General features: G+C 44.8%; 1 pseudogene; it reads left to right on the top strand.

Annotated features, from left to right (window-relative positions):
* The first annotated feature begins 31,325 nt into the window (after positions 1-31,325).
* Positions 31,326-126,732, top strand: LOC123408953 (annotated as a pseudogene).
* The last annotated feature ends 17,447 nt before the right edge of the window (positions 126,733-144,179 follow it).

Raw genomic sequence — 144,179 nt, 5'->3', positions numbered from 1 at the left:
TTCTGCTACGGCTACGCCTTTAGGGACTTCCTTGGCAAATATGCAAAGGATTTCCCCCGTGGCCTTGGAGCCTTGCGTTGGTGTTCCCATGTCCACAAGATTTCTGAAAAAGGAATCGAGGTGGACAAGGCAAAGGTTGAAGCAATCGAGAGAATGCCTTATCCAAGGGATATCAGAGGTATTCGTAGTTTCCTCGGTCATGCTAGTTTCTATAGGAGATTTATTAAAGACTTTTCTTAAACTTCGAAACCCCTCACTAATCTTCTCCAGAAGGATATTCCTTTTGTGTTTGATGAATATTGTAAGGAAGCCTTCGAAGTTCTTAAGAAAGCCTTTATAACCGCCCCTATAATCCAACCACCTGATTGGAATTTTCCTTTTTAAATCATGTGTGATGCTAATGATTTTGCTGTTGGAGCTATGTTAGGACAAATGGTTGATAAGAAATTGAATGTTATCCATTATGCTAGCAAAATCCTTGACACTGTTCAAAAGAATTACGCTACTACTTAGAAAGAATTTTTAGCGGTAGTGTTTGCTTGTGATAAGTTTAGGCCTTAGATTGTTGATTATAATGTCATCATTCATACTGATCATGCTGCTATTAAGTATCTTATGGAGAAGAAGGATACCAAACCAAGGCTTGTCCGATGGTTACTTCTTCTTCAAGAATTTGATTTGCAAATTGTTGACAGGAAAGGAGCAGACAACCCTGTAGTAGACAACCTTTCCAGGATGGACGACATACCACACGATCCCATTCCAGCCAATGATAGTTTCCCTGATGAACACTTAGCTATTTTACAGGTGAAATCTAATTCAGATCCATGGTATGCAGATTATGCTAACTTTATTATTGCAAAGTTTTTGCCTCCAGGTTTAACATTCCAACAACGGAAGAAGTTCTTCCACGACTTGAGGTATTACTTTTGGGATGACCCACAGCTATTTAGAGAAGGTGTGGATGGAATTGTGAGGAGATGCATACTGAAGCATGAGCAGAAGGATATTTTGAGACAATGGCATAGTAGTCCTTATGGAGGATATCATGTCGGTGAGAGGACCGCACACAAGGTTCTCCAATCAGGTTTTTATTGGCCTACTCTCTTTAAAGATGCTAGAAATTATGTTTTATCCTGTGATAAGTGCCAGAGAGTTGGTAATATTACTAGGAGGAATGAGATTCCTATCAATTATTCTCTAGTCATTGAGCCTTTTGATTGTTGTGGTTTTGATTTTATGGGTCCTTTCCCGCCTTCACACCAGTACACTCACATCTTAGTAGCGGTACATTATGTGACCAAGTGGGTTGAAGCAATCCCCACTAGAAGTGTTGATCACAAGACATCTTTGAAAATGCTCAAGCATGTAATCTTCCCCAGGTTTGGTGTACGTAGGTACCTCGTCAATGACGGAGGATCACATTTTATACACGGTGTTTTTAGGAAAGCTCTAGCCAAATATGATGTTAATAATAGAATTTCTTCACCTTACCAGCTTCAAACAAGTGGACTAGTTGAGATCACAAATAGAGATCAAGTTAATCTTGCAAAGACAGTGACAATTCTAGAAAGGACTGGTCCAATAAGCTAGGAGATGACTTGTGGGCGTATAGAACTGCTTACAAAAATCCCATGGGGATGTCTCCGTATAAGATGGTTTATGGCAAGGCATGCCATCTACCTCTAGAGTTAGAGCACAGAGCTTTCTGCGATGTTAGAGAGCTTAATGTTGATCCAAAGTTTGTTGGTGAAAAGCTTCTCATGAACTTGACTTCTTTAGATTAGTGGAGAAGTGAAGCTTACGAGAGTGCAAAAATGTTCAAAGAAAAGGTAAAGAAGTGGCATGACAAGAGAATTTTGAAACGTGAATTTATGTTGGTGACAAAGTTTTGTTGTATAGATCTCGTTTCACATTTTCTCCAAGTAAGTTTTCCAAGTGGGAAGGACCGTACCATATTGAAGAAGTCTACTGCTCCGGTGCAAACAAGATTAATAATTTTGAAGGCACAAAACCACATGTTGTGAATGGGCAAAGACTCGAGCATTACATGGCTGGAGACCCCATTAATCTAGAGGTGGATGTGATACACGTAGCCATGCACGAAGAAAATATTGCAACACTGTATCAGACACCGGCGCAAGCATAATAAGAAAAGGTATGAAATACGGTAAGGAAACTACGCGAACATCAATAAAAGTTCCGTCTTATGTGTTTTTTGCAAAATTAGGAAAATTCCGAGCCGAAGCGGAGCTGGAGAGGAGCTCCAGGTCACCCAGGCAACCTGCTGGCGCGGGCTAGCCACTGGCCACGCCAGGAGCCCGCCTGGACCACGTGGAGTTCGTCTCCGACCCTACTTTGGCTTGTTACCATCCTTTTGGTGCAGAAAGTTTTCCTATATATTTTCCCGGATCGTCCCGGCTTTGTATCTTGCGATTCTGTGCGTTTTCTTTTCAATCTGTTTGTGCGAGGAGAACTTTCAGCAAACTTAGGTGACATGGCTTCCCCAAAATCTCCCAAGGACAAGTTCCTCGTCAACGTCATCAACCCTTACCTCGCAGAGGTAAAGAGACACCCTCAAACACTTTGGGTGGAGGATGGTGTCCTCCACAAAGAAGATTTGAAGGGACGTGTCAAGGAGGGGCGCACCAGGGCCAGGCTGGAAGAAGTGGAGCAAGAAGTCTTCACGTACAAGTTGATGATCGAGCGTGGTGTCAAAGCCAACTACGATATCATCGCCGAGCTGAAGAGGGAACATGAGGAGGAGATGAAGGAAGTGCGATCAATCATATCCGCACTAGAAACCAAAGTGTTCGAGCTTCAAGACCACATCTATGACCTTCAAAACCAGAACTGTGAGTATGAACTTAAGTTTTTGGGCATAGGCTTATCTGCCGAAAGCAGGATCTTGGAGGCTGAAGAATCCTGTGTGGAGGGAGGACCTCTGCCATGGAAGCGTTTCCGAAGGATTACCTGAGGAACAAGAACAAGGATGAAGAGTGAGATGTTCATGGGTAATGGCATTCCCTTAGCTTGTTCCAAGCTTGGGGGAGTGCCCAATATCTTTATTTTTATCCTTTACCTTTTATGGTCAAGTTTAGTGTCGTATCATGTCTAGGGAAGTTATCTTATGAAATAGGTGTTTGCTTTGAGGTCTATCAATCCTTTGTGGAGAGTTTGTATCCATGAGCGTGCAGTATCTATGATGGAATATTAATGAGAAGTATATTGGTTTCTTTCCTGCACTTGGTATCCTCTTCATGCAATCGATCTTATATGCTTATTCTTATGGGAGTATTGATCTTACACATCAGGTATGGCTTTGAAAACTTTATTTAATCTTGGCAAACATAGCATTGGTCATAACAACAAGCAAGAGTTTTTCTAGTAGCGACATATCCAAAACCTTTGTGTTCTTATGATTGAAGTGTTATGCTGACAACGAAGACAACATGATGTTTTATGCCAATTCTTTATGTTAAACTTTATATTGTTTTGCATCCAAGTCAGCATTATTTGTCTACTCTTAAAATCCTTTGCTAGCCAACCCTTGCACTAAGTTTGAATACTGCTTGTGCATATACCCTGAAACCTCAACCTTCCCAAGAGTCCACCATATCTTCCCTTTACGTTGTATTTCACCGCCACTCCTAAAGTATATTACTCATGTGCTATCTTTAAACCTTCAAATATTACTCCCTGTTTTGTGCCTCTATTTTAGCTCATGAGGAAGTAGTAGATAATTCATGATCTTCTCATACTGGACAAGTTTTATCTTGGGTTTGCATGTGATTTGCGAACCCCTAATAGAAGGAGGGACTAGCATGAGTGTGCCCAGCTCATAAACGATAATAACAACAAACAAAACCTCCTTCACGCTTTGTTGATGAGAAATCAGAAAACTTTGGTAGTGATAAACAAAGGAGACTAAGGGGATGTGATCGTCCCCACTTTGGGAGTTGTCGGCGTTGCTAGGTCGACACCTATGGGAATCAACGTGATACGCTTGTGACCGTAGGGCGGGGAAAGATGACGTTCAGAGCAGAGCTAACTATCAACACCCGCCAAGCCTTTTTACCCAGGTTCGGGCCGCTTACGCGTAAGACCCTACGTCCTGCTCGTCCGATCGTATTAAGCATTTTGTTATTCGTTATAGTGACTAATGATAACCGTGTTCTGGCCAATGTCCAAAGAGTCTAACCCCTTGTGAATGAGCTAAGGGCCTCCTTTATAGGCAAAGAGGTCACTTACAGTGCTTGGTGGTAGGTTCACGAGAAGTTACAGTGAACCTAGAGCGGTGCTTATCCATCTACCATTGTCAGGTGCATTAAATGCACGTCTTGTCCTTGTCAGCGACGTGCTAGCGAAGACATGTGTCCAGGCGTTTCGACACCTGGACGCTGCGCTGGCGCATGTGGAATGCGCTGGAACTTGGGGGCTGGTGGCACTGTGGCAAGGGGGGTTGCCCTCAAGTGTCTAGCCCGTCATCCCGGCAAGGGAGCTTGCCGGGGCCTTGGGTCTTCGTCCCGGCAAGGAAGCTTGCCGGGGGCTTCGGTTGTCGTCCCGGCAAAGGAGGCTTGCCGAGGCCTCGTGCATGGCGAGTTCATCACGCCCACTAAATGGGCGTGGCCTTGGTTATCCTCCTGGAAAGGGAGGCTTACTGCGGCCTTGGTTTTCTTGGGGCGCATCTTGTCTGGACTCTGCCACGCCCTGCCGTCACGGGCACTTTGCACTCGTGCACAAGAATGGGGCACTAGGGACCCCACTCTTTAATGCACCGACAGGAGCCCCCGGGCCTGGGCCACACAGGCGTGTAGAGCGTTGTTGGGCCAGGCCCAAATTGGTGCACGGGCCTTCGTGGCTGGATCCGCTGGCGTTTCCCTTTCCCCATGTCGCACATCAGATGTGCAAAGTGGGAGGTCGTGCGCTGAGTGGCCTCTCCGCCTCCTGAAACGCCTCAACCACGCGCGTGGCATGCGCAGTCATGCATGGACAGGTGGCATACGAGGCCCTGAAAGGCGCAATAGTGGTTGGGCCCGCCCGTGATGCATTGGCGCATCACGGCGATTCTTTATTCGCACGTGAGCTCGAGCGATTGGCCATGAGGGGTGGTGGCTTCTGGAGCAAGGGAGTCTAGCCCCCGCGCCCCGTCCTATAAATTGGGAGGGTTTGCGAGGGGTTTTGCTCACCCAACTCCCTATGAATCCACCAATTCCTTGATCTCGGCCTTCAGAATCTTCTCCAGTCTGTAGGTGGCACTCGCCCGTAACCATGGTTAGGGGACGAGGTCGGCCACCGTTGGCCGCCATGGCGGCGAGGGGATCCCGTTCGGATCATGCCACAACTTATGGGGGTGCCGCGGCGGAAGATGGCCCGAACGCCCGTGGTGGAGGAAGGGCGAGCGGCCGAGGTCGGCGCGGAGGTCGAGGCCGGGGGAGGCGGAGCGCTACTCCAACGCCTCTGCCTTCCCCAGGGCTTGCTCCTATGGCGGCCCACGTGGGAAGGAACCTGATGGAGTTCCTTGCCAAGCTACGAGGACCCATCCGGTCCCGCCTCCGACTCCCTGGTGTCTTCGCCGAAGCAATGGAAGGAGAGGGGGCCGACCCAGTGGCTCCACATGCACGGCTGCGGAAATGGTGCCGTGCCGGTGGTTGCGTAGGCACAAGCCTCGGACCTTGTTCCTTGGCTGCGGGTGGAAAAGGTTTGCCCATGCTCACAACCTTTGTGATAGGGATGTTCTCCGCTTCAAGAAGGTGGCAGAGAACACGCTCTCCGTCAAGCTATATGGGAGCTTGGGTACGCATGTCGGCTGCTGCGAAGAGAGCTCTAGCGGGACTGAAAGCCCTTCCTCATGTGGGAGTAGCGAGGAAGGGACGTACGATGAAGACAGTGGAAGCGGGTCACGCCCCCTGCACACACTATCTCTATAAGGGGGGCTGTTCCCGGGCTGACCGCCGGCCATACCATCGCCGTCAGTCTGCCGCTCGCTCTCTCCCGTGCCGGACCGACCGGAGCTGCCTCATCTTTCCGTCAGTGCCCGAGCTTCTGCTCCTCCATCTCTTCGGGCTCCGTTCTCCTCCGCACAATGTTGGTCCAGGAGGAACTAACCAGGATCGCGCGGAGGGCCGCTCCATGTCTTTCTGAACTCCGGTCCGGCGAGCATAGTTCCTCGCCAAGGACAAAAGTTCTGGGTTAGAGTAGATCATATCATCCTTGTGGCATGTTTGAGAATACCCCAAACAAATGAATGAAAAGACCGTTTTCCCTTTTTCCGATTCCGTTCTTTGTATGATTCGTTTTTGCATAATCTGGGAGCTTGCAGGCAACTACCGGCAAGGCTCCTTGCCGTGTTTGGTGCAACGATGGAAATCGCCAAGCGCAGTTTGAGACGAAATCGGGTGCTACGTAGCCGCTTGCTCTGTTGATCAGGTTTGCAACTGTTTGAAGGCGCTCTGTGGCCTTTCAGGTCGTTTGAACGAGTTTGAAATAGAGACATGGTGCACCGAACTTTGGGAATGTCCTAGCATGCGCAAACTCCACACACAAAGGCTAGAAACTTTTGAAGGGAAAAAGCAAAGGATCTATCTACTTCAGGTCTGAATCTTAAACTTAAAAACTTATATGCTCACGCCGTGGTTGCATGGTGTTTGAGTCTTTTGCTAGGGCGTTGGAACCCTCGGCAAGCACAGAATCACCGTTTTCGACGGCTTTTTCCTCCAGCAAAATATTCTTTTCGACGATCCTCGACCGCCGTTTGGATGAAAAGCCGGCCAGGGTGTAACCCCTTCGCTTTTCTCTTTCTAGGTTGTGCTTGCGGAGCCCCCGTGCACGTCTTTGGGTGACGATGCGACGCTCTCAATGGCTCAACACTCGCGCTGGAGCGCACGCCGGGGCTTCGGGACCATGTGGCGCATCCTCAATGACTATGCATCGCTCCACGGAGGTGCGTCCGCCAGAGTATGCGCCGGGGCCTCTGTGAAGCGCCTAGGCACGCCCTCGATAGTTGCGCGTTGGCCCCCCGAGCGACGCATCGGCCTGACGACGCTGCTCTTGGAGCCTCCAAATCCCTGCCCCGCGCGCGCGTGTAGCGACGCGCTCGTGTAGGCCTTGGGAAGCCGTAGCAGAACAGGGCGCCTGCTGCGGTACCCCGTTTCCGGGGGAACGAGGCATAGCGCCCAAACTTCGATGGAGTCGGTGCTGAGTTTGCCCCGATTCACGCGTCTCTCCGCCGCCCCTACCTGACGCTGAAGATGTCGGCGTTGCTAGGTCGATAGCTATGGGAATCAACTTGATACCCTTGTGATCGTAGGGCCGCTTACGCGTAAAACCCTACATCCTGCTCGTCTGATCATATTAAGCGTTTCGTTGTTCGTTATAGTGACTGATGATAACCGTCTTGTGGCCAATGTCCAAAGAGTCTAACCCCATGTGAATGAGCTCAGGGCTTCCTTTTATAGGCAAAGGGGTCACCTACAGTGCTCGGTGGTAGGTTCACGAGAAGTTATAGTGAACCTAGAGCGGTGCTTATGCATCTTCCGCTGTCACGTGCATTAAATGCACATCTTGTCCTTGTCAGCGACATGCTGGCGAAGACTTGTGTCCAGGCATTTCGACACCTGGACGCCGCGCTCGTGCATGAGGAATGCGCTGGAACATGGGGTGCGGTGGCACAATGGCAAGGGCGGTTGCCCTCCAGTGTCTAGCCCGTCATCCTGGCAAGGGAGCTTGCCGGGACCTTGGGTGTTCGTCCTGCCAAGGACGTTTGTTGGGGGCTTCGGTTGTCGTCCCGGCAAAGGAGGTTTGCCGAGGCCTCGTGCCTGGTGAGTTCATCATACCCACTAAATGGGCGTGGCCTTGGTTATCCTCCCGCCAAGGCATGCTTGCCGGGGCCTTGGTTATCTTGGGGGCGCATCTTGTCTGGACTCTACCACGCCCTGCCGTCAGGGGCCCTTTGTGCCCGTGCACAAGTCTGGGGCACTAGGGACCCCAGTCTTTAGTGCATGGACATGAGCCGTTCCTCAAAACTTGTCCAACACAAGTATTGGGCTACCTACTAGCATTCATTGACAAATTATGCACCTCTCAAAAGCTTGTGTTTACAATCTTGTTGATTTGAAAATCTCTAAACAGCTCGAGCACATGACTTTTCCATACTTCCCTCTACGAAGGGCCAATCTTTTACTTTTATGTTGAGTCAGTGAACCTACTTCTTTTTATCCTGAAAACAGCAGACACTTTATGTTGACAAGGATGCATGTATTTATATTGTTTCACTGAGAGTTGTCATATTACAGCTTTGTTGATGTTATCATTAAGATAAGTAAGTTGTTTGTTAAAGCTTCGCTAAAGCAAACATCTTCCTTTGTGTTACCATCTTCGCTTCTTCACTAATAACATGTTCTTTCAAAATGCTTCAATTGATCCCATCAAAATATAAGAGGAAGAGAAAAAGTTAAAAGTTACTAGTTGTTCTTTTACCAAGGACATGTTTGCCATGGTTTGATGAGTTTTCTTAGCTCTACTTTTGATTGTAATTGATATTACTCTTTCATAAGGGCCTTATGAGTTGAGATTGTTGTTGAGGATGGTTGACTTTAGTAAAGAAATTATGATGCTTCTTGTCAGTATTCTTATTTATCGACACTTCACTCTCTAAAACTTGTGGACAGGTTTACCGAACTCAGCATTCGCTTGGGGCCAAGTGAGGCCTAAGCTTGGGGGAGTTGATACGTCCAAAATGCATCACTATTTTGTATCATAATTTGTTTCTGTTCATTGATATATTTCACATTATGATGATGTACTTATAGTGTTTTTGCCTATTTTACACAGTTTACAACTTTCCGGTGCTGAAACAGCAGACGTAGGATTCAGTGGAGAAAATAGCACGAAGTGTTACCATATCAAAACATCTCCAACTGCGTTGAAAATTTGAGGGAAGAACTTCCCGAACAGATCTCGAAGGCAGGCAAAGAAGCGCCGGAGGGGGGCCGTAGGTCACCCAGGTGACCTGCTGGCGCAACCCCCCTAGGCTAGGCCAGGAGGCCGCCTGGGTGGTGGTTCCCACCTATGGTGCTCTCCTTTGGCCTATATGTTCCTCCTGACCTAAAAGCTACGGGGAGAGAAGAGTTTTGCAGTTCTGCCGCCGCTCAATGGCGGAAACCTACAGAGAAGAAAAGACCTTTCCGGCGGGCAGATTTCGTCGGGGAGAATTCCTCCTGGAAGGGGAGATCGTCCACATCTTCATCACCATCATTACGGGCATTATCTTGATAATCATCACCAACACCAACACCATCTCCATCTTCATCCCATCTACTTCACCATTGTAATCGGAGTTGTACCTTGCACTATTCATCCCCTCTACTCTATCGGTGTTGATTACTCTTTTGTGGTGAATGCTATTGATTTTGGTTGGAGGATTATTGTTATAACCAGATTGTTAATCATATTTTCATCACCTCTGATCATGATCTCTTTTATGTCTTGTGAGTAGTTCCGATAGTTCTTGAGGACATGGGAAAAGTCTAGATGCTAGTAGTCATATGATGTTGAAGTAATATGTGTTGATTGATATTTAAGTTATGGTGTTATTCTTCTAGTGGTGTTGTGTGAACGTCGACTACATAACACTTCACGTTTTTAAGGACCTAGCGGAATGCATCGTGTATAAAGAATGCTTATGGTGGGTTGCCGGAGTGACAGAAACCTAAACGAGTTTGCATACTTTTGCATGAGGGAGTATTGGATCCTAAAGCTTATTGCTATGGTTAGGCTTTGCCTTAATTGCTCTCTTGTATTTGCGGATGCTTGCAAGAGGTATTAATCAGAAGAGTGTACTTGTCTTAACCTAGACGGTGCACTAGTTAAGATCCACCCGCATAACACTTATCAATACAAAACGTACTACTAGACAGAGTATGGCGAAAGCACTTGACTATCTCTCCCGTGTGTCCTCAGGAATGCCTTAGTCTTTATAAGTTTAGTCCCTCGGCTTATCCTTTGTGTTCGAAAGGATTGGGCCACTTGCTGCACCTCTGCACCGTTTACTTTACTTGCATTTATTTCTTTGTTGCTTATACTAGAAAACCCATAAAAAGTTACCTTTCAGTACTTGCAGTTATTCCTTGCTCCAGATCACTTGTCAATACCTTCTGCTCCTCGTTGGGTTCGACACTCTTCCTTATCGAAAAGGCTACAATAGATCCCCTACACTTGTGGGTCATCAACATCTCTGTCTTCAACATCATCTGCGAGGCTTTCCTACTGTTTCATCCACATTTCGGCCTCTAAGCTCAAGGTATTCAATGTCAAGATGAAGTCGGTCAGCATCCAGCATGCAGACAATGGTGGGGCTGTGATAAGCAAGATCTACAGCGTGCCACGACCAGAGGGCACACTGATCGATACCATCAAGAACTGGCAGAAGGAATGGTTCTATATCACAGAACCACGCGAGGAAAACTGGGAAGCGCCTTTGTGGTCTGGTCCCCCGGTGATGCTGACCTCATGGGTATGGAAAGGCCTCGACTGGGGCTCGTCTTTGGATGTGCAGCAGTTGCAAAATTGCATCACGCAAATGGTGGAGTTAAATATCCGATTGGTCGATGAAGTTCAGGTTATGCTCCGTCGCCATATCCTTCCCTGCCACCATCGGGACAAGCCGATGTGGTCTCACAAGGCTGATGAGCCCTCGACAGTGCTCAAGTTCTACCGCACCAGTCATATAGATCTGTGGCCGGTACTGCTTAAACCGTAGAAGAAGTTGCGTGCCGAGGACGAAGATACCGGCTTAGACGACAATACTCCCCCGATGGAGGTATGTCCGAGCTCTTTTACCCACTTGGAGTTTTGTTTCTGTCAAAGGTCTCACTATCCTTTGTATTTCGCAGGAGTGGGTGGAACTGGCCAAGAACATAGAAGGCCCAACTTCCTTCCAGGAGGAACCCCGGACTCCTCCGCTTGAATAGATGCTAGTGGAGTTGCCGTATGTGGTGCCGAATAATAAGATAAAGGAGACCTGCGGGTGTCTCCGTTCAAGGGGTCCCCCGGATACAAGATTCGAGGACACCCATGCCTCCTCTACCCACGAGGAGGAGGAGGCAGATGAGGAGGAAGAGAAATATTCTCTTCAGGCAAGAGAGAGGGGGCCACCAGAGTGGGCCGAGGAGGGACTACCTCCTCGGGCTTCAAAGAACCTTGCAAGCGTAAGGTCCCCCTTCTCGGTGCAAGCTCGGACTCATATGAAGAGATCGGGGCCCACAGGACAGCTCCTCACCGAACACTTAGGGTCAAGCCCCCGCCCGATGGTACAGAGCCTATTGCCCAATTTAATAGAATTATACCAATTTTTATTAACAACGTGAACCGAGCTTTTTCCTATCACAGCCCTGTCCGAGATCGTCTGACAGATCGAGTATTGGAGGGGGATTCGCTGCTCGCCGAACACGCCGAGAGTGGGAACGATTCCTACAACACCTCTCCCCGGACCTCAGATGAGCTAGCCGAGGTGACGTCCCATCAAGCCCCTCCTACCACTACCGAGGAGCTGATAGTTGAGGCGGATACATCGGGCGCCAAGGATCGGGAGATCCTGTACGAAGAAGAGATACCAACCTCCGAGGACCTAGAGGTTCCGGCTGGTGTTAATACACCAAACGCCGAGGACCAGGATATTTTGATCGAGGTACATACATTGGTCATTGAGACTCAGGGGGCAAGTTCCTTCTCCGTAGGTGGGGAACATAACCCAATTCCCTCTAAGCATTACCGGAAGACGACCTCCGGGGGACCTGATGCTCCGACATCTTTTGTGCCGCCCCCAGCACCTTACACAACAGAACAAGTAATGGTTGGGTGGCCGACCATAATGAAGGAAGCCTTGACCGGCTCCTTTCTAGCCAAAGAACATCTCACCCTTATGGGTGTGGTCTTAAAAAGTATTCAGTCTGTCAATAGCGGTTTGAACGAAGCCTTCAACGGCTTGCTGACGTGCTTTAAGGCAAGCTGTGTAACACTGTAGGTTTTAGTTTGCAAAGTTATATATATGATTTTATTGGTATAACAGCCCTTGAGCCATGGGTGAGTTGGAAAGAAAAACTCACCCGTGGCTCAAAAACTGATTTGCGGGGAAAACAAAAAATAGCCCAAAGACTTGTTTGAACTGTTCGTTTGAGAATTTTGACTGGGCGATGTTCGCCTCGACAATTTGGAACTGAACTAATATGTTCTATTTACCTTGCAGGCCTTGTCCTCGACTGCCAACGCCAATCCGTTGGAAATAGCCGAGCTCAACCGAAAAAACAAAGTTTTTCATGAAGAGTTGGACCGCATAAATAGTCGGCTCAACAAGAAGAAGGGTAAGCTGGGTCATGAGATTCTTACCATCCTTGAGTGATAGTAAGTAGCATACTGGTCTTGTCAGCTGACTCTTTGTATTAATTTTGGTAGCAGCTCAAGACCAAGAGCTTGAGAAGCTCAGGGCCGAGGTGGAGAAGGTCAAACGAAAGGCCGCTGCAGACAAGGTGGCGGTCGAACAAACGACTGTCGAGCTAGAGGCCCTTAAGGTCGACAGCAACAAACATGAGGCCAGGCTGACAGAGAGCCAGCAGGAGCTGCGAGAGGCGAGCTCAAAATGTGAGGCCTTGGAGGAGAAAGCTCAAGAGTACGTGGTCGATCATACCAAATTGTCTCCCAAGATTCAATCAGAGAGGGTGGAGTGGAGGTTCTATGAAGAAGAAGTGCGCCCAGCCAAGCTTATGGCATCCACTAAACAATACTTACTGCAATGTGCCTTTGGTGGAAACAGGTATGCTTTTCTTATGCGGATATTGCGTTCTGGAGGCACCTTTACGAACCTCTCGCAGAGTGTAGCGGATGCGGCCAAGCATTTTGTGGCCCACGACAGGGATGCCGAGCAACGGCTATTTTGGGCTCAATTTGTAACTCCCGAGCTCAAACCCAGTCTGAGCTATCAAATGAAGCAGCTGATGGAAGTGCATAGGATGGCGGAGCCGTCCATGCAGGATCTCTGTGTTCGGCTATGGCCTGCCGAGCCCTTACCCAGTAGTTACTTCACATTAGTGTAGAAGCTGGTCGACGTCGCGCCCCGGATTGAAGTCCTACAATGCTCTACTTGAATGGTGGGAGCTCGAATGGCCTTTGCACGGACGATGGTGCACTTGCCGGGGGTAAAGCCCCTTAAGATGGCCACTGATCCACCGCCTGTCGAAAAGGAGAAAAGGCGCCCCGAGCTGTATTTGTGTGTCGCTATGGAAGGTGCTCGGGTGATCGAGGCCCAGCGCTCGAAAGATGTAATATTTGAATCAATATTTGTTAGTGTATTTCAGAGCAATTTATCTTATAAGATGGATGCCCAAAGTAGAGTACACTTTGTGTTATTTTGATTCCTATTTTGGGCATTTCAATCCGAAAGTTGACATCCGTCGGCTTCAACTCCCATGTAGAGACTACTTGGGGTGTTTCAATGTCCGCAATGTAACCTTAGCCGATGTATCGGTGCCCGAAGGCGGTAGTGCATGAGGGAAAGAAGGCAATCGGACTATGTGGATTTATCGCTTTCGTTTAGCCTTAGCAACTTTTTATGCGGGGGCTAATGACAAGCCCCGAGACTTCTGCAGTAACCGAAAAAACCGAAAATTGAACTAATTACCGCGAGGTTTGAATAAGTGCAAACCCATCTGCGTAATGTGGGGTATCCTCTATCGATCTTGTAAATGAGATCAGATTGCAGACGAGCTCTCTCTTATTATGATGGTCAGTTTTCGACTTTCTCCACTGAGGTATTTCGAACCAGGCTAGCTGGGAATACAATCAGAGTGGTTCTCCCTTTACCCCTTTAGCCGAACTAGCGGAACGTAAGGGGGTAAGCATAGGAGCCGGGCAATACAACTATAGACCCAAGACTTATTTCGGAACCGGTGCATATTAAGCAAAATCCTAGAAACTGAACACGGAGGAGAAACAGTGATGGTTCAGTGACCAGGGAGGTGTTACCATCCAAGCCCCTGGTCAGTGATCGGTAGCACTTTTAGCATGTACAAAAAGTAATTTTGATCTGATTGTGCTGATAAGCATAAAGTGAATGTATACGAAGGTACTTGGAATAATGTGTGCGATGAATTTTTATAACTCGCCGCACAAAGGCAGCTGTTACAGGTAACTATCGATACAAGTATTTTGAAGCAACTTTTCAAGCAACCTTGCATGGGTGACTTGACGTTCTCCTTGCGTTCGTCCACACTATGTCTATTGCCCTACTAGGGGTGGCGGTACGATCCTTTACAGAAAGTTTCGATCAACAAGCAGAAAGTTGCGATCAACAAGCTGAAGACACGGAGAAGCTTGACGCTTGGGCTCTTGAGGATGTCCTATCTTTGATTTGTTGGACCATATATCAGTTGGGTGGACCCCATGATCCGTGGTGGGTTTCTCCCATGACTGCCCATGGAATTTTAAGAATGAAATTGTCTTTTCGAAGGACATACCTTGGTGGTGTTCGAGCCATGCCGTGGGAGCCATATCCCTATGCGCTCTAGTCCGATGAATTATCCAGCTAGTTTGTTTGAGGTCGGGCCCATTTGCCTCCCCTTCGCGCCTTTGTTGCCGGCTTGTGGCTTGAAGTGTTGCTATTGTGCTGACATTTAGCTGCTAGTTTGTCCATGTGCTCCTCAGTCTGGAGAGAACACTCTACGTTTCCATTGACCGTGGTGGCTGGCTTGGGTCCGGGCATTTTCAGCTTCATGTAGGCGTAGTGGGGTACGACGTTAAAGTAGGAGAAGGTTGTGCGGCCAACCAGTGTGTGGTATCCAATGCGAAAGGGGGCGATGTCAAAGATCAAGTCCTCGCTATGGAAGTTTTCAGGAGAACCGAACACGACTTCCAGTGTTATGATGCCCGAGCAGCAGGCTTCCACGCCTGGTATCACTCCTTTAAAGTAGTGCGGCTTGGCTTGATACGTGATGGATCTATGCCCATAATTTTCATCTTATCCGAATAGATCAGATTGAGGCTACTTCTTCCGTCCATGAGGACACGAGTGAGGTGGAAATCATCGATGATAGGGTCGAGGACTAGGGCAGCCGACCCTCCATGATGGATGTTGGTCATATGATCCGTGTGGTCGAAAGTGGTCGGGCAAGTCAATCACGGGTTGTATTTGGGTGCTACGGGCTTCACGGCGTATATGTCCTGCAGTGCCTGTTTCCTCTCCTTCTTGGGTATATGGGTGACATAGATCATGTTCAAGGTCTTGACCTCGGGAGGGAAATGTTGTTGTCCTCCATTATTTGGGCCGCAGGGCTCCTCATCGTCTTCACTTTGTGGGCCCCTGTTTTTGTCATCGGTGGCAACCTTGCCTGCCTGTTTGAACACCCCACAATTATGGTTGGTGTGGGTGCTGGGCTTCTCTTGGGTGCCCTCAATCTGGCAGGGTCATTCCATGATTTTATCCCATGGTGTTGGTCTGTCCTTGTTCCCTTTAAAGGGTCTCTTTCGCTTTCCAAGTTTTGTACTGCCGAATCCAGCATTAACTGATGTATCATCGGCATCACCATTACGGTGGCGGCATTTTTTTGGCTTGTCGTTTCCATCCCGAACCTCAGATGTTCCGGGGTCGACTGCATTATAGTTGCGCCGAGCAAGCCAATTATCCTCACCCTCAAAAAAGCAAGTCATGAGGGAGGTAAGGGCGGACATTGTTCTCGGCCTGTCCTGAAGGGTGTTTGGGAAGCCATTCATCCCGGATGTTTTGTCAAAAAGAAGCTATTGCTTGGTCGTCCGAACAATCTACGATTTGGTTCTTTTTCGTGAGGAACCGATTCCAGAATTCTCTGGCTGATTCCCTCGTCTTCTTGACAATGTTGCTTAGATCGGATGAATCCTGTGGCTGAACATATGTTCCTTGAAAGTTAGATAGGAAAGCCTCCTCGAGGTCTTCCGAGCATCCAATGGAATCTTCCGGTAGGCTGGTTAGCCAATGTCGTGCCGGTCTTTGAGTTTTAGTGGTAGTAATTTTGTGGCGTGGAGATCATCTCCTCTGGCCATATGAATGTGGAGAAGGAAGTCCTCTATCCACATGGCGGGATCTGTTGTCCCATCATACTGTTCGATGTTTATGGATTTAAACCCTTTCAGAAACTAGTGCTGCATGACCTCATCCGTGAAACACAGTGGGTGAGCGGCGCCTCTGATCTAGGCTATGTTGTGCCGTATATCGGCTCCGGGTTGAGCCTAGTACATTTCCCGGCCTGTGCTGTTGTAAGCGACCCGACGTGGTTCGTCATCCCATCGAGTGGGAGAGTACCTCTTAGATCGATAGATGGACCTGCAGCGACCTGATTTGTCATGTCGTGGGTCGGGTCTGTCCCCATGGTGCATATGCTCTTTACCTTTTCAGCATGGAGGTTTGGGTCTATACCCGTTCTCTCTGGTCGCTCTATAGCACCCTCTGGGTGGGCGATCAGGTTAGTCGTAGTCGGTGCATCGGGGGGACACGTGCTCTAGGGCCTCGTCGTCAAACTGTGGGAGCACTCATTGGTGTGGGTAAGTTTTCTTCTGGTCTGGCCATTTTGAGTCGTATCCTTCTTCAGCCATTAGGATTTTGGTCCACTTGTTATTGATGGTATCATCTTCGTCCTGGAGCTATTGTTGCTTTGCTTTTAAGATTGGGGCGGTGGCTATAAGCCACCGCCGAAATTCCTCCTGGCCTTTAGGTTCTTCTGGAATTACGAACTCTTCGGCTTCAAGGCCATTGAGGTCGTCCATGGGAGGGAGGTAATCGTCATCGTCGTCCGATTTGTTGTGGCCGTCGGGATCGTCATTGGCCGGTTACTCTGGTTCGTGTTTGGGATCGTCGGGGTTGCTGTGGACCTCAGGGGTCGCGTTTTCCCATGTGGCTTGTGCGGAGCCCCTTCCCTTGTTTCCCTTGGAGCGCTTACATGACTTTCAGCATTTTGAGGGATCTTCTGTGGGCTTCTCGTCGTTCTGCTTGGATGTGACATTATCTGTATCATGAGGCATGTCTACCATGTAAACATCACAAGTAGATGTTACGGTCCACTTCACGGTGTTTATGGGGGTGGGCTAGTAGTCCTCCTCGTCCATATCCTCAAGCTCTTCGGAGGCGTAGTCTAGTGTGTCAGTTAGATCTTCGATGGTGGCAATCCAGTGGTGGTGGGTGAGTCATAGAAGTCCCCATAATTCACCTCGTAGCCGATCTATGAACAAGTCGGACTTCGGGTAAGCAAGATTTGAAGCGACTGGATCTGGTCGAGCGTCGTGTTTAACATCGAGAGGCTGACCTAAAAAATCCTTTGTGAGTTTTTGGAGTTAACCTTTGTGTCTTACAGAGAGGAAGCCAATTCCGCAATGGCCGTTTCCCGCCGTCCGGGTTCGGGCCCTCTTGAGGAGGGGAAGACAATGTTTACCCATGTTCGGGACCTCTTGAGGAGGTAAAACCCTACGTCCTTCTTGATTATATTGATGGGGAACGATGGCTACAGAGTTGATCTACCTATATTGTACGAGCTAAACCCTAGATGACATAACCTACCTCTACGCATAAGGGTCCCTAGGGTTACATCTTACCGACATAGATCGAGGGTAGATGGGACGAACTAATCTTCCTGCCTTGGATTGCACGCCTAGTCTTTACATCTCTCCATCTTGATCTACAATGGACATAGTTGTGAGGTAATCCGATCTACAATGACGCAACCCATATGATCTTCCCATAAGGGATAACCCAACCGCCCGAGGACCCCTTAATCCGGAACTCATTGAATGGACTCAAAGCGCTTTCTCACAAATGAAAAATGTAGAGACTTCTTGCTTGAATCTTGGGCCAATCCTATTGATTTCGTCATCAAGGGGCATCTCCTCACAATCCTATAGCCAAAGCTCTCTATGAACTATACCTTAAATATACTAGGTAAAAGTGTTAGTCCAAGAGACAATGTATGTTGTCATGAATTATCAAAACCACCAAGGGAGCATATGTGCTTTCAATCTCCCCCCTTTTTGTAATCGATGGCAACATACAATCAGAGCTTCAAATAAAGATATGCATTATACTATGACAGCTTTGAAAGATACATGACTAGTACAAGCTCCCCCTAAATGTGTGGAATCCCTTTTTAAAGGATAGTTGCTTTGGACTGCAAGGGAACACACATGGTAGGAAGATAAACAAGTCTTATAAATCTTGGCTATATGCATCAAACATATGTGAATGTAGAACTTCCATGTTCATGACTCACTCTTGCAAAGAATATGTGCAAGAGACAAGAGATCATCATGAACAAGGATATGATGCATATACTTACCTTGAGGTTCTTGCGCGTCTTAGCAGTAGAAGTACACCTGGGAAAACAAATGAGAGATAACACAATAGTACTCTATTGTAAAGACGGAAAGAGCTTCAAAAGTACCATGATATTGAAGGCATATTGAAAATAGAATTAGATGATGAATATGTCTCCAAGGGAATTTAGAACTTTCTCCCCTAAGAATGAATATGTAAAATTTCCTCTCCACCTGGTTCATAGCATGTAAATACTGGGAGTAAGTAGGGTGAGACAAGTTCAATCTCTCATAAATTTTATCTTTGGATTGTAAAATTATGTATAGTGAAAAGCAAATATATCTGAAATAATTTTATCTCTCTCCCCCTTAATATGTAAGGTTTGATATATCTCCCCTTAGGTAGACCTTCCTTTAGGAACAAATATCTCCCCCTTGATATTTCTCCCCATCTTATTGGTGATATTTCTCCACATTTATATAGGTTTACTTGAAGCTTTGATATTTCTTCCCCTTTGGCATTAATTTCCAAAAAGGTGAGATGGTAAGGGCTCATTCAGAGAAAGGGATCCTTGATACTTCTCTCTTTGATAAGGGTTCCTTGAATTTGACTTTTCTCCCCCTTAAGAACTGATAAGAGTTCCTTGAACTATCTCCCCCTTGGTTTAGGATGCTAGATGATTCTCCCTCTTATATTGTATGGGATCACTGAGGTTTTCTCCCCCTAGAGAAGTTTTCTCCTCCTCGAAGTTAATGCTAAAACTAATTTTGTTTCCCAAATTGTTCAATAAGATCTTCGAAGGTAATGGAACTTGGGATCATTGATAATCTTTGTCACCCTAAGGCAAAAGCCCAGCAGATATCTAAAAATCAAAGGAAGTGATAATATCAGAGTCACCGAGGAAAGTGATTCGGTAGAACCGAAAATGACAATAGGCCTCTGAGAGAAATCGGTTGGACCGAGTTTATCAGATCGGTGAAACCAAGTTGCAATGAAAATCAACTCTTTAACTAAAAGTAGGTAGATAATAATCTAAAGATTGTTATAAGATACCAATTGTGAAAGAAAACATAAAATAACAACAAATAATAAGTTTTTTGTGTTTTTGTTGAAAATATATACATACAAATAGATGAGAATTGAATGGTTCTAAGAAAACACGCAATTACAAATGTGAACCATACAAGAATCTCCATATAAATGTGCGACGGTGACTAGGTCACCTATATTAGAGTATTTGACTTGAGGAGTCAAGCAAGAATGCTTGATCATAAGTCATACTCATCATTAATCGCAAAATGGGGTTACCATTTTTTGATTAAGCTTTTTAGTGTCTTCATATCACTTGAGTTGGTTTACCTCATGAATTGGTGTAAAGCTTTATCAAGGATATGAGTACATACCTTCGAATGATGTTGATGACATGGCATGTAGGTGAACTTGTTGTGGATGCTCAATGTTGATGAAGATCATCATGAGTTGGGAGCTAACCATGCCATTTTAGTTCACTTTTCACCTACATTGGTTACTCATGCAAGGAAGAACAAAATATATCCAAATGACATGATTCAATTTCATCACATGTAATTGTCGTCTTCCTCCATCTCCGAAGAAAGGATTGTTTATACTTGGCTATGTCAAGATTTCTTTTGATGTGAGTTGATGGCAATCTTGTGAAGTGTATTTCTTCCAACTACCTACAACAGGTTAGATGCAATACAAGGGAGTAATGTTTTCCAAGATATAAGATACTGTCATATCAATAGCATCAAGGAATTGACAATCAAGCTCATGCCCTTGCATGCATTCTAAGTGTGTCTAGCTCAAGTTTGAAGAATCAATGATGTTCAACTCACTCCTCAAATGAAAAAATACTTTCTCATCAAGTGGTATGGTAAATATATCAGCTAATTGTCTGTCGGTAGGAACATGCTTAAGATCTATATCTCCTTTACCAACATGATCATGAATGAAATGTTGTCGCACTTGAATATGTTTTGTTCGACATTGTTGCACGCTTAGGAAATTTTAATAGAACTTTCATTGTCACATAATAATGTGACATTTTTAACATGAATGCAATAATCCTTAAGAGTTTGTGTCATCCATAGTAATTGCGCACAACATGATCCGACAGCTATATATTCAGCTACGGCACTAGATAAAGATACTGAGTTATGTTTCTTGGTTGACCAAGACACAAGAGATCTCTCAATAAATTGACATGTCCGTGAGGTGGATTTTCTATCAACCTTGTCTCTGGCATAGTCCGAGTCAGACTAGTCAACAAGATTAAAACAAGATCCATTGGGATACCATATGCCAAAGTTTGGTGTATGTATCACGTATCTCACGATTCTTTTTAGAGCCAATAGATGACACTCTTTGGGTGCCGCTTGGTATCGGGCACACATGAAAACACTCAACATGATATCAGGACAGGAGGCACATAGATATAGCAATGAACCAATCATTGATCAATAAACTCTTTGATCAATCGGTTTGTCCTTCTTAGTGAGGTCAATATGTCTAGTGGTGGGCATGGCGGTTCTCATACCTGTGCACTCTTGCATATTCAACTTCCTCACTAAGTCTTTGGTGTACTTGGTTTGAGAGATAAATGTACCTTCTCTCGATTGTTTGATTCGCAATCCAAGGAAGAATTTTAGCTCGCACATGATTGACATCTCATATTTCTCTTACATCAATTTTCCAAATTTCTCACTAAAATGTGGGTTAGTAGAACCAGAGATAATATCATCCCCATATATTTGGCACACAAATAGTTCACCATTAACTCTTTTAGTGAATAAGGTTGCATCAATTTTATGAATTTCAAAACCCTTTTCAATGAGAAACTTCGTTAGGCATTTGTACCAAACTCTAGGGGCTTGTTTAAGACCATATAAAGCTTTACGAAGTTTATAAACATGATTAGGTTTCTTGGGGTTCACAAAGCTAGGAGGTTGTTTGACATAATCCTCCTTCTCAATTTCACCATTTAGAAAATCACGTTTGATATCCATTTGGTAAAGAGTAATATCATGGAGATTGGCATAAGCGAGAAGAATGCAAATGGCTTCGAGTCTAGCAACGGGGGCATAAGTCTCACCATAGTCCATACCTTCGACTTTCGTGTATCCTTGGGCTATGAGACGTGCTTTGTTGCGTACAACTTGTCCATCTTCATCTTGCTTGTTCCTAAACACCCATCTTGTACCGATGATGTTGTGCTCGTCTTCGGTCTTTTCAACAAGTGTCTACACTTGATTCCTCTCGAGGTTGTGTAGCTCTTCGTGCATGGCATTCACCCAATCCGGGTCTTGAAGGGCTTCTTCTACCATCAAAGGCTCAATGCCAGAGATGAAATAATAATGCTCACAAAAGTTAGCTCAACGAGATTTAGAGTGAGTGATTCTCCCAGTTTATATGTCATCGAAGATTTGATTCAGCAGATGATCTTTGTCCACTCTTGCTTGAACTCATGACAAGTTCTTCTTGTTGGATGGTGGAGCTTGTTCATCATCATCATCTTGCACGTTGTTGTTGATGGTGTCAACTCCTTGAGGTGGTGGTGAGGAAGGTTGAGGTGGATCATCATGATGTACTTCTTCATATACTTCATCATGTCGTGTACCGCTTGTGGATGCCTCCATATTGTTTTGTGGTTCGCATTGACGCAAAGTAGGAGCTTCCACTTAAAGTGATGAAGTGCTTTCCTTCACATCCATGGGACGAATCTTGTCGATAGGTAGATCTTGGATGGCTTCTAAAGGTTCTTTATGTCCTGTATAATTTGGCAATTGTTCGACTTGTGAACCATTAGATTCATCAAACTTCACATCTACCGTCTCTTTAACTTTTCGAGTGAAGCTGTTGTAGACACGGTAAGTGTGAGAGTTCGATTCGTAACCAAGTAGGAAACCTTCATGAGGTTTAGGAGCAAATTTAGTGTGACGATGCATATCAAGAATGTAGCACTTAGAGACGAATACTCGAAAGTATCCAACTTGGGGTTTCTTATAGGTGAGTAGCTCGTATGTCGTTTTATCGAGAAGTTTGTGTAAGTAGAGTCAGTTTATGACATGGAAAGCTGTTTCCATGGTTTCTGCCAAAAGTGTCTTGGCGTTTTGTATTCGTCAAGCATCGTTTTGGCCATTTCTATGAGAGTCTGTATCTTCCTCTCAACAACTCCATTTTGTTGAGCTATGTACGTCGCCGAGAACTCATGTGAGATACCTTCTTCGTCAAGAAAAGTATCCACATTTGTGTTCTTGCACTCCGTTTCGTTATCGTGCCGAATTTTCTTGATCTTTACTTCAAATTGATCTTGAGCTTTCCAAGCAAAGTTCTTGAAGATCTTTTGTAACTACGACTTATCATCAAGAAAGAATACCCACGTAAATCTGGAAAAATCATCAACAATGTCTAAACCATAAGAATTTCCACCGAGGCTCTTGTAAGCATTGGGACCAAAGATATCCATGTGAAGCAGCTCGAGTGGCCTTCTTGTAGTCATGATGTTCTTCATGGGATGAGTTCCACCAACTTGCTTTCCTTCTTAACAAGAACTACAAAGTATATCTTTGTCGAAGATAACATCTCTAACACCAAGAATATGATCACCTTTGATAAGCTGGTCAAGGTTACGCATACCTACATGTCCTAACCTTCTATGCCATAACCAACCTTTAGAAGATTTAGCAATAAGACATGTACGGGGTTTGGATTTTTTAGTGAAATCAACAATGTATAGATCACCTCTACTGATACCAGTAAATACCATGTTATGGTTGTCGCTACAAAACACTTCGGAGTCAACTTTTGTAAATAGCACATTGAAACCAAAGTCTGCTAGTCTAGATACGGAAACAAGATTGCAGACAAGGGATTCAATAAGCATGACATTTTGAATGGAACTATCATCAGATATGGCTACCTTACCAATACCAAGTACCTTACCCTTGGAGTTGTCTCCAAAAGTCACATACCTTTGAGTTCCACGGTTTGGTGTGATCTCATGGAACATGGCTTTATCTCCGGTCATGTGATCAGTTCATCCACTGTCGAGAACCCACTCCTTACCACCAACCATGTAGTCTCTAAGGTTCGCCATAAGACTAGGGTTCATCATGGTCTTCTCATACTCAATGTCAAACTCTTCATCTTCGTAGTAGTAGCCATGCTCCACATTGTCGTCGTCGGAATAAATATCCTCGTCATAATAAACAAGAATTTCATCAGATTTTTGACTACGACAATGTTCATATTTTTGCATGCAAATTGCTTCAACAATGACATTTTTAATGGTAATGACATCTGCTTCAGCACACATGAGGTCACGAACCTCAAATTGGCATTTATCAAAATTAGGATCGGTTGGCTTTATTTTGTGAAAGGCAATGCATTTATGGAAAATGATCTCAAGATTTTTGAGTGAATAGTCGGGATATATTTTCTCTAAGTCTTTCCACAAAGTATGAGCACACTCAAAATTCTACAATTGATTAAGCACATTTCTTGGGATTCCTCTAATGATTAGATTTATAGTTTTAAGATTACCAAGCATATCAAGTTTTTAATCATGAGAACAATGCAAAGGATCAATGGTAGGCTCATAGGGATATTTAACATACCTGCGCAAATGGAATTTATCAAATATATCAATCATTTCATATTTATATTGCCTAAAATATTCCCCATCAAGAATAGGCAATCTACAACTAATATTCCCCAAACTAGACACATCCATGTTCCTCCAGTGGTGTTTAAACCAAGGTTTTGGAGACCTTGCTCTGATACCAATTGAGAGATCGATAAAAGAGGTGTCTAGAGGGGGTGTGAATAGACTACTTGCATAGTTAAAATCCTAGCCTTTCCCAAATTTAATGGTTGGTAGATTTTAGCCATTCTATCAAGTTTAGTGCACCCTACACATGCTAGTCAACAAATATGGCAGCGGAAAGTAAAGACTTTGCACATGCAGTAAGGAGTACAGTGTAGGAAGATCAAACGCGAAGAAGTTAACACGGAAATTTTTGGTATGGTTCCGATAGGTGGCGCTATCGTACGTCCATGTTAGTGGAGACTTCAACCCACATAGGGTAATGGGTGCGAGAGCCCACGGAGGTCTCCACCCACAAGGGCTCCACGAAGAAGCGGCCTTGTCTATTCCACCACGGCTTCCGTCCACACAGGACTACCCCCACCCACGGTAGATATTCACGAAGTAGGCTATCTCCTTGCCCTTACAAACATCTTGGTTCAACTCCATAACATGAAGTAGGAGGCTCCCAAGTGACACCTAAGCAAACTAGGAGGCACCATCCTCCAAAAGGTAATAGATGTGGTAGAATGATGAACTCCTTGCTCTTGTGCTTCTAAATATAGTCTCCTCAACACTCAATCAATCTCTCTCAGATTTGGCATGGATAGGAGATATTGGTCTTGTGGAAAGCAACTTGGGGATGCTAGAAATCAAGGTTCAAATGAGTAGGTGGCTCTCCCTCAGAAAAATGGATCTGGCAAGTGTAAGTGCATTCTCAGTGCTTCCTCTACGAATGAGATGTGGGTGGAGAGGTATATATAGGCAACCCCAAAATCCAACTGTTACAAAATTATTGCCCAACTGGGTGACACCCAAATGAATCTCGGTGGTACCGTGTTGCACTACATGTGGCAACTTTTGAATTCTCGATGAGACCGATATACGAATCTTGGTAGTACCGATACGATGGCCTAGACTCGTTTCCAAATTCAACGAGACCGATATCGAACTCGGAAATTCCGAAACTTGAACTCATCTCAATAGAATGTTGGTCACCCAATCTCGGTAGCACCGATAGGAATGTTGGTGGTACCGAGATATGGTGGGTTTGGCATAGGATCTGTCTAAATGTAAAGTCAGTATGACCGAATGGAAATTGTTGGTGGCACCGATTTTGCTTATATGGCTTTGGACACGGATATTTTGTGCGAGAATGGTTAAGTATTTTTGGTAGCTATATCTAAGCACTTGATCAACCAATTCATCATAATATCTCATCCCCTTTTAATAGTATTGGCTTTCCTATGGACTCAAAGTGATTTCTGACAAATGTAAAATGTAGAGTATTCTTGCTTGAAGCTTGAGCCAATCCTATTCCTTCCTTCATCAAGGGGCATCTCCTCCCAATCCTATAGCCAAAGTTCTCTGTGAACTATACCTGAAATATACTAGGTAAAAGTGTTAGTCCAAGAGACAATGTATGTTGTCATGAATTATCAAAACAACCAAGGAGCATATGTGCTTTCAACATGATAAGTATCAATCATGTTATACTCAATTGCCCATGGACAATATTTCTCTTGCATTACACAAAAAGCTTTCCACTAAACAACCCATAACTTTTATTTACTTACTCTTTATTTTCTTGCAAAGTCCTTCTAGGTTTATTCTTGTTTTAGGTAAGCAAACGTTAAGTGTGCGTAGAGTTGTATCGGTGGTCGATACAACTTGAGGGAATATTCGTTCTACCTTTAGCTCCTCGTAGGGTTGAACACTCTAACTTATCGAAAATGGCTACAAACGTTCCCCTACACTTGTGGGTTATCAATGTTCTTCTAGCCCTGCTCAATCAATATTCAACGACGCACCAACTCATGGGACTGCAAGGTCTATATATCCCTCTTGACCGACAACAATATGTGATGGATTGACCAAATTAAGGTATAAATTCTATTGGTTGTCTTACGACAAGTCAGATATGGCTAAATGTGTGACAAAGTTTGAGCAAGGTCATGTGTTCATAGGATCCCCTCCTCCGGTACATAGTGTAGGGGCCAACACCCTACGTTTATGTCATGAACCCTTTTCTGTCACACTTGACACTTTTAGGCAAGCACATATGCATCATGTGCAACATCAAAGTTGTGCACTCGGAATTTGAACATGACAACACACTGTTCGCACATATATATACTTCATCCATTACTAAATACAAGTCTTTTTTAGAGATTTCTCTACGAACTACATACATATATATGCATATATAGACATACTTTCGAGTGTAGATTCACATATTTTGCCCCATACGTAGTCCATAGTGGAATCTCTAATATGGCTTATATTTAGGAATGGAAGGAGTATACATTTGGGACACTAATAGGCATGGTTGTGTTTTAACCCTCTCTCACATTTTTTGTTGTTTTCCCCAAAAGATGCTATTCTCTAAAATAGCATGCGAATCTGACGAAACAACAATATGTGATTTTAGCCCCAACAGACACGAGTATGCTACTCTAACCGTGTGTGATGCACGTACAATGTAAAATCAGCTCCACGTAGTGGTGGCAGCCGCAAGCGTCATCTAGTGAAAGGGGTAATGTGCACAGTAAAAACCTGAACCCAAAAGTGACCTATAAAATATACTGCCACCGATGGCTAATAGCTAATTTTTTCTGTCGATACCTCGCCACCACCACGACACACACAATATGGAACCTGCTCAAATAGTGGGATGCGTGAGGCACCGTCCTAGCAGTGTTGGACGACGACATGATAGACGATTTCGATGCGTCAGCCGCCATGATGGCAACGAAAAACAACTGGCTCTCGCGGATGACAAAGACGGCATAGAAAATTCTGACGTGCTGGCCTCCATGTCGGTTAATGGTCGACCGCTATCTACTTCGTCCGCCGCCGACAATGACCCCGGGCTTAATCGTAGGATGTAGATGGACATCGTTCTATCCGTCCAAAAATCAGGCTTCGATGTATTCCTATGCGACGAGGACGAGCGTCGTCTCAGTTTTAGTGTGAAACAACATATCGCATCTATGGATGTCATCTAGAACGCGGCTAGGGATCTAAAGTGGCAGAAATTGTGGGAGAGTGAAAAGAGGAAGCGGTTGAGGAAGAACTCAGATGCAGCAGGCAAAAAGAGGCGGGAGTAGGACCAGAAGGCGGCGGAGCAGGCTGCCGCATGTCTCTTAGCCGCGTTGGAGGCCAATGCAGGCCTTGCAGCTGCGGGGCAACCCTAGCATCAGCACCCACGATGGCTAGGGACGCAACTCTTCCCACAACAGTGCCTGTCCGTATCCCAATTGCCCAAGGAGATGCCATGACAGCTTCATCAACGATGGTGGATGCCCTGGGGATTGCTATCACGGTGAATTTAGCTTCGTCGACATTGGTAGACGTGGCAAGAGGCGTCGTGGTTGCTTCAGCCGAGGTAGCCCCACTAGTCGCCTCCATGGAACTAGTGGGGCTCATCGGTTTGACGAGATCCTATGAAAACTCCTTCTAAGCCGAGGAAGGTCATGAAGACGATGGAAGCGTGGAGTTTGTATGCATCCATGGCATAGTGAATATTCTATGGTGGTGGCTTGGCATCATTAGCTCCAAAGTCATATCTCATCGACCAATAGAAGGGCACATACTAAGACTATTATAAGGGGAAACATCTCATCTGCGACATTGGGGAGCGCATGCTGGGAACCACAAATTCCAAGTGGAAGGAGCCCATCCATGACAAGTGAGGCAACATCGTGTGAGCAAATGATACTTTTTCTAGCTAGCCTCTCATGCCCATTATTGTTGTAGCTTGGTCCATGCGATAATCATGAAGTATTTAATTGAGCATTTGTCCAATTTTCAAGCATATGTATCACTTTTATTTATCTAGTTGTTAGGTTGGTTGCACTGAGTATTTCTCTAGTTTTCAATGGCTATATTTTGTTGTCACACTGAGCATATATGCCTTGTTTCTTTCAGTTATTCGCAGTTTGATGTTCATTATGTGCAAGTATGAACCGTGCAGTTCAATTTCAGCAATACCATGTGTTATGCATGGTGTTTGTTAACCAGTGCCCTTAACTCCCGCTTTAAACATTTATGCCTTGTTTCTCTGAATTTGGTTGTCAGGTTGGTTTTAGTGAGCATTTCTCTAGTTTTCCAGTAGATGCCTTGTTTTTTATATTTGGTTGTTAGGTTTATTGCAGTGAGCATTTGTCAAGTTTTCAACTAGATGCATTACTTTTCTGTATCTAGTTGTTAGGTTGGTTGCATTGAGCATTTGTCCAGTTTCCAATGCCTATATTTGGTTGTTATAGTGAGCATATATGCCTTGTTTATTTCAAGTAGATACCTTGTATATTTGGTTGATGTTAAGCTTGTTCTGCTTAGCATGACTTTCCATGTACTTGCATAGGATAGCAATGGGAGTGGCCGATGTTTTCCACACAGGTCATTTTAATCCCTATTCTTATACTCCATCCATTCCATAATGCACTACATATTCATTTTTTTAATAGTCGAAGTTTGCAAACTATGAACAAACCTATAGAGAATAGTACTTATATATACCACACTAAAATGTATATAATATCAAAGTAAGTTTTGTGATGTATCTAATGAAATGGAATTGGAATTCTAGATGTATATGTTTTTCTCTACAAACTTGGTCAAAATTAGTAAATGTTGACTTCTCAAAATGTTTATATGCAACACATTGTGCAAGTGATGCAGTAATATATTAGACCATTCTACAACTGTATTTTAGCTTCTAAATATTGACTTGTTTCTTGTAGGTACATATGCCCTTGGTAAAGATCCGTGCATGGACCCTTTTTGTCTGTGGGGCAATGGAATAGTCATGAACCAGCATCAAGTGAGGAAACTTATAAGCATTGTTAGGGAAAAGAGACGAACGATGCCAATTAGACTACTAGTTTGCGCTCTATCCAACACAATAGTGAGCTGTAGGAAGGTAACTATGAGCTCCATAGATTTCTATTAGTACTGCCCATAATGAGTTGTAACACGACAAGGTCATTTTCTTTTAAAGTGGTTCCCGAAGCAGTTTACTCAAGATTACCTCACAAAGAACATAATTGGTGTACATGAAATTAAGGTTAAAGTATATCATCGAGACCATAATGAGTATCGATAAGTCGTAATGAAAAGACTAGAGGATGGGCGGGGGGTCCATCACTAGGTGTTGGCCTAGAGTTGTTCGTGCGTTAGGCTTCGAGGAGGGCACAATATGGGCATTCCGCTTCACCTTCTCCGGCAACCATAATGTCTTTCGGCTCTCTCTTTACCGTATTTAATACAACCATGGTTACATGATTCTTTATTTGTCTCTTCTGTAGCTTTCCTTTTTGTGAATTGATGCTTATGTAGTTCTTGAGTATATGTACATGTGAATTGAATCGTGCATTCGTTCTTCAACCAATATTTAAACATGATTCGATATGAAATACATGATTTCCTACTTTAAAATTTAAATTATGTGAATTATGAACGCATGTGTGTATTAAATTAGGGGTAAATTATGATCTGCAGGCCATTACAATGCACACAATTTGAGAAAGCAAAACATCTCCGATCAACTTCAAGATCACACACATTTCTCCACTTGCAGCGTGTGCGATGAATTTGTGCTACACACATGGACATCCAAGAAATAATGTGTGAGACTAACAACACAAGCACATAGTTACTTATCATCAAGTGTTTTTGATAGTCTCCTTATCACACATGATATGGTATCGTCAATTGTTTATGATGTCATGCTTCCGGGGAAACCGACACCTATGGGAAACTCGAGGAGTCTGTTGATCGTTCAGCAGGGAGAGAGAGGTACGGAGTCGAGAGCGGAGCTAGCGATCGACACCGGCAAGGTATTTTACCTAGGTTCGAGCAGCTTGGCACGTAAAACCCTACTCCTGCTTAGTTTGTATTGTGTGTTTACTGTAGGGTGATTTTCTATAGTAACTTAGTAGCTGATTAGGTTGTATCTGATCCCAAAAAGTCCAACCCCTCAGAATGAGCCTTGGGCCACCTTTTAAAGGCAAAGGGGTCACCAACAGTGTGATCACGGGGTGCATAGTGAACATCCTTCACCGCTCTTAATCTTTGATGGTGTCAGGGGCAGTAAATGCCTTCTCTGGTCCCTGACCTGCCGGACGGTGGTTCCGACATGTATCCAGGTGAATCGACACCTGGGTCTTGTGTCAGCGCATGAAGGATGTGCTACAGCAGTCGGATTCTGGTAGAAATGGGGGAGGACACCTGGCGAGCGGAACGGGCTTGCTGGCCTAGAGTCTCCGTCAGACGAATTGGTCAACTTCCCTACAAGCCCTGCCTCGCCAGTCTGTGCAAGCCTTCCCGGCAAGGGAAGCTTGCCGGGGTCTTGCTAATCTTCGAGAGTCTTCCCGGCGAAGTGGGCTTGCTGGTGCCTTGGGAATCTTTCCGGCAGGGGGGGGGGGGGCTTGCGGGGGCCTTGAATTTGGAGCCCTTGTACTCCACGCCCCTGGAGAGAGGGAAGGGTGTGGCCTTGGTGGGTCTTGGATTGCCTTCCTGGAGTTCTTCCCTATGCACTGTTGTCAGGGGCGTCACTGATGCCCGTGCACAAGTTTGAGGCACAAGGGACCCACTCTCCGGTGCACCGACAAGAGCCCACGGGCCTAGGCCACGCACGTGCGTGGGGCATTGCTGGGCCGGGCCTAAAGTAGTGCACGGGCTTCCTTGGCAGGGGATTATGTAGCTTCAGAGCCGTTGTAGACGGCCCTTCCGCACGTCGCGCATTGAGCGCGCGAGGTGGAGAAGTGTGCGCACAATAGCTTCCCCACCTCCCGACGCATTACTGCCATGCGTGAAGCATGCGCAGTAATGGTTAGGCAAGTGGCGTTCGTGGCGATAAAGGCTGCAGTCATGGCAGGGCCCGCCCAGCATGCATTGGTGCAGCAGGGTGGTTCCTTGTTCGCCCGCTATAATGGGTGATTGGGCGAGAGGGGCGGCGGTTTCTGGAGTGAGGGGAGCTAGCCCCCCGTTCCTCGCCCGATAAATTAGGAAGTTCGCGAGGGGGTTTTCCCATCCATCAACTCCTGAAACATTCATCACCCCATCTTGCATCTGCAGAATCTTCTCTAGTTCCGGGTGGCGCCTGCCCCTAACCATGGCTAGGGGACGGGGGAGGCCAATCGACCGGCATGGCGGCAAGGGGATCCCACTCGGATCATGCCACATCTTCAGGGGACGCAGCTGCGGAGGGTGGCATTAGCGCCCGTGGTGGCAGAGGGGCGAGGGGTCGTGGTCGCCGTGGATGTCGTGGCTGGGGGAGGCAGAGTACTACACCAGCACCTCCATCTTCTCCTAAGCTTGTTCCTGCGTGGACTTACGTTGAAAGGAATCCGTTGGAGTTTCTTGTCAGACTGCAATGTCGCATTCAGACCCGGCTTCAACTCCCCATCGCCTTCGCCAAGGTGATGAGCAAAGAGAAGCCCATGATGTTGCGTCTTCGGGTGCATGGCTGCGGCAACGGCTCAGTCTCGGTGACCATGGACCAGTCGGGGCCTCGGCTCTTGTTCCTCGACCGCGGGTGGAAGAGCTTCGCCCATGCCAATAACCTCTGGGATGGGCACGTTCTTTGCTTCAAGATGATGGCGGACAACCTACTCTCCTTCTAGATTTACGGGAGCTCGGCCGCGCGCCTCGGTTGCTGCAAAGAAAGCTCAAGCGGGACTGATAGCCCTTCCTCGCGGGAGAGCGACAAGGACGAGTCAGATGGTAGCGACGGCGAGTACGGGTCAAACCCTCGGCAGGCTAAGCATGGGTATGAGGATCTATCCTTAGACTAACCGTCGGTCGCACCATCACCGTCAGTCCGCAGTCCTCCTCCTCCCGAGCCGGAAGAACCTACGCTGCCGCATATCGCGGGAGTGCGTGGTTTCCGTTTCCGCCGTCCCTTCAGGCCCCGTTCTCTACTACACAATGTTCATCCAGGAAGGGCCAACACTGGTCGCGCCGGGGCCTTGCCGCTTTTTGTCTTCTTGAACTTCTGTCGGGCGAGCACGTCCCTCGCGAAAATACAGTAACATAGGTTAGAGTAGCAAAAATCATTCATGTAATATGTCTGTGTTTGTTTCAAACAAATGAACGAAATGTTGTTTCCCTTGCGTCTGATCCTTCCCCTTGTGTGATATGCCTTTTTGCATGTTACGGAAGCTTGCCGGTCTAACTGGTCCTACGGCTAGTGCTTTGAGGAACGGATCCTTAGCAGTTCGTTTGAGGGGTCAATACCGGCATGGCTCCTTGCCACACTGAGTGCAACCGTTAGATCGTCGAGCGCAGCTCGAGGCGAGATAAGCTGTTGTGTAGCCGCTTAGTCTGTTGAACAGGTACAAAACAGTGTGAAGGCGCTCTGTGGCCGTTCAGGTCATTGAACTAATTCTAAATGGAACTAAGGTGCAATGATCCTGACAAGGTTCCATCTACGTGCATGTTTCTCAAACAAGGTTTGGGATCTTCCAGAAAGGAAACAACCTATCTACTCTAAAATCTCATTTGAAATATTTATCACTTATCTGTTGTGTCGCGACACTTCTCCTCACGGCGCTTAGGTCCATTGTCGGGGCCTCAGGTCCCCAGCAAGCAGGAGACTATACTTTCCCGACAACTTCCCATCCGGCAAGGTACTTGCCGACAGTTCTTGACTATCGTACAGAACGGGGTTGTCGGAGCATAACTCCTTTTCCTGTTTTGCCAGACCGTGCTGATGGAGCCACCGAGCGCATCTTTGGCGACAACGAGATGCTTCCGGGGGGGAAGCGTTTTCGCTGGAGTGCATGCCTGGGTTCCGGGGCCCGTGGGCGCATTCTCGGCGGCTATGCATCACTTCTTGGACGTGCGTCGGCGGGAGTATGCGTCGGAGGCCTCGCTGAAACCCCCAGGCACACCCTTGACAGCAGCGCACTGTCCCGGAGCGGCGCGTCAGCCTGATGTCTTCAAGCTCGAGGTCTCTGTCTTCCTAGCCTGCGTTCGTGCAGCGGGGCGACCGCGCAGGCGTTAGAAGGCCGTGGCAAAGTAAAGAGACCACCGATGCTCCCTCCTTCGAGGGACCGCAGCGGTGCGCTCAACTTCCCGAGATCTGGCGCGGAACTTGCTCGAATCCGCAAAAAAGCTCTTAACCACTGCTCCCCCTACCTGGCGTGCCAAAGATGTCGGGGAAACCGACACCTATGGGAAACTCGAGGAGTCCCTTGATCGTTCGGCGGGGAGAGAGAGGTACGGCGTCGAGAGCGGAGCTAGCGATCAACACCGACAAGGTCTTTTACCCAGGTTCGGGCCTCTTGGCGCGTAAAACCGTACTCCTGCTTAGTTTGTATTGTGTGTTTACTGTAGGGTGATTCCCTACAATAACTTAGTAGGTTATTAGGGAGTCTCTGATCCCAAAATACTAACCCCTGAGAATGAGCATTGGACCTCCTTTTATAGGCAAAGGGGTCACCAACACTGTGCTCACGGGGTGCATAGTGAACAATGTTCACCGCTCTTCTTCTTCGGTGGTGTCACGGGCAGTAAATGCCTTGTGTGGCCCCTGACCTGTCGCAAGGTGGTTGCGATACGTTTACAGGTGAATTGACACCTGGGTCTTGTGCTAGCGCGTGAAGGATGTGCTGGAGCGGTCGGATTGTGGTAGAAACAGGGGAGGACACCTGGCGAGCGGAAGGGGCTTGCTGGCCTGGAGTCTCTGTCGAACGACTTGGTCACCTTCCTGGAAAGGAGGGCTTGTCGGGGGCTTGAACACTTTCCCAGCAAGGAGGGCTTGCCGGGGGCCTCGCCAGTGTGTGTGAGCCTTCCCGACAAGGGAGGCTTGTCGGCGTCTTGCTAGTCTTCGGGAGTCTTCCCGATGAAGGGGCTTGCCGGGGCATTGGGAATCTTCCCGACAAGGGGGGGGGTCTTACCGGGGCCTTGCATCTGGAGCCCTTGTACTCCACACCCTGGAAAGAGGAAATGGTGTGTCCTTGGTGGGTCTTGGATTGCCTTCCTGCAGTTCTTTGCCATGCACTGCTGTCAGGGGTGTCTCTGAATCCCGTGCACAAGTCTGGGGCACAAGGGACCCTAGTCTCTACTGCACCGACATGTGCCCATCGTAACCATTGGTCAAAGAAGAACACGTGCTATAGGCCTTCATCTAACACAGGTAGCCTCGATGACATATTTGGGAAGTATGGATGACACATTTGGGACATTTATAAATCACAAACGTTTATCAAAAGTGCCGCATGAGGGATAGTTTCAACCTTCACATATGGTTTTATAAGGATAAACATATGCACTATCGTATCACAGACGGTCATAGTGGAACAAAATGTGTGTGATTGTCCCTTTATCGCACATGCTTTAGATTTATGATATGTTTGTCATTCGGTGCACATCAGAAATAGTGTGCCACAGAATAGCATGTGGATGTTAGTGTGATCTCACACGAGTTCCAAGGGTGGTCCGTATGGGAAGTATGCCATATCTCAAAGATTGACTGGTAACTCTCGTTTGTGATAGATGTGAACATCACATATACTTATTTTTTCCAAATGTGTGCGTTCATTGGTCACCATCGTCGATGGGTTTTCTATGTCGTGTTGGATGGACCCCTCTATCGCCGATATAGGATGGCAAGAATTTTAAATTACATCACGAAAAGGGGTTAAAAACCGTTTGTATAGCACGTCACAGCACCAGTGATCCCCCTTATTCTGGTGTAACCTTCTGTCACTCTATCCACCCACTATAAGCCAATAACGAATGTATTGCAACACCCTAGAGTGGTAATACCTCACGTGTGCGCCGCACGGAAGGCGCCATAGATCATTACCAACATAAAATAAGCAACTCAAACCAATCAAGATCATGAACCAACACAAAGGACAAAAAAATCTACTCAAACATTATAGGATGGCAACACATCATTGGATAATAATATGTGTCGTAAAGCACCATGTTCAAGTAGGGGCTTACAGTGGGATGCGGGAGAGTGGACCACTGAAAAGATATGAGGGAGATTGTTAGGAAGAACCAACACCTATGGGAAACTCGAGGAGTCCCTTGATCGTTTGGGGGGGAGAGAGAGGTACGACGTCGAGAGCGGAACTAGCGATCAACACCGGGAAGGTCTTTTTACCCAGGTTCGGGCGACTTGGCACGTAAAACCCTACTCCTCCTTGGTTTCTATTGTGTGATTGTTGTAGCGTGGTTTTGCTATAGTAACTTAATAGGTGATTAGGGAGTCCCTGATCACCAAAAGGTCCAACCCCTAAGAATGAGCTTTGGGCCTCCTTTTATAGGCAAAGGGGTCACCAACAGTGTCCTCACGGGGTGCATAGTGAACAGTGTTCACCGCTCTACTTCTTCGGTGCTGTCAGGGGCAGTAAATACCTGGTCTGGCCCCGGACCTGCCACAAGATGGTTGCGACACGTACCCAGGTGAATCGACAACTGGGGCTTGCGCTGGCACACGAGGGATGTGCTGGAGCGGTCAGATAGTGGTAGAAACTGGGGGGACACCTGGCGAGCGAACATGGGCTTGCTAGCCTGGAGTCCCTATCGGATGACTTGGTCGTCTTCCCGGCAAGGAAGGCTTGCCAGGGGCTTGAATACTTTCCCAGCAAACAGGGCTTGTCGGGGGCCTCGTCAGTCTGTGCGAGCCTTCCCGGCAGGGGGGGGCTTGCCGGGGGCTTGCTATTCTTTGGGTAGTCTTCCCGGCGAAGTGGGCTTGCTGAGGACTTGGGAATCTTCCCGGCAAGAAGGGCTTGTCGGGGCCTTGCGTCTGGAGCCTTTGTACTCCACGCCCGTGGAGAGGGGGAAGGGCGTGGCCTTGGCGGGTCTTGGACTGCCTTTCTGCTGCTCTTCCCGGTACACTGTCGTCAGGGGCCTCACTAATGCCCGTGCACAAGTCTAGGGCATGAGGGACCATAGTCTCTAGTGCACCGATAGGAGCCCCCGGGCCTGGGCCACGCACGCGTGTGGGGCGTTGCTGGGACAGGCCCAAAGTAGTGCACATGATTTCTTAGCAGGGGACTCTGCAGCTTTGGAGCCGTTGTAGATGGCCCTTCCCCACGTCGCGCATCCAGTGCGCGAGGTGGAGAAGTGCGCGCACAGTAGCCTCCCCACCTCCCGACGCGTTACTCCCACACGTGTAGCATGCACATTAATAGTGAGGCAAGTGGCGTTTGTGGCCATAAAGGCCGCAGTCGTGGCAGGTCCCGCCCCCACATGCATTGGTGCAGCAGGGTGGTTCCCTGTTTGCCCGTGATCATTGATGACGAGATGATGTATATATTTCTAGATCCTCATTGGTTACCCCAAGTGGAAGGTTGAGAACTAGTCAGCAGCATGTTTTCCCTTATACAGAGACTATAAGGTTTATCGAACCAGGAGGACTCCTAGGATCAACAAGTAGGTATCTCCCACCCTGGCGCTAGCAGAAGACGTGTACCTGCACACACACAAATAACTTTGCTCCCAACGAGTACAGAGAGGTTGTCAATCTCTCCGGCCTTGTAGTTTGCAAAGGATCAAAACACAAGCGGGAATAGTAATAGTGATTGCAACGGAAAAGTAAATGAAAGCGGCAAATGATGGAGGTGTAAGCAATGGTGGTGATATGGACCGGAGTCACATGATGTTCACTAGTGATGTCTCTCTCCCAAAAGACGATAAACAACTATGCTTGGGTAAACAAATTATAGCTGGGCAATTGACAGAATTATAAACGCACCACAATGCAGATTATTCTACTTGAAAGTTAGAGGGTCAATAGTAATGGGAATTACACCAAAACAAGTAGATCGTTTATTCATCAGCATCAACTTACTAATCATCCACCATGAGATATCTATCCAAAAAATCTCGTCGGTATTAAGTCGCGAGCCCCACCCAAAGTGTAAAATCAAAGCAACGGACAACTGCATTAACGAACTATGTGTAAGGTAAACAATCCTTATAACCGTGGTCACAAGCACCATTGTTTTCTCCCTGGTGGCAACAACTCATCCCCTAGTCTCATGTTTCTGTCACTCAAGCTAGACATCGAGGGGCACGAACCCACAATCATGCATAATGTTCCCCTCTTAGAGTTAAAATCTACTACTCGGCCAAAGCAATAAATAGCAACGGAGTACATGCATGAATCACTAAGGAACATAATATAAAAGGATAATCAAATATATAACTCATAACAATCTGAACATAATCTCATAATCCATCGGATCCCAACAAACTGAGCATAGAAATAGCAAGAGAATTACATAGAGACTACTCACGGCACGTCCGGGAAGCGTCCATGGCGATTGAGAAGCTCCCGGTGGTCAATCCTCCCTCCGGCAGGGTGCTGGGAAGAGGTCTCCTGATGCTCTCGATTTCGAAAGCGCTGTGGCGACGGAACAATGGAGAAATTAACGATTCTGGATGTGATGGAAGGTTTCCTCGTGGAGGAGTAAATATAGGCCAAAGGAGGGTACCGGAGGGCGTAGCCCCACCCAGGCGGCCTCTTGGCGCGGCCTAGGGGTGGTCCGCGCCCACAGGCTGCCTAGGCGGCCCCTCGCACCCCTCTGGCCCCCTTTCGTGCTTCATGAAGCTTCTGGTGCGCTGATTTTTAAATATTTTTCTCTGTATTTTTGGGGCTCCGAAAAATTGGGTAATAGCCCCTGCAAAAAATGCAACAGCAGACATAAACTGGCACAAGGTGCACTGATGTCACATCCCTGGAATCCAAAATAGAGTTAGCAAGATTGTGCTCATGTCTTTTTCATTGCATCCAAAGAAATGAAATAAATTCAAAAGAAAGAAATGGAAACAAAAGCAAACCCTAGCAACTCTATTTTCAAAACAATTCGAACTTGGTGACAAATCAATGAACCCAAAAGGGCCATCATAAAATTCATCTTTTCTGATCATTATTAGAAACAAAATATCAGGGGTGAAATATATTTTCAAAATGCTTTTAGCATTTTATTTTAAACATAAAAGTCACTGAAATCAATTATATATTTGATTTCAAATAATTCAAATTCTCATAAAATGTTGAAAACTTTATCTAGGTTTGGAAATATTCCAAATAAAACCCAAGTATAATTCAAATTATTTTAGGAATAGTTTGGAGACAAAAATAAAATGAAACAAAGTCAGAAAAGATAAAACAGAAACTGAAAAAGAAACAAAAATGGAAAAAGATTATACCTCGCTCACCTTGGCCCAGCCCAGAAGCGCCATTGTCTTCTTCCTCCTTCGCCAGTCGGAGCAGGAGCTGGCCGCCGCTTCTCCCGACACGCCCACGCACCTACGTGCATGCCTGGTTCCCGTGATGCGCTGGAGAGGGAGGATAAGCCTCCCCGGACCCGTTACACTCCTCTCCCCCTCCTCACTCACCACATGCGTCTTTCTCTCTCGGCCGCCATTGCTGTGAGCTCGAGCTTGAGCTAGCCATCGCTCTGGCCGTACTCCCTCGCCTCTGAGCACGCCATCTACTCCGCCTCGACGAGTATGACGTCCCCGCTAAAGGAGAAGATCCCCCGAGCCCTGCTTCACCCTCGTCACCGTTGTCTTCCACCTTCGGCTGCCGGCAAGCCACCGTTGATTCGTCGGATCCAGTGCCTCCCTGAGCAGCCTGAGCCTCCCCTCGACACCGCAGTGAGCTCTGGAGTATTTTTTCCCCCATCTACCCCTATGTTTCCTATGCTCTAGCCCCTTAGTCATCGAGCCGAGCTCCGGCTGTCGCCGTGGCTCGTCGCCGGTGCCCTCCGGCCACCCTTAGCCCCTCCCGATGCCTCTATTAGATGGGGTCGAGCCTAGGCTTCGTCCCAGTGCTCTCAGATCCCGAGTCCGAGGCCTACAGCGCAATCTAGAGCAACTCCAGCGAGGATCCACCGCGGTTTTGGTCGCCGCCGGCGAGATTCCGGTGGGGGCCGACATGGATGGGTCATTCGGACCTACTTCCTCCTCAGTGCCAATGACCAGTGGGCCCTTCTGGTCAGCTTTGACCTGGCCAGCCCGAGTTGACCATGATGATGTCATAATGACGCAATAAATACTATTTCTGATTTAAGAAAATTCCAGAATAAGTGCAAAACTTTGGAAATTCATAGAAAATTGATTATAACTCTAAATTTGACAAATAATATATGCAAATTGATCATAAAAATTCAATGAACACAATGGTGCTACTTTCATGCATGAAAAACAAAGTTATGAAACAGCATCAGGTCAAATCAGTTAAATGATTATGATAAATATGATAATTCAATTAATATTTGAATTTAAATTCAAATCAGCATCATCCTATAAGTTTGATAGCCACTTTAACCCATGCTACTATTCAGTTCATGCCATGATCATGCATCATATTGTTGCATATGATTGATATTGATTGATTGTTATTATTTCGGTAGGCCCTGCCCCTCAGAATATCCAACTGACGGATATTACCCCTCTGTCGAGGAACAAGGCAAGCACCCTTTTGATCATTCTGATATCATCCCATGTTCTTGCTCCTGCTCCCACTTATTGCATTAGGACAAAATATTTCAAATGCTTTACTTTGGTAGTTGAACCTATTCCTTTGCATGACCTGTCATTGTCACAGTAAATAGCAAAACCATGCAACCTAGCATACCTGGTAGATGCTTGAGCTGTGATGTGTTTATACCTGCTATGCTTGCTATGCCTAGATTTGTGTGAGGTCTGTTTCATCTAGGTGATGAATAGGAATGGATGAATGTGATCTAGTGAAAAAGAATAAGTGTGGAACCTGATTTGGTAAAGGCTATGTAGGAGTACATGGCGGGTTGTTTCATTGGAACCGTCCTTAGGAACTGAGTTTCGTGTATATAATCTAAGACGAGATACTAAAACATGCTGGGCCCTGAAATATGACCCCGCTCGACTTGTTAATCGCCTAGTACTCGATCCAGGAGTCGCAAGTAGTTTCTGGTGTTTATAGTCATGCTGGAGGTCGTGCATAGTGTTGACCTTAGAGGTGGGCTATGATGCGGTAGGCAGTGGCACGGTGTACGAAGTGACACCTGGATGGTGTGCTTGGGAACCCTGCGCACATCGTTTGGGGTTGTCGCGGAAACCTCGACCGGACTTCCATGCGGGTTACTCTCAAATAGGCAATAAACCTGGACTAGGTATTAGCGTGGTTAACGGTCGTGGCCGACTCCCCCGCCGGGCTTCCGCTTGAAGGTTGCCGAGGTGCATGACGTGCACATGGCGATAAGTGGCAAGAGCGTGTGTGAAGAAATACACCCCTGCAGGGTTATGATCTATTCGAATAGCCGCGTCCGCGGATATGGACTACTTGGAGACATATGTTGTTCATAGATAACTTTAATGGCTACTCATAAAAGTATCAAGAAAGGTGTGAGTGTCATGGATGGCATTTCCGTAGGAAGATGGGAATGATTCCATGATGGTGTACTATTGTGGAGTTAGTGGACTCGTGTGCAAGAAATCAAAGTTGGTAGAACTATTTAAAATTGTAGTTTAGCCTAGCCAAGAGTCAAAGCTAGCTTCCTGCATGAAACACCACAACCCCCCCCCTTTATTGATACCAGAGCATGAGTAGATAGATCTGTTCTAAAGTCTTGCTGAGTACTCTTGTACTCATGTTTGCTTAATAATTGTTGCAAAGGATACCCACGAGCCAACAGGTGGGTTCTTTTTAGACATTGATGATGACGAGTAGCTGGTGTCCCAGCTATGACCTGGCCCCTTTCAGAAGGGATCTATAGATAGTCAGGCTTTATGCCTTATCCTTTCAACTGTCTGTACTCACACAACTTTTATGCTTCCGTTGGTTTGTATGACTTGTTTGTATGACTTTGAGTGTCGGGTCGTGTGACCCCTGCTTGTATGAACATATCATGCAAGACTCTTTCGAGTCTTCTGAATAAATGTCGTGATGTTGTAAGGTTATGTTGTGATGCCATTGTTGTATCTATGCATATCTAGTATGTCATGCGTACGTGTGATGCACTATGATATGTATGGGATTCGACACCCAGTCGTATGCCTTAGTAGCTCTCTATACAGAGAAATGCCCCTTTGTGATTCCGCGAGCCTTGGTAGTTCGCTACTACTCTGGACACATTGGTTGACCGGCATGTATCCTTCTTGGCTGTTGTGTCTGTCCCTACGGGGAAATGTCACGTGGTGTAATGGAGTCCTTGCAGCTTGCTACGACTCATCTAAACTCGATGTTGACCGACACCTGCTTTGTTGGGTTATGTATGTTTGTCTCTATACATACGAGCCACTTGAGTTTATGACTAGATATGTCGACCCGGGTTCTTTGACATTGGAATGCTAGCGACACTAATGCATACGTGAGTCAAAAGGCGCAAACGGTCCCGGCTAAGGTAAGGTGGCAGCCGTGGGGATAACCGTGTGTGAGACTGCAAAGGAATGCAATGTGTTACAGGCTGGATTCCTATGGCTTAGGATCGGGGTCTGCTACTGCAACAAAAGACTTCCAACGGCGCCAGAAACAAGCTTGCTGTCGGGAGACTATTCTTGTCTTGATACTCCTCAGCAACGGCACCACGAATCCTTCTGCTACGGCTACGCCTTTAGGGACTTCCTAGGAAAATATGCAAAGGATTCCCCCGTGGCCTTGGAGCCTTGCGTTGGTGTTCCCATGAAGCGGAAAGGTTGAGGTAGCACAGCGGTGCTAAGTATTTCCCTCAGTTTTGAGAACCAAGGTATCGATCCAGTGAAAGAATATCACAAGTACTTGCACGAACACAAAGAGCTTGCTCCCAACGCTATTAAGGGGTTGTCAATCCCTTATAGATTGTTTGCCAAGTGAGAACTGAAAGCAACAAAGAAACAAAGAAAATAAAAGCGAAAGTGGAAATGATAGGTGTGAATAGACCCGGGGGCCGTAGTGTTCACTACTGGCTTCTCTCATGAAAGCAAGTAGACGGTGGGTGAACGAATTACTGTCGAGCAATTGATAGAACCGCGAAAAGTAGTGACGTTATCTATGGCAATGATTATATATATAGGCATCACGTCCAAAACAAGTAGACCGATACTTTCTGCATCTACTACTATTACTCCACATGTTGACCGCTATCCATCATGCATCTAGTGTATTAAGTTCATGAGAACAGAGTAACGCCTTAAGCAAGATGACATGATGTAGATGGACAATCTCATATCTACGACAAAGCCCATCTTGTTACCCTTTATGGCAACAAGACGATGTGTGCCTTGCTGCCCTTTCTGTCACTGGGAAAGGTCACCACACGGTATGAACCCAAAACCAAGCACTTCTCCCATTGCAATAATCATAGATCTAGTTGGCCAAACAAAACCCAAGACTCGGAGAGACTTACAAGGATATCAAATAATGCATATAAGAAATCAGCAAAGACTCAAATATATATCATAGATAATCCGATCACAAATCCACAATTCATCGGATCTCGACAAACACACCGCCAAAGAGGGTTACATCGGATAGATCTCCATGATGATCATGGAGAACTTTGTATTGAAGATCCAAGAGAGAGAAGAAGCCATCTAGCTACTAACTATGGACTCGTAGGTCTGAAGTGAACTACTGACGAGTCATTGGAGGGGCGATGATCTTGATGAAGAAGCCCTCCAACTCCAAAGTCCCCTCTGGCAGGGCATCGGGAAGGATCTCCAAATGAGATCTCGCGGAAACAGAAGATTACGGCAGCGGAAAAGTGTTTTCGTGGACGCCCTGATTTTTTCTGGATTTTTAGGGAATTTATAAGCCAAAGACCTAGGGCAGGGGAGCGCCAGGGGGGCCACAAGCTTGGTTGCTGTGGCCTCCCCCCTGGCCACGGCAATAGGGCTTGTGGGCCCCCCGTGGGCCCACTTGCTTGGCCCTCAAGCCTCCCGATCTTCTTCCATTCTAGAAAAAAATCATTTCAGGGATTTTATTCCGTTTGGACTCCGTTCCAAAATCAGATTTGCAAAGAGTCAAAAACACAGAAAAAAGAGGAACTGGCACTTGGCACTGAGTTAATAAGTTAGTCCCAAAAAAGATATAAAAGTTAAACAAAACATCCAAAGTTGACAAGATAACAACATGAAACCATCAAAAATTATTGATACGTTTGAGACGTATCAAGCATCCCCAAGCTTAACTCCTACTCGTCCTCGAGTAGGGAAGTGATAAAGAATGAATTTTTGATGCTTTCATGCTACGTAACATAGATGTGCTTTGTAACTCCTCTTATGTGAAGTGAATGTTCAGATCCATTAGATTAAAAACAATAGTTTGCTATTGACGTGGAAACAATAATACTTCAAGAAAACTAGCAAAGTAATCATGAACTTTGAAAATAACAAGGCCAAAAGAAAGTTATCCCTACAAAATCATATAGTTTGGCTATGCTCTATCATCATTGCACAATGAATTTAAATCATGCACAACCCCGGTATTGGCCAAGTAATTGTTTTCACACCTTTACTTTCTAACACCTTTTCAACTCTCACGCAATACATGAGCGTGAGCCATGGTTTTAGCACTATAAGTGGAGTGAGTGTGGTGGAGGTTGCAAGAAAAACAAGGAGAAGATGGTCACATTAACTAGGCATATCAATGAGCTGTGGAGATGCTCCTCAATAGATATCAATGTGAATGAGTAGGGATTGCCTTACAAATGAAGCACCAGAGCTAAGAGTATGTGAAAGCTCTTAAAGAAAACTAGTGGGTGTGCATCCAACTTGCTTGCTCACGAAGACCCAAGGAAAATTTGAGGAAGCCTATCATTGTTATATACAAGCCAAGTGATAAAATGAAAATTTCCCAGTAGCTATATGGTGGTGACAAAATTAGAGACTCTCAATCATGAAGATTATGGTGCTTAATATGCACAAGTGTGGAAAGGTGGTAGCATTGTCCCTTCTCTCTTTCTCTCTCATTTTTTTGGATGGGCTCTTTGGCCTCTTTTTTTTGGTGGGCATCTTTGGCATCTTTTATTTCCTCACATGGGACAATGCTCCATCAATGAAGATCATCACACCTACAACTCAAAACTTAGAGTAACGATGACTCTATATGGAATGCCTTCGGTAGTGTAACGTGACAATGATCTAGCATGGCAAGGACATTAATGGAAACAACATTCTAGTTATCTTACGATCATGCAATGGCAATGTAGACATGGTGGCACATGTCATGGTGGTAGTTGCATGGCAATATATCTCAGAATGACTTTGAAAAAGCTATAGTAGGTAGGTATGGTGGCTGTTTTGAGGGAGGCTAATGGTGGGTTTTGTGCACCGGCGAAAGTTGCACGGCACTAAAGAAGATGGTGATGGTGGAAGGTGAAATTGCATCTAAACCATGGACTCAACATTAGTCATGAAGAACTCATATACTTGTTGCAAAAGTTTTATTAGTAATCGAAACAAAGCATTCAACGCATACTCCTAGGGGAAGGGTTGGTAGGTATAAACCATCGCGCGATCCCGACCGCCACACAAAGGATGACAATTAATAGACTAATCATGCTCAGACTTCATCACATAGCGGTTCACCATACATGCATGCTACAGGAATCACTAACTTCAACACAAGTATTTTTAGATCCACAACACCTTTCTAGTATGACTTCAATATTACCATAACCACAACTAGTTGAGATGAATCAAACTGCTCTAACTATTCAATGCACATGAAGGTCTAAGTTTTCGTATCCCTTTGGATAACTACCCCTTTTGAGACTACTTTAAAAGCATAGATCAACTACCAAGCCACGCAACGCCGTCCTCTAAAATATAAAAGTGAAGCAAATAGAGCAAAATCAACTAGCTCAAAAGATATAAGTGAAGCACATGTGAGCTGAATTGTCTACCAAAGGATATAAGTGAAGCTCGACAAAATCACGGTGAGTGCATGTCTCTCTCTCTAGGTGTGAAGCAAGGATGATTGTGAAACCACAAAAGTAAAATAATCCTACTATACAAGATGCTCCAATCAAAACACATAACATGTGGTGAATAAAAATATAGCCCCAAGTAACGTTACCGATGGATTGAAGACGAAAGAGGGGATGCCTTCCCGGGGCATCCCCAAGCTTAGGCTTTTACGACATCCTTGAATAATCTTGGGGTGACTTGGGCATCCCCAAGCTTGAGCTCTTGCCACTCTTTATCTTTTTGTCCATAAGAACTTCACCCAAAACATGAAAACTTCACAACACGAAACTTAAACAGAAACTCGTGATAACATTAGTATAACAAAGCAAACCACCACTTCCTTAGGTACTGTAGAAAACTTAAATTCTACTTATGTTGATGTTGGGTTACTGTATTTTCAATCTTCCATGGCTAATACCCCCCGATATTATCCATAGTTTCATCAAAATAAGAACGAACACAACAAAAAACAGAATCTGTTAACAGCAGACCAGTTTGTAGCAATCTGTATACTTCGTATACTTACGGTACTTAAAAATTTCTGAAAAATTATGACATTCTGAAGAATTTTCGTAGAAATCAGAAAAAAAAGCTCTTACAGAAAAAAATGAAAATTCTTTTCGTGAGCAGAAAGTTTCTGTCTTTTCCAGCATGACCAATCGATCATCCCAAAGACTAATCATAACGGTTTTTCTTGGCAGAAATGCAAAAAGAAACACAAGAAACACAATCATAACAGAATTATGAAAGTGTGGAAAACACAAAATATAAAGAAAAAGGAGAGATTCGTTGGGTTGCCTCCCAACAAGCGCTATTGTTTAACGCCCTTAGCTAGGAATAAGGTGATGGAATCACGTATAGTCATCCTTGGTGCTCAAACCATAAGTAGCCCTCATCATAGATTCATATGGAAATCTTATTTTCTTTCTAGGAAAATGCTCCATGGCTTTCTTTAGGGGAAATTGAAATCTAATATTCCCTTCCTTGATATCGATGATAGCACCAATAGTCCTTAGGAAAGGTCTACCCAGAATAATGGGACATGAAGGATTGCAATCTATGTCAAGTACAATGAAATCCACGGGTACATAGTTCTTATTTGCAACAATAAGAACATCATCGATCCTTCCCATGGGTTTCTTGACAGTAGAATCCGCAAGATGCAAATTAAGAGAACACTCTTCAATCTCATGAAAACCAAGAACATCACATAAAGACTTTGGAATCGCGGAAACACTAGCACCCAAATCACACAAAGCATTGCACTCATAGTTTTTGATCTTGATTTTGATAGTAGGTTCCCACTCATCATGAAGTTGCCTATGTATATAGACTTCTAGTTCGAGCTTCTCTTCAAGAGATTTCATCATAGCATCTACGATATGCGCGGTAAAGGCTTTGCTTTGGCTATAAGCATGTGGAGAGTTTGCAATGGATTGCATCAAAGAAATGCATTCAAACTAGGAGCAACTATCATAATCGAATTCCTTGAAATCCAAAGTGGGAGTTTCATTACTACCCAAAATTTTGATTTCTTCTACTCCACTCTCCACACTTTATCATCAAGATAGGTGGACTCTGAATCATTGGGGCGTTTTTCAACGAAAGTGGATTCATATTCAGCCCCTTCATCAATAGGTTTGACACGCGAAAACAAAGATTCAAGAGGAGTCACACCAAGCACTTTAAGATCTTCGTGATTTGCATCACTAGAACGCACCCTTTTAAACCATTCATGCCTACCGCAAATTTGGGTGGTTCTTTCTTTGCTCTCATTCATGGAGACACGCATAGCTTTCAAAGTTTCATCCAAGTTGACCTTGGGACGAGCACATCTAACTTTCAAAGCATCAATACCACAACACATCATATCAACGCTCTTAGCCAAATCGTCTATTTTGAGTAGTTTTTCCTCTAAGGACGCATTGGAAATCATTTGAGAGTTGATGAACTCTTTCATTTACTCTCTAAATCATAGGGTAATTTGTTGTGATTTCCATAAGTGTTGTTGTAGGAATTGCCATAATTGTTAGAGGAGTTACTAGGAAAAGGCCTAGGAACATAGTTTCCTCTAAAAGCATTGTTGTTGCCAAAATTGTTCCTACCAACAAAATTAACGTCCAAACTAGCGTTGCTACTCTCAATCAAGGAAGATAGTGGCATGTCATTAGCATTTAAAGGAGCGTTTCTACTAGCAACCAAATTCATCAACTCGTCCATCTTAGCACTAAGCGAGTTAATTTCTTCTATAGCGTGTACATTTTTGCTAGCAGGTGACCTTTCAGTGTGCCACTGAGAGTAGTTGGTCATGATATTGTCTAGGAGTTTTATAGCGTCTCCTAACGTGATTTTCATGAACGTTCCACCTGAGGCGGAGTCCAAGATATTGCGAGAAGAGAAATTCAAACCAGCATAAAAGATTTGTATCATCATCTACAAACTCAAGCCATGAGCGGGACAATTTCTAATCATAAGCTTCATCCTCTCCCAAGATTGTGCAACGTGTTCATGATCAAGTTGCTTGAAATTCATGATATCGTTACGTAAGGAGATAATCTTAGACGGCGGAAAATACTTGGATATGTAAGCATCTTTGCACTTATCCCAAGAATCCATACTATTTTTAGGCAAAGAAGAAAACCATGTTCTTGCGCGATCTCGCAGCGAGAAAGGAAAAAGATTCAAGTTAATCACGTCATTATCCACATCTCTTTTCTTTTGCATATCGCAAAGCTCAAAGAAGCCCTCCAACTCCAAAGTCCCCTCAGGCATGGCACCAGGAAGGGTCTCTAGATGAGATCTCACAGAAACGGAAGCTTGCGGCGGCGGAAAAGTGTTTTCGTGGACGCCTTGAGTTTTTCTGGATTTTTAGGGAATTTATAGGCCAAAGACCTAGGGCAGGGAATCGCCAGGGGGGCCACAAGCTTGGTTGCCGCGGCCTCCCCCTCGCCGCGACAACAGGGCTTGTGGGCCCCCTCTGTGCCCACTTGCTTGGCCCTCAAGCCTCCCGATCTTCTTCCGTTCTGGAAAAATCATTTCGGGGATTTTTTCCGTTTGGACTCCGTTCCAAAATCAGATCTGAAAAGAGTCAAAAACACAGAAAAAACAGGAACAGACACTTGGCACTGAGTTAATAAGTTAGTCCCAAAAAAGATATAAAAGGTAAACAAAACATCCAAAGTTGACAAGATAACAGCGTGAAACCATCAAAAGTTATAGATACGTTTGAGACGTATCAGGGTCCCGACAACATTGGTATCAGAGCCTGACTGACTGTAGGATTACCAAGCCAAACTGGTCGAAGTTGAGTCTAGAATTGCTTTAGTTATATATATAAGGGAATTGTTTGTGGAAGGGAACGTAAGATTCTTGCTTCTCTTCTCAAGTCATTATATTCTGGTCATCCTCGTCTTTTCTGCGGGGATTAAGAACTAGGTTACTTATCTTTCTCTCAGGATCTTGTATTACTAATCGGTAGATTGTAGGAAAACGGGTCGAGAGTTACTCCGAGTTTCTTTTGTTCCAAGGAAAAGAAAATAAGTTTTGATGACCATGGAATTGAATTTGATAGTTGAGTGGTTATGCTATCCTATCTTTTGTGGGTTGTCTCAAAATTGTTTTTGAGCATTTACAGCCGTTATGCTGCCCAATTTTATCTCCAGAGCTCTAGCATTACTCTCTATTTCAGATGCCTGGTAGTCCTTCTCGCCAAGTGGTCCGTCTGACCAGGTGCATTGATGTGCCGGGTCACACGGCCATGCTGGTGAGGATGATGTCAGTAGCCGGTTACCGCTGGTACCCAGACTATACAGTGGAGGAGCAGTACCGGGATTTCAACCAGAGTCAGTACCTGTGCACTGTTAGGGTATGCCCAGATTACCCTGGAGCCGAGGATCCGATCCATTGGTCTTATGGATTGGGGGTTACTGTTGACATGGTAGTACAAGATGCTGCCTATTCAATGTTGACCATCATGAGAGCCAGGCATGCACTACTGCAGAATTCAAAGTTCTGCTATGTTCCCGCCTCTGAGCGAGGAGAGGAAGCATACCTTAGTGGGGTCTACTTTGATTCCTCTGTGGAGGATCCACTGCTGCAGTCCACCGCTGAGATGTTAGAGAATAGAGACAGGGATGCTCCTGCCCTTCGTATGGAGCTCTATGCTACACGTGCCCATCTATGGACGGCTTTGACACAACTGGCACATGTAGTTCAGAAAGGGTATGGAGATATAGAGATGTTTAACCCCGTTAGGACCCGTCTTCTTGCTCATGTTGACTGGCCTTCTATAGGAGGTGTCACCCCTCTTCGGGGACCTCTACTACCACCAGTCAACGGACCAAGGCCACACCCGTGTCCTTACGGTTCCCAAGGGTCTCAGGCTCGAGTATTTCCTAATCTGCAGGTTGAGCTCCCAGGCCATGGAGGCAACCTTTATGAGATGTTCTATGCAGATGCTTGAACCGTGAGTGGAAGAATAGTATGGTTGTAGTTGTACTTCCACAGTCCTGTGTATCTTGTGGAGTATTCTTATGTCGTAAGATGAGTTCCGGAGGCATAGATAAATAATGTATAGGAAGCTTGGAAAGCCTCTGATGAGTAGTATCATCTTTTCAGTAGTTTGCTCTTCGGTTGAGGTTGTAGTGAACTATGTAATGGTGTGTATGAACCATGGTGTATATCTAGCAGTCGCCTGTTACCATGTTGTTCGGATGTTCATTTCTGCATTCCATGTGTTCAGTGCATTCTTAATCCATAGCTAGTATTGATGTTGATATTAGTCTAAGCTGTGAGTTTGTTTGCGAGGATGGTGTTCACCAGGCTGAACCGTGCCCCTGCCCATGAGCAGGGAGAAGGTAGTCAGGCATCACAGGAGGAATTGCCTCACCCGCCTTCTTTGGCAGAAGTTATGCTTGAGGCGGAAAGAAACAAAAGAGAGACCAACCGTCTGCTAGAGCATATTGAGCAAAATATGGCTCGTTAGCCGCGGAATCATGAAGTGTCCCTCAATGACTTCGTGAAGCTGAATCCCCCGAAGTTCCATCACTCTGTCGATCCTCTCGACGCTGATGACTGGTTGTGCAGTATATCACGCAAGATTCGCTCTGCCAATGTTTGTGAGGCCGGCAAGGTAATCTTTGCGGCGTACTTTCTGGAAGGACCTGCCAATCTGTGGTTGAAGAATTTTGAAGCTATGCATCCTGCCGAACCAGCAGCCACATGGGCGGACTTTAGTGCAGCCTTCCGCCTGGAGCACATTCTAGAGGGTCTGATGGACCGTAAGAGAGAGTAATTATGTGCCTTCACTCAGGGAAAGTTGACCGTGGATGCTTATGGCCGTGAGTTAGGTAATCTCACTCGTTATGCAACGGAAGTGGTGTCAACTGATGCCAAGAAGCAAGCAAGATTACGCAAGGGTCTGAGCCCTGAACTTCGTCGTGACCTGCGCCTCAACGAATGTACAAGCTTTAAAGCTCTTGTCAACAAGGCGATTAGTGCCGAGACTGGTCATACCGACTACGAAGCCACGAAGAAGCACTCCCGTGACTCCGGCTCTTCATCTGGTTCCGCGTTTCCAAAACGGAGGCTGTGGGTCCCAAATAGCTCTCTACCGGCAAGATATACCCCGAGGCCATCCTATGTGGCGCCTCAGGCGAACCAGATCAACCCTCCGGCAAAGACCTATGGTGGTCCAGCTAGCAATGTTGCACCATGTGCCAATCAGGTGATCTATTACAAGTGTGGAGAACCAGGGCACTACTCACGAGAGTGTCCCTAGAATATAGGTGCTAAGCAACCTGGAAAGTCTGTTGGGCAGGACAAGTCGGGCAAAGCTTACTCTGTGAAGCCAACTCGTGCACGTGGCCGCGTGAATTATGTTTCAGCAGAAGAAGATGCAGAGGATCCCGACGTCATATTGGGTACGCTCCTTGTCAATCATCACCCAACGTCTATCCTTTTTGACACTGGGTCATCCCATTCCTTCATTTCCGAAAGTTATGCACAATTGCATAACATGTCCTTTTGTGATATGCCAATCCCATTAGTTGTTCAAACCCCTGGTAGTAAGTGGAAAACCTCCAGGATAACCTATGACAATGAAATCCTAGTAGACAGGCTAGTTTTTATAACATCTTTGATAGCCCTGAAATCCTCGGATATCAATATCATCTTGGGTATGGACTGGATCTCAGCTCATTATGCCAAGATTGATAGTCATTCTAGAAATGTTCAGCTTACCCATCCCTCGGGTGAGATAGTTTATGTCTCTACTCGAGTTGCCAAATGCCAACTCTATTCCCTCAATGCAAATCCTCTTCTAGAACTTGAAGACATTCCGGTAGTCCGTGACTTTCCGGATGTTTTTCTAGAAGAACTGCCAGAAATTCCACCTGACAGGGATGTAGAATTTGTGATTGATCTTGTTCCAGGAATTGTCCCAATAGCCAGAAGACCTTATAAGATTGCACCCTTGGAGCTAGCCGAACTTAAGAAACAACTAGATGAGGCCTTGAATAAAGGTTTCATTCGCCCTAGCTCTTCTCCTTGGTCTTGTCCCGTCCTCTTCATCAAGAAGAAGGATGGAACGGATCAGATGGTTGTAGATTATCGACCAGTTAACCTGGTCACCATAAAGAAAAAGTATCCACTCCCCGGGATCAACGATCTGTAATATCAGCTCGCTGGATCCTCAGTCTTCTCCAAAATGGATTTGAGGTTGGGTTACCATCAAATCAAGATCAAGAACAGGGACATCCCAAAATCGGCTTTCGTTACTCGTCATGTCCAATACGAGAACACCGTCATGTCCTTCAGTTTAACCAATGCCCCAGCCACCTTCTCTTGCTTGATGAATTCAATCTTCATGGAGTATTTGGATAAATTCGTCGTGGTATGCCTCCATGATATTCTCATCTACTCGAAGAACGAACAAGAACATGCCGAGCATCTAAGGATGGTATTTGATGAATCTTCGAGACCATCGCCTTTATGCCAAGTTTCAAAAATGTGAATTTTGATTACCAGAAGTGATCTATCTAGGCCACGTATCCACTGGTAAGGGTATTGCTGTCAATCCCGAGAGAGTTCAAGCCATCCTTGATTGAACTCAACCTGAGTCGGTTAAGCAAGTTAGGAGTTTTCTTGGTCTAACGAGCTATTGTCGCCGCTTTGTCGAGAATTTCTCCAAGGTTGCAAAGCCTTTAAGTGAACTCCTCAAGAAAGATAAAAAGTTCGAGTGGACACCAGAGTGTGAGCATAGTTTTAAAGAACTGAAAAGATGCCTGACTTCCGCACCAGAGTGTGAGCATAGTTTTAAAGAACTGAAAGGACTTTGTTATCTATTGTGACGCCTCACGACAAGGATTAGGTTGCATTGTCATGCAGGATCATGATGTGATTGCATACGCATCTCGACAGTTGCGTCCACATGAGGATAATTATCCCACACATGATCTCGAGCATGCAGCTGTAGTCAATGCACTTAAAACGTGGCGACATTACCTTCTTGGTAATCGTTGCAAAATATTCACTGATCACCAAAGTCTGAAAGATATCTTCACCCAACCGGATTTGAATCTCAGGCAAAGACGGCTGGTTGAGTTGATCACAGATTACGACTTAGGGATAACTTACACCCCGGGAAAGGCCAATGTCATGGCTGATGCACTAAGTCGTATGTCTTATTGTAACAATTTGATGCTACAACGAGGTCAACCACATCTCTATGAGGAATTTCGGAAGTTAAATCTTCACATTGTTCCTCAAGGATTCCTTTCTAACCTGATGGCGAAACCTAATCTTAGGGATCAAATCATAGCTGGCCAAAAGCGTGTTAAGGGTATATCACGGATCAAGGAGAATATTATTAGCGGAAACACTAAGGAATTCTCCATGAATGATCAAGATGTTGTGTTCTTCCAGAATCGTCTAGTGGTTCCTAAGAATCCACATCTAAGGCAATTGATCCTTAAGGAGGCTCATGATTCTCCTCTCACTATTCATCCTGGTAGTACTAAGATGTATCAAGACCTACGCCAGAGATTTTGGTGGACTAGGATGAAGAGAGAAATCGTTGAGTTCATTGCTAACTGCGACGTTTGTCGTCGAGTTAAGGTAGAACATCAAAGGCCTGCTGGCACCCTTCAGCCTTTAGCTATTCCTGAATGGAAATGGGATAAAGTCAGTATGGATTTCATCACTGGATTTCCCAAGACCAAGAAAGGAAATAATGCTATCTTTGTGGTCATTGACCATCTTTCCAAAGTAGCTCATTTTCTTCCAGTTCGTGAGAGTATAATAGCTTGCCAGCTAGCAGAGTTATATTTCTCACAAATAGTGTCTCTTCATGGTGTTCCTTTGGAGATTAACTCAGACCGTGGAAGTATTTTTACTTCTCGCTTCTGGGAAAGTTTTTGGAATGCCATGGGGAATCACCTATCTTTTTGCACTGCTTTCCATCCTCAATCAAGTGGTCAGGTAGAAAGAGTGAATCAAATCCTAGAAGATATGCTCCAAGCTTGTGTTATATCGTTCGACATGAATTGGGAGAAGTGCCTTCCATTCACCAAATTTGCATATAACAATAGTTATCAATCAAGCTTGGGCAAAGCCCCTTTTGAAGTTCTCTATGGACGAAGATGTCGAACACCTCTTAATTGGTCAGAAACCGGAGAGAGGCAACTCTTTGGTCCGGATATGATCCAGGAAGCAGAAGAGCAAGTTCGCACTATTCATGAAAATTTGAAAACAACCCAGTCTCGTGAATAGAGCCAATATGATCGTCATCATAAGGCTGTGACCTTTGAAGTTGACGAGAAGGCTTACCTTCGGGTTACACCTCTGAAGGGTACCCATCGTTGGCTCCTCGTTACATCGGTCCTTTTCACATTCTTACCAAACCAGGAGAAGTTGCCTACTAGTTGGAACTTCCTCCGCATCTTTCCAAGGTTCATGATGTTTTCCACGTCTCGCAACTAAGGCGTTGCTTTTCGGATCCTATCCGTGAAGTGGAGCACGAAACGCTTGATCTTTAATATAACCTTTCATACCAAGAATACCATGTTCGTATTCTTTATCAAGCTGAGCGTACCACTTGACGTCGAAACCTCAAGTTTCTTAAAGTTCAATGGTCAAATCATTCTGAAAAAGAGGCGACATGGGAAAGAAAGGATCGTGTAGGACTTGAGTATCCCGCGCTATTCCCAACAACTTCCAAATCTCGGGACGAGATTCTTTTGAGTGGGGTGAGTTGTCACATCCCTGAAATCCATAATAGAGTTAGCAACATTGTGCTCATGTCTTTTTCATTGCATCCAAAGAAATGAAATAAATGCAAAAGAAAGAAATGAAAATAAAAGCAAACCCTAGCAACTCTATTTTCAAAACAATTCAAACTTGGTGAAAAATCAATGAACCCAAAATGGCCATCATAAAAGTTCATCTTTTCTGATAATTATTAGAAACAAAATACCAGGGGTGAAATATATTTTCAAAATGCTTTTATCATTTTATTTTAAACATAAAATTCACTGAAATCAATTATATATTTGATTCCAAATAATTCAAATTCTTATAAAATGTTGAAAACTTTATCTAGGTTCGAAAATATTCCAAATAACACCCCAATATCATTCAAACTATTTTAGGAATAGTTTGGAGCCAAAAATAAAATGAAACAAAGTCAAAAAACATAAAAACTGACACTGAAAAAGAAAGAAAAATGCAAAAAGATTATACCTCGCTCACCTTGGCCCAGCCCAGAAGCGCCCTTGTGTTCTTCCTCCTTCGCCAGTCGGAGCAGGAGCTGGCCGCCGCTTCTCCCGGCGCGCCCACGCACCTACGTGCATGCGTGGTTCCCGTGATGCACTCGAGAGGGAGGATATGCCTCCCCGGACCCGTTCCCATCCTCTCCCCCTCCTCACTCGCCCCCTGCGTCTCTCTCTCTATCTCAGCCGCCATTGCTGCGAGCTTGAGCTTGAGCTAACCATCGCTCCGGACGTCCTCCCTCGCCTCTGAGCACGCCACCTGCTCCGCCTCGACGAGTACGACGTCCCCGCTAAAGGAGAAGAGCCCCCGACCCCTGATTCACCCTCGTCATTGTTGTCTTCCACCTTCGGCCGCCGGCAAGCCACCGCCGATTCGTTGGATCCAGTGCCTCCCCGAGAAGCCTGAGCCTCCCCTCAACACCGCAATGAGCTCCGGAGTATTTCCCCCGATCTACTCCTCTGTTTCCTACGCTCTAGCTCCGCAGTCATCGAGCCGAGCTCCGGGCGTCGTCGTGGCTCGTCGCCGGTGCCCTCCGGCCAACCACAGCCCCTCCTGATGCCTCTGTTAGATGGGGTCGAGCCTCGGCTTCGTCCTAGTGATCTCAGATCCCGAGGCCGAGGCCTGCAGCGGAATCTAGAGTAACTCCGGCGAGGATCCGCCGCTGTTTTGGTCGCCGCCGGCAAGATTCCGGTGGGGACCGACGTGGAGGGGTCATTAGGACCTAATTCCTCCTTTGTGCCACTGACCAGTGGGCCCGAGAGTGGGTCAAACCCCACTTAGCCTCTGGTCAGTGCGGAATTAGCCCCGAGCCACCGACTAGTGGGCCCTTTTGGTCAGGTTTGACCTGGCCAGCCCCAGTTGACCATGATGATGTCATAATGACGCAATAAATACTATTTCTGGTTTAATAAAACTCCATAATAAGTGCAAAACTTTGGAAACTCATAGAAAATTGATTATAACTCCAAATTTGACAAATAATATGTGCAAATTGATCAAAAAAATTCAATGAACACAATGGTGATACTTTCATGCATGAAAAACAAAGTTATGAAACAGCATCACGTCAATTCAATTAAATGATTATGATAAATATATTAATTCAATTAATTTGAATTTGAATTCAAATCAAAATCATCCTATAAGTTTGATAGCCACTTTAACCCATGCTACATTGATGCCATGATCATGCATCATATTGTTGCATATGATTGATATTGATTGTTTGCTATTATTTCGGTAGGCCCTGCCCCTCTAGATACGTCCGAATATCCGACTGACAGGTATTACCCCTGTGCTGAGCAACAAGGCAAGCACCCTTTTGATCATTTCGATATCATCCCATGTTCTTGCTCCTGATCCCACTTATTGCATTAGGACAAAATATTTCAAATGCTTTACTTCGGTAGTTGAACCTATTCGTTTGCATGATCTGTCATTGTCACAGTAAATAGCCAAACCATGCAACCTAGCATACGTGGTATGCTTGAGCTGTGATGTGTTTATACCTGCTATGCTTGCTATGCCTAGAGTTGTGTCAAGACTGTTTCATCTCGGTAATGAACATGAATGGATGAATGTGTTCTAGTGATAAAGAATAAGTGTGGAACCTGATTTGGTAAAGGTACCGATGAAAGGCTATGTAAGAGTACATGGCGGGTTGTTTCATTGGAACCGTCCTTAGGAACTCAGTTCCGTGTATGTAATCCAAGACGTGATACTACCACATGTTGGGCCCTGAAATATGACCCCTCTCGACTTATTAATCGCCTAGTACTCGATCAAGGAGTCACAAGTAGTTTCTGGTATTTATAGTCATGCTGGAGCCCATGCATAGTGCTGACCTTAGAGGTGGGCTATGATGCGGTAGGCAGTGGCACGGTGTACAAAGTGGCACCCGGATGGTGGGCTTGGGAACCCTGCGCACATCGTTGGGGCCGTGGAGAAAACCTCGGCCGGACTTTCGTGCGAGTTACTCTCAAATAGGCGATAAACCTGGACTAGGTATTAGCGTGGTTAACGGTCGTGGCCGACTCCCCCGCTGGGCTTCCGCTTGAAGGTTGCCGAGGTGCATGACGTGCACATGGAGATAAGTGGCGAGAGCGTGTGTGAAGAAGTACACCCGTGCAGGGTTATGATATATTCGAATAGCCACGTCCGCGGATATGAACTACTTGGAGACATATGTTGTTCATAGATAACTTTAATGACTACTCATAAAAGTATGAAGAAAAGTGTGAGTGTCATGGATGGCATTTCGGTTGGAATACGGGAATGATTCCATGATGGTGTATTTTTGTGGAGTTAGTGGACTCGTGTGCGAGAAATCAAAGTTGTTAAAACTATTTAAAATTGTAGTATATCCTAGACAAGAGTCAATGCTGGCTTCCTGCATGAAACACCACAACCCCCCCCCCCTTTATTGGTACCTGAGCATGAGTAGATAGATCTGTTCTAAAGTCTTGCTAAGTACTCTTGTACTCATGTTTGCTTAATAATTGTTGCAGAGGATACACACGAGCCAACAGGTGGGTTCTTTATAGACATCGATGATGACGAGTAGCTGGTGTCCTAGCTACGACCTGGCCCCTTTCAGAAGGGATCTGTAGATAGACAGACTTTATGCCTTATCCTTTCAACAGTCTGTAGTCAGACATCTTTTATGCTTCCGTTGGTTTGTATGACTTGTTTGTATGACTTTGAGTGTCAGGTCATGTGAGCCTTGCTTGTATGAACATGTTATGCAAGACTCTTCCGAGTCTTCTGAATAAATGTCGTGATGTTGTATGGTTATGTTGTGATGCCATTGTTGTATCTATGCATATCTAGTATGTCATGCGTACGTGTGATGCACTATGATATGTATGGGATTCGACACCTATTCGTCTGCCTTAGTAGCTCTCTATACAGAGAAATGCCCCTTTGTGATTCCATCGAGCCTTTGTAGTTCGCTACTGCTCCGAACACATTGGTTGACCGGCATGTATCATTCTTAGCTATTGTGTTTGTCCCTACGGTGAAATATCACGCGGTGTAATAGAGTCCTTGTAGCTTGCTACGACTCGTCTACACTCGTTGTTGACCGACACCTGCTTTGCTGGGTTATGTATGCATGTCTCTGTATAGACGAGCCACTTGAGTTTATGACTAGATATTTCGAACCGGGTTCTTTGACATTAATGCTAGTGACACTAATTCATACATGAGTCAAAAGGCGCAAACGGTCCCGGCTAAGGTAAGGTGGCAGCCGTGGGGATAACCGTGCGTGAGACCATAAAGGAATGCTATGTGTTCAAGGCTAGATTCCTGTGGCTTAGGATCGGGGTCCCGACAACTCAGTTAGTAGGTTAGTCCAAATATGTGTAAAAACATATAAAATTGTAGCAAAACATATAACACTGTCACCCAAAAGATCATGGAACAAGCAAAAATTATAGATACGTTTGGGACGTATCAACATCCCCAAGCTTAATTTCTGCTCGTCCTCGAGTCGATAAATGATAACACAATATTTTCTGTGGTGACATGCTAACACACATATAAGAACTTCAAAGTAAAGCTAGTGATATATACAATTCAAGTCAACACAATAACAAGCAAGAGTCAATATCTAGTATTGAAATTAGCAAGGTAAGCACATAAAGGTGCAAGATCTCTCGCAGTCCGTGACACGAATGTCTCCAAATGGTGTTTACGTGCAAGAAGTGGGAGATGGGTTTAGAGATAAAATATATTTTTTAATTGAGAACTCAATCTACCAAACCTCATACTTGGTCTCCCTCTGAATCTTATTTTGACTCATCCCCAGACCACTAGTCAGGCACAAGTCAGATTGATCCTTTACCTTTCGACTTTGAGCACTCATGCAATGGATGAGCGTAAGCAAGATATGTTGGCACTTAGGATGGAAAAGATAATAATGATGGGGAAGGAAGAAGAAAAGGTGTGAAAGGCTCACATCAATGAGGACAACCATAGTCGAGAGAAAGCCAAATGATAGATATGATGCGAGAAGTAGGGATTGCCATGTAACGGATGCACATATGAGCTAAGGTAAGCTCTCCAATGGAACTAGTGGGGGTGCATCCAACTTGTTTGCTCATGAAGACCTAGAGCTCATTTGAGGAGGCTCATCATTGGAATATGCAAACCAAGTTCTATAGTGTAAGGGTCCCCACATAGTTACGCATGAATGATAATCTCTATGTAGTACAAATATAACAATGGAGTACGAGTGTGGATCTTTCAAAGGGAATAAGAGTGTTGCCCCTTCTCTCTTTTTATCTCTCCTTTTATTCTCTTAATTAGTGGCCTCTTTGGCTCTTTCTATTTATCTCTCATTTGTCGTCTTTGGGATATTTTGTTTTGTCCTCTTTGGGATCTTTTCCTCACTTAAGGGCAACACTCTATGTTTTACAAGAATAAAAAGAAAAGTCATCGCACTTTATAAGAAGTACTCAACATAAAGACAAGTGAAAACTATCATGATGTATGAAAATGTATATCTCTGCCAGTGTAGAAGGATATGCAATGATACCAGCGCGTTGATACGTCTCCGTCGTATCTATTTTTCCGAACTCTTTTGCCCTTGTTTTGGACTCTAATTTGCATGATTTGAATGGAACTAACCCGGACTGACGCTGTTTGTAGCAGAATTGCCATGGTGTTGTTTTTGTGCAAAAATGAAAGTTCTCGGAACGTCCTGAAAATTTATGGAGATTTTTTCTAGAATAAAAGAAAAATACCTGCGCGAAGATCCACCTGAGGGGGTGTGCCAGTGGGCCACAAGCACAGACGGCGCGGCCACCCCCCTAGGACGCGCCATGCAGGCTTGTGGGGACCACGTGGCACCACCGCCCCCAATCTCAGTCCTATATCTTCCGTTTCGCCTGGAAAAAAAATCAGAGAGAAGGTTTCATCGCGTTTTGCGATAAGCAGGAGCCGCCACATCCTGTTCTTCATCTGGAGGGCAGATCGGGAGTCCGTTTCGGGCCCCGGAGAGGGGAAATCGTCGCCATCGTCATCATCAACCTTTCTCCATCAACAATTCCATGATGCTCTTCATCGTTCGTGAGTAATCTCATCGTAGGCTTGCTGGACGGTGATGAGTTGGATGAGATCTATCATGTAATCGAGTTAGTTCTTGACGGGGATTGATCCCTAGTATCCACTATATTCTAGATTGATGTTGCTACTACTTGGCTATGCTTAATGCTTGTCACTAGGGCCCGAGTGCCATGATTTCAGATCTGAACCTATTATGTTGTCGCCAATATATGTGTGTTTTAGAATTTATCTTGCAAGTTGTAGTCACCTACCACGTGTTATGACCCGACAACCTCGGACTGACAATAGCCGAAACCACTCCCGAAGATGACCATAGTATGAGGAGTTCATGTATTCACCATGTGTTAATGCGTTGGTCTGGTTCTTTATTAAAAGGAGAATCTTAATATCCTGTAGTTTCCATTAGGACCCAGCTGCCACGGGAGGGATGGACAATAGATGTCATGCAAGTTCTTTTCCCTAAGCACGTACGACTACATACGGAATACACGCCTACATTAGATTGATGAACGGGGGCTAGCCACATATCTCTCTGTGTTATAGTTGTTACGTGATGAATCACATCCGTCACACTCATCATCACTGATCCACTGCCTACGAGTCTTTTACTACTGGTCCTCGCTATGTTACTTTGCCTAGGCTTGTCCCTTGCTACAAGAGGGATTGGGCCACCTTGCTGCTGCTGTCACTACTGCTGTTACTTTGCTGCTGCTGTTACTACTGTTCCTTGCTACTCCGATGTTACTTGTTGCAAGACTTTGTTGGCGCTAACATCCCGTCAACAAGGCTTTTTCTAGCGCCGTTGCTGGGAATTGCCGAAGCTTTTTCTGGTGTCGTTGCTATCGTACTACCTTGCTACTGATACTTTGTTTGCAGACAATAATCTTTCAGGTGTGGTTGAATTGACAACTCAGCTGCTAATACTTGAGAATATCCTTTAGCTTCCCCTTGTGAGAGAATCAATAAATTTGGGTTGAATACTCTACCCTCGAAAACTGCTGCGATCCCATACGCTTGTGGGACATCAAGGCTTTTTCTGACGTCGTTGTCGGGGAAGCACACCTATATTCTCTGAGTCACTTGGGATTGACGTCTGCTGATCACTATGAGGAATCCGAAAGATCCAAGAACTAAAATCCTACCTTCCACTATGAGGAGAGGTAAGGAACTGCCATCTAGCTCTGCACTTGATTCACCTTCAGTTTTGAGTAAGTTTGCGACTTCGCCTCCTGCTAGAAATCTTGATACGTCCCCTGTGCTTCATGATGCTACTTCTGTTGTCCATGATGCTTATGATGCTATGCTTGATACTATGCCTGATGATGCTATGCTTGATACTATGCCTGATGATACTATGCTTGATACTATGCCTGATGATGATATGCTTGATACTATGCCTGCTATGCGTGATACTGCTTTGCCACTAGGTGCATTCCTTGATGCACATATTGCTAGAGCTGCTGCTAGATGTGATGATACTTCTGAAACTATTGATATTGTTGAAGTAGAACCTACTACTATGCCTGAACTGCCTGCTATGCCTGATATGCGCTATGTTATGGAGGGAGAGATAGCTGAGGATTTTCTTGCGTGTAGGGATAGCTATGATGTTGAGAAACTTATGCGCAAGTGGAAAGAAAAATCTCTGAGCGCTAGGATGAAATACGACCCCGAGTTTGCTACTTTGCCTATCTTTGTGACCGATAAGGATTATGAATTCTCTTTCGACCCCGAGTTAATCACTCTGGTCGAATCTGATCGTTTTCACGGTTATGAGTCTGAAATGGTTGTAGCCCATCTTACGAAACTGCACGATATAGCCACCCTATTCACGAGTGAGGAAAAGATCCGCCACTACTACATGCTCAAGTTGTTTCCTTTCTCGCTAAAGGATGATGCTAAGACCTGGTTCACTTCTCTTTCTCCTGGTTGTGTGTGTAGCCCCCAGGATATGGTCTACTACTTCTCTGAAAAATATTTCCCTGCCCATAAGAAGCAAGCTGCCTTGCAGGAAATATACAACTTTGCTCAAGCTGAAGAAGAGAGTCTCCCAGAAGCTTGGGGGAGGCTCATCCAGCTACTGAATGCTTTGCCTGATCACCCTCTTGAGAAGAACGAAATACTTGATATCTTCTATAATGGACTTACCGATGCTTCTAAAGACCACTTAGATAGTTGTGCCGTTAGTGTTTTTAGGGAACGAACCGTAGAACAAGCTGAGATTCTAGTGAACAACATCTTGTGCAATGAGAATGCTTGGACTATTCCCGAACCACCTCCTAAGACAACTCCAAAGAAAAGAGGTATTCTATTCCTCAGTCCTGAAGATATGCAAGAAGCCAAGAAATCTATGCGAGAGAAAGGCATTAAATCTGAAGATGTCAAAAATCTACCACCTATCGAAGAGATCCATGGTCTCGATAACCCGATAGAAGTAGTAGAAGTAAATTCTCTGCGTAGGTTTGATGAGAGTGATATTCCTTTTGATAAACCTGCTAGCTTATGCATGGATGAATTTGATAACTTCGTTGCCAAACAACAGAGTTTCAAAGATTATGTTAGCAGACAATTGGAAAACAATGCTCGTATGCTTAGTCATTGAAGTGCTTGTGTAGACAGAAATGTCAATGATCTTAAACTTCTGAGTAAGCATGCCTCTATGGTTACTACTCAGGTAGAACAAGTACTTAAATCTCAAAATGACTTGCTCAATCAGTTGAATGACAATGTCGTCAGAGTCGTTACTAGAGGCGGTAGAATGACCCAAGAACCTTTGTATCCTGAGGGTCATCCAAAGAGAGTTGAACAAGAGTCTCAAGGAGTTAGCACTGATGCACCTAGTCATCCTAGAAAGAAGAAGAAAGATGATAGGAACCTGCACGCTAGCAACCCTGTTGCTGCTACCCCTGAGAGTCCAAACCATGCCTCTATCTCTGATGCTGAAACAAAATATGGTGATGAACATGAGCCTAATGATAATATCAATAGTGATGTTCATGAAGATGCTCAACCTAGCAATGAAAAGGATGTGGAGATTGAACCTGTTGATCTTGATAACCCACATCCTAAGACTAAGAGATACGATAAGAATGACTTCGCTGCTAGGAAGCATGGTAATGAAAGGGAACCGTGGGTTCAGAAACCTAGGCCCTTTCCTCCCAAACCATCGAAGAAAAAGGATGATGAGGATTTTGAGCGCTTCGTTGAGATGATCAGACCTGTCTTTCTATAGATGCATTTGACAGATGTGCTCAAAATGTCTCCGTATGCCAAGTACATGAAAGATATTTTGACTAATAAGAGGATACCTGATCTTGAAATCGCCGCCATGTTTGCTAATTACACTTTTAAGGGTGGAACTCCTAAGAAACTAGGTGATCCCGGTGTGCCCACTATACCTTGCTCCATTAAAGGCAACTATGTTAGTACTGTGTTATGCGACCTTGGAGCCGGTGTTAGTGTTATGCCTCTCTCTCTTTATCGTAGACTTGAACTGGATAAGTTGACACCCACTGAAATCTCTCTACAAATGGCTGACAAATCAACTGCTTTCCCTATCAGCATTTGCGAGGATGTGCCTGTTGTGGTTGCTAACACCACTATCTTAACAGACTTTGTTATCTTGGATATTCCCGAGGACGATGCCATGGATGTCATCCTTGGAAGACCCTTTTTAAACACTGCAGGGGCTGTTATAGATTGCAACAAAGGCAATGTCACTTTCCATGTCAACGGTAATGAGCATACGGTGCACTTTGCGAAGAAACAATATCGAGTACACTGCATCAATACTATAAAAAAAACTTCATCGATTCTTATCGGGAGCTTTGAATGTCCTATTCCTCGTGTCAAGATGAAGTATGATTTGCTTGTTGGGGAGATACACATCCCCATTGTGGTGACCTAGTGACTATTCGAAACTTCTCCGTTCTCTTTTACGATTCGAGAAAGTTTTGTCGAGGGGATTTGACCAACCCCATTGGCGGATTTCTTTCGATGACCATGAGATGGATGAATCAAGGAGTCACAAACCTCTGTTTTAAGCTTTCACTTTAGGTTGCTTAGAAGAAAAATGATAGGTTTAGTTTAGTTTTCCCTGTTTTCTGTTTTAGAGTCCGGTGGAAAAGTACCCCGAAAATAAAAAGTTCTCCGAACGCTGTGAAAATCTAGTATGATTTTTTCTGGAATATTTGAAAAATACTGGGACAAAGAGTTTGTCTGGGGGCCACACCAGTGGGCCACAAGCCCTAGGGGCGCGGGCACCCCCTGGTCACGCCACCCAGGCTTGTGGGGCCCACAGGCACTCCCTCCACTCATTCTTGCTCCCATCCACTTCTGCCACCTTAAGAAAAAATTGTTTCGCAGCTCAAACCCGTGTTCTTGCCCCTCTTGCTGGGATTTTCGATTTCTTTGCTCAAATCACCGTTCTCCGAACTGTTTTGGGGAAATTACTCCTTTGGTAAGTGACTCCTGCATTGGTCCAATTAGTTTTTGCTCTAGTGCCTTATACTCCGCGTATTTTTGCTGCCTTGGTGACCATGTTCTTGAGCTTTGCATGCTTATTCTAGCTGTTCCCAAGTAGTTTTGATGCGTAATAAGGTCTCTAGGAACTTGTTGGAGTAGTTGCTATGAGTTTAGTTGAACCTTGTTCACCCTTCCTTTGGGTCACTGAAAATTTCGGAAAAGGAAGATGTTTAGGAGAAACTATCCTGGTGGTTCCTCAAGCAAGAGAGGTCCCCGTCTTGCGATTCGGGATCCTGATCCTTACCAACCTAGGGACGCGCAGGTACAACCATGTGAATGGCCTTCTGATGAATTTATGATTGAGGCAGGTTTCAAAGATGAGTTTGATGCATTTCTTCGCAACGTCGAACTCGAATAATTCATCTCCAATAAATGTGAACAGTATGTTGCTCTCACTGCCTCTTTTGTTCGTAAATTCAAATTTTTAGCTTGTCGTGAGCCCTCGGTACTGTTTGATCCCTATGATAAATCATATACCATGGATTTGGAGGATTTCAGTAGAATTTGCAAAATGCCTATTTGGGGTAACCTCAATGATCCTCCTAAATCTTCGGTTAGAGATTTTTGCGCTGGTATTACGGTTGGAGAAACTAGAGACATTACGCAAGCCACCATGGGGAGTATTCATTTTCCTGCCTTGCATTAATTTGCCCTCTTCATAGGTAGATGCATTAATGGCAAGATTGAGCATTGTCACCTCTGCGCACCCGACCTTAGTATCCTGAAGAGCGCAGTGACGGGTGACAAAAGCTACAACATGGGAGCTATTATAGCAAGGAGGCTGAATAAGAATGCTATTGATGGGGATTTCTTTGGTGGGATTTATGCCACCCGCATAGCAAATTTTCTTGGAGTACCCATCCGCGCAGGAGATCCCCCGCTGCATACAGCTTTCCTTGACCGTGTTGCTATGACACGCTACCAGTTCCTTGAGAGGGATGATGAATCCCTCCTATACCGATTGATATTTAACCGGCAGCATGTTTTCCATATTACCCTTCCTGCTCCTGCTTTCTTTGACTTTCAGGTAAAACAGAGATATTACATAACTAGAGGAGAGGCACAGGAGTATGAGAGGGAGGTGACGGCTGCTCGTCTCTGTGAGGCAGCTATTCAGGCAGTGGCTGCAGCGCTCCCGTATAACCCCGACTATGATTTTGGGTTTCGCCAGGACCATCCTTGGGAGTAGACCAAGTTCGGCCAAAAGCCTAAGCTTGGGGGAGTACGTGTTCTCACCGACTTTACATTCTTGCTTATGCTTTCACTTTGTTCGTCGGTGTTCACACTTTGCCACTGTATCATCCATGCTAGTTTATTTTCGTTTTCTCGTTTTCTTTTCGTGTATCTGTCAAGTTTGAGAAAACCCAAAAAGATTTTCTTTTTCTTCTTTTGCTTGTTGGGAGCTTTCCTGTGTAAATAGTTTTCTTTTCCTTTGGGTTAAGGTAGAAGATATTGGTTACAATGTTTTGTGGCTCTTGCATGCATACCTGTTTAGCTTTCAAAGAGCCATATTACTTTGTCTTCTCCTTTGTATTTTCCTGCAGATTCCAGCTTTAGTCCAATGCACGAGCATGCTTATTATTGTTCACATCGTTTGGTCATGCAAATGAAAGGCAATAATGACGATATATGATGAAGTGATTGAGCCTGGAAAAGCTGGTATGTACTCGATCTATTTTGTTTTTGTAAATCTGACTAGCTCATCATGCCTGATTCAGCTTTGTTGTGAGAGAAACATGTTTGCAATGACAACTTAGATATCATAGTTGCTTATGCCATGCTTACTTAGCTAGGAGCTTATAATGGTTTGTCTTGGATGCCAACATGAATGTTGAGATGACTATGATGTAGTATGATAGGATGGTATCCTCCTTTGAATGTTTCAAGTGGGTTGACTTGGCGCCTGTTCACGCATGTAGTTGAAACAAAATCAACATAGCCTCTATGATGTTCATGTTCATGGTGATTTATGTCCTACTCATGCTTGCACTCAATGTTAGTTAATCTCAATGCATCTTGATGACTATTGTCGCTCTCTAGTTGGTCGCTTCCCAGTCTTTTGCTAGCCTTCACTTGTACTAAGCGGGAATACTGCTTGTGCATCCACTCGCATAAACCCAAAGTTGTGCCATTTGAGTCGACCATACCTACCTATGTGCGGTATCTACCTGCCGTTCCAAGTAAATTTGCATGTGCCACTCTCTAAATCTTCAAGAAACAATCTGTTTTGCATGCCCGAACCGCACATGTGGTGACAGGGGGATATTGGTATCTTCCATGCTAGGCGTGTTATCCTCGATATGTGTTTATTCACTATCATTCACAAGAAAGGGGCCGGTAATTGGAATTTCCAGTTCCATGCTCAAATCAAAAAGATAACTGCAAACAAAACTCCCCCAAGATTGATGTCCGTATGGATGGTACCCGATGATTCGACTAGCCGTGGAGTGATTGATTGGTGGTGGGGGAGTCAAAACATTACTTTTCTGTTTGGGGACCGCCTATAGCATGTGTAGCATGGAAGATATTGAGAACTCTTAGTCATTGCGTTGACAATGAAAGCATGCCACCCAAAATTATTATCAATGTCTTCAAAGCTTGAGCTCTGGCACCTCTGCAAATCAATGCTTCCCTCTGCGAAGGGCCTGTCTATTTATGTTCGTGACGAGTCATCCTCTTCTTACAAAAGCACCAATTAGAGAGCACCTCTATCATTTTTATGCTTTGCTTTTAACTGTGTTGAGTGTGGCTATGACTGCATCTTCATTGCCTTGAATTATAATGTTTAGTCAGCCCTTGGTCTATGAAGGTGCTCTGCATTTATGTTTTGCGGTCTCAGAAAGAGCTAGCGAGATACCATCTATTCGTACTGCTTCATGTTGTTTTGATTGAAGTGTTGACACTTGAGCCTTATTATTATTTGCTCGCTAGTTGATTACGCCATTGATATGAGTTTAAAGTGAGACCTAGATGTCATCTGCTTATGTGGTATGCTTGTGATGTTGCTGAAATTCTGGTTATGAGTTAGATATAGTTGCAACAACAATATCAAACAGAGTTCGTCAAAGTTTTTCTTTTCTCTCTCTCAGTTTGTCAACTGAGTTGCTTGAGGACAAGCAAGGCTTTAAGCTTGGGGGAGTTGATACGTCTCCGTCGTATCTACTTTTCCGAACTCTTTTGCCCTTGTTTTGGACTCTAATTTGCATCATTTGAATGGAACTAGCCCGGACTGACGCTGTTTTCAGCAGAATTGCCATGGTGTTGTTTTTGTGCAGAAATGGAAGTTCTCGGAACGTCCTGAAAATTTACGGAGATTTTTTTTGGAATAAAAGAAAAATACCTACGCAAAGATCCACCAGAGGGGGTGTGCCAGTGGGCCACAAGCCCACACGGCGAGGCCACCCCCTAGGTTGCGCCATGCAGGCTTGTGGGGCCCACGTGGCACCACCGCCCCCAATCTCAGTCCCATATCTTCCGTTTCGCCTGGGAAAAAAATCAGAGAGAAGGTTTCATCGCGTTTTGCGATACGGAGGCGCCGCCACATCCTGTTCTTCATCTCGAGGGCAGATCTGGAGTCCGTTTCGGGCTCCGGAGAGGGGAAATCGTCGCCATCGTCATCATCAACCTTTCTCCATCGACAATTCCATGATGCTCTTCATCGTTCATGAGTAATCTTATCGTAGGCTTGCTGGACGGTGATGAGTTGGATGAGATCTATCATGTAATCGAGTTAGTTCTTGACGGGGATTGATCCCTAGTATCCAGTATGTTCTAGATTGATGTTGCTACTACTTGGCTATGCTTAATGCTTGTCACTAGGGCCCAAGTGCCATGATTTCAGATCTGAACCTATTATGTTGTCACCAATATTTGTGTGTTTTAGATCCTATCTTGCAAGTTGTGGTCACCTACTATGTGTTATGACCCGGCAACCCCGGAGTGACAATAGCCGGAACCACTCCCAGAGATGACCATAGTATGAGGTGTTCATGTATTCACCGCGTGTTAATGCGTTGGTCCGGTTCTTTATTAAAAGGAGAACCTTAATATCCCGTAGTTTCCATTAGGACCCCGCTGCCATGGGAGGGATGGACAATAGATGGCATGCAAGTTCTTTTCCCTAAGCACGTATGACTACATACGGAATACATGCCTACATTAGATTGATGAACGGGAGCTAGCCACATATCTCTCCGTGTTATAGCTGTTACATGATGAATCACATCCGTCACACTCATCCATCACTGATCCACTGCCTACGAGTCTTTTACTAATGGTCCTCGCTACGTTACTTTGCCTAGGCTTGTCCCTTGCTACAAGAGGGATTGGGCCACCTTGCTGCTGCTGTCACTACTGCTGTTACTTTGCTGCTGCTGTTACTACTATTACTTGCTACTCCGTTGTTACTTGTTGCAAGACTTTGTTGGCGCTAACATCCCGTCAACAAGGCTTTTTCTAGCGCCGTTGCTGGGAATTGCCAATGCTTTTTCTGGTGTCGTTGCTATCATACTACCTTGCTACTAATACTTTGCTTGCAGACAATAATCTTTCAGGTGTGTTTGAATTGACAACTCACCTGCTAATACTTGAGAATATCCTTTAGCTTCCCCTTGTGAGCGAATCAATAAATTTGGGTTGAATACTCTACCCTCAAAAACTGCTGCGAACCCATACGCTTGCGGGACATCACGCGTCATGTAGCAGTAATAAGGGCAAGGCCCAACTAGCGTGCGGCTCCTTGATCAAGCAAAAGCATGTATGACATGAAGATCAAGTCATGAGATGGTGGATGTTGCATGGCAATGTATCTTGGAAAGGCTATGGAAATGCCTTAATATGTAGGTATGGTGGCTGTTTTGAGGAAAGATATAATGAGGCTTATGTATGACAGAGCGTATCATGTCATGGGTTTGGATGCACCGGCGAAGTTTGCACCAACTCTCAATGTGAGAAAGGGCAATGCACGGTACCGAAGTGGCTAGCAACATATGGATAGTGGAAGTGCTAACAATTGAATACTCACATTAGTCTGAAGAACTCATACACTTATTATTGGTAACTCTCTATCTAGTTAGGAAAATCACAAAGAGACAAGTACCCCAAGGAGGTGTGTTTGGGAGTTTGGTTATCCTTGTGCATCCTCGACCCATGGTAACGTGAGGGTACTCTATATATTCCAACCCCTCTAGAGGTTAGAGATCAATTTAGCAGCTAGAGTTCTCAACTAATTTTTAGTTTTTGAAAAACACACTAATTCCCCAAAATACGACACCTATCACTAAAAGGCTCCAGTTCTTGGCACTAGTAGTCCAAACATTACTCAAATCAAGAGCTCAAAACTATTGCAAGTTACTACTATACTTAAATAGCAACCTGAATTACCTACTCATGCAAGACACACAACTTAGTGCAACAAGCCAACTCTCTAAACAAGATAAGCATGATAACTCAGGAGAGTTCCAAAAGCAACCTAAATAATAGCTCTTAAAAATATATAGCATGAAAAATAAGAGCTAGGCATGACAGTAGCTACGAAAAAATAAAGAACACACAAAAAGATAAGCATGAAAACCTATGTTGTTTTATAGAGTGGAATGGAGCGTGTTTCTCTCCCAAACAAGGTAGGATAGGTTCTTACTTGTTATGAACAGCAAGTAAAACTAAAGCAAACTAAAAAATTAAAGAGCGGGACGCTCCAAGTATAGCACATAACATATGAAGTGATAAAAATATAGCATGGAGATGGACGAACTGATGATTGTTGATATAGAAGGGGATACACGGAGGCATCCCCAAGCTTAGACGCTTGAGTCTCCTTGAATATTTCTTGGGGTGCATGGGGGCATCCCCAATCTTAAGCGCTTGACACTCATGTATCTTCTTTCATCATCTCCCATCGCATACTTGAAAACTCCCTTCATACGAAACTCATCGTAATCTTATTAGAGCGGTTAGTACCCATTATGAAATAATTCATTACCTACTGGAAATAATGACTTTCATGAAAATCTACTGTTTCTCATGATTTCCAAAAGGTTTTTGCAAAGAAAAAGCAAGCTTAAGATTTGCAAAATGATGAAAACGCAAAACATGGAAGAATTTGTGAAAAGCAGAACAACGGGTAGTAAATAAATTTTTTCGGGGTACTTCTATAACTTAAATCAAAAAATAGAACCGATGCCAGAAAGTCAAATATATATAGCATGTTGACAAAAAATTTAGATTACAAAGATGATCTGGTGATTTTTGGCGAATTTTTCCGTCAAGTAGACAAAATCTGTTTCTGGACAACATGTCACAACTTTTGAATTTTCTTGCAATCGGAGGCTATAACTTGGCACAAAGCTTAAAAATAAAGATACAATGATGTTGCTACAGTAGTAACAAGCATCAAGACCACTAAAACTGAAAGTAAAAAACAAATTGGGTTGCCTCCCAACAAGCGCTTTCTTTTATGCCTTTGAGCTAGGCATGATGCAAAAAGATCAAGTGTTATCACTCCATAAGAATAGCTTGCCCGAGTAACGGACTCATAAGGTAACTTAATCTTCTTTCTAGGGAAGTGTTACATTCCCTTTTTAAGGGGAAATTGGAATCTAATGGTCCCCTCTTTCATGTCAATGATAGCACGAACGGTGCGGAGAAAAGGATGTCCCAAAATAATTGGACATGGGGGATCACACTCAATGTCCATAATAAGAAAATCAACGGGCACATAATTATCATTGACAACAATAAGAGCATCATCAATTCTCCCTAAAGGTTTCTTTATGGAAGAATTAACAAGACGAACACCAAAAGAACATGGATGGTAAGATTTCAAATCAAGCATATCATACATTCTTTTGGGCATAATGGAAGTGCTAGCTCCAATATCACATAATGCAAAGCAAGAGATATTACTCAATTTAATTTTGAGCATAGGATCCCAACCATCTTCTAGTTTTCTAGGAATAGAAGTCTCTACCTTGAGCTTCTCCTCCCTATCTTTGATAAGAGCATTGGTAATATGCTCGGTGAAGTCAATATTAAGTGTACTAGTGTGGGGGTCTTTAGCCATTCTTTGCAAAAAGGTGATAACTTTCGGAAACACTACAATTGTCAAAATCAAGATTACTACCATTAATTAAAGTGGTGGTAATGTCATCTAAGCTCATTCTTTTTGTAGTCCCTAAGTTCAAAGGACCTTCTTGTCTCATAGTTGAGGTGTTAGCATCACCATTAATAGGTCAATTGGGACTAGGAGTGCGATGGGTGCTAAACATTTTGAGATCCTCAACAACTTTTATAGTAGAAATGGTAGTGTGTGTAGGAAGGCGCTTAATCCTATCTTCCTGTTCTTGAGTTACAACCACTTCGGGTTTGGTTGCCATTTGATTTATCAAAGTGGACTATGTGTGAGACATATTGGAAACTTTGGTCTCCATCATGGTGAGTCTAGTTTGGAGATTGGAAATCTCGCTATTTAGGTTCTCAAGTTGTCTTCCAATGTTTTGCAAGATAGAAGAATGCTCATCTAATTGTTTAGAGAAGGCCTTGTTTTATTTATATTGGGTGTGCATATAATTCTTTGTAGCTCTTTCTCTCTCTAAAAGTTTTTCATAACTAGGCATTCTTCTATCATTAGGAGTGTAACTATAGGTGTTGCTATTCGCAAGGTTGTTTGATGGGAAAGGTCTAGGATTCCTATCAAAGTTACTCCTATAAGCATTATTATTAAAGGTGTTCCTAGAGATAAAATTAGCATCAACTTGCTCTCCTTCTTGAGCAACCAAAGAATTTAAAGGAACATCATGAGGATCAATAGGAGCTTGCTTAGTAAGTAAAGTCATGATCATGTCAACCTTACCATTAAGGGAGGAAATCTCCTCAACAGAGTTTACCTTCCTACCTGTTGGAGCTCTCTCGGTGTGTGCTACTACAACAAAAGACCTTCCAATGGCGCCAGAGACAAGCGTGCTGACGGGAGACTATTCTTGTCTTGATACTCCTCAGCAACGGCACCACGAATCCTTCTGTTACGGCTATGCCTTTAGGGACTTCCTTGGCAAATATGCAAAGGATTCCCCCGTGGCCTTGGAGCCTTGCATTGGTGTTCCCTCGAAGCGGAAAGGGTGATGTAGCACAGCGGTGGTAAGTATTTCCCTCAGTTTTGAGAACCAAGGTATCGATCCAGTGAAGGAATATCACAAGTACCTGCACAAACAAAAAGAGCTTGCTCCCAATGCTATGAAGGGGTTGTCAATCGCTTATAGATTTGTTTGCCAAGTGAGAACTGAAAGCAAGAAAGTAACAAACCAAAGTAAAAGCAAAAGTGGAAACGATAGGTGTGAATAGACCTGGGAGCCGTAGTGTTCACTAGTGGCTTCTCTCATGAAAGCAAGTAGACGGTGGGTGAACGAATTACTGTCGAGCAATTGATAGAACCGCGCGAAGTCGTGACGTTATCTATGGCAATGATTATATCTATAGGCATCACGTCCAAAACAAGTAGACTGATACTTTCCGCATCTACTACTATTACTCCACACGTCGACCGCTATCTAGCATGCATCTAGTGTATTAAGTTCATGAGAACAGAGTAACGCCTTAAGCAAGATGACATATGTAGATGGACAATCTCAGATCTACGATAAAAGCCCATCTTGTTACCCTTGATGGCAACAACACGATGCGTGCCTTGCTTCCCTTTCTGTCAATAGGAAAGGTCACCACACGGTATGAACCCAAAACCAAGCACTTCTCCCATTGCAAGAATCATAGATCTAGTTGGCCAAACAAAACCAAGACTCGGAGAGACTTACAAGGATATCAAATCATGCATATAAGTAATCAGCAAAGACTCAAATATATATCATAGATAATTTGATCACAAATCCACAATTCATCGGATCTCGACAAACACACCGCCAAAGAAGATTACATCGGATAGATCTCCATGAAGATCATGGAGAACTTTATATTGAAGATCCAAGAGAGAGAAGAAGCCATCTAGCTACTAACTACGGACCCGTAGGTCTGAAGTGAACTACTCACGAGTCATTGGAGGGGTGATGATGTTGATGAAGAAGCCCTCCAACTCCAAAGTCCCTTCCGGCAGGGCACCGGGAAGGGTCTCCAGATGATATCTCGCGGAAACGGAAGCTTGCGGCGGCGGAAAAGTGTTTTCGTGGACGCCTTGATTTTTTCTGGATTTTTAGGGAATTTATAGGCCAAAGACCTAGGGCAGGGGAGCGCTAGTGGTGCCACAAGCTTGGTTGCCGCGACCTCCCCCTGGTCGCGGCAACAGGGCTTGTGGGCCCACTTGCTTGCCCCCCAAGCCTCCCGATCTTCTTCAGTTCTAGAAAAATTCATTTGGAGGATTTTATTCCATTTGGACTCCGTTCCAAAATCGGATCTGAAAAGAGTCAAAAACACAGAAAAAACAGGAACTGGCACTTGGCACTGAGTTAATAGGTTAGTCCCAAAAAAGATATAAAAGGTAAACAAAACATCCAAAGTTGACAAGATAACAGTGTGAAACCATCAAAAATTATAGATACGTTTGAGACGTATCAAGCATCCCCAAGCTTAACTCCTCGTCCTCGAGTAGGGAAGTGATAAAAAATGATTTTTTGATGCTTTCATGCTACCTAGCATATATGTCCTTTGTAACTCCTCTTATGTGACGTGAATGTTCAGATCCATTAGATTCAAAACAATAGTTTGCTATTGACGTGGAAACAATAATACTTCAAGAAAACTAGCAAGGTAATCATGAACGTTCAAAATAACAAGGCCAAAAGAAAGTTATCCCTACAAAATCATATAGTCTGGCTATGCTCTATCATCATTGCACAACGAATTTAAATCATGCACAACCCCGGTATTGGCCAAGTAATTGTTTTCACACCTTTACTTTCTCAAACTTTTCAACTCTCACGCAATACATGAGCGTGAGCCATGGTTTTAGCACTATAAGTGGTGTGGAGTGTGGTGGAGGTTGCATGACAAACAAGGAGAAGATGGTCACATTAACTAGCCATATCAATGAGCTGTGGAGATGCTCATCAATAGATATAAATAGGAATGGGTAGGGATTGCCATACAAATGACGCACTAGAGCTAAGATTATGGGAAAGCTCTTAAAGAAAACTAGTGGGTGTGCATCCAACTTGCTTGCTCACGAAGACCTATGGCAAATTTGAGAAAGCCTATCATTGGAATATACAAGCCAAGTTATATAATGAAAATTTCCCACTAGCTATATGGTGGTGACAAGACGAGAGACTCTCAATCATGAAGATCATCGTGCTTAATATGCACAAGTGTGGAAAGGTGGTAGCATTGTCCCTTCTCTCTTTTTCTCCCATTTTTTGGGATGTGCTCTTTGGCCTCTCTTTTTTATTTTGGTGTGCATCTTTGGCCTATTTTATTTCCTCACAAGGGACAATGCTCCATCAATGATGATCATCACACTTACAACTCAAAACTTAGAGCAACGATGACTCTATATGGAATGCCTTCGGTAGTGTACCGTGACAATGATCTAGCATGGCATAGACATTAATGGAAACATCATGTTAGCAATCTTACGATCATGCAATGGCAATGTAGACGTGGTGTCACATGTCATGGTGGTAGTTGCATGGCAATATATCTCGAAATGACTTTGAAAAAGCCATGGTAGGTAGGTATGGTGGCTGTTTTGAGGGAGGCTAACGGTGGGTTTTGTGCACCGGCGAAAGTTGCACGGCACTAAAGAAGATAGTGAAAGTGCATCTAAACCATGGACTCAACATTAGTCATGAAGAAATCATATACTTTTTGCAAAAAAATTAGTAGTAATCGAAACAAAGCATTCAACGCGTACTCCTAGGGGAAGGGTTGGTAGGTATAAACCATCGCGCGATCCCGACCGCCACACAAAGGATGACAATCAATAGACTAATCATGCTCAGACTTCATCACATAGCGGTTCACCATATGTGCATGCTACAGGAATCACTAACTTCAACACAAGTATTTCTAGATCCACAACACCTTACTAATATAACTTCAATATTACCATAACCACAACTCAAAACTAGTTGAGATGAATCAAACTTCTCTAACTATTCAATGCACATGAAGGTGGAAGTTTTCGTATCCCTTTGGATAACTACCCCTTTTGAGACTACTTTAATAGCATAGATCAACTACCAAGCCAGGCACCGTCGTGCTCTAAAATATATAAGTGAAGCACATAGAGCAAAAGCAACTAGCTCCAAAGATATAAGTGAAGCACATGTGAGCTGAATTCTCTACCGAAGGATATAAGTGAAGCTCGACAAAATCACGGTGAGTGCATGTCTCTCTCTCTAGGTGTGCAGCAAGGATGATTGTGACACAACAAAGAAAAGACTCCTATGATACAATACACTCCAAGCAAAACACATAACATGTGGTGAATAAAAATATAGCCCCAAGTAACGTTACCGATGGATTGAAGACGACAGAGGAGATGCCTTCCCGGGGCATCCCAAAGCTTAGGCTTTTACGACATCCTTGAATCATCTTGGGGTGCCTTGGGAATCCCCAAGCTTGAGCTCTTGCCACTCTTTATCTTTTTGTCCATAAGAACTTCACCCAAAACTTGAAAACTTCACAACACGAAACTTAAACAGAAACTCGTGATAATATTAGTATAAGAAAGCAAACCAACACTTCCTTAGGTACTGTAGAAAACTTAAATTCTACTTATGTTGATGTTAGGTTACTGTATTTTAAATCTTCCATGGCTAATACCCCCGATACTATCCATAGTTTCATCAAAATAAGCAACCAACACAACAAAAACAGAATCTGTTAACACCAGAGCAGTCTGTAGCAATCTGTATACTTTCTATACTTCTGGTACTTCAACAATTCTGAAACATTTCGACGGTCTGAAGAATTTGCATAGAAGTCATCAGCAAAATGAATCAACTAAAAATATCTTACAGATTAAAAATGAAAATTAATTTCGTGAGCAGAAAGTTTCTGTCTTTTCCAGCATGACCAAACGATCATCCCCAAGACTAATCATAACAGTTTTGCTTGGCACAAACGCAAAAAGAAACACAAAAAAACAATCATAAAAGAATTATGAAAGTGTGGAAAACACAACACAGAAAGAAAAAGGATAGATTCTTTGGGTTGCCTCCTAATAAGCGCTATTGTTTAACGCCCTTAGCTAGGCATAAGGTGATGGAATCACGTATAGTCATCCTTGGTGCTCAAACCATAAGTAGCCCTCATCATAGATTCATAAGGCAATCTTATTTTCTTTCTAGGAAAATGCTCCATGCCCTTCTTTAGGGTAAATTGAAATCTAATATTCCCTTCCTTCATATCGATGATAGAACCAATAGTCCTTAGGAAAGGTCTACCAAGAATAATGGGACATGAAGGATTGCAATCTATGTCAAGTACAATGAAATCCACGGGTACATAGTTCTTATTTGCAACAATAAGAACATCATCGATCCTTCCCATGGGTTTCTTGACAGTAGAATCCGCAAGATGCAAAGTAAGAGAACACTCTTCAATCTCATGAAAACCAAGAATATCACATAAAGACTTTGGAATCACGAAAACACTAGCACCCAAATCACACAAAGCATTGCACTCATAGTTTTTGATCTTGATTTTGATAGTAGCTTCCAACTCATCATGAAGTTTTCTAGGTATAGAGACTTCTAGTTCGAGCTTCTCTTCAAGAGATTTCATCCTAGCATCTACGATATGCGCGGTAAAGGCTTTGCTTTGGCTATAAGCAAGTGGAGAGTTTGCAATGGATTGCATCAAAGAAATGCATTCAAACAACGAGCAACTATCATAATTGAATTCCTTGAAATCCAAAGTGGGAGTTTCATTACTACCCAACATTTTGATTTCTTATACTCCAGTCTCCACACCTTTATCATCAAGATAGGTGGACTCCGAATCATTGGGGCGTTTTTCAACCAAAGTCGATTCATATCCAGCCCCTTCATCAGTAGGTTTGACACGCGAAAAAAAAGATTCAAGAGGATTCACACCAAGCACTTTAAGATCTTCGTGATTTGCATCACTAGAACGCACCCTTTTAAAACAGTCATGCCTAGCGCGAATTTGGGCGGTTCTTTCTTTGCTCTCATTGATGGAGACACGCATAGCTTTCAAAGTTTCATCCAAGTTGACCTTGGGAGGAGCACATCTAACTTTCAAAGCATCAATATCACAAGACATCTTATCAACGCTCTTAGCCAAATCGTAAATTTCGATTAGTTTTTCCTCTATGGACGCATTGAAAATCTTTTGAGACTTGATGAACTCTTTGATATTAGTCTCTAAATCAGAGGGTAATTTGTTGTGATTTCCATCAGTGTTGTTGTAGGAATTTCCATAATTGTTAGAGTAGTTACTAGGAAAAGGCCTAGGAACATAGTTTCCTCTAAAAGCATTGTTGTTGCCAAAATTGTTCCTACCGACAAAATTAACGTCCAAACTGGCGTTGCTACTCTCAATCAAGGAAGATAGTGGCATGTCATTAGGATCTAAAGGAGTGTTTCTACTAGCAACCAAATTCATCAACTCATCCATCTTAGCACTAAGTGAGTTAATTTCTTCTATAGCGTGTACCTTTTTGCTAGCAGGTGACATTTCAGTGTGCCACTAAGAGTAGTTGGTCATGATATTGTCTAGGAGTTTTGTAGCGTCTCCTAATGTGATTTCCATGAACGTTCCACCTGAGGCAGAGTCCAAGATATTGCGAGAGGCAAAATTCAAGTTTGTGCAACGTGTTCATGATCAAGTTGCTTGAAATTCATGACATCGTTACGTAAGGAGATAATCTTAGCCGGCGGAAAATACTTGGATATGTAAGCATCTTTGCACTTATCCCAAGAATCAATACTATTTTTAGGCAAAGAAGAAAACCAAGTTTTTGCGCGATCTCGCAACGAGAAAGGAAAAAGCTTCAACTTAATCACGTCATTATCCAGATCTCTTTTCTTTTGCATATCGCAAAGCTCAATGAAGGTATTGTGATGGGATGCGGCATCTTCACTAGGAAGGCTAGAGAATTGCTCTTTCATACCAAGATTCAGCAAAGCTGTGTTGATTTCATACGATTCCGCACTAGTGGTGGGAGCAATCGGAGTACTAATAAAATCATTATTATTGGTACTCTAGAAGTCGCAAAGTTTGGTGTTTTCAGCCATGATGACTTCAACAAACAAACAAACACACAAGAAAGCAAGAAAACCGGCAAAGGAAAACGACAAAGAGCAAAAGAAAGCGGTAAAGGAAAACGACAAAAAGGCAAAAGAAAAAGGCAAAGGAGAAAGGAAAATGAAAACGGCAAATGTGAACTAGGGGAGAGGAAAACGAGAGGCAACTGGCAAAAAAGTAAATGCAAGAGATGAGTTTGTGAGACATACTAGGATAGATCTCTCCTTCGTCGACAACGGCACCAGAAATACTTTTGCTACTACAACAAAGGACCTTCCAACGGCGCCAGAAACAAGCGTGCAGACGGGAGACTATTCTTGTCTTGATACTCCTCAGCAACGGCACCAGGAATCCTTCTGCTACGGCTACACCTTTAGGGACTTCCTTTGCAAATATTCAAAGGATTCCCCCCGTGGCCTTGGAGCCTTTCATTGGTGTTCCCTCGAAGCGGAAAGGGTGATGTAGCACAATGGTGGTAAGTATTTCCCTCAGTTTTAAGAACCAAGGTATTGATCCAGTGAAGGAATATTACAAGTACGTGCACAAGCACAAAGAGCTTGCGCCCAACGCTATGAAGGGGTTGTCAATCCCTTATAGATTTGTTTGCCAAGTGAGAAGTGAAAGCAACAAAGTAACAAAGCAAAGTAAAAGCAAAAGTGGAAACGATAGGTGTGAATAGACCCGGGGGCCGTAGTGTTCATTAGTGGCTTCTCGCATGAAAGCAAGTAGACGGTGGGTGAACGAATTACTGTCGAGCGATTGATAGAACTGCACAAAGTCGTGACGTTATCTATGGCAATGATTATATCTATATGCATCACGTCCAAAACAAGTAGACCGATACTTTCTGCATCTACTACTATTACTCCACACGTCGACCGCTATCCAGCATGCATCTAGTGTATTAAGTTCATGAGAACAGAGTAACGCCTTAAGCAAGATGACATGATGTAGATGGACAATCTCATATCTACGATAGATGCCCATCTTTTTACCCTTGATGGCAACAACACGATGCGTGCCTTGCTGCCCTTTCTGTCACTAGGAAAGGTCACCACACGGTATGATCCCAAAACCAAGCACTTCTACCATTGCAAGAATCATAGATCTAGTTGGCCAAACAAAACCCAAGACTCGCAGAGACTTACAAGGATATCAAATCATGCATATAAGAAATTAGCAAAGACTCAAATATATATCATAGATAATTTGATCACAAATCTACAATTCATCGGATCTCGACAAACACACCGCCAAATAGGATTACATCGCATAGATCTCCATGAAGATCATGGAGAACTTTGTATTGAAGATCCAAGAGAGAGAAGAAGCCATCTAGCTACTAACTACGGACCCGTAGGTCTGAAGTAAACTACTCACGAGTCATTGGAGGGGCGATGATGTTGATGAAGAAGCCCTCTAACTCCAAAGTCCCCTCCGGTAGGGCACCGGGAAGGGTCTCCAGATGAGATCTCACGGAAACGTAAGCTTGCGGCGCCGGAAAAGTGTTTCCGTGGACGCCTTGATTTTTTTGGGATTTTTAGGGAATTTATAGGCCAAAGACCTAGGGCAGGGGAGCGCCAGGGGGGGCACAAGCTTAGTTGCCACGGCCTCCCACCTGGCCGCGGCAACAGGGCTTGTGGGCCCCTTGTGGGCCCACTTGCTTGGCCCCCAAGCCTCCCGATCTTCTTCCGTTCTAGAAAAATTGATTTCGTGGATTTTATTCTGTTTGGACTCTGTTCCAAAATCAGATAAAATAGTCAAAAACACAGAAAAAACAGGAACTGGGACTTGGCACTGAGTTAATAAGTTAGTCCCAAAAAAGATATAAAAGGTAATCAAAACATCCTAAGTTGACAAGATAACAACGTGAAACCATAAAAAATTATAGATATGTTGGAGACGTATCAGTGTGCCATTGAGAATAATTTGTCATCATCTCATCCAATAGCTTTGTGGCAGAACCAAGTGTAGTTGACATAAAGGTTCCTCCCGTGGCCGAGCCTAACAGATTCCGCGAGGTAAAGTTCAATCCTGCATAGATAGTTTGGATAACCATCCAAGTAGTCAAACCATGTGTAGGGTAATTCTTAACAAGAGATTTCATGCATTCCCAAGCTTGAGCAACATGTTCATTATCCAATTGTGTAAAATTCATAATGTTACTTCTTAATTGGATAATCTTAGTAGGCGGGTAATACTTCCCAATAAAAGCATCTTTGCACTTATCCCAAGAATCTATGTTATTGCTAGGCAAAGAATGAATCCACACTTTAGCTCCTCCTCTCAAGGTGAAAGGAAAAAAGCTTAAGTTTAACAATATCACCATCTACTTCTTTATATTTTTGCATATCACAAATCTCAACAAAAAATTTCAAGTGCAAAGCAGCATCATCTCCAGCACCAGAGAATTGATCTTTCATCACAAGGTTCAGTAAAGCAAGTTTAATCTCATAGGACGTGGCTCCAGTGGCGGAGCAGCAATAGGAGTGCAGATAAAGTCATTGTTGTTGTGACTAGTGAAGTCAAACAACTTGGTGTTTTCAGTGGAACCCATAGCAGTAGTAACAAGCAAGAACAAAGCAACTAATTTTTTGTGGTTTTTGGTATAAGACTCTAAAGCAAAAACTAGAAAGAAAACTAACAAGATGACAAAGCAAATGTAAAAGATAGCATTCAACTCCCCTATCTTGAAGACTGGAGTCCCCGGCAACAGCGCCAGAAAACTTTTCTTGATGACGAGATGATGTATATACTTCTCTCTCCTCGTTGGTTACCCCAAGAGGAAGGTTGAGATGTAGTCAGCAGCAAGTCCTCCCTTACACAGAGACTATAAGGTTTATCGAACCAGGAGGACTCCTAGGATCAACAAGTAGGTGTCTCCCACCCTGGCGCTAGCAGAAGACGTGGACCTACACACACAGAAATAACTTTGCTCCCAACGAGTACAGAGAGGTAGTCAATCTCTCCGGCGTTGTAGTTTGCAAAGGATCAAAACACAAGCGGGAATAGTAATAATGATTGCAATGGAAAAGTAAATGAAAGTGGTAAATGATGGAGGTGTAAGCAATGGTGGTGATATGGACCGGAGTCACATGATGTTCACTAGTGATGTCTCTCTCCCAAAAGATGATAAACAACTATGCTTGGGTGAACAAATTATAGCTGGGCAATTGACAGAATTATAAACGCACCGCAATGCTGGTTATGCTACTTGAAAGTTAGAGGCTTAATAGTATTGGGTAGTACGCCAAGACAAGTAGACCGTTTATTCATCAGCATCTACTTACTAATCATCCACCTTGAGAAATCTATCCAAAACATCTCGCCGGTATTAAGTTGCGAGCCCCACCTGAAGTGTACTCTCAATGCAACGGACAATTGCATTAATGAACTATGTGTAAGGTAAACAATCCTTGGAATCGTGGTCACCAGCACCGTTGTTCTCTCCCTGGTGGCAACAACACATCCCCTACTCTCATGTGTTTGTCACTCAAGCTAGACATCGAGGGGCATGAACCCACAATCATGCTAAACATTCCCTCTTGGAGTTACAATCTACTACTCATTCAGAGCAATAAATAGCAACGGAGAACATGCATGAATCACTAAGGAACATAATATAAAAGGATAATCAAATATATAACTCATAACAATGTAACCATAATCTCATAATCCATTGGATCCCAACAAACCGAGCATAGCAATAGCAAGAGAATTACATAGATGCCTTGATCTTGTAGGGCAGCTCACAAGGACTAACCATTTAAGCACAAGATTGGAGAGGAGACATCACATAGCTACTGGTCATGGACTCATGGCCCAAGGAGGACTACTCACGGCACGTCCGGCAAGTGTCCATGGCGGTGGAGAAGCTCACGGAGGTCAATCCTCCCTCCGGCAGGGTGTCGGGAAGAGGTCTCCTGACGCTCCCGATCTCGGAAGCGCTGCGACGGCGGAACGATGGAGAAATTCATGATTCTGGATGTGATGGAAGGGTTTCCTTGCGGAGGAGTAAATATAGGCCAAAGGAGGACACCGGAGGGTGTGGGCCCACCCAGGAAGTTTCTTGGCGGGACCTAGGGGTGGGCTGCACCCACAGGTCGCCTCGGTGGCCCCTGGAATCCCTCTGGCCCCATTTCGTGCTTCGTGAAGCTTCTGGTGCGCTGATTTATATATATTTTTCTCGGGATTTTTGGGGCTCCGGAAAATTGGGTAAAAGCCCCTGCAAAAAAGGCATCACCAGATAGAAACTAGCACTGGGTGCACTGAGTTAGTAGGTTAGTCCAAATATGTGTAAAAAGATATAAAAGTATAGCAAAACATATAACAATGTCAACCAAAATATCATGGAACAAGCAGAAATTATAGATACGTTTGGGACGTATCAATCATGGGCGATTGGGCGAGAGGGGCGACGGTTTCTGGAGTGAGGGGAGCTAGCCCCCCGCGCCTTGCCCTATAAATTAGGGAGTTTGCGAGGGGTTTTTGCTCATCCACCAACTCCTAAAACATCCACCACCCCAAGCTTGCATCTGCGGAATCTTTCTAGTTCCGGGTAGCGCTTGCCCCCAACCATGGCTAGGGGACGAGGGAGGCCACCATCGGCCGTCAGGGCGGCAAGGGGATCCCACTCAGATAATGCCACTGCTTCAGGGGGCGCAGTCGCGGAGGGCGGCACGAGTGCCCGTGGTGGCGGACGGACGAGGGGCTGCGGTCGTCGCAGAAGCCATGGCCGGGGAGGCGGAGTGCTACTCGAGCATCTTCGTCTTCTCCTAGGCTGGACGGGCACTTGGACGGGAAGATGCCAGAGTTTGTCATGGAGCTGCACGATGTCCCTCGAGGCCATTTTCCTCTCCCTCGCCCTTTTTCTAGGGCAATGGAGGCTACCAAGCCCCCTGCCTTGTGGTTGCGGGAGAACGGTTGCTCCCACGGGGCTATGCAAGTGCACGTGGATTACCCGAAACGCCGCTCCATGTTGCTCGGGGGGGGGGGGGGGGGCTGGAAAGCCTTCGCCCGCGCCCACAGCCTCGAGGATGGGCATATCCTCCGCTTTAAGCTAGCGGAGGATATTATGCTATCCGTCAAGTTTTATGGGTGCTCAGGTGTGCGTCTCGGCTACTGCGAAGAGAGCTCGAGCGGCGCCGAATGTCCCACCTTGATCGATAGCGACGAGGAGGACAGCGGCGGCAGTGGTGCTCTTGGCAGGCCAGGGTCTCGGGGGGTGAAGTCAGAGTACAACTCCTCGAGCTCCGATAGACCGTCGGCCCTGCCGTCGAGGCCCGCTCATGCCTCTGCCGCGCTCGACGGGGGTATCTTGCCAGAGCTAGCGTCGGTGCCTCGTGTTCGAGGGGGAGGCACCTCCGCAAGCTCTGACTTGTCCATACGCTCTTCTTATGCCACCTCACTGGAGCGGGTGCTGTCCCCCCGGCTCCAGGAGGTGGCGTGCTCGCGGGCTCTGGATCCTTCGCCCCTTCATGTGCCCTGCCCTCGTCGGGTGGTGGTGGGGGAGCCTGTCCTGGCCACGTGGTGCTTGTCGGGGCTGGTCCCGTTCTCGTCGGCACAGTGTTGGTCCTGGGGGAGCCTGTCCTGGCCACGTCAGGAGCTCCGCCTTTTTGTCTTCTTGAACTTCTGTCCGGCGAGCACGTCCCTCGCCAAAAGACAGTACAACAGTTTAGAGTAGTAAAAATCATTCATGCAATATGTATGAGTTTGTTTCAAACAAATGAATGAAATGTCGTTTCCGTTGCATCTGATCCTTCTTCTTGTATGATAAGCCTTTTGCATTTTCCACAAGCTTGTCGGCGTGACTGGTCCTGCCGCTAGTGCTTTGAGGAACGGATCCTTAGCAGTTCGCTTGAGGGGTCGTTACCGGCAAGGCTCCTTACCACACTCAGTGCAACGTTAGATCGTCGAGCGCGGCTCTAGGCGGAATAAGGCGTTATGTAGCCACTTAGACTGTTGAACAGGTTCGAAACAATGTGAAGGCGCTCTGGGCCGTTCAAGTCGTTGAACTAGTTCAAAAAAGAACTAAGGCACACTGATCCTGACAAGGTTCCATCTACCCGCATGTTTCTCAAACAAGGTTTGGGATCTTTCAGAAAGGAAGCAACCTATCTACTCTGAAATCTCATCTAAAATATTTGTCACTTATCTGTCGTGCCGTGGCACTTCTCCACGCGGCGCTTGGGTCCTTTGTCAGGGCCTCAGGTCCCCGGCAAGCAAGAGACTATACTCTTCCGGCAACTTCACCTCCGGCATGGTACTTGCCCACAGTTCTTGACTACCGTATAGAAGTGGGTTGCCAAGCACAACTCATTTTCCCGTTTTGCTAGGCCGTGGTGACAGAGCCCCCGAGCGCATCTCTGGTGATGACGTGATGCTTCCTGGGGGGAAAGCGTTTCGGCTGGAGTGCGGGCCTGGGTTCCGGGGCCCGTAGGCGCATTCTCGACGGCTATGCATCACTCCGTGGAGGTGCGTCGGCCAGAGTATAAGCCGGAGGCCTCGCCGAAGCCCCCAGGCACACCCTTGATAGCAGCGCACTGTCCCGGAGCGGGGCGTCAGCCTGATGTCTTCAAGCTCGAGGTCTCCGTCTCCCTGGCCTGCATTCACGCAGTAGGGCTTTCGCGCAGGCGTTAGGAGGCCATGGCAAAGTGGAGCGACCACCATTGTGCCCTGCTTCGAGGGACCGCAGTGGTGCGCTCCACTTCCCAAGATCTAGGGCGGAACTTGCTTGAATCCATGAATAAGCTCTCAACCATCGCCCCCCTACCTAGCATGCCAAAGATGTCAGGAAAACCAACTCCTATGGGAAACTCGAGGAGTCCCTTGATCGTTTGGCGGGGAGAGAGAGGTACCACGTCGAGAGCGGAACTAGCGATCAACACTGGCAAGGTCTTTTTACCCAGGTTCGGGCCGAATGGAGCGTAAAACCCTACTCCTGCTTGGTTTGTATTGTGTTTCTTTTCCCGGTATAATGCCATCGGGGGCGTCGCCGATGCCCGTGCACAAGTATGGGGCACGAGGGATCCCAATCTCGAGTGCACCGACAGAGGGGATGAAGACGGTGATATTGATGAAGAAGATAACCATGGCGATGGTTCCCCAAGTGGCACTCTGAGGCCACCAAGAGAGAGTGTGAGAGTCTCCCCCTCTAGCTTCCTCCTCCATGGCCACCCCGTAGATCGGGAAATATTATCCCCTCTAGTCCTTGGTCTCCATGGTGCCTAGAGGGGAGGGAGCCCCTCCAAGATTGGACCTGTCTCCCTTTATGTTTTCTTCTCTGGTTCGTGTCTGTATTCTGGCCTTTCACCATTTCTTATATTCTCGTAGATCCATAACTCCGATTGGGCTGAACTTTTGAGCGGACTTTTATCTGGAAAATATGTTTCTTGCAGCGAAATAAGGGATCCAAAAGTGCCCATAAGGAACCTGACAATCCCAGGAGGGTGGTCATGCCATGTTGCCTTGTGAGGCCCTTGAGCATCACCTTGCATTTATTATTCTTCCTAAAAATCACATATATTACAAAAAAATTCTCTATAAAAATCACATTTGGACTTCATTTGGTATGGTTTTTCTACGATACAAAATGCAGAAAACAGGAACTGGCACTAGACACTAGATTAATAAGTTAGTCCATAAATATCATACAAAATCCATATAAAAGTGCACCAAAACCATATAAAATACATGCTCGTAGTTTGGCGCACCACCATAGTGACGGCGTGCGAGATGGACACATGAGTATAATGTATCGCCCCACCAAGAAACCGACGACACATGTCGAAACCACTTCGGTCTATGGCCCTCTTCCTCCTCTCCCGTATGCCATAAGGGATATGATAGGAATATGGTCCCGGGGGCTACTATGGAACCAATGAATTACGTGGTATCCATGATCCTTTGACTGAAGGTTTCAACGGAGGTGTCGTAGTGAACAAGGAGGAGAAAGCGGCGGTGATTGGACTTCCACAGGGCACCAAGAAGAATGTTCAATTATCTAGAGGGCCTCCCGGGAAGGCTTCTCGGTGGAACTACGCGAGGCATAAGGGACAACCCTTGATCGGTGGTACAAAGGCAGTTCATCTCTATGGACGAAACATGAAGTGGAAGGAATGAGAATTAACTTTGTGCCACCTATCAACAAGAATATGTCCATCAGTTGTCATCAACAGTGTAACATGACGACCTGCGTGAGCATACCCCGGGCTCGCACTGTAGCATGTACAGTGCATAGGAGGTACCTCCTATGGACGGAGGTGCAGGTAGAGATTCTTCCCTCCCTGACTATGCCTTGTGCCCCGTGTATAGATAGGGTGCATGAGGACCGAGCGAGAGGTCGATATTTGGATGAAGGGAACACACATACATTGTACCTTGCAAGTTTTTCAATACAAGGAAGCAGGAGTACGGGCTTGCAACAACAAGGTGGCATGAACCTTGGTAGTTCTTCGTGTTCATCTATCATACATCGCCGATGACTTAGGATAGTTGGGGTGTGTTCAGTCCCTAGCAGAACTCTCAAAGGGTCGTAGTTCACAACTCATATGTATGTTCTTAGAAATCGACAATGCTCTGTATCCCAGTGATAGTAGGGGATAAGACATGTATTTGTATTTTTTCCATCAAGGAAAAAACAATGGGGTTTTCATATTTATTGGGTTTACTTTCTCTACATCATGTCACCTTGATCCAAGCATTACTTTGTTTGTATGAACTTAATACCTAGAGAGCCAAGCATAGAAGCACCCATGAAGCGGAGTAATAATAGTAGAAGCAGAATCATTTTAGTCTACTTGTTTATGGACGTGATGCCTATATACATGATCATTGTTGTAATAACATCATAACTATGTGCATTTATGTCAATTGCCCAACAATAATTTGTCTACCCAACGTATCCTATGTGTTAGTGAGAGAAGCCTCTGGTGAAAACTATGACCCCCAGGTCTACTTAATCATATTGATAAATACCTAAACACCTTTATGCATATTGTTTTGTTTTTTACTTTTATTTTTATATATCCATCACTATCTGAATTAATCTTACAAGTGATGAGTTCAAGGGGATTGACAACCCTCTTTCCCGGGTTGGGTGCAAGTAGTGTAGTTAGTGAAGGAAGGAATTTGCATGGTTCTCCTATTGGTTCGATAAACTTAATTCTCACTCAGGGAAATACTTATCAGCTACTATATTTCTTCAGCCTTCCTCTTCGGGGAAAAACCTAATGCAACTAACAAGTAGCAGAAAGTATTTTTGGCGTTGTTGCCACGTAGACATCATCAAATTATCGGCAGGTACATACATATAAACTAGTATCCAATTCTTCTACTTTTAATTTTGTTTTCCTATTTTCCTCTCTTTTTCATCTCCCTCTACTTCTCTATAGAAAATCAAAATGTGAAAATACTTATATTTGTTAGTTTACTTGCTTTGACACTATGCATCTATAAAATACCAAATTGTGTGACTTCTCAAATCCTAATAAAAATTATTTTATTAGTACTCCAATACCACCCACCAAGTCGGGACCCCAATCCTAAGCCATAGGAATAAAGCCTGTAACACATCGCATCCCTTTGCGGTCTCACGCACGGTTAACTCCACGGCTGCAGCCTTACCTTAGCCGGGACCGTTTGCGTCTTTTGACTCACGTATGCAATAGTGTCGCTAGCATTCCAATGCCAAAGAACCCGGATCGACAAGTCTAGTCATAAACCGAAGTGGCAGTACCGCACAAGGACAGGCATACCTGACCCAACAAAGCAGGTGTCGGTCACCAGCGAGTGTAGACGAGTCGTAGCAAGCTACCAAGACTCCATTACATCGCGTGACATTTCCCCAAAGGGCACAGACACAGCAGCTAAGAAGGACACATGCCGGTCAACCAATGTGTCCGGAGCAGTAGCGAGCTACCATGGCTCGTTGGATCACAAGGGGGCATTTCCCTGTAAGGAGTGCTACTAAAATTCACGACTAGGTAATCGAACCCCATACATATCAAGTACGACACACGTACGGATGGCATACCGATATGTATAGATACATCTATGGCATCACAACATAACCATAAACATACAAGCTTTATTTAAGAGGCTCGGAAGAGCCACACACATAATATTACATAGTAAGGGTCTCACAACCCATAATAGCAGTCATTCAGTTACAAGCCCGCGGAAGAGTTTAAAACTATCTGAGTACAGACAGGTGCAACTAGAAGGCACATGGCCTGACTATACTACAGACCCAACCTAGGGCCAGATCGTAGCTGGGACACCAGCTACTCGTCGTCGTCATTAGCAGCCTCTGCAACATTTATTAAGCAAACATGAGTACCGAGGTACTCAGCAAGACTTTAGGATAACTATCTACTCATGCAATGTATCAATAAGGTATTGTGGGGTTTCATGCGGAAAGCCAACATTTGACTCGTGGCTAGACAACTTGCATTTTTAAATAATTTTGACAACTTGATTTTCTCGCACACGAGTCCACTAACACCGCAACAATACACCATCGTGGAATCATTCCGTCTCCATGCGGAAATGTCGTCCACGACACTCACGCTTATCTTGACAATTTTATGAGTAGCCATTGAAGTTATCTATGAACAACATATGTCTCCAAGTAGTCCATATCCGCGGACGCGACTATTCGAATAGATCATAACCCTACAGGCGTGTACTTCGTCACACACGCTCTCGCCACTTATCGCCATGTGCACGTCATGCACCTCGGCAACCATCAAGCGGAAGCCCAGCGAGGGAGTCGGCCACGACCGTTAACCACATTAGTACCTAGTCCAGGTTTATCGGCTATCTGAGAGTAACCCGTACGGAAGTCCGAACGAGGTTTCCGCCACGGCCTCAAACAATGTCCGCAGGGTTCCCAAGCCCACCATCCGTGTGCCACTTGGTACACCGTGCCACTGCCTACCGCATCATAGCCCACCTCTCAGGTCAGCACTATGCACGGCCTCCAGCATGACTATAAACACCAGAAACTACTTGCAACTCCTGGACCGAGTACTAAGCGATTAATAAGTCGAGCGGGGTCATATTTCAGGGCCCATCATGTGGTAGTATCTCTTCTTGGATTACATACATGGAACTCAGATCCTAAGGACGGTTCCAGTGAAACAACCCGCCATGTACTCCTACACAGCCATTCACCGGTACCTTTACCAAATCAGGTTCAACACACAACCTTTGCTTACCGAACACATTCTCACAATTCTGTTCATCTCCCAGATGAAAAACCATACACAACACTAAGCATAGCATGCATAGCAGGATAAGGCACATCATGGCTCAAGCAACTACCAGGTATGCTAGGTTGCAAGGATCAGCTATTACTGTGACAAGGATAGGTCATGCAAAGGAAGTGGGTTCAACTAACATGGCAAAAGCATATGTAGCATTTGATCCTAATGCAATAAGTAAGTGCAGGAGCAAGAACATGGGATTTATCGGAATGATCAAAATGGTTGCTTGCCTTGTTGCTCAGAGGAGTGACAGTATCCATCAGAAGGATATTCGGTGGAATCCAGGGGAGCGGAGCCTACCGAAAGGAATGACAACAATCAATATCAAGCATATGCAATCAAGATGATGCATGAGCATGGCATGAGAATGCAAGGTGTACTACTAATATAACTAGCATGTATTAGATTTGAAGTTGATTTGAATCAAATTCAAATATCACTTCAAACGAGGTATTCTCGGATACCAGTTTAATTGATTCGACCTGATGCTCAGATCAATCTTGCTTTTAACATGCATGGAATGACATGTTAGGTTGCTGGTTTGTAATTAGCACAATGTTTGATCATGTCCTTCATAGTGAAAAATTAAATATTTTCCAAATTCTATTTATAAAGTATTTATAAGAATTAACTTATTCATTAATCTACATGTTTGGGTTCTGTAACATTTTCAAACATGTTTTAAAATGACATATTCAGATTCCTTTAATTTTTGTGATACGTTTTCATATATACATTATTTTCATTGGAGTTACAGATTAATTTCTATGAATTTTTGAAGTTTTAAACATTTCTGGAATTATTCTTATACTGGAAAATCCCTTTATTGCGTCAGCCTGACATCAACAGGTCAAATGATCTGTTCAGGTCAAACCTGACAGGGGGGACCCACTGGTCAGTGTCTCTGGTCAGTTTTAGATTAGAATTAATCTTAATTAGCTAATTAATCTCACTGGACCCACATGTCAGTGACTTGTTAAATTATTTGCCTTTATTTTTATTATTCTTAAACTCCCAGAGGCTGGCCCCACACGTCAGTGGCTCAAGCCAGCTAAGATCCACCGGCGGCGAGGTCGTCCTCGCCGGCGGGGATCCTCCGGTGACCACTAGAACGGCGGAGGGGCTCGGAAACGGCGCACAGGGGGCCAAACTCTGCGCGGAGAGCACTAGAGGAACGACACATCTCCCGCGGTGCCATTTCTGCACTTAGCCGGGGCTGATCTGGCCAGAGATGACGCCGGCGACGAGCTTGGCGGCGGCCAAGGTTCGGGCGTCATTGGGGTCATCGATACAGAGGGAGCTACGCATGGAACTCGGCTCCTACGACATCTACGCGACGGCCTGAAGCTGCTGGTGGCCTCAGAAGGACGAGCTGATCACCGGAGGCTACCGGCGACGAGCTCCCGCGGCAGATCTCGTCGGGCTCCGATGGAACTAGGCCTAGAGGAGGGGATCGACGGGGAGATCTTAGGGGAAAGATGCGCAAGCTCACGAGGAGTGCAGTGGTGGCGCTAGCTTGCTCGGGGACGGCCTGGAGAGGAAGAACGCCGGCGACGAACTTCGGTGACCCGAGGAAGAAGACGACTGCGTCTCGTCGTTTCACTGCGTCTCGGCGTCGGGCTCGTGGTTAGAAAGCTTCAGGGAGTTGCGGCGGACCTATTGCGTGACTCAGGAGGGAGAAGGGTCGGCTAGAACGACGGCGAGCTCGAGCTCTGCTCGGGTTCCAATGGCGGCAGCAAGAAACGAGGCAGAGGGAGGAGAATGAGCACGGGGATGGATAGCTACGAGCTCGGGGAGGTTATCCCCGTGCTTGCCAGCACGAAGCGGCGGCCAGGTAGGCGCACAGGTGCGTGGCCGCGCCGGAGTACGCGGCTGCCACCTCCTGCTGCCCGCTGGCGGGGGAGGAAGACGACAGGGAGAAGATGGGCCGGGCCAGGTGAGTGTCAGGTAAGGTTTTTCTCATTTTCTTTCTGTTTTGCTAACTAATTGATTTACTATTTATTTCAGCCCCGAAATAGTTTGTAAAAACTATTTTGAACACCCCACAATATTTGTTGGAATATTTCCAACCATTACTGGAGTTTCGAACATTTTTGAAAACTTAAAGTTTCTGATTTCAAATTTTAAACTTGAAATCAGTTGCTTTTTGTATTTATTTAAAATGCTTAAAGTATCAAGAAAATGGTTTTCTTCATTGTTATTTACTTCCATGATTTATCAGAAAGATTGAACTTTTCTTGAGGCCATTTTGGGTTCATTGATTTTAACTAGTTTGAATTTTCCTTTATTTTGAGAAGTGGCTAGGGTTTTAGAATTTTCCTCCACGACTTGCTTTGTTCTTGTTGAAAATTTCCTAGATGCAATGCAAAGAAAACATGAACACAAAGCTAACTTGCTTAAGGTGTCAGGGATGTGACAACTCACCCCCACTCAAAAGAATCTCGTCTTGAGATTTAGAAGTCGTCGGGAATAACGCAGGATACTCGAGTCGGAGACGATCCTCTCTTAGCCAAGTTGCCTCCTTTTCAGAATGATTTGACCATTGAATTTTAAGAAACTTAAGGTTTCGACGTCGAGTGGTACGCTCAGATTGATCAAGAATACGCATGGGCTATTCTCGGTATGAAAGGTTATCTTGGAGATCAAGCGTTTCCTGGTCCACTTCACGGATAGGATCCGAAAAGCAACGCCTGAGTTGCGAGACGTGGAAGACATCATGAACCTTGGAAAGATGCGGAGGAAGTTCCAACTTGTAGGCAACTTGTCCTTGTTTGGCAAGAATGCGAAAAGGACCAATGTAACAAGGGGCCAACTTGCCATTGATACCGAATCGATGGGTACCCTTCAAAGGTGTAACCCGAAGGTAAGCCTTCTCATATACTTCAAAGGTCACAGCCTTATGATAACGATCATATTGGCTCTTTTGACGAGACTGGGCTGTTTTCAACTTTTCACGAATAATGCGAACCTCCTCTTCTGCATCCTGGATCATATCCGGGCCAAAGAGTTGCCTCTCTCCGGTTTCTGACCAATTAAGAGGGGTTCGACATCTTCGTCCATAGAGAACTTCAAAAGGAGCTTTGCCCAAGCTTGATTGATAACTATTGTTATAAGCGAATTCGGCGAATGGAAGGCACTTCTCCCAATTCATATCGAATGATATAACACAAGCTCGGAGCATATCTTCTAGGATTTGATTCACTCTTTCTACTTGACCACTTGATTGGGGATGGAAAGCAGTGCTAAAAGACAAGTGAGTCCCCATGGCATTCTGAAAACTTTCCCAGAAGCGAGAAGTAAAGATACTCCCACGGTCTGAATTATTCTCCAGGGGAACACCATGAAGAGACACTATTCAAGAGATATATAACTCTGCTAGCTGGCTAGCTGTTATACTCTCACGAACGGGAAGAAAATGAGCAACTTTGGAAAGACGGTCAATGACCACAAAGATAGCATTATTTCCTTTCTTGGTCTTGGGAAATCTGGTAATGAAATCCATACTAACTTTAACCCATTTCCATTCAGGAATAGCTAGAGGTTGAAGGGTGCCAGCAGGCCTTTGATGTTCTGCCTTAACTCGACGACAAACGTCGCAGTTAGCAACGAACTCAGGAATTTCTCTCTTCATCCTAGTCCACCAGAACCTCTGGCGTAGGTCGTGATACATCTTAGTACTACCGGGATGAATGGTGATAGGAGAATCATGGGCCTCCTTAAGGATTAACTACCTTAGATGTGGGTTCTTAGGAACCACTAGACGATTCTGGAAGAACACAACACCTTGATCGTTCACGGAAAATTCTTTAGCCTTTCCGCTAAAAATATTCTCCTTGATCCGTGATATACCCTTGTCACGCTTTTGGCCAGCTATAATTTGATCCTTAAGGGTAGGCTTCACCACCAGGGTAGAAAGGAATCCTTGAGGAACAATATGAAGATTCAACTTCCGAAAGTCCTCATTGAGATGTGGTTGACCTTGTTGTAGCATAAAACTGTTACAATAAGATTTACGACTTAGTGCATCGGCCATAACATTGGCCTTCCCCGGGGTGTAAGTTATCCCTAAGTCGTAATCCGAGATCAACTCAACCCACCGTCTTTGCCTGAGATTCAAATCCGGCTGGGTGAAGATATATTTCAGACTTTGGTGATCGGTGAATATTTTGCAACGGTTACCCAGAAGGTAATGTCGCCAGGTTTTTAGTGCATGGACCACAGCTGCAAGCTCAAGGTCATGTGTGGGATAATTATCCTCATGTGGATGCAACTGTCGAGATGCGTATGCAATCACATGACAATCTTGCATGAGAATGCAACCTAATCCTTGTCGCGAGGCGTCGCAATAGATAACAAAGTCCTTAGAAAAATCTGGTGGTAGCAACACAGGTGCGGAAGTCAGGCGTCTTTTCAGTTCCTGAAAACTATGCTCACACTGTGGTGTCCACTCGAACTTTTTATCCTTCTTGAGGAGTTCAGTTGGAGGCTTTGCAACCTTGGAGAAATTCTCGACAAAGCGGCGACAATAGCTCGCTAGACCAAGAAAACTCCTAACTTGCTTAACCGATTCAGGTTGAGTCCAATCAAGGACAGCTTCAACTCTCTCGGGATTGACAGCAATACCCTTACCAGAGATTAAGTGACCTAGATAGGTCACTTCAGGTAACCAAAATTCACATTTTGAAAACTTGGCATAAAGGCGATGCTCTCGAAGTTTCATCAATACCAGCCTTAGATGCTCGGCATTTTCTTGTTCGTTCTTCGAGTAGATGAGAATATCATCGAGGTATACCACGACGAATTTATCCAAATACTCCATGAAGATTGAATTCATCAAACGAGAGAAGGTGGCTGGGGCATTGGTTAAACCGAAGGACATGACGGTGTACTCGTATTGGCCATAACGAGTAACAAAAGCCGTTTTTGGAATGTCCCCGTTCTTGATCTTGATTTGATGGTATCCCAACCTCAAATCCATTTTGGAGAAGACTGAGGACCCAGCGAGCTGATCGTACAGATCGTTGATCCTGGGGAGCAGATACTTGTTCTTTATGGTGACCAGATTAACTGGTCGGTAATCTACAACCATCCGATCCGTTCCGTCTTTCTTCTTGACGACTAGGACGGGGAAAGCCCAAGGAGAAGAGCTAGGACGAATGAAACCTTTATTCAAGGCCTCATGTAGTTGCTTCTTAAGTTCGGCTAGCTCCAGGGGTGCCATCTTATATGGTCTTCTGGCTATTGGGACAGTTCCCGCAACAAGATCTATCACAAACTCTACATCTCTGTCAGGTGGAATTCCTGGCAGTTCCTCTGGAAAGACATCCGGGAAGTCACGGACTACCGGAATGTCTTTAAGTTCCGGAAGAGGGTTGGCATTTAGGGAATAGAGTTGGCATTTGGCAACTCGAGTAGAGACATTTACTATCTCACCCGAGGGATGGGTAAGCTGGACATTTCTAGAATGAGTATCAATCTTGGCATAGTGAGCTGACATCCAGTCCATACCCAAGATGATATTAATATCCAAAGATTTCAAGGCTATCAATGAGGCTAGAAAAACTAACCTGTCTACTAGAATTTCATTGGCATAAGTTATCCTAGAGGTTTTCCATTTACTACCAGGAGTTTGGACAACCAATGGAATTGGCATATCACAAAAAGACATGTTATGCAACTATGCATAACTTTCTGAAATGAAGGAATGAGAAGACCCAGTGTCAAAGAGAACAGACGCTGGGTGATGATTAACAAGAAGCGTACCCAGCATGACGTCGGGATCCTCTGCAGCTTCTTCCGCTGAGACATAGTTCACACGGCCGCGTGCAGGAGTTGGCTTCACATAGTAAGCTTTGCCCGACATGCCTTGCCCGACGGACTATCCGGGTTGCCTGGCACCCACATTTTGAGGACACTCACGACAATAGTGCCCTGGTTCTCCACACTTGTAGCATATCACTTGGTTGGCACGTGGTGCAGCATTGCTAGCTGGACCACCATAGGTTTTTGCTGGAGGGTTGGTCTGATTCGTCTGAGGCGCCACATAGGATGGCCTCGGAGTGTATCTTGGCGGCAGAGAACTGTTCGGAACCCACAGCCTGCGTTTTGGAAACGCAGAACCAGAAGACGAGCCAAAGTCACGGGAGTGCTTCCTTGTGGCTTCAAAGTCAGTATGACCAGTCTCGGCACTGATCGCCTTGTTGACCAGGGCTTGAAAGCTTGCACACTCGTGGAGGCGCAGGTCACGACGAAGCTCAGGGCTCATACCCTTACAGAATCTTGCTTGCTTCTTTGCATCAGTAGACACCTCCTCTGTTGCAGAGCGGGCGAGGTTACCGAACTCGCGGCTATAGGCATCCACGGCCAACTTGCCCTGAGTGAAGGCACATAACTCCTCTCTCTTTCTGTCCATCAGGCTCTCTGGAATATGGTGGTGACGAAAGGCCGCACTGAAGTCTGCCCATGTGGCTACTGGTTCAGCAGGACGCATAGCTTCAAAGTTCTCCCACCACAGATTGGCGGGTCCTTCCAGTAAGTACGCCGCAAAGCTCACCTTGTCGGCCTCAGACACATTCGCAGAGCGAATCTTGCGTGCGATGCTGCACAGCCAGTCATCAGCGTCGAGGGGATCGACGGAATGATGAAACTTTGGAGGATTCAGCTTCACAAAGTCGTTCAGGGACACTGCAGCATTCCTAGGCTGACGAGCCGTATTCTGGTCAATACGCTCTAACAGTCGGTTGGTCTCCCTTTTGTTTCTCTCTGCCTCAAGCATAACTTCCGCCAGAGAGGGCGGGTGAGGCAGGTCTTCCTGCGACGCTTGACTACCCTTGCCTTGCTCATGAGCAGGGGCACGGTTCAACCTGGTGAACACCATCCTGACAAACAAACTCACAGCTTAGACCAATATCATATGAATACTAGCTAAGGATTAAGAATGTACTGAACACACGGAATGCGGAAATGAATATCCGAACAGCATGGTAACAAGCAACTGCTATATATACACCTTGGTTCATACACACCCTTACATAGTTCAGTACAACCTTAACCGAAGAGCAAACTGCTGAAATTATGAAACTACTCATCAGAGGCTTACAAGCTTCCTATACATTATTTATCTAGGCCTCCGGAATTCATTTCACATCACACGCGTACTTCACAAGTCACGCAGGACTGTGAAGGTACGGCTACTACCATACTATCCTTCCGCTCACAGCTCAGGCATCCGCATAGAACATCTCATAGAGATTACCTCCATGACGTGGAAGCTCAACCTGGGGATCAGGAAACACTCTGGCCTGAGATCCCTGGGATCCATAAGGACACGGATGTGGCCTTGGTCCCCTGACTGGTGGTAAGAGGGGTCCTCGAAGAGGGGTGACTCCTCCTATAGCTGGCCAGTCAACATGGGCCGGAAGATGGGTCCTAACAGGGTTCAGCATCTCCATATCTCCGTACCCTGTCTGGACTACCGGTGCCAGCTGCGTCAAAGCCGTCCACAGACGGGCACGGGTAGCATAAAGCTCCATGCGGAGAGCACGAGCATCCCTGTCTCTGTTCTCTAGCATCTCAACAGTGGACTGCAGTAGTGAATCCTCCATAGAAGAATCAGAATAGACTCCACTGAGGTATCCCTCTTCACCAGGCTGAGAGGCCGGAACATAGCAGAACTCTGAATTCTGCAGCAGTGCATGTCTCGCTCTCATAATGGTCAGCATTGAATAGGCAGCATCTTGTACTGCCATGTCAACAGTGACTCCCAATCCATAGGACCAATGGATTGGCTCCTCAGCTCCAGGGTAGTCTGGAAATACCCTAACAGTGCAGATGTACTGGCTCTGGTTGAAGTTTCGGTACTGTTCCTCCACTGTGTACTTGGGGTACCAGCGGTAACCGCACACCGACATCACTCTGACCAGCATGGCCGTATGACCCGGTACATCAATGCACCTGGTCAGACGTACCACATGACGAGAAGGACAGCCAGGCATCTATAAATAGAGAGTAATGCAAAAGCATTACAGCTCTGAATGCAAAATTGGGCAGCATAACGGGTGTAAATGCTCAAAACAGATTTTGAGACAACCCAAAAATGGAATAGCGTAACCACTCAACTATCAAGTTGAACTCTCTGATCATCAACGTACTTCCTTTTTCCTAGGAATGAAAGAAACCCAAATATCTCTGGACCCTCAGTCCTATAATCTATCGATCAGAAACACGAGCCTAGAAGAAGATGAGTAACCTAGTCCTTAATTCCCGCAGAAAAGGCGAGGATGACCAGAATAGAATAACTTGAGAAGAGAACAAGAGTCTTACGTTCCCTTCCACAAACAATTCCCTTATATATAACTAGAGCAATTCTAGACTCAACTTTGACCAGTTTGGCTTAGTAATCGTACAATCAGTCAAGCTCTGATACCAACGCTGTCGGGACCCCGATCCTAAGCCATAGGAATCCAGCCTGTAACACATCGCATCCCTTTGCGGTCTCACGCACGGTTAACTCCACGGCTGTAGCCTTACCTTAGCCGGGACCGTTTGCGTCTTTTGACTCACGTATGCAATACTGTCGCTAGCATTCCAATGCCAAAGAACCCGGATCGACAAGTCTAGTCATAAACCAAAGTGGCAGTACCACACAAGGACAGGCATACCTGACCAACAAAGCAGGTGTCGGTCACCAGCGAGTGTAGACGAGTCGTAGCAAGCTACCAGGACTCCATTACATCGCGTGACATTTCCCCAAAGGGGACAGACACAGCAGCTAAGAAGGACACATGCCGGTCAACCAATGTGTCCGGAGCAGTAGCGAGCTACCATGGCTCGTTGGATCACAAGGGGGCATTTCTCTGTAAGGAGTGCTACTAAAATTCACGACTAGGTAATCGAACCCCATACATATCAAGTACGACACACGTACGCATGGCATACCGATATGTATAGATACATTGATGGCATCACAACATAACCATAAACATACAAGCTTTATTTAAGAGGCTCGGAAGAGCCACACGCATAATATTACACAGTAAGGGTCTCACGACCCATAATAGCAGTCATTCAGTTACAAGCCAGCGGAAGAGCTTAAAACTGTCTGAGTACAGACAGGTGCAACTAGAAGGCACATGGCCTGACTATACTACAGACCCAACCTAGGGCCAGATCGTAGCTGGGACACCAGCTACTCGTCGTCGTCGATGTCTATGAAGAACCCTCCGTTAGGGTCATTAGTAGCCTCTGCAACATTTATTAAGCAAACATGAGTAGGGAGGTACTCAGCAAGACTTTAGGATAACTATCTACTCATGCAATGTATCAATAAGGTATTGTGGGGTTTGATGCGGAAAGCCACCATTTGACTCGTGGCTAGACAACTTGCATTTTTAAATAATTTTGACAACTTGATTTTCTCGCACACGAGTCCACTAACACCACAACAATACACCATCGTGGAATCATTCGGTCTCCATGCGGAAAATGCCGTCCACGACACTCACGCTTATCTTGACAATTTATGAGTAGCCATTGAAGTTATCTATGAACAATATATGTCTCCAAGTAGTCCATATCCGCGGACGCGGCTATTCGAATAGATCATAACCCTGCAGGGGTGTACTTCTTCACACACGCTCTCGCCACTTATCGCCATGTGCACGTCATGCACCTCGGCAACCTTCAAGCGGAAGCCCAGCGAGGGACTCGGCCACGACCGTTAACAACATTAGTACCTAGTCCAGGTTTATCGCCTATCTGAGAGTAACCCGTATGGAAGTCCGGCCGAGGTTTCCACCAAGGCCTCAAACGATGTGCGCAGGGTTCCCAAGCCCACCATCCGGGTGCCACTTGGTAAACCGTGCCACTGCCTACCGCATCATAGCCCACCTCTCAGGTCAGCACTATGCACAGCCTCCAGCATGACTATAAACACCAGAAACTACTTGCAACTCTTGGACCGAGTACTAAGCGATTAATAAGTCGAGCGGGGTCATATTTCAGGGCCCAGCATGTGGTAGTATCTCGTCTTGGATTACATACACGGAACTCAGTTCCTAAGGACGGTTCCAATGAAACAACCCGCCATGTACTCCTACACAGCCTTTCACCGGTACCTTTACCAAATCAGGTTCAACACACAACCTTTGCTTACCGAACACATTCTCACAATAATGTTCATCTCCCAGATGACAGACCATACACAACTCTAAGCATAGCATGCATAGCAGGATAAGGCACATCATGGCTCAAGCAACTACCAGGTATGCTAGGTTGCAAGGTTTAGCTATTTACCCTGACAAGGATAGGTCATGCAAGGGAAGTGGGTTCAACTAACGTGGCAAAAGCATCGGAAGCATTTGATCCTAATGCAATAAGTAAGTGCAGGAGCAAGAACATGGGATTTATCGGAATGATCAAAATGGTTGCTTGCCTTGTTGCTCAGAGGAGTGATAGTATCTCTTAGACGGATATTCGGTGGAATCCGGGGGAGCGGAGCCTACCGAAAGGAATGACAACAATCAATATAAAAAATATGCAATCAAGATGATGCATGAGCATGGCATGAGAATGCAAGGTGTACTACTAATATAGCTAGCATGTATTAGATTTGAAGTTGATTTGAATCAAATTCAAATATCACTTCAAACGAGGTATTCTAGGATACCAGTTTAATTGATTCGACCTGATGCTCAGATCAATCTTGCTTTTAACATGCATGGAATGACATGTTAGGTTGCTGGTTTGTAATTAGCACAATGTTTGATCATGTCCTTCATAGTGAAAAATTAAATATTTTCCAAATTCTATTTATAAAGTATTTATAAGAATTAACTTATTCATTAATCTACATGTTTGGGTTCTGTAACATTCTCAAACATGTTTGAAAATGACATATTCAGATTCCTTGAATTTTTCTGATACTTTATCATATATAAATTATTTTCATTGGAGTTACAGATTAATTTCTATGAATTTTTGAAGTTTTAAACATTTCTGGAATTATTCTTATACTGGAAAATCCCTTTATTGCGTCAGCCTAACATCAGCACGTCAACTGACCTCTTCAGGTCAAACCTGACAGGTGGGACCCACTGGTCAGTGTATCTGGTCAGTTTTAGATTAGAATTAATCTTAATTAGCTAATTAATATCACTGGACCCACATGTCAGTGACTTGTTAAATTATTTGCCTTTATTTTTATTATTCTTAAACTCCCAGAGGCTGGCCCCACACGTCAGTGGCTCAGGCCAGCTGAGATCCACCGGCGGCGAGGTCGTCCTCGCCGGCGGGGAGCCTCCGGCGACCACCAGAACGGCGGAGGGTCTCGGAAACGGCGCACAGGGGGCTAAACTCTATGCGGAGAGCACCAGAGGAACGACACATCTCCCGCGGTTCCATTTCTGCACTTAGCCGTGGCTGATCTGGCCGAAGATGACGCCGGTGACGAGCTTGGCGGCAGCCAAGGTTCGGGCGTCATCGGGGTCATCGATACAGAGGGAGCTACGCACGGAACTTAGCTCCTACGGCATCTACGCGACGGCCTGAAGCTACTGGTGGCCTCAGAAGGACGAGCTGATCACCGGAGGCTACCGGCGACGAGCTCCCGCGGCAGATCTCGTCGGGCTCCGATGGAACTAGGCCTAGAGGAGGGGATCGACGGGGAGATCTTAGGGGAAAGATGCGCAAGCTCACGAGGAGTGCAGTGTTGGTGCTAGCTTGCTCGGGGACGGCCTGGAGAGGAAGAACGCCGACGACGAACTTCGGTGACCCGAGGAACAAGACGACTGCGTCTCGTCGTTTCACTGCGTCTCGGTGTCGGGCTCGTGGTTAGAAAGCTTCAGGGAGTTGCAGCGGACCTATTGCGTGACTCAGGAGAGAGAAGGGTCGGCTAGAACGACGGCGAGCTCGAGCTCTGCTCGGGTTCCAATGGCGGCAGCAAGAAACGAGGCAGAGGGAGGAGAATGAGCACGGGGATGGATAGCTACGAGCTCGGGGAGGTTATCCCCGTGCTTGCCAGCGCGAAGCGGCGGCCAAGCAGGCGCACAGGTGCGTGGCCGCGCGAGAGTACGCGGCGGCCACCTCCTACTGCCCACTGGCGGGGAAGGAAGACAACAGGGAGAAGATGGGCCGGGCCAGGTGAGCGTAAGGTTTTTCTCATTTTCTTTCTGTTTTGTTTTTTGTTTTGCTAACTAATTGATTTACTATTTTTTTTCAGCTCCAAAATAGTTTGTAAAAACTATTTTGAACATCCCAGAATATTTGTTAGAATATTTCCAACCATTACTGGAGTTTCCAACATTTTTGAAAACTTAAAGATTTTGATTTCAAATTTTAAACTTGAAATCAATAGCTTTTTGTATTTATTTAAAATGCTTAAAGTATCAAGAAAATGGTTTTCTTCATCGCTTATTTACTTCCATGATTTATCAGAAAGATTGAACTTTTCTTGAGGCCATTTTGGGTTCATTGATTTTAACTAGTTTGAATTTTCCTTTATTTTGAGAAGTGGCTAGGGTTTTAGAATTTTCCTTCACCACTTGCTTTGTTCTTGCTGAAAATTTCCTAGATGCAATGCAAAGAAAACATGAACACAAAGCTAACTTGCTTAAGGTGTGAGGGATGTGACACACCACTAGTGTGGAGTATTATGAAAGTAATGTTGCCTTGCTAAATCTTGTTATGAAAGAACAATTTTCTAGAAACCCTAATGAGGATGATGCTTCCCACCTTAATACTTTCATTGAACTATGTGATATGCAAAATAAAAAGGATGTGGATAATGACATTTTTATACTAAAATTATTTCCTTTCTCGCTAAGGGAATGTGCTAAAACTTGGTTTTCATCTTTACCATGCAGTAGTATTGATTCATGCATAAGTGGAAAGATGCATTTATTGCCAAAAATTTTCCTCCCGCTAAGATTATCTCTCTTGGAAATCAAATTATGAACTGTAGGAAACTTGAGCAAGAACTTGTTTCCCAATCTTCGAAGAAAATAAAATTAATGATTAGAAACTGTCCCACTCATGGTTTAAGCTTATGGATTATAATCCAAAAAGTATGTTGGACTAAAAATTTTAAAGATGAATCTTCTAGACTCATATGAAAGTGCTACTTTTATGTGAATTACATTGGGATAATCTACAAAACTTCTTGATAATATAATGACAAATTATTCTCAATGGCATATTGAAAGAGCTCCAACTCGTAAGAAGGTAAACTCTATCGAAGAAATTACTACTTTGAGTGATAAGACGGATGCTCTTATGAATATGATTGCTAGTAAAAATGCTCATGTTGATCCTAATTATGTGCCACTATCTACTTTGATTTAGAGAAATACTGATGCTATAAATGTTAACTCTAGCTCTAAAAATAATTTCAACAATAATGCTTACAAAGGGAATTTCAATCCTAGGCCATATCCCCGTAATCCGTCCAATAATTATGGTGATTCCTATGGTAATTCATACAACAATAATAGGATACCCTCTGGTATTGAGAACCAAATTAAATAATTTATTAGGTCTCATAAGACTTACAATACTATGGTTGAATAAAAACTACATAAAGTTGATGATATTGCTAGAAACATGGATAGAATTGCTTATCATGTGAAAACTATTTAAACTAAAATTTTGCCACATAACCATGATATAAATGAGTCCATTAAATGTATGAAAGTATTCATTAATGAAATCTAGGAGATGACAGATAGGGTGAGAGCGCAAAAAGAATTCCTAGAAAAGGTTATTCCACCTAGTTTTTACCATAATCATGATGAATATATTAAAATTATTGGTGTCGCACCTATTGAAACATTGTTTAGCCATGTGAAACCTGATGAAAAAAGGACTAAAGGTGCTTCAAATTTAGATATAAGGAGTCCCTATTTTCTGTAGGGTGATGATATTAATGATAAAAATGACAAATGTTGGTTTGGAGAGGTTAAAACATTAAATGATGATATGCCCACTACTTTGGATTACAAGGCCTTTAGTTATGATAGTTGTTCTTTGATTGAATGTATTTCTTTGTTGCAATCGATAATAAATTCACCTAATTCCTATGAACAAAAGAAAGCTTTTACTTAATATATTATATAAGCTATGATAAAATCTCATGAAAAAAAGCTTGATATAGAAGTGTAAATACCTAGAAAGTTACATGATGAATGGGAACCTACTATTAAAATTAAAGTTAAGAACTATGAATGTAATGATTTATGTTACCTCGGTGCTAGCATCTCTACTATACTGTAATCCTTGCGTGATGAGCTAGGTCACACTGATATGAATAAATGTTCCCTTAACTTGCATCTAGAGGATTCCACCATTGAGAAACCATTGCATAAAACAAATGATGTGCTTATACTTGAAAATAGGAATTATGTTCCCGTGGATTTTATGTGCTTGATATTGCAAGCAATTTGTCTTGTCCTATAATACTTGGTAGGCCTTTCCTAGGAACTATTGGTGTTATCATTGATCTGAAGGAAAGAAATATAAGATTCCAATTCCCATTAAATAAAGGGGCGGAATACTTACCTAGAAATAGAATTAAACTACCTTCTGAATCTATTATGAGGGCACCTATGGACTGAACATGAAGGATGATAATACTTGATACTATGCATTATGCCTAGCTAGGGGCATAAAAATAGCGCTTGTTGGGAGGCTACCCAATATTTATCTTATTTTATTTTATTTCTGGTTTTTTTAGGTTTTAGTGTGATGAAATAATTGTTTCTACTCTAATTATTGTGGTTTTATGCTTAAATTAGTGTGTGTTCCGAGTAAAGCCTTTAGGATGATTTCGATGATAGTAGAATTGATCCTCTGCAAAAATGGAAACTTTTGCACCCAGCAATTAATTTCTCTAATTTTACTAGAATGTATTTTTTTGATCTGAATTTTTTAAAACAGTATTGTTATGAAAAATTCCTAGGTTGTCATAGTTACTTGAGTTCCAGAAGTATGGTTTTAGCATAGATCATTACAAATTGTTCTATTTTAATTTGCTCACATAGTTTGCTTGTTCTGATGATGAGATGGGCTATATCGAGGGGGATAAGTCATGGAGAAGTTGGAATACAATAGATATTATGCATTAATAAAATATGAATGACCGAGGCACCTCAAGGTAATATTCAAAACATACCCAAGCGTCTAAGCTTGGGGATGCCCCGGATGGCATCCCATCTTTAGTCTCCAATCCATCGATATGTTAGTTGGAGCCATATTTTTATATATCACATAAAATGAGTTTTGCTTGGAGCATCGTGTATTATAGTTTTATTTAATTTTACTTTGCCACAATCATTGCTTGCTTAAAACACCTTTTGAGAGAGGGACACACCATTATCATTATTTATTAGAATACTCTATGTGCTTCACTTATATCTTTTGAGCTAGACAGTTGCTCTGGTGCTTCACTTATATCTTTTAGAGAATGATGTTGGTCTTATTTTATTGAAATTATTGCACTCTCATGCTTCACTTAAATATTTTTGATAGACTAAAGAACAGTAATGGTAATGTGCACATTTTATAAGATTAGTCCGGAAAGGATAGGTATTCAAGGGGGTATAATAAAAACTTTCATGTAGGTCACTAAATATGAAAGCGCGTGGTTTAATTATATTGATGTCATAATATGAGGGCTATTGATCCATGGTCATTGATTGGTAGAAATATCATCATTAAGGCTTGTTCATATCTTCTCATCTATCATCTATGTCTTGGTCATGGCATGGCGGTCAAGTGTGGCCGTTTTTATTTCTAATTGAAATCCTTGAGTGTTATTATAATTGGATGCTCATGATGGTTAACAACTACCATGAAAAAGAACGTTCGTGATGGTGGAGGTCTACTGGAGATGATGCGCCGATCGAAGGAGGAGCACGCCGGCTAGAAATCTAGATCGCCATGGAGTCGCCCGTGTGGAAGGTGGGAGGTGGGAGTCGCCATCTTGTGATATCTTGTATATTTTACGAAGTTGTAAGTAAATATAAGTGTGATGATCATCCATATTAGAGCATTGTCCTAGTGAGGAAAGGATGATGGAGACTATGAGTCCCCCACAAGTTGGGATGATACTCCAGACGAGAAAAGAGAAATGGGGAGGCGAAAAAAGAAGAGAATGCCCACCAAAAAATGCTCATTATGATTCACTTATACCTTTTGAGTTAAACACATTTATGCTCGTGTGCTTCACTTAAATATTTAGAGCACGGTGGAAATCATATTTTACAAAAATTATGTGCACTCTCATACTTCACTTATATATTTTTGAGAATCTGAATAATAAGTGATAATTTGCACGAGTTAGATGTTTAGTCGGAAAATCATAGGTCTAGAATGGGGATATAATTAAAACTTTCATATAGATCACTAAATTTGAAACATATGACCCAACAGTATTGAGGTTATAATATGGGGGCTTACTAGTTGGTGAAAGTTGATTAGTAATAACAATGATATTAAGGTTTGTTATCCACTATTCATTAAAAGTTCTTTCATGGCATAATTAGGAAGTTGGAGTGTTGAGTATCCTTGATTGAAATCCTTGTGTGTTCTCTCGCCGTGGGCGCGCGGTGGTTAGATCCTCCCAATCTCTTTCACAGGGCATGTAATTAGTAATTTGCTTCGAGAGATCTAATAAAGGATGCAATAAGTACGTGAGTTCCTTGTGTTTAATGTGAGTTTGTCGACCGTAAGCACTCCTACATTTTCCATATTTTTCTAGCCACTTCGGTACATTGCAGTGCTCTTTCTCATCTCAAGAATTGGCACATACTTCGTCGGTGCATCCAAACCCCGTCATATGATATGCTCTTTCACACAAGCCTAATTATATCTTCTCAAAACATCCACCATACCTACCTATCAAGGCATTTCCATAGACATCATGAGATATATTGCCATGGAACTTCCTCTATTACTGTTTGTATGACTATAGCATTGATGACCCACAAATATAGGGGATCAATAATAGTCCTTTATATATGTAAGAGTGTCGAACCCAGCGAGGAGCCCAAGGAAGTGATAAGGATTTTTCAGCAAGGTATTCTCTGCAAGTGTTGTGAGTAAAAATAATAGAAAGTTTTGTAGCAAGATAATTCATAACAAGTGACAAGTAACAATAGTAGAAAGTGTGCAACAAGATAGCCCAATCCTTTTTGTAACGAAGGACAAGCCTGAAAGTTCCCTTATATGAAGTAAAGCACTCCCGAGGACACGTGGGAATTTTCGTCTAGTCATGTTCATCATGCTGAGTTGATTCACATTCGTTACTTTGATAATTTGATATGTGGGTGGACTAGTGGTAAGGTGCTATTATTACTTAGACAATCAACTTACTTATGATGACCCCCTCTCGCAAGCATCTGCAACTATGAAATAAGAATTAACATAAATCTAACCATAGCATGAACCATGTGGATCCAAATAAGCCCTTTATGAAATAATGCATACACCAGGGTTTAAACATCTGTCACTCTAGCAACCCATCATCTACTTGTTAATCCACAATGCCTTCCCTTAGTCCCATAACATGGTGAATGTCGTGTAGTCTACGTTCACATGACACCACTAAGAGAAGCAACAACATACATATCATCAAAATATCGAATGAATACCAACTTCACAAGATTACTTATAACAAGACTTATCCCAGGTCCTCAAGAAAAAAGTAACTACTCAAAAATCATTACCATGTTTAAGATCAGAGGTGCAATAAATATGAATAAGGACTTGAAGATATTATATTCCACCAAATAAACCAACTAGCATCAACCACAAGATGTAATCGACACTACTAGTAACCGACAGGTACCAATCTGAGGTTTCGAGACAAAGATTGAATACAAGAGATGAACTAGGGTTTGAGATAGATGGTGCTCGTGAAGATATTGACGAATATCGGTACTCCCACGAAGGAGGAAGCGTTGATGATAATGATGTCTTTGATTTCCCCCTCCTAGAGGGAAGTTTCCCCGAAAAAATCACTTTGCCAAAGAGCAAAAAGGCTTATGCCAAGGTTTCCGCCTCGAGACGGCGGCACTTCATCTTGAAAGTATCTTCTTATTTGTTTTCTAGGTCAAAACCCATCTTATAGGAGAAGAGCGAGGTCGGGGCACCTGGGAAGCGGTCCCGAGCCATCAGGGCGACCGGGGGGTGGGCGCGCCCTGTTGGCTTAACACCAACACATGACCCTCTATGGTATATTTTGCTCCATAAATTCACATATATTCCACAAAAATTCCTCATGATGTTTCAGGTCATTTGGAGACTAGTGAATTATCAGTCTTTTCTTGGTTTTCCGGTCCAGAATTCCAGTTCCCGGTAATTTCCCTCTTTGTGACGTACCTTCTAAATTCAGAGATAAAAGGCATAAAAATTATGTCATAAAGTAGAAAAATGACCAAGGATAACATAAATATAAATTCGAAATCATGATACAAAATGGATGTATCAACTCCCACAATCTTAGACCTCGCTTGTCCTTAAGTGAAAGCCGAACTCGATAATAATGACCACATAATTTGAGAGAAAGGTGTCGATAAAAATTGAATACGGACATGAGAGCATCATGAATAATAACATAGTAGCATGTTTTTCATCATATGACTTCTCATAAACAAGTAACAATCTATCCTCAATGATTGAAGTATGAAGCATAAACTTTATTGACAATCAACAAACTATATTCTTAGTCATTGAGACAATCACAATTCATCATATTTCAGAGAAGAGTCTATGTAAGAGCTTTCATTTTAGCAAGTTCACATACTCAACCATCATTTAGTGTTTTATGATTGCTGACACTTAGTCCATATTTTGGAGATAATGTTTCCATTGGAGACATAGGAAGATATGGGCTTTAATGTTTTCGCCATCCAATTATTTACATCAAGGATAATGTCAACAATAATGAATCGTGATCACCTACATCCTACTGGATATACATATATCAAGATATATCGCCAACACACGATGCTTGCCAACTAGAGAATTAACAGGTAAGAATAGGGATAAACATTATTGAGTCTTGCATAAAAGTGAATACATGAAAGTAAAAGATACGCCCTTCGCAGAGGGAAGCAGAGGTTGTCATGCGCTTTTTAATTTGGGATGATCAATCTCTTAATGTAAAGGAATGTCACTTTATATTTCCCCTTATGTTAGCAGCCTTTATTATGCAATATGTCTCTTTTATTCCTTTTCTATCACAAGATCATACAAAGCTTATTTTCCATTACACACTACAGGACTCAAGGAATTTGACATCTTCCAAATCTTTTCCTTCTGCTGGCTGATGGCAAAGAGACACTTTGCGTTAGCTGCCAGAAAACAGACGCCAAAGAACTAGTTGATCGCGAAGATACTCTTCGCCATCGGTATACTTAGCTTACATTCCTCCTAAATGACATCATAAGCTCAAAATAAGATAAGTATTTGTGGGGACCCCGACTGGTGAGTCGAGATCGCCGGGCCCAGTGATCCCAAGGATCAATGCTCACTGAACACGGATACTGAATAATAGAGTCTTACATCCAAATACCGAATATTACATCACATGACCGATGGGTCAGGTTCACAAACAGGGCCTAAGGCCAAATAAAGCGGGTACAACGGGTAGCGGAAACTAATAAGGGCTAAGCGGGTGCCCATGCAATCAAGCCTACACCGACAGGCATTCTGACTTGGAAGCGTCCTAGATCGCAGGTCCGTCTCCGAAGACGTACTCGTCGCCAAACTACGGTCCTTCCTTGTCTGGTCAATAATATAACCAGTGGCAGGCCAATGAGTACTTTTGAATGTACTCGCAAACAGCCCATTATATCAACAATAAAGATGAGGGATAACAATATCATGCATTTCTGGTGTAACTCATCTGGGTGGAATGATCATGAATATGCATCAAGTTAAAGAATTACTTTTGAAGAACAGGTTACAGATATCAACATATCTGCTAAAGGTTGAACCATCCGGGTTCACCCTATATGCCAAGTCATCGGACTTGTCATAACCTCAATGTATCAGCTGAGGGTTAAACCATCCGGGTTTACCCTATATGCCAAGTCATCGAACTTGGTCATATTATTATTATTATCATAACAACACCTTTTTAACACCACACACACACATTCACACTTGGTTTATGCGGAAATATCAGGACATAGTTTAAGCAGGATTACCCAACTGTCCTTGACCGTGGAAACGACTATTCGAATAGTTTACACTCTGTAGAGGTAGTACGCTAGACCCACGAGATCCGGGAAACTTCCGTGTCATCCACGACTCGCGGTATATCACATATACCCGAGGTAAGTACCGGAATCATCTTTCCCCTGACGATACTAGACAAATAGGTCCACTCGATTGGTACCCAGCCCACATGTTGTACGTCTTACGATCACCGACTCTAGACAGTATCAACCATGCGGGGACCAACGGTGTGCATGGAACTCATAATAATGGCATAGTCTTCCTACCTGGCACGACCCCATCACGAGAGTGAAGACAATCACTCCCGCCACTAGTAATGTGGCTCTTTGCTAGTACCGACTAGAGTAATCAACAAAGCCCCATCCCATAAAGGGGTATCGTGGTCGTACTGGTAAGGTTGGGACGGTCGACACATCATAAATCTAATCCCCTTTCCGAAACCACACTGACACAAAAACACCGGTGCATCACTTCATCAAAAGTGATCACCAACTCATCATCACCCTCGGGCATTAGTGGCACCCGACGGGGTTTTTATAAACTCTTTATTTAACTCATCATCATGCTCATGATAATATACTTCTATCTTTTACTTGTCAACATGGTATTAACATGACCCTCAAGGGGTAGGGTCATGCTCAATGCAATGTTCTTACTCTATTAGTCAACATGACAGTAGCATGATCCTCATAGATGGTAGGGTCAAGCTCATCATGCTTGTTCTCCGAGGATCCATGCGTATAACATCATCATCATGCAAGTGCTTCGAAGAAGCCTTCGGTATCATCACACCAATGATGAACCGGGATTATGATCACATGCAACGGAAAAGTACTTGCTATTCTAGAATGCATCAATGCATATGTTCAAGTCATGGTCAAAGGGTTGCTTGCCTTGGTCAGCTAACTATCCTGGGTCTTCGAGGTCTTCCGCTCCGAATCCTTCATCACTCGGTAATTCTATCGTCGAGAATAGAATAAATAAGAAATTGCTCACACAAAAACAGATCACAAACCACTTTTAAAAATGTTGCAAGTCTTGGTAAAAATCAGGTTTTTACTTTGAAAATATCTTCTCTTTGTTTTTACAAGCAAAGCATATTTAATAATTACAAAACAGAAGCAAATTATTGCTTTTAATGCCTTTATATTGTTATAAAACAGGTTCTGTTTTTGAAAAATATCAACAATGGCAGAATCAAATACAACAGATTCTTAGAAAAATATCAGTGGAAGAATCATATTTTTCCACTGGATAGTTATTTTTACAAAAATCATTTAGTCTCAGGTTTAAAAAAATAAAATAAAAGGCCAAAGCCTGGCCTGGGAAGCAGGCCAGCCCAGCCAGCCAGCAGGCTACCAGGCGCGCGTGCGCCAGGTTTGAACCTGACGTGCGGGCCCCTAGAGTCAGCTGCAGTGGCTGCGCGCGGGGCAGCTCCAGGACGCCGACAGGTGGAGCCCACCTGTCGGGTTCTTCCCCTACCTCTAGCCAGAGAGGAGGAGCCGAACGCCGGCGAGGCTACCGTCGTCCATGGGCCTAGCTAAGGGCAGGAATGGGTTCAGCATGCCTCCGCCTACCTGTAGGTGGTCGAAACAGCACCGGAGAGGCTAGGAGTCGTCGGCGACGAGGTGGCTGTGGCGGAGGAGTTTCGGGAGGTGGTTGAATTGATATCTAGGGGCACGGAAAATCTCGGGGCTGTTGGGGGAAAGGTTCCTGGCGTCGAGGGGAGTGTTCTGGTTGGTCGAGTGTCGCAGGAGCCGGTGTGTAACCAGAGATCGACCGGAGCTCCGAGGCGGAGGGGCCTCGGTCGATCTCGAGTACCGGGGCTCTGTGAGCTCGATTGGGTGGCTAGGGGGGACCTAGTGGTCGTGCAGAGGCTGTTGGAGGGGTGCTGAAGTGCCGGGGGGGCTATTTATAGGCTAGCGACGGTGAGCCGAACTCGGTGCGCCGGTGACTCACCGTGGCGCGCGTGCGTGCACTGTGAGGAGCTGGTTGCGAAACCACGGTCTCCGGACGTGGTTTAGGACGCTCGGAAGCATCGGCCGCAGAGGGAGAGAGCGTGGGGTCGCTGCACCGTCTGTGCATGCTTGGCTGAGTCGGGTGCACGCGGGCACGCGTCGCCCGAGCTCTAGCGCGGGGGAGGAGGGTCCCTGGTGGCTGCTATACACTGAGAGGTTGTTGGGGGAGGTCTTGGACACTTCGGGGGAGGTTGGAACCGGCCGGGAGCGTCGTCCCTTTCTCGGTTGCTCTTTGTAGCGCGTCCAGAGCGCAGTTTTGGCATGCCACGGCATGCTGGCGCGCTCTGGGGAACTTCATACATGTCACTCATATCCTGGGTGTTGCTGGGAGTGTATCTAGCCGCTGTGTGCTAGTGAGAGCACTGGCTGGTCAAGGGGGACATGGTTAATAGTGCTGCCAGTCCTGATCTGTGGCACAAATTGGAGTTTTTGTCACTTGCGCTTTGAACTGGGGAGGGGCCAGTTGACTGGGTGTTTAGGTTTGTGTGTGGCACTAATACAACAAGTTTGAGGCTCTGACATGGGGTAAAACGGTGGCTAGGTGGGTTTTTACCTTGCTGTCAGAAGGTGTTCGACAGTGGTTTGGGGTGCTTCCACTCAACCACTGGAACTGCCACATAACAGGTTTGGTCTTGGGGTTAAAGTACAGGCTTCCACCAATTTTGAGCTCCATTGCACAAGTTTAGCTTTGTAAACTTGAAAATGCATGAGAATGGCCACATCTGTCTTCTCCAAAGGGAGTGTGACTAAACAGAGTCTAGCAAATCTCATTTTTGGTGTGAAGTCCTCATTTGAGGTGCAAAACACTCGTGCAAAGTTTCAGCCCGATTGGACAAACTTTGCTATGTAGAGTTGTTCCAACTCTATTCTGGACACAGAGGGTTTTAGGCTCATTTGGTGACCCTCCCCACCTTAGATCAAGGTGAGAGTTTATGTGGGCACCAAATAGGCTTGGGGAGGCTCCTGTAATTTAATGGGATTTTATTGAGAATATTTCCTTTGGAAATATCTCAAAAGGTTAAAACAGACATAAATGGTTTTCAGGGTTTTTCTCAAATAATTATAATATAAAATAGGGCTGAAAATGTTATGTATGGAAAATATATGTCCTTCTGAGTTTCCATGAATTTACTCAGAATTTTCTAAGGTAGAGAAGCATTTTTCCTTATGGGAATATCATTTCTGGCCTTGGAAACAGACATGTATTTAAAATAGAAAAATAATGTTTTAAGTAATTAAATAATGTTTTTGGCAAAACATAATAGTATTTGAGTTCACATCACCAACTTCGGTTGGGAGGGCTACTAAGCATCATGAACTAGTAGTGTAACCCAAGCAAGGTAAAGGTGATCTGATGTCAAAGAGAAGAGTTTTGGAAATTCATTTTAAATAAATAAATAATTAGCCATGGGTTTGGTTCAACAAGCAAACAAGCACACATTCATACAAGGCATTCATAGCATTCACAACATCATTGGAAAAAAAAGTTTTAACAAGCCCTGATTTTTGCAACTCAAAATATAGGTGGTGAAAAACAGGGTGTGAGAGACCTATCCCTCTTACAAGAATCTCGTCCCCGAGATTCCTAAGCTAGGCGTTAAATAGCTCTGGAAATTCTGATCGGAGATAGTCTTCACGTTCCCATGTTGCTTCTGCTTCGGTATGGTTGCTCCACTGAACCTCGAAATACTTGATGGTGCGGCTTCTGGTGCAACGCTCTGCTTCAACCAGAGAGTGAACCGGCTTCTCGCGATAGGTAAGGTCTCGTTGAAGGTCGACAGCTTGGTGGTCAATGTCCTTGCAATGATCGGAACGGTTCGGCACTTGTAAGCACTTCCGGAGTTGTGACATGTGGAACACGTTGTGCACACCCGAAAGTTCTGGGGGTAGCTCCAACAGATAAGCCACTTCCCCGCGCCTTGCCGTGATCTTGAACGGTCCAATAAACCTTGGGGCTAGCTTCCCCTTGACGTGGAAACGCTTGGTTCCCTTGAGAGGCGTAACGCGCAGGTACACCCGATCTTCGGGAATGAACTCCACATTCTTGCGGTGAGAGTCTGCATAGCTGTTCTGTCGCGACTTAGCTGCCCTCAGGTTTTCTTGAATGAGTTGCACCTTTCTTTCCGCTTCCTGCAATGCTTCTGGCCCAAAAACTAGTCCTTCTCCGGTTTCGGACCAATTGAGAGGGGTGCGGCACTTCCGTCCATATAACACTTCAAATGGGGCCATTTGAAGACTGGACTAGTAGTTGTTGTTGTAAGAGAACTCAGCAAACGGCAGACAGTTTTCCCACTTGGCACCATGGGCCAGGACACATGCGCGGAGCATTTCCTCGAGTATCTGGTTCACCCTCTCGGTCTGTCCGCCCGTCTGCAGGTCGAAATCCATGCTGAAAGAGAGTTTGGTTCCGAGAGCTTCTTGAAACTTTTTCCAGAATCTTGAGGTGAATTGCGTGCCGCGATCGGACACAATCTCCTTAGGAACTCCATGAAGGTTAACGATGCGCTCAATGTAGAGGCTAGCCAACTTATCGCCCCCATAGGAGGTGTTGACCAGAATGAAATGAGACACCTTAGTTAAGTGGTCGATGATGACCCATATGGAGTCGTGACCCCTGTTGACCGGGGTAGTCCGGTAATGAAGTCCATGCCGACCTTGTCCCATTTCCATTCTGGCACTTGAAGAGGTTGTAGCAGCCCAACAGGTCGTTGATGCTCAGCCTTGACCCGCTGGCATCCATCACACTTAGCGACGTAGGAGCCTATTTCTCTTCTCATGCCATGCCACCAGAATCGTTCTCGGAGATCTTGATACATCTTGGTACCACCGGGATGGATGGAGTATGGCTTGTCGTGGGACTCTTGCAGGATCAAGTCCTTGAGTTCGGCCTTGTTGGGCACGCATAAGCGTTTCCCGTACCACACCACTCCTTTATCATCGATCGAGAACCCTGGGGCCTTGCCTTCCCGAATCTTCCTCTTGAGGCCTTCAATACTCATGTGTCCTTTCTGGGCTTCCTTGATATCATCGGCCAGAGTTGGTTTGACTTCGAGGTTGGCCAGGTATCCTGGTCCGACCAACTCCAATCCGAAGCGTTCCATCTCTTCATACAAGGCGGGCAACCGTTCCTTGAGCATGACATTCAAGGTGCCGGCCTTCCGGCTTAAAGCATCAGCTACCACGTTAGCCTTACCGGGGTGGTACTGAAAGCTGAGGTCATAATCCTTGATTAACTCAAGCCATCTTCGTTGCCTCATATTCAGCTCCCTTTGGGTGAAAATATATTTCAGACTCTTGTGGTCCGTGTATATTTCACATCGTTTCCTATAAGGTAATGTCGCCATGTCTTCAAGGCATGCACTACGACTGCTAACTCGAGATCCTGGGTTGCATAGTTCTCCTCATGCAGAAGCAGTTGCCGTGACAAGTACGCCACGACTCTGCCATCTTGCATTAGGACTCCATCGAGTCTGGTTCCGGAGGCATCAAAGTAAATCACAAACTCCTTGTTGATGTCCGGGGTAGCTAGCACCGGGGCAGTAGTCAATCTCTTATTCAACTCTTGGAAGCTTGCTTCACATGCCGATGTCCACTCGAACTTCCGACATTTCTTCAAAAGCTGAGTCATAGGTCGAGCGATGCTGGAGAATCCCTCTACGAACTTGCGGTAGTATCATGCGAGTCCGAGGAAACTCGTGACATCCTTCACGTCCCTTGGCGATTCCCAGTTGGCCACTGTTGAAATCTTGGATGGATCTACTGCCAATCCGCTTGCCATCATGATATGACCCAAAAATCCAACTTCGTTCACCCAAAATTGACACTTGCTGAACTTGGCATACAGTTGGTGCTCTCGAAGCTTTCCCAGAACTATCCTCAAGTATTGCTCATGTTCTTCTTCGGATTTTGAGAAGATTAGAATGTCATCGATGAATATGACGACAAACTTATCTAAATACTCCATGAAAACCTTGTTCATGAGGTACATGAAGTAAGCTGGGGCATTTGTCAATCCGAAGGGCATGACTGTGCAGTCATAGAGACCGTATCGGGTCACGAATGTAGTCTTGGGTATGTCCTCGGGTCGAATCTTCAACTGGTAATATCCGGATCGAAGATCGATCTTGGAAAATACCTTAGCTCCATTTAACTAGTCGAACAGGTCTTCTATCTTGGGGAGCGGGTACTTGTTCTTGATTGTGACTTCGTTGAGAGAATGGTAATCGACGTAGAGTCGAATGGTACCATCCTTCTTTGATACAAACAGAACATGTGATCCCCAAGGTGACGCACTCGGACGGATGAATCCTTTCCCGAGTTGCTCCTCCAGCTGCTTCTTCAGCTCTGCTAGCTCCTCGGATCCCATCCTGTAAGGCTTCTTATAAATAGGCCTTGACTCGGGCATGAGCTCGATGATGAACTCAATGTCTCTGTCAGGAGGCATTCCGAGTAGCTCGTCAGGAAAGACGTCCGCGTACTCACAGACTATTGGCACTTGGTCGAGCTCTACCTCGGATAGACTGTTAATTCGAGGTACTTGAGCTGATACCGTCTCAGAGACATACTTGACCTTGACCCCTTAGTCGCTTGTCATGGTAATGGCCCTGTTGCCACAGTCCAAGACACTCTTGTGCTTGGCCAGCCAATCCATACCGAGAGTTACTTCTAAGCCTTGCGACTTAAGCACAATGAGGTCTGCCAAGAAGCTCGTCCCATTGATAACTATCTCGACTTTTCTACACCCTAGATTTGACCTCAACACTGCTCCCGGGGTTTGAATTGCCATCAGCCTGTGAAGCAGAGTGGGTTTTAAACTACACTTCTCCGCAAACCTTTGAATAACAAAAGAGTGCGAAGCACCACAATCAAACAACACTTTAGCTGGGGTGGAGTTGACGAGGAACGTACCTAGAATGCAGTCCGGGTCTTCCTGCGCCTCTTCGGTGGTGATGTGATTGATCCGCCCCTTGCTGTTGAACTGTTGATTGCGGGGAACTTGGTTTCTTCCGGGTGCTCCTTGACCTGGGTTGGGTGCATTGGGACGCGGTGCATCGGGCTTCTTGTTGGGACACTGCCTGGAATAGTGCCCGGTTTGACCACACCCAAAACAGGTGACCTAACCCGGAGGGTTGGTCTTGACTCCACTGTTGTTCGGCGGGTTGAAAACTGGCTTGGTGTTGACTTGAGGATGATAATTCTGACGGAACACCGGGGTCTTGTACTACTGCTGCTGATAGTTGGGCCTCGCAGGTGCTGACTGCCATGGTCTTGGTCTTGCATTAGTGGGTCCTCCACTGCCTATCATCTTGCGCTTGCGGGTGTCGTCCATTGCACGACGCTTGTCTTCCAGCATAAGTGCCTTGTTAACCAGGTCGCTGAAAGTTTTGCAGTCACAAACTACCAACTGGTATTACAGGGACTGCTGCAATCCTTCCATGAAGCGTTCCACCTTAGCGGCCTCAGTGTTAACATCCTGAGGGGCATACCTCGACAAGAGGTTAAACTTGTGCAGATATTCCTTAACAGTCCCACTGCCTTGCCTCAAGTCTCGGAATTCATGCTTCTTGATGGTCATCATTCTGGGCGGAATATGAGCAGCGTGGAATCCTTCCTTGAACATTGCCCAAGTGATGACTTGCCCATCTCGCATGATCTAGAAACCATCCCACCAAGCCCTGGCGGTGCCTCCGAGACAGTGAGAAGCATAAAGGACCTTCTCACGTTCGTCGGTGCACTTGACCAACACAAGGAGGTCTTCAATAGTGTGAATACAGTCATCGGCATCCAACGGTTCAGTCGTCTCCGAGAATATGGGAGGCGTTGTCCGCATAAACTCTGAGAGAGTAGAGCGGCCATTGCCATTACCGTTCTGCGGTGGGTTGTTCACTAGGACTTGAGCCAGCTGCTGAATGGCGGCATTGTTGGTTTGACGTTCCTCACGAAGAGCATGAAGGAACTGAGGCATAGTCAAGTTCTCGGGAGGAGGTGGCGGAGGAACATTGCCATGCTACTCGTGGTGATCTCCAGCGTGAGCTTCTCCTCCGGTTCCCTACGGCTGACCTGAGGAGGCGGTGCCAGGGTTGCCGAACGTGCTATTGCGAGTTGCATTCACCATCCTGTCATGGAAACAGACATGTCAAAAATCCGCCTTGCTTGAAACCACAAGGGTTCGCTCTAGTAAGAGGGGGTCCAAATGTGCTAGTGCGAGTTTTTAAAATCAATGTCTTGAAAACGGAATTTGCATTCATTGAAAACAAGTAACGTAGTCGCGTATAGGCTGCCTAGGGCAGAATGCGGCTTACGTCATACACACTCATAATTTAAAGGATCGGATACATGGATACGCTATGCTCAGGGGTACTCCTAGTTGCCTACGCTGAAATCCTACGCGACGGACTGCTCGGTCTCAAAAGTGGGTTCGGTAGGATCTTCGTCTTCGTCAGTGTCTTCTTCCTTCAATGGAGTGGAAGAAAGAATCCGCACATCACGGCGTCTCTTAGGTGAGGCGGCAAAGAGCTTAGTATTTTCTTCTGCTGTCAGGCGGCGACTCTGAACAGGAACGGCCCGGATCGGTAGCACACCCCCCTGGTAGCAATACCGGCCCTTCCTTCAGGTGCGCCTTCTTTCTTCATCTTGCGATTCTTCATCTTCTCGGTGTGAAGTAGGCTCTTAACTTGGTGTAGTTCTTGTCAAAGCTTCGTTGATTCTTTAACCAGAAGGTGCGTCAGGGTGTCGGATGAGAGACTGAAGTAGGTCTGAAACCTTAATGGCATTCCATCCTCACACGATGGGGTGAGCGTCCAGCTCCCGTCCACTCCTTCCTTAAGAAAAGGTAGGTGGCGAGTAGCAGGTTCATCAGTCATCTCAGGGAGGATATCGCGGAGATGCACGAGCGCCTCTCGTGCGGCTGTCTCCACTGCCAGCATCAGTTCTCCCATTTGTGGTCCTTCAAAGAACCAACTAGTCGGGGAGTCATTAGCCTTCACTATCACATCCACGTGATATTCTTTGGTGTCGGCATTGACCCAGTGCTCGTGGTAGAGGAAGATGGGCGTGCGGCGTACGTGACACTTCTCGAGACTATCCACCAGAAGTAGGGGGAAGCCGGTCTCCAGAAGCGTCTCAGGTACGGCGGCCATCTACAAGATATAGGAGAGAGAGAAAATAAGAAGGTTTCAGGTGGAAGTGTAAGGTTAGTGTACTAATCATTTCCGGCTAACGTCCATGCTACCTAAGGCTTCCTATAGTCAACCTGGCTCTGATACCAGTTCTGTGGGGACCCCGACTGGTCAGTCGAGATTGCCGTGCCAAGTGATCCCAAGGATCAATGCTCACTGAACACAGATACTGAATAATAGAGTCTTACATCCAAATATCGAATATTACACCACATGACCGATGGGTCAGGTTCACAAACAGGGCCTAAGGCCAAATAGAGCGGGTACAATGGGTAGCGGAAACTCATAAGGGCTAAGCGGGTGCCCATGCCATCAAGCCTACACTGACAGGCATTCTAACTTGGAAGCGTCCTAGATCACAGGTCCGTCTCCGAAGACGTACTCGTCGCCAAACTCCGGTCCTTCCTTGTCTGGTCAATATTATAACCAGTGGCAAGCCAATGAGTACTTTCGAATGTACTCGCAAACAGCCCATGATATGAACAATAAAGATGACGGATAACAATATCATGCATTTCTGGTGTAACTCATCTAGGTGGAATGATCATGAATATGCATCAAGTTAAAGAATTACTTTTGAAGAACAGGTTACAGATATCAACATACCTGCTAAGGGTTGAACCATCCGGGTTCACCCTATATGCCAAGTCATCGGACTTGTCATAACCTCAATGTATCAGCTAAGGGTTAAACCATCCGGGTTTACCCTATATGCCAAGTCATCGAACTTGGTCACATTATTATTAGTATCATAACAACACCTTTTTAACACCACACACACACACACTCACACTTGGTTTATGCGGAAATATCAGGACGTACTTTAAGCAGGATTACCCAATTGTCCTTGACCGTGGACACGGCTATTTGAATAGTTTACACTCTGCAGAGGTAGTACGCTAGACCCACGAGATCCGGGAAACTTCTGTGTCATCCACGACTCGCGGTATATCACATATACCCGAGGTAAGTACCCGATCATCATCTTTCACCTGACGATACTAGACAAAGAGGTCCACTCGATTGGTACCCATCCCACATGTTGTACGTCTTACGAGAACGGACTCTAGACAGTATCAACCATGCGGGGACCAACGGTGTGCCTGGAACTCATAATAATGGCATAGTCGTCCTACCTGGCACGACCCCATCACGAGAGTGACGACAATCACTCCCGCCACTAGTAATGTGGCTCTTTGCTAGTACCGACCAGAGTAATCAACAAAGCCCCGTCCCATAAAGGGGTATCGTGGTCGTACTGGTAAGGTTGGGACGGTCGACACATCATAAATCTAATCCCCTTTCCGAAACCATACTCACACAAAAACATCGTTGCATCACTTCATCAAAAGTGATCACCAACTCATCATCACCCTCGGGCATTAGTGGCACTCGACGGGGTTTTTATAAACTCTTTATTTAACTCATCATCATGCTCATGATAATATACTTCTATCTTTTACTTGTCAATATGGTATTAACATGACCCTCAAGGGGTAGGGTCAAGCTCAATGCAATGATCTTACTCTACTAGTCAACATGACAGTAGCATGATCCTCATAGATGGTAGGGTCAAGCTCATCATGCTTGTGCTCCGAGGAGCCATGCGTATAACATCATCATCATGCAAGTGCTTCCAAGAAGCCTTCGGTATCATCACACCACTACTAGGAAAAGGGCTATAGATGATATAGATACTAATGGCACACCACTACTAGGAAAAGGGTATCATCACACCACTATAGTAGTGGCGCACCATGTGAGGTGTGCCATTAGTGTGATGGATACTAATGGCGCACCACACACTCGGTGCGCCACTACTATATTTTTTTTTTTTTTTTGCAAAACTACTAATGGCGCACCAGCAACTGGTGCGCCATTAGTAACCAGGGTTACTAATGGCGCATCTGTTAGTAGTGCGCCACTACTATAATTTTTTTTTTGGTTTTTTTTGCAAACTACTAATGGCGCACCACAGCTAGTGCGCCATTAGTAACCAGTGTTACTAATGGCGCATCTGTTGGTGGTGCGCCACTACTATTTTTTTTGTTTTGCAGAACTACTAATGGTGCACCAGAGGAGGTGCGTCATTAGTAACCAGGGTTACTAATGGCGCATATGTAGGTGGTGCGCCATTAGTAACCTGGGACCAGCTAGATATTTTGGACAACCACCTACCACACTCACTTTCCCCACTTTCATTCTCTCCACCTCCTCCTCCAAGCTTGTCTCGGGTGCCTCCTCCTCCTCACCTCATTTGCATCATATATTCACCCAAATTAAGTGGTTAAATTACCTTTTTAGATAGGTAAGTAAGGGGAAAGCTTTTATGTTGTAGATCTACTTTTTTCTCCCTCCAACAACGTGCACATGCACTTTTTATGGCCTAGCTAGATCTATGTATGTTTGTGGTGTTGCATATGTTTGTGGTGTTGCATATATGTCTGTGTTTGCAGGTACCGGTATTTGAAATGCGATAGTTGCCAATATTTTCCCGGAATGTTGATTCATTTCCGTTTCGGCGAGAATTTGGCACTATGCATTCTTTTTTGTCCTATTTTTAGGCAAAGTCATGCCAAATTATTTTTTGGTTCTAAAATATCGTTTTGCTCTACCCCGTAGGTGACCATGGTCCGCACGATGACCGAAGGCATCGTGAATATGTTTTGAGCTCCGCGAAGGCCGAGATGCTTCAAAATAACGAGAAGGAGATAAGATGTCCGTGTCGAAGATGCAAGCTGAAGAGCCTTATGGACCCGGATTCCGTAAAGGTGCGGGACCACCTGCTCTTGCGTGGTTTCATGGATGGCTATCGGTGGAAAGGTGATGAAGATGATTATGAAGTCGTCCATGGGGGCCGGGAAAGAAATGTGGAAGGGCATGAGCAAGACAACCGTGGCGAGGGCGGGCGAGAAGACGAAGAATCTCCAGGACACAGTCATCATGTAGAAGATGTCGGACATGATGATGAGGAAGATGCCGGAGCAGACGAAGGGCATGATCATGAAGATGAAGATGCCGGAGCAGACGATTATGGACAACCGATGGCCTGGGTGCAGGACCCTCATATTCAAGAGCTGCTTCTCAAGCAGAAGCTTCTGTCGTACCCTTTACATGAGGATTCTTCCACGGAAGAACAACTCATATTCGCCTTGTCACAGGGCGCCAAGCACAACCTGATTACGTATGAGGCGTACGATATCAACGGCTACACATTCTACACGGAGGGAAAGGACATGAAGAGCGATGGTAATCAGAACTCCGGGGTAACGATGAAATCCTACACCAGTAACGACAAGGAGAGATACTACGGAAGGATCGAGGAGATCTGGGAGCTGAGCTACGCTGGAGAGAAGATCCCGATGTTCCGTGTCAGATGGGCCAAGAGCGTCATAAAGGAAGACCGGTATTTCACCACCATGGTTATACCCAAAGCCAAATTCAAGACCGCGGGCGAAAACGTCACCGCAAAAAATGAGCCATGGGTATTGGCTTCCCAAGTGGACAATGCTTCTTCATTACCGACCCGCCAAAGCCCAGTCATGTTGTCGTGAGGAGAGGCAAAAGGAAGTTCATCAGAATGGATGGAGTCGCCAATGAGCAAGACTTCGACAAGTACGGCGACCCGAAGATGGAACATGACGACGATGATCAAGTACCAGCATACACCACAAGAAGAAGCAGGACCACCCTACCTAAAGGACGTCCGTTCAAGAGAAGAACTCCATTTACGAAAAATAAGGGCAAGAAGATTGTGAACAAATAGCTAGCTAAGATCGATTGTATTTAAATTGTAGCCTTCATTTCTCGATTGTATTTCTACATTTTCAAATTTGATGATATTTTTTCATATTCGATATGAAAAAATATTGAATATTCATGAGGACACTCGATCTCGATCCCCTTCATCTCGATCGCTATCACCCCTCGCAAGATCCCCCTCGCCGCCGAGCACCCCCCGCTCCACCGCCGCCGTCGTCGGCATACCTACCACTAGAACACCTATTCACAAGATTCAACTCCTATTCAAGGCATCTACTTGTTAGGATTACAAAGGTTTAAACCTAATAGCTAGGTATTTTTCATATGACTAAATATGTATTTTTTAAACATAATTAATCAAGTAAGAAAGTACAACATATAATTATGATAATTTGGTATAATTATTTTGGCAAGCTATATAAATAAAATGGCAACTCGGTACAATACAAATGACATGTACTAGTATGTGATTTTTTCTGACAAGCTACATGAATTAAAGATGGACACAACTAAACACTGGACAACTAAGATGTAAAAATAGTTGACAATTAGTAGTGCCGTACAAAAAAAAATAAAAGGAAAAAAAAGATGGACACAACTAAACACTGGACAACTAGTAGTGAATTAAAGATGGACACAACTAAACACTGGACAACTAGTAGTGCCGTCCAAAAAAAATAAAATTAAAAAAAAGAGGGGGGAAGAGGATTCGAACCCGCCACCTCGTGCTAGGAGGCAAAACCCACGCACCACTGCGCTACTACTTCGGAGGTTAACAACATAGAGAAGGCGCACCTCATATACATGCGCCATTACCATATAAAAAACATTCTAATGGCGCACCGCTCGGGGTGCGCCATTCCTAAGCCGGCTGCCCTTGCGCCCTCATCTCTTTTCCCGCGGCCTCCCCTACCCCCTTTCCACACCACCCAGCAGCGCCCGCCGTCTCCCCGAACCTTTGCTCCGCCGCCGCGGAGGGCCACCACCTCCCCGACCTCACCGTCCTCGGTCGCCACCTCAAGTCCCCCTACAAGACCCACACCGTCCTCGTCCTCTCCACCGGCGGCGCCCCTTCCTCCGCCCCTACAGCACAGCACCAGTAAATAGCCGATCCTCCGCCGTTGCCGCCGCCCCGGACATGCCCAAGCAGGTCTGCCCCCTCCGTAGCCAACAAGGCGCTCCACATCGCGCTCGACACCGACCCGCGGTCAGGCACACACATCCTGCTCGTAGGAGAGGCCAGCGCTCCACATCGCCTTCTGAATCACCTGACGATTTGGCATTTCCTTTCCGCTGTAAATAATACGTCCGGCTATCAACGTTAATCCAGTTAACTGAAGATGAATTCCATTTTGACAGCTCTTACGTCTTTGGAGAGGATGTGGGTCTCGGCGGCGTCTTCCTCTGCACGACAGGGCTAGCCGAACGATTCGGGAAACAGAGAGTATTCAATACGCCATTTTGTGAGCAGGTGCATCTTTCCTTGACGTACCCGCTTAAGTTTACGCAACACTACAGCAAAATGTGAAAGAAAAAAATAGTGTTTACTTTCTGCTATGCTTGACTACAGACATACATTTGAGTTCACTATGCTGAAGTTCGTATGGCTTAGGTGTAGTAGTGCAGTAAGTCCTTAATTCAGCATTATTTTTTCCTGACATTCAGATGTGTTTTGATGCATTCTGGTGCACTTGTATATGCCTTAAATGTGCTTGCACATGCTATATGCCCTGTTCTGACCAGTGATCAGTTCTTCTCAAACAGGGTATTGCCGGATTTGCTATTGGCTTAGCAGCAATGGTGAGACAAAGACAAAATTGAAGTTTTCTTGTAAAAATACATTTCAGGTTCCTTGGTTTACCAATAGTAATTTGTTAATAAGTTTTTTGCAAGTACCGCAGTTAGGAAACATACATCTTACTAGTAATTATGATTTATGTCACTTGAATTTGTGGAGCCTAAAGATTCCTTTGGATGGGAGAATGGATATGTCATATGCAATTTATCATACATCATTAATTCCAGTCAAAATATTTACATGGAATAGAAGCCTTACAATCCACCTTTCACTGGAAAATAAGGGAACCTTACAATCTTGCGTCAATGAGTAACCTTTTGCAAGTGAAGGAATCACTATTCACTTATATCATCTTCGCAATGGAAGACTCATATTATTTTCTTATCTTCAACATGCAGGACAATAGAGCTATTGCTGAAATCCAGTTTGCAGATTATATCTTTCCAGCATTTGATCAGGTATGTCTCTGATTCCATTCAGGATTATTTTACCTACAAGAGTTCTTTCCTTATGGACAACAGACACTTTTAAATGGTTGCTATATAGGCTGCATTATATTACTGTGTTATCTTAGTTGATGGAAGTACCTTGTCTACTTGTTGCCCGAGATTATTGGAGCTTCACTTTCTTAGTGGACTCTGGACTCTGCATTGTCACTGTCGCATTCAGTTATAAAACCATTTTAGTTCTTGAACATTGTCAAGTTGACTCAATTTATATAAATTTGATCAATGTCTTGTTCCAACCTGTTCATACCACTTCTGATGCAGATTGTCAACGAAGCCGCTAAATTCAGATACGGAAGTGGAAATGAATTTAACTATGGAGGTAACCATTTTTCCCTGCAGAAAAAAATAATTGTTTCCCATTTTGAAAGGGATCGTTCCATGTCCCATGCTGATTTTCATGTTGTTTAATAGTGAAACATCCTGAAGTTGTCATCCCTTATTTTCTAGGTTTAACAATTTGATCTCCATATGGAGCTGTTGGACATGGTGGTCACTACCATTCACAGTCACCAGAGGCTTTCTTCTGCCATGTTGCTGGCCTGAAGGTTAGTCTGTATATCTAACGCTCTCTGCCAATATTTGTAATCATTTACAGTAAATAGTTAGGATACAAGTGGAAACCACATTGCCTAGTTGACTAAGATTTTTATTTGTAAAATCAGGTAGTATAACAATATCAGGCATCATTTTCTGGTACTCCTGTTTGACGCTCTACGACATTTCTGAAATTATGTACAGAAATTTATGTTCTTGTTTCCTAAGTACTAAGAAAAATGCTATTTCAGGTTGTCATACCTCGGAGTCCACGTGAGGCCAAGGGACTTTTGCTGGCCAGCATTCGTGACCCAAACCCAGTCATCTTTTTCGAGCCAAAGGTAGAGAAAAAATTTGAAAGAAGTTTCTCAGTTGGTTAAGACTCGTATATATCCATCTGGTGGAATAAGCGCAAGAGAACAGCTGATGGACAATATTGAATTGATAATTTGGAATGCTCTTACAAGCAACTTTCCTCTCTTAACAGTGGCTGTACCATTTGTGTGTTGAAGAAGTTCCCGAGGGGGACTATATGCTGCCTTTATCCCAGGCGGAAGTGCGTATATCTCCATCCTGCGTACTGTTTTTGTGACGAGGGAACCCAAAAATATTTATGCAATCTTTATACTTTAGGTGATCCGCAAAGGAAGTGATATAACACTTGTTGGTTGGGGAGCTCAACTTGCAGTGCTGGAACAAGCATGTGAAGATGCTTCAAAGGTCAGTTATTCATGCTAGTTCTTGTATGTCTCTGTGAATTGGTACTAACGTTTTGTTTGGCTAGTGCATAGAGATGCCGTCGTATGTCGTGTACAAGGGAAAGGTTCCCGGAGTCTACGACGACTCGGAGGAGTGTCGGAGACAGGTTCACCGATTCAGCAGTAACAGTTACAAAGGGTACACCACAAGGGCGGAGGCGGAAGTTAGATACGCGCGCTATCTAGCGGGAGAGGGGAGGGAGCGTTGGAGGAACCGGATGAAGACCAGTTTCATTGCGATTATGCTCATCGTGATGACCGCAGCTCTCTTCTATGTGATGGTAGTTTAGATGGTCGATATCTACTTGTAATGTGAAGACAAACTCGCTACTCGCGGTCTCGAGACTTGTAATGTTCTAACTTTGTTCGGTATTTTAAATTCGGAGACTAATATGATGAATTTTATTCGGAGACTAATCTTCTATTGTATTCGATAAATCTGTTGTTTATATGTTGTGCTATCTATATTCTGTGCAATAATATATTTTGTAATCTGTGCAAATATCAGAAAAAATAAAATAAATACCTAATATTCATACTAGTGGCGCATCACTCAGCACACTAGTGGCACATCACTCAGCACACTAGTGCGCCATTAGTAAGACAGAGCATATGGGTAAATATGGCCCTGGGAGGCATACTAATGGCGCACCATAAGCTATACTAATGGCGCACCAGGATCTATACTAATGGGCACCAGGATCTATATTAATGGTGCACCGGGATCTATACTAATGGCGCACTACTTGGTGCGCCATTAGTATACCAGATACTAATGGCGCACCGTGAGCAATACTAATGGCGCACTGCCTGGTGCGCCATTAGTATACCAGATACTAATGGTGCACTTGTGGTGCGCCATTAGTAAAAAAATCTAATGGCGTGATGCTAGTGGCGCACCTATAGTGCACCATTAGTAGCCAAAATAGGTGCGCCATTAGCAAGCCTTTTCCTAGTAGTGCACCAATGATGAACCGACATTATGATCACATGCAACGGAAAAGTACTTGCTATTCAAGCATGCATCAATGCATATGTTCAACTCATGGTCAAAGGGTTGCTTGCCTTGGTCAGCTAAGTATCCTGGGTCTTCAACGTCTTCCGCTCTGAATCCTTCGTCACTCGGTAATTCTATCGTCGAGAATAGAATAAATAAGAAATAGCTCACACAAAAACAGATCACTAACCACTTTTAAAAATGTTGCAAGTCTTGGTAAAAATCAGGTTGTTACTTTGAAAATATCTTCTCTTTGTTTTTACTAGCAAAGCATTTTTAATAATTACAAAACAGAAGCAAATTATTGCTTTTAATGCCTTTTGTTATAAAACAGATTCTGTTTTTGAAAAATATCAACAATGGCAGAATCAAATACTACTCATCCTTAGAAGAATATCAGTGGAAGAATCATATTTTTCCACTCGATATTTATTTTTACAAAAATCATTTAGTCTCAGGTTTAAAAAAATAAAAGAAAAGGCCAAAGCCTTGCCTGGGAAGCAGGCCGGCCCAGCCACCCAGCAGGCTGCCAGGCGCGCGCGCCAGGTTTGAACCTGACGTGCGGGCCCGTGGAGTCAGCGGCAGTGGCTGCATGCGGGGCAGCTCCAGGACGTCGACAGGTGGAGCCCACCTGTCGGGTTCTTCCCCTACCTCTAGCCAGAGAGGAGGAGATGAACGTCGACGAGGCTACCGTCGTCCATGGGCCTAGCTAAGGGCAGGAATGGGTTCACCATGCCTCCGCCTACCTGTAGGTGGTCAGAACAGCGTCGGAGAGGCTAGGAGTCGTCGGCGACGAGGTGGCCGTGGCGGACGAGTTTCGGGAGCTGGTTGAACTGATAGCTAGGGGCACGAAAAAGCTTGGGGCTGTTAGGGGAAAGGTTCCTAGTGTCGAGGGAAGTGTTCTGGTGGGTCGAGTGTCGCAGGAGCCGGCGTGTAACCGGAGATCGACCGGAGCTCCGAGGCGGAGGGGCCTTAGTCGATCTCGAGTACCGGGGCTCTTTGAGCTCTATTGGGTGGCTAGGGGGGAGCTAGTGTTCGTGCAGAGGCTGTTGGAGGGGTGCTGAGGTGTCGGGGGTGCTGAGGTGCGTGCATAATGAGGAGCTGGTTGCGAAACCACGGTCTCCGGACGTGGTTTAGGACGCTCTGAAGCATCGGCCGCAGAGGGAGAGAGCGTGGGGTCGAGCTGCAGCGTCCGTGCATGCTCGGCCGAGTCGGGTGCACGCGGGCACGTGTCGCCCGAACTCTAGCGCGGGGGAGGAGGGTCCCTGGTGGCTGCTTTACACTGAGAGGTTGTCGGGGGAGGTCTTGGACACTTCGGGGGAGGTTGGAACCGGCCGGGAGCGTCGTCCCCTTCTCGGTTGCTCGGTGTAGCGCGTCCAGAGTGCAGTTTTGGCATGCCACGGCATGCTAGCGTGCTCTGGGGCACATCAGACGTGTCCCTCATGTCCTGGGTGTTGCTGGGAGTGTATCTAGCCATTGTGTGCTAGTGAGAGCACTGGCTGGTCAAGGGGGACATGGTTTACTAGTGCTGCCAGTCCTGATCTGTGGCACAAATTGGAGTTTTTGTCACTTGTGCTTTGAATTGGGGAGGGGCCAGTTGACTGGGGGTTTAGGTTGGTCTATGGCACTAATACAACAAGTTTGAGGCTCTGACATGGGGTAAAACAGTGGCTAGGTGGGTTTTTACCTTGCTGTCAGAAGGTGTTCGACAGTGGTTTGGGGTGCTTCCACTCCACCACTGGAACTACCACTTAACAGGTTTGGTCTTGGGGTTAAAGTAGAGGCTTCCACCAATTTTGAGCTCCATTTCACAAGTTTAGCTTTGTAAACTTGAAAATGCATCAGAATGGCCAGATCTGTCTTCACCAAAGGGAGTGTGACTAAACAGAGTCTAGAAAATCTCATTTTTGGTGTGGAGTCCTCATTTGAGGTGCAAAACACTCCTGCAAAGTTTCAGCCCCATTGGACAAACTTTGTTATGTAGAGTTGTTCCCAACTCTATTCTGGATAGAGAGGGTTTTACGCTCATTTGGTGACCTTCCCCACCTTAGATCAAGGTGAGAGTTTATGTGGGCACCAAATATGGCTTGGGGAGGCTCCTGTAATTTAATGGGATTTTATTGAGAATATTTCCTTTGGAAATATCTCAAAAGGTTAAAACAGACATAAATGGTTTTCAGGGTTTTTCTAAAATAATTATAATATAAAATAGGGTTGAAAATGTTATGTATGGAAAATATATGTCCTTCTGAGTTTCCATGAATTTACTCAGAATTTTCTAAGGCAGAGAAGCATTTTTCCTTGTGGGAATATCATTTCTCGCATTGGAAACAGACATGTATTTAAAATAGAAAATAATGTTTTAAGTCATTAAATAATTTATTGGCAAAACATAATAGTATTTGAGTTGAGATCACCAACTTTGGTTGGGATGGCTACTAAGCATCATGAACTAGTAGTGTAACCCAAGCAAGGTAAAGGTGATCTGATGTGAAAGAAAAGAGTTTTGGAAATTCATTTTAAATAAATAAGTAATTAGCCATGGGTTTGGTTCAACAAGCAAACAAGCACACATTCATACAAGGCATTCATAGCATTCACAACATCATTGGAAAAAAAAGTTTTAACAAGCCCTGATTTTTGCAACTCAAAATATTGGTGGTGAAAGACAGGGTGTGACAGTATTGTAATCATCTTCTCTTGATTCTTCCCCATCTTGTTCTCCTTCTTCTTCTTCTTCGTCTTCTTCTTCTTATCCTTCTTCTTCTCCTCCTTCTTATTCTCCTTATCCTCCTCCTTCTTCTTCTACTTCTTCTTCTTCTTTTTCTTCTTCTTCTTCTTCTTCTTCTTCTTCTTCTTCTTATCCTTCTTCTTCTCCTTCTCCTTCTTCTTCTCCTCCTCCTCCTTCTTCTTCTCCTTCTCCTTCTTCTTCTTCTTCTTCTCATTCTTCTTTTCTTCTTCTTCTTCTTCTTCTTCTTCTTCTTCTTCGTCGTCGTCTCCTTCTTCTTGTCCTCCTTCTTCTTCTTCTCCTCCTACTTCTTCTCCTTCTCCTCCTTCTTCTTATTTTCTCCTTCTTCATCTCCTTCTTAGTCTTCTTCTTCTTCTTCTTCTTCTTCTCCTCCTTATTCGTCTTCCTCTTCTTCTTCTTCTCCTTCTTATCCTTCCTCTTCTTCTTCTTCTTATTATTATTATTATTATTTTTCTCCTTCTTCTCCTTCTCCTTTTCCTTCTCCTTCTCCTTCTCCTTCTCCTTCTCCTTCTCCTTCTCCCTCTCCTTCTTCTTCTTCTTATTCTTCTTCTTATTATTATTATTATTCTTGTTTTCCTTCTCCTTCTCCTTCTCCTTCTCCTTCTTCTTATTGTTCTTCTAGTTCTTCTTCTAGTCTTCTTCTTCTTCTCCTTCTAACTTTCTTATTCTCATTTTTCAGATTTGGTTCATGTCATGGAAGCTGGCATTGATAGGCTGCTATTGGTTTCTTTTTGTTTCGATTTGTAGGGATGAATAGTGGGATGTTTCAAACTATGTGTATATATGGATGAACTATGTGAAAATATTTGTTGTCTTGCTTAATATTTTCACGATGATGTTGGATACATGGCATATGTTTCTTCTATGATGTCTCAATCTACATGTGATGTTTAAAATTATCTATAACATAGAAGTATTCTGAAAATGCAGGAAAATAATTGAAAACAATCAAAAAGGTGACAATACAGGCATTTTGTTGTCTACCAGAGGACGATAAAGGCCTTTGTCGTCCGCCAGCTGATGGCAAAGGTCCCATGTGGCGCACACCTATGCAACCTGGGGCAGTGGGGCTGACATATATGGTCACTTTGCCATCTATGTCAGACGGCAAAGGCCACGCGCGGCAGAGGGCAAAGGGCACACGCGGTGGACGGCAAAGCCCACATGCGGCAAATGGCAAAGGACACGCACGGCGACGGCAAAAGGCACGTGCGGGAGACCGCAAAAGCCACACGTGTCAGATGGAAAAGGGCACGTATGGCAAAGGCCTACGTGTAGCAGACGGCAAAGACCCCCCTGTGCGGGAGACGGAAAAGGCTCCATTAGCTATCTAACGGAGTAGGTCCCTATTGGCCATCGTCTAGCTTCCTGTGTCGTCTACTTGCTATGGCACACCGATGGCAAAGATCTTTGTCGTGCGCTCCGAGGCGGCTGATGGCAAAGGACCTCTTTACCGGAGCAAGCTACCGTCGATATTTTGCCGTTCGTGGAACGGTCATTTGTCGTTTGCCATGGTGGACGACAATGAAACTGATTACTGTAGTGACAATAAAAGATCTTACATGTTTAGGAATAATTTTTATTGCTTTGTGCACCGATAACAACTTACATGAAAGACCATATTCAATCCATAGGTTGGTATGGATGCACAAGTATTATCTCTACTTACTGCAGATTTTTGGGCTAGGAAAGGATCCTAAGCAAGCACCACATGTTAGAGGATCCATGACAATATAACTTCTATGTGAATGTAAAAAAACATAACTCATTACGTTATCTTCCTTGTCCAACATCAACACTCCGATCATTATATAATACTTGGTGGGGGCTCACAATCATAAAAGATGTCCAAGGTAGTATATTTGTATGTGAATATCCTCTACTCTATCATAACTTTTACATAGATTATATCAATGACTAATGCTATGTTTGTTAAATCCCAACAACTTTTATCAGTCATACTTTTTCCATGTGAAATCATTACTCCCCATGGGATTTGCGTATGATTTTTCTATTTCTTTTATTATGTTACTATTATTGATGCATGTGTAAAGCAAATGAACTCAAACTAATCTTTATTATATAACTCTCACATTCAATTACAAGGATAGGTAGATCTGAAATAAAACACTCTAAGCAATGAAATACTAAAAAATTATTTCCCGTCATGAAATAATTAGGATTGAACTAAGATACATGATAATGGTCAAAGTGATGGTGATACAATACCGGGGCACATCCCCTAAGCTTGGAACAATCTAAGGTTGGTGCCCATACCCATTTACTCAGGTGTACTTCTTGGGTGATGGTGGTGGTGAGGTAGTAGGTTTATCCCCCGTCTTCCATGGCATAGGTTCCGTCTTGAAGAAGGAAGAGCTTGTCTGTGGGATACTGAAACTTGCAGGTATACTCATCCTCTTGAAAGGAGATCCATACTCACAGTTTTGGTTTTGTAGGTCAATGATTTGGGCCTGGATATCTTGAAGCTTGTCGTGGAGTTGATCAATGATTTGGGCCTTGTTTTCCATCTTATACTCACCAATAAAATATGTGATCATGGAGTGATTAGCGATCAGTCCACGCTCCACCATCCTTAGCACTTGAAGATCTCTTGTTCCACTATTGTAAGCTTGGACTTCTCACGTCCCTCCTTCTTTCGTCCTTGAATATCCCAGATGTGAACCACCCCCTCACGCAACTCAATGGCCTAAGGGTGTTTCATCACCTCCAGAAGGTAGGTGTTGATGACCTTCTCGTAGAACTTATCCTTGGATGAGCTTGATGGTGTCAAGGCGATCTAGATTTCTGAGAAAAATGCTGGAAACAAGAACAAAAAATAAACTTGCGATGCGCTGGTCAAAACAAATGGGAGTATATATATAATGAATTTTCTATGTCACAATACGTTTCCAGGAAGAAAATGGAGTCCGGGAGGCACACGAGGTGCTCCCAAGCCATCATGACGCGCCCTGTTGGCTTGGGAGTCCCTCGTGCGTCCTCTTGGCTAGTTTTTATTTTTGTATTTTTTCTAAAATACCAAAACCAACATAAAATATTTTAAGGTATTTTTGGAGTAGATTTACTTGCCGTATCACATAACTACCCTTTTTTAGGTTTCTCGAGTGTTCAGGAAGGTCTCTCTTATGTGTTCTTGTGGTGTCATCACTTGAATAACATTAGTTCCAACATTGATGGGCTAATTCTTTGCCCATTTACCACTCTGAGATTTTTTTCCTCGGAGTTGTTAATCTTCATAGCACCGGAGTGATAAACCTCTTCAACGATATAAGGTCCTTCCAATTAGGAGAGAAGCTTACCTGCAAAAAATCTGAAGAGATAATTGTACAAAAGAACAAGGTATCCTACAATGAATTCTCATTTTTGGATTCCCTTGTCATGCCATATTTTACCTTTTTCTTAACAACTTGGCGTTTCCATAAACTTATGTCCTCCATTCATCTAATGAGCTAATATCAAATAACCTCTTTTTACCGATAACTTTGAAATCATAATTAAGTTCTTTAATTACCCAATAAGCTTTCTGTTCTAAGTCAAGCGGTAAATTACATGTTTTTACATAGATATTTTTATATGGGGACATTCCCATAGGATTTTTTAAGCAGTTATATGAGCCCATAAAGCATCATCAAAGTTTCTTAGACCAATTCTTTCGTGATCTATTAACAGTCTTATCTAAGATCAACTTTATTGCTCGGTTACTCAAGTCAACTTGACCGCTAGACTCGGGATGATAAGGTGATGCAGTTCTATGGTTAACATGACATTTAGCTAGAAGTTTACAGAAAGCACCATGAATAAAATGTGAACCATCATAAGTCATTAAATATCTAGGGAATCCAAACCTCGGGAAAATAACATCTTTAAGCATTTTAATAGAAGTGTTGTGATTAGCACTACTAGTTGGGATAGCTTCTACCCACTTAGTAACATAATCAATAGCAACTAAAATATGACTCAACAGCACCCGCGTGCCGTACAAATGGGTTTTAACCCCTTTATGTGACGTAGTTCTAAACCGTCACCTTGCATGTGTGGGCACTAGGGTGGCTATCCCACACGACATAGATAAATCGTCGTTGATTGTTGGAAATATGCCCTAGTAAATTAGTTATTATCATATTTCACTGTCCTAGATAATCGTTTATTATCCATTCTTGAATTGTATTGATAGGAAACTCCAATAAATGTGTGGATACATAGACAACACACTATCCCTAGTGAGCCTCTAAAGGACTAGCTCATTGATCAAATATTGTGAAGGTTTCCTGGCCATAGACATGAGTTGTGATTTGATAATGGGGTCACATGATTAGGAGAATGATGTGATGGACAGGACCAAACTGTAAACGTAGCATATAGTCGTGTCAGTTTATTACTACTATTTTCTGCATGTCAAGTATCTGTTCCTATGACCACGAGATCATGCAACTCCCCGACGATGGAGGAATGCCTTGTGTGTATCAAACATCACCACGTAACTGGGTGACTATAACGGTGCCCTATAGGTATTTCCGAGGGTGTCTGTTGGGTTTGTGTGAACCGAGACTGGGATTTGTCACTCCGTATGACTGAGAGGTATCTCTGGGCCCACTCGGTAATACAACACCACAAGAAGCTTGCAAGAAGTGTTACTAAGGAGTTAATCATGGTATCTTGTATTACGTAACGAGTAAAGAGACTTGCCAGTAACGAGATTGAACTAGGTATAGAGATATCAACGATCGAATCTCGGGCAAGTAACATACCGATGGACAAAGCGAACAATATACAGGGTTGATTCAATCTGTGGCATCGTGGTTCGACCGATAAATATCTTCATATAATATGTAGGAACCAATATGGGCATCCAGGTCCTATTATTGGTTATTTACCGGAGAGTGTCTCGGTCATGTCTGAATAGTTCTCGAACCCGCAGGGTCTGCACACTTAAGGTTCGATGACAGTTTGGTATTAATGAATTATGTGTGATGGTAACTAGAAGTTGTTCGGAGTCCCGTATTAGATCTCGTACATGATGAGGAGCTTCGTAATGGTCTGGAGGTAAAGATTTATATATGGGGAGTTCTGGGTTGGTCATTGGAAAAGGTTCGAGCGTCACCGATAGCGTACCGGGGTGCCGGAAGGGCTCTGGGGTCCACCGGAAGGGGCCACCAGCCCCGGAGGGGCCACGTGGGCTGTGAGGGATGCGCGCCATCCCCTAGTGGGCTGGCACACCTCCCCACCCAAGCCCTTGCATCTCGGCTTGTGGGAGGGCCAACCCTAGGGGTGGTGCCACCTTTCCTTGGGTGGCAAGCCACCTCTAGGGTGCCTCCACCCTTGGCCACCGCCCCAAAGGGGAAACCCTGGGGGTGGGCGCCTCCACACCTCCCCCTAAATATACTTGAGGGGAGAGAGGGTTACAACACACCAATGCCACGGTGCAGCCTCTCCCTCTTCCTCTAGATTAACTCCTCCTCTAGATAATCTGGTAGTTCTTGGCGAAGCCCTGCCGAGACAGCTACACCACCACCACCGCCACGCCAACGCGCTGACGGGGAACTCATCTACCACTCCGCCCTTGCTTGCTGGATCAACGAGACAGAGACGTCATCAAGCTATGTGTTTGTGGTGAACACAGAGGTGCCGTCCGTTCGGCACTAGATCGAGATGTAGCATGGTGGGATCGCGAGATGGATCGTGATGGGATCGCGGGATGGATTGCGATTTGGATCGCGGAGATGGTCGACTACATCAACCATGTTATATGCGCTTCCGCTTAGTGATATACAAGGGTATGTAGATGCACTCCATCTCTCGTATATGTTAGTCTCGATAGATTGATCTTGGTGAGCGTAGGAATGTTTTTGTTTCCCATGCGATGTTCCCCAACAGTGGCATCATGAGCTAGGTGTATGCGTAGATGACATCACGAGTAGAACACAAAGGAGTTTGTGAGAGTTGATATTTAGATTGCCTCCTTCCTTAGTCTTTTCTTGATTCAGCGGTATTGTGGGATGAAGTGGACCGGACTAACTTTACTCGTCCACGTACGAGACACCGGTTCCATCGACACACATGTAACTTTGTTGCATAAGATGGCTGACGGGTGTCTGTCTCTCCAACCTTAGTTGAATTGGATTTGACAAAGGAGGTCCTTGTAGAAGGTTAAATAGCAACTTGCATATCACCGTTGGGTTTTCTGTAGGTAAGAAGCGCTCTTTCTAGATACCCATAGCAGCCACGTAAAACATGCAACAACAAATTAGAGGATGTCTAACTTGTTTTTGCAGGGTATGTTGTGATATGTTATGGCCAAAGACATGATGATATATATTTGATGTATGAGATGATCATGTTGTCATAGTTAATATCGACTTGCATGTCAATGCGTTCGGCAACCGGTAAGAGCCATAGGGTTGTCTTTTATTATTGTGTGACCTACGTGTCAATCATTAAGCACGATGTAATGCTTTACTTTATTGCTAAATGGTAGCAATAGTAGTAGAAGCATGGTTGGCGTGACAACCTTGATGGCAACACGATGATGGAGGTCATGGTGTTGTGCCGGTGACGATGGAGATCATGACAGTTCTTTGAAGATGGAGATAAAAAAGCACAAGTTCATGGCCATATCATGTCACTTATGATTTGCATATGATGTTAATCCTTATTATGCACCTTGTTTTGCTTAGGAAGACGGTAGCATTATATGGTGATCCCTCACTAAAATTTCAAGATAAAATTGTGTTCTCCCCGAGTGTGCACCATTGCGAAAGTTCGTCGTTTCGAGACATCACATGATGATTGGGTGTGATAGACTCTACATTCACAAACAACGGGTGCAACACGGTTTTGCACATGCGGAACACTCAGGTTAGACTTCACGATCCTAGCATGTATAGACATGGCCTCAGAACACAGAAGACCGAAAGGTCGAACATGAGTCATATAGTAGATATGATCAAGATGGAGATGTTCACAATTGAAACCACCTCATCTCACGTGATGAACGGGCATGGGTTGGTGGATTTGGATCATGTCACACTCGAACAACCTGAGGGATGTTGAGTTGAGTGGGAGATCTTAGTAATATGATTAATTGAACTCCTTATCATGAACATAGTCAAAATGTCTTTACAAATTATGTTGTAGATCAATAGCTTGCGTTGTAGATCCGCTTTATTTTTAATATGCTCCTAGAGAAAACTAAGTTGAAAGATAATAGTAGCAATTATGCGGATTGGGTCCGTAAACTGAGGATTGTCCTCATTGTTGCACAGAAGGCTTATGTCCTTAATGCACCGCTTGGTGTGCTGCCCCAAGCGTTGTCTGTGGATGTTGCGAACATCTGACATACACGTTTTGATGACTACATGATAGTTCAGTGTGTCATGCTTTATGGCTTAGAATTGAGGTCCCAAAATGTTTTGAACGTCAAGGAACATATGAGATGTTCCAAGAGCTGAAATTAAGATTTCGGGCTCATGTCCGTGTTGAGACGTACGAGACCTCCGACAAGATTATGTGCCTGCAAAATGAAGGAGGAAATCTCAATAGGTGAGCATGTGCTCAGATTGTCTTGGTGCTACAATCACTTGAATCAAGTGGGAGTTTATCTTCCAGATGAGGTAGTGATTGACATAGTTCTCCAAAGTCACTGCCACCAAGATACTGAGCTTCGTGATGAACTATAGCATACAAGGGATGGAGAAGATGATCCCTGAGCTATTCACGATGTTTGACACCGCGAAGGTAGAAATCAAGAAGGAGAACCAAGTGTTCACGGTTAGTAAAAACCACTAGTTTTGAGAAGGGAAAGGGCAAGAAGGGAAACTTCGAGAATGACAAATCAGTTGTCGCTCCAATGAAGAAACCCAAGGTTAAACCCAAACCCGAGACTAAGTGCTTCCATTATGAGGGGAACGGTCACTGAAGCGGGGCCCCCCTAGATACTTCGTAGATGAGAAGGCTGACAATGTCAAAAGAAGTATATTAGATATATGTGTTATTGATGTTTACATTACTAGTACTCCTAGTAGCACCTGGGTATTAGATACCGGTTCAATTGCTAAATGTTGGTAACTCGAAATAAAATCTACGGAATAAACGGAGACTAGTTAAAGGCGAGGTGATGATGTGTGTTGGAAGTATTTCCAAGGTTGATGTGATCACCATCGCAAGCTCCCTCTACCTTTGGGATTAGTGTTGAACCTAAATAAATGTTATTTGGTATTTGCGTTGAGCATGAACATGATTAGGCCATGTTTATTTCAATGCGGTTATTCATTTAAGTAAGAGAATAATGGTTATTCTGTTTATGTGAATAATACCTTCAATGGTCATGCACCCAATGTAAATGGTTTATGGAATGTCGATCGTAGTGATACACACGTTCATAGTATGTGTCCCAAAAGATACAAGTTAGTAATGATAATACCACTTACTTGTGGCACTTCCAATTAACTCACATTGGTATAAAGCGCACGATGTAGCTCCATACTGATGGATCTTTGGAATCACTCGATTTTGAGTCGTTTGAGGCATGCAAACAATGCCTATTGGTGTAAACGCATGAAGAAACTCCATGCAGATGGATCTTTTGGACTCACTTGATTTTGAATCACTTGAGACATGCAAACCATGTCACACGGGCAAGATGACTGAAGGCCTCATTTTCCAATGAGAAGGAACGAGCAAGTGACTTATTGGAAATAAGACATATTGATGTATGCAGTCCAATGAATGTTGAAACACGTAGTGGATATCGTTAGTTTCTTACTTCACAGATGATTTAATTAGATACAGGTGTATTTACTTGATGAATCACGAGTCTAAAATATTGAAAAGTTCAAGCAATTCAAGAGTGAAGTTGAAGATCATCATGACAGGAGGATGAAATGTCTACGATATGATCACAGAGATGAATATCTGAATTGCAAGTTTGGTATACATTTAAGACAATGTGGAAATTGTTTCACAACTCATGCCACGTGAAACACTATAGTTTGATGGTGTGTCTGAACATCGTAACCGTGCCCTATTAGATATGGTGCATACTATGATGTCTCTTATCGAATTACCACTATAGTTTTGGGGTTATACATTAGAGGCAATAACATTCACTTTAAAAGGGGAACCATATAATTCTATTGAGATGATACCATATGAACTATAGTTTGGCAAGAAACTTGAGCTGTTGTTTCATAAAGTTTGGGTCTACGATTCTTATGTCAAAGGGCTTCAGCCTGATAAGCTCAAAACCAAAAAGGATAAATGCATTTTCATAGGATACCCAAAATAGTTGGGTATACCTCTTATCTCAGATCTGAAAGCAAAGTGTTTGTTCCTAAAAGGTTCCTTTCTCGAGAAAGAGTTTCTCTCGAAAAAATTGAGTGGGAGGATGGTGGAACTTGATGAGGTTTTTTTGAACCGTTACTTCAACCAGAGAGTAGAAGGGCGCGGGAAGTTGTTCCTGTGGTGCCTACACCAGTTGAAGTGGAAACTGATGATGGTGATCATGAAGCTTCGGATCAAGTTACTACCAAACCTCATAGGTCGACAAGGACACATACTGCTCCAGAGTGGTATGGTAATCCTGTCTTGGAGGTCATGTTGTTGGATAATAATGAACCTATGAGCTATGGAGAAGCGATGGTGGGCCCGAATTCCAACAAATGGCTGGAGGCCATGAAATCTGAGATAGGATCCATGTATGAAAACAAAGTGTGGACTTTGGAAGAACTACTTGATGGTTGTAAGGCTATTAAGTACAAATGGATTTTAAAATGAAGACAGAGGATGATGGTGAATGTTACCATTTAGAAAGCTCGGCTTGTTGCAAAGAGGTTTCCGACAAGTTCAAGGAGTTGACTACGATGAGACTTTCAAACCCGCAACGATGCTAAAGTCTGTTGGAATTACGTTAGTAGTTGCTGCAATTGTTTGATTATGAAATATGGTGTCGGTGCACTAAAGCCTGGGTCTCCAGTGCCGTGAACTAGTGCGTGGACACCGGCAGCCCACTCCACAGCGGCAAGGCGCATCGTTGGAGCATAGAGCAGAAGCAATCCTTGGAAGCCCACCAAGTGCAGATTACAAGCCCCCGACAAGAGCCCGCTTGCTGGGATTGAAGAAGAGGCCCCGGCAGGGAGCTCCCCGTCGTGAAGGAAGACACTGCCAAGACGAGACCCTCCCACCAAGGAAGAAGGACTGAGCCCCAGCAAGCCATGCTTGCCGAGAAGATTGACAAGGCCTCGGCAGGCCATCACCTCCCTGCCGAGAGGTATAAGAAGATCCCCCGACAAGGTAACCCTGTCGGGCAGGAAAAGAAGGCCCGAAGAGAGGCGCGAGTCGAAGGCGCCTTCGTGTCATGTGATCACCTACACCGACGAACATGCCACCGCTGATGCATGGACCATACGTCCGTCCACATGCCAGCGCAACACCCCAACGTTGCCACATGTGGGTACGTGTCCAACTCCCCCTGACAAGGACAGGCATCCTTTCAATGCATTTAATCCGCCACAGTAACACTGTGGCAGGCGGTCGTCATTGTTCCACTCGTGAACGCACCGTTCACCCTCTAAGCCACTGTGGAGACCCCTTCGCCTATAAAAGGAGGCCCGAGGCTGAGTAGAAAGAACTTTTGGCTTTTTCACCAATCGAAAGGACGTAAAAGGGACAGACCTACAGTCAACTAAAACAAGTAATTGAACACATGCAGGAGTAGGGTTTTACACACAATGCGGCCCGAACCTGGGTAAAAACAACCTTGCCGGGCCCTGATTGTTGGTTCTGCTCTTGCCGCGACTCCTCTCCCCGCCAAACCAGCAAAAGGGGACCATTGAGGCCCCCATAGGTGTCGATCCTTTCGCCGACATCTTTGGCGCGCCACGTAGGGGGAGTCGTCGGAAGCAGGTCGGCGTCAGCACCGTCCCGGTCTGACGAGCCGTTCGACGGCTCCACGAACCTCAGTTCGTTGCAGCATCCTCCCGAAGCGGGAGAAGGCAGTGGCTGCTCTGCCCGCGCGCGAGAGCACATAGCACCTCCATAGCTGCTAGGCGAGTGCGGGTCGAAGGAGCGGAAGCCCCGAGATCTGCATCGCCGGGCAGACACACCTCCTGGAAACGCCCGCGCTGCTATCGAGGGTGTGACAGGGAGCTTCGGCCAGGCCTCCGATGCTTACTCTGGCCATCGCACATCTTCGGAGTGCTGCATGGTCGTCGAGGACGTGTCCAAGGCCCCGAACCGCCACTTTACGTGCCCTCTGTCTCGCATTTCTCCTTGGAGCGTTGTGACGCCAGAAAGATGCGCTCGGGGGCTCTGCGAGCAAGCCTCTTGCAAAAGAGGTGAGAAACTGTTGCGCCCCGACGCACCTCTTTCCTTCAGTGTGACCAGGAGCCACGGGCGAAGACTTCGTCGGCAAGGAGGCCACTGGGGGCAACGTCAGCTTGCCGGGGTTGCAAGATATTCCTCCCCGACAGCACCTTCAGACGCTACGGCTAAGAATACCGTGACGTGCAAGATACGTACAGAGGCAAGCCTCTTGCCAGACTCTAGGTAGACTAGTTGTATCCTTTTGAAGTTTTGACTTTTGTATGGAAATCTCACATGCAGATGGACCTTGCTAAGATCAGTGCACTGCGAATTTGTTTCGAGCCTGTTCAATGACTTGAGCGGCCACAGAGCGCCCCTTCTTGTTTAGAACTCGCTCAATGTTTCGGACGGCTACGTAGCACCGTACTTCACCTCGAGCCACGCTCGGCGATTTACATGGTTGCATTGAGTGCGGTAAGGAGTCTTGCCGGTGACGACCTCCTCTGTTGAGTTTTCTGAGGATCCTCTCCTCTAAGTACTTGCAGCACGATAAGTCAAGCCGGCAAGCATCCGGAAAGCACAAGAGGATAACCATACAAAATGAGAGTCGAATAAAGGATGCATCTATTCATTCATTCGTATGGATACATTTGATTCCACTTACAAGGTGTTGCTATCCTAACCTAAAGACTATTTCTTTTAATGAGGGACGACCTATGCGAAGGAGTGAAGTTCAAGAAGACAAAAAGGTGAAGCGCCAAGATGAACTCGAATGGCTTCGCCTCCGAGTGGCCACCCAAAGAAGAGGGCATGAGGAGGGAGATCGAGGCAGGGCTCTGCCTCCCTCGAACACGTCCTAGGCCCCTCGAGTCTCTCCCGCCACGGTCGACGGGGTTGCCGCTGACCGCGGCCCCAGAAGCTATGGCATGATCCGAGCGGGATCCCCTTACCGCGCTGGCGGCCAACGGAGGCTGGCCCCGTCCCCTAACCATAGTTAGGGACGAGAGCTATCGGCAAGGTTGAGAAGAATCAAAAGAAACAAGGCGACAGGCGCTGAAGGCTTCGGGAGTAAGATGGATGGGCAAAACCTCCGCGCAAACATCCCAATTTATAGGGCAATGCTCAAAGGCACCCTCTTCGCTCCAGAAGCTGCTGTCCCTCTTGCCCAATCGCCCTCATGTCACGAGCGGAAAATGGAACCGCCCGGGTGTGTCAATGCATGCATGGGTGGGCCCATCCACGGACGCGGCTTTTGAGGCCACGATCGCCACTTCCCCGACCACCGTTGTGCATGCCCTACGCGTGGCAGAAGCGCTTCGAGGGAATAAAGGGGCCATCACGCGCACGCCGCGCACCCTCCCACTTCGCGCGTTCAATACGCGACGTGGGGAAAGAAAACCTGCAACGGCTCGATTTTGATAAGCCCGGCGCCTGCGAGTCCGCACACTGCTTTGGGCCTGGCCCAACAATGTCTTGCATGCGTGTATGCCCAGGCCCGGGGGCTCCTGTCGGTGCACTAAAGACTGGGGTCTCCAGTGCCCCGGACTAGTGCTCGGACACCAACAACCCCCTCCACAACGGCAAGGCACATCGCTGGAGCATAGAGCGGAAGCAAGGCTCGGAAGCCCACCAACTGCAGATTACAAGCCCCCGGCAAGCGCCCGCTTGCTGTGATTGAAGAAGAGGCCCCGGCAGGGAGCTCCCCGCCGGGAAGGAAGACACTGCTAAGGCAAGACACTACCACCAAGGAAGAAGGACTGAGCCCCAGCAAGACATGCTTGCCGGGAAGATTGAAAAGGCCTCGGCAGGCCATCACCTCCCTACCGAGAGGTACAAGAAGAGCCCCCAGCAAGGAAACCCTTTCGGGGAGGAAAAGAAGGCCCGAACAGAGGCGCGGGCCCAGGGCGCCTTCGCGTCCGCCCACATGCCAGCGCAACACCCCAATGTTTCCACGTGTGTGTACGTGTCCAACTCCCCCAGACAAGGACAGGCAGCCTGCCAAAGCATTTAATGCGCCATAGTAACAATGTGGCAGGTGGTCGCCACTATTCCACTCGTGAACCCATCGTTCACCCTTTGAGCCACTTTGGAGACCCCTTCGCCTATAAAAGGAGGCCTGAGGCTCAGTAGAAAGCACTTTTGGCTTTTTGACCAATCGGAAGGCCGTAAGAGGGACAGATCTTTAGTAAACTAAAACAAATAATTAAACACATGCAAGAGTAGGGTTCTACGCACAACGCATCCCGAACCTGGGTAAAAACGACCTTGTCGGGCCCTGACTATTGGTTCTGCTCTTGCCGCGACACCTCTCCCCGCCAAACCAGCAAAAGGGGACAGTTGAGGCCCCCATAGGTGTCGATCCTTTCACCTACATATGGCACATGGATGTCAAAACATTGTTTCCTTGACGGTTTCCTTCAGGAAAGGTTGTATGTGAT

Source organism: Hordeum vulgare, chromosome 7H (assembly GCF_904849725.1).
Source record: "Hordeum vulgare subsp. vulgare chromosome 7H, MorexV3_pseudomolecules_assembly, whole genome shotgun sequence".
Classification (NCBI taxonomy): domain Eukaryota; kingdom Viridiplantae; phylum Streptophyta; class Magnoliopsida; order Poales; family Poaceae; genus Hordeum; species Hordeum vulgare.
This window is presented reverse-complemented; position numbering and strand designations above follow the sequence as displayed.